The sequence below is a fragment of the Xiphophorus maculatus genome, chromosome 5 (assembly GCF_002775205.1).
Source record: "Xiphophorus maculatus strain JP 163 A chromosome 5, X_maculatus-5.0-male, whole genome shotgun sequence".
Lineage (NCBI taxonomy): Eukaryota > Metazoa > Chordata > Actinopteri > Cyprinodontiformes > Poeciliidae > Xiphophorus > Xiphophorus maculatus.
Window position 1 is genome coordinate 2190833 of NC_036447.1, and position 144179 is coordinate 2335011.

The 144179-nt window shown below is 40.2% G+C and overlaps 5 protein-coding genes and 1 long non-coding RNA gene across 9 annotated transcripts in view; 3 read left to right on the top strand and 3 right to left on the bottom strand.

The window, feature by feature from the left end:
• Window positions 1–3071, bottom strand: part of papss1 (3'-phosphoadenosine 5'-phosphosulfate synthase 1) — an 18727-nt gene extending 15656 nt beyond the window's left edge. Inside the window, exons 1-5 of the mRNA XM_023334296.1 lie at window positions 2800–3071; window positions 1376–1490; window positions 1048–1283; window positions 806–944; window positions 91–209 (exon numbers count right to left, since the gene is read on the bottom strand). Of these exons, the coding sequence (XP_023190064.1) occupies window positions 91–209; window positions 806–944; window positions 1048–1283; window positions 1376–1490; window positions 2800–2859 (669 nt within the window). The 5' untranslated portion in view covers window positions 2860–3071. The remainder of the gene's footprint in view (window positions 1–90; window positions 210–805; window positions 945–1047; window positions 1284–1375; window positions 1491–2799) is intronic.
• Window positions 3072–4470: 1399 nt separating this feature from the next.
• Window positions 4471–20555, top strand: sgms2 (sphingomyelin synthase 2). Its single transcript, XM_023333427.1, has 6 exons — window positions 4471–4714; window positions 13975–14456; window positions 16656–16773; window positions 17784–17937; window positions 18542–18708; window positions 19986–20555. The coding sequence occupies exons 2-6, from the start codon at window positions 14008–14010 to the stop codon at window positions 20169–20171; spliced, it is 1074 nt and encodes a 357-aa protein (XP_023189195.1). The 5' UTR covers window positions 4471–4714; window positions 13975–14007; the 3' UTR covers window positions 20172–20555.
• A 368-nt stretch (window positions 20556–20923) lies between these two features.
• On the top strand, window positions 20924–27327 carry LOC102234763 (cytochrome P450 2U1). The gene is made up of 5 exons (XM_005797653.2): window positions 20924–21818; window positions 23228–23872; window positions 25060–25221; window positions 25311–25478; window positions 26377–27327. Exons 1-5 carry the CDS (start codon window positions 21392–21394, stop codon window positions 26586–26588), a joined length of 1614 nt encoding a protein of 537 aa, XP_005797710.1. The 5' UTR covers window positions 20924–21391; the 3' UTR covers window positions 26589–27327.
• Window positions 27328–28008: 681 nt separating this feature from the next.
• Window positions 28009–33732, top strand: hadh (hydroxyacyl-CoA dehydrogenase). Its single transcript, XM_005797624.3, has 8 exons — window positions 28009–28220; window positions 30543–30671; window positions 30749–30906; window positions 31626–31752; window positions 32538–32627; window positions 32704–32776; window positions 32842–32958; window positions 33495–33732. The coding sequence occupies exons 1-8, from the start codon at window positions 28080–28082 to the stop codon at window positions 33614–33616; spliced, it is 957 nt and encodes a 318-aa protein (XP_005797681.1). The 5' UTR covers window positions 28009–28079; the 3' UTR covers window positions 33617–33732.
• LOC111608500 lies at window positions 31753–34919 on the bottom strand. The gene is made up of 3 exons (XR_002752703.1): window positions 34672–34919; window positions 34375–34534; window positions 31753–31839 (listed from the first exon to the last, which is right to left on the bottom strand). It is a non-coding gene; the product is annotated as an uncharacterized LOC111608500 (long non-coding RNA).
• Window positions 34920–36300: 1381 nt separating this feature from the next.
• Window positions 36301–100851, bottom strand: lef1 (lymphoid enhancer binding factor 1). Of its 4 annotated transcripts, none has more exons than XM_005797623.3 (11): window positions 100043–100851; window positions 98798–98864; window positions 97593–97720; window positions 68030–68162; window positions 61653–61743; window positions 59689–59808; window positions 58602–58764; window positions 57182–57289; window positions 52915–52957; window positions 52352–52393; window positions 37648–37736 (listed from the first exon to the last, which is right to left on the bottom strand). In XM_005797623.3, the coding sequence occupies exons 1-10, from the start codon at window positions 100241–100243 to the stop codon at window positions 52359–52361; spliced, it is 1089 nt and encodes a 362-aa protein (XP_005797680.1). In that variant the 5' UTR covers window positions 100244–100851; the 3' UTR covers window positions 37648–37736; window positions 52352–52358. The 4 variants fall into 4 exon arrangements, with proteins under 4 accessions (XP_023189201.1, XP_023189200.1, XP_005797680.1 ...); XM_005797622.3 differs by having other exon boundaries at window positions 52915–52963; window positions 100043–100850; XM_023333433.1 differs by lacking the exon at window positions 52352–52393 and having other exon boundaries at window positions 36301–37736.
• Window positions 100852–144179: the final 43328 nt, after the last annotated feature.

A 144179-nucleotide genomic window follows, 5' to 3' on the forward strand; every position in this document is an offset into this window, starting at 1 on the left:
AAAAGAAAAAACATTGTACTAAAAATCAATGTGATAAATGAACATGTTAAACTCCTGGCCTAGTAGTAAGCTGGTGTGCATTTGCCTCACCCGCTCCTGCAGCAGGTCGACCAGCTGCTGGATGCACTCGTTGACGCTGCACGAGTCGGTCTTCAGCACCAGCTCCGGAGCCTCCGGCTTCTCGTACTCAGAGTCGATTCCAGTGAAACCTGAGAGCAGAAACATAAAGTCCAGTTCAGCTTCAGCTCATCAGTCACCGGAGCAGAAACTCATTCAAATAAATCAATGTGGATGTTTTCCTTCATATGATGCTATCTAAAGCAGATATATCTGTTCTAATTATTTAAGCAGTGAACAGAAAAGTGGTTGTTATATGAGGGATTTTTCATAAATTCAAATAGAAATATTAATTTCTATTTGCTTATGACGGGCTGCTGGTAGCATTTCAGGTTTTTCCACCATAGCAGCTCCAGAGAGCCACTTCTCATTTTAAAAAGTCACAAGTTTGGGAGAAGCAGCTTGGTTTGACCGATCTATACACAAGTTGTTTGATTTGAGCGGCTATATTCTGAATCTCTGTAGAGAAGCACAGGCACAAACAGCTGTTAAGCACAGAAAAGATTTAAATTGATTTTTTAACCATAGATTTGGCACCCCCTCTAATGCAGCACCCATTTTTATCCTCCTAGTTTTTCACACAAAATCAACAGATCCACACATTTTATCGCTAAACAATAATTGTGAGTTTCTTTCTGCAAAAATGTGCTGCTGCTCTGCCTAGTTAAAGTAAAGATTTTGGCTCTACCTCTTATCTCCCCCGCTCTGGCCTTCTTGTAAAGTCCCTTCACGTCCCGCTGCTCACACACGTCCAGCGGCGCATCCACAAAAACCTCAAAGAACGGTAACCCTGCCGCCTCGTGGATCTTCCTGGCATTCAGCCGATCCTGCAGGAAAACACAAAAACGTTTTGTTACATCATTTATTCCCAGACTTTAACGATGGGATTTGGGTTGCGAGTCTCCAAACGGCGGCGCTCTGTTCACTCACCCTGCTGTACGGGGAGATGAAGCTGGCGAGGCAGACCAGACCCGCATCTGCAAAGAGCCGCGCCACCTCGGCGATGCGGCGGATGTTCTCCTCGCGGTCCTCGGGGCTGAAGCCCAGGTTCTTGTTCAGCCCCTGGCGGATGTTGTCTCCGTCCAGCGTGTAGCAGGGGATGCCGTGACACACCAGGTACTCCTCCAGAGCCATGCTCACCGTCGTCTTCCCTGCACCAGACAGGCCTGCAGGGAGCAAGACAGCAGGATTATAGAGAAGTTACATCTAATATCTGCCTTAGTGTGAGGATTATTTCTGTCTTTTTTGAACATCCTACCAGTCAGCCAGACGGTGCATCCTCTGAACCCTCCTCGTGTGCCCACAACCTGCCCACGCTTGTTCCGGCTTACATGGTGGGCTTGGTAGGTGACATTAGTTGCACGTTGCATTCCCTTAAATTATCAAGATAATTTGCTCATAAAAGTTATTTAAAAAACTAAAATTAAATAAAAACCTAGCCATACAAACACTGAAATCCCAATGAAGTCGAGTAGCAAAACACACAGAATCACAATAAAAAGCTAAATTTAATTTTTTTTTGCAATATGACAATATCAGATGCAAATTTGTTAGAATAACTATGTTTTGTTATCATGCTTACATAAGTAGTTACTAATTTGTTTTTCATTTAAAGGTTTAGTATTCACACTCCAGAGAGGAGGAATTTGTTAAACTGTGTGAAAGACAAAACTGGCTTTTTCCCTAAACCTTGAAGCTGCAGCTGCTTTTTATCTTGGGTTACTCCTTAAACTGCTTGTGTGTAGAATGTAGTTCTTTGATCAGAATAGTCATTCTTTGATTTATTAGCCTCCACATTCCATTCACTCCTGCTTTGTAATAAAGATCAGTTCTGATGCAGAGTCAGAACGCATGGTAAACACCTTGGAGAAGTGGTTTGCTATGTTTTCTCCTTCTGCAGAAGCTTGGTTGAAAACTCAAACATTGTCTATGGTTCACTTTTTATGTAGGTTTGAGAAATACCTATCAATATTATAATTAGAGTGCTATGCATGCAAATATTCCCAATATTTGTCTTCTATTGTGCAGCTCAAAATATTCTCTTTAAAATACAACTAAAATGAAACAAAATAAGAAACAAGAGGTCTAAAAGTTTTGAACAATGATGCACTTGACAGAAAATGAGCTTAAAATGTGAAACTTTCTTGTTATTTCATTTATTTATTTCAAACGGGTTTTTAAAAAGTAGTAATCAGTAGGACAAGAGAAAGCGTGTGCATACATAACCAAGAAAATCATTAGCTTACAAATACTTTTCTGTGTGAAAAGGAGTACAAAGAAGTTAACACTTATTTAATCCTACCCCTTATCTCAATTTAATGAAATATTACTTACCGACTGAATAATTATCATAAATTTGTAATTAAAACCAAGTTATGGTATTCATATGCCAGTTCCTTATACTGTGCTAAACTTTTTCGTTTTCATAAAAGTAATAAAATTGGACAGAATCTTATCTGATGTGTAAACAATGAGGGTTAAAATAACAATATATATGAAGACAGACACACCATCATCGAAACGCTGAAGTTGATCCATCATTGCAGTGAACTCAGCTAACGGTTAGCCTCGGGGCTATTAGCATCTAGCTATCGATAACAGCGCCAGCCGCTTGGCTCATTTAAACCCGAAGGTAGTAATAAAATATTGCGTTAAATAAACTTGAGGGGAAAAAAGACACACCCAGTTCTCGATGGTGTTGCTAAGCTTCTGCTTCTTATTGGAGTTCCCATGAGTCTCCATGGCCGATCAGGTGAAGCAGCTGATTTAACCGTCAAGGCGCTAAAATCTCAAACCAGCTGCTGCAGCCCGGCTGGCTCTTTGTTTCCTGGCGCAGGTAAATGTTAACGCAGGAGACAGGTATGTCTATTGACTGGGGGAACTCAGGACACAGGAGCTTTCTGACCACGGGGAAGGATCCTCTGGCGGCCACGTCACCTGTGAAAAGTGACGTATTTCCGCTGTCTGTAGCCGGTCAGTTTGGATTAAATGTAAGGCAGGCTGTCATAGCATATAATAAAAGCACATCTCTGACTACCTTTTAAAGGGATAGTTCGGATTTTTCGTGAGGTTATGTTAAATTGTTACTAGTTATACAGAGAAAATGCATTTATAACCACTGATGGGAGTAACATTAACTTTTTTTTTCATTACTGAATGCTGGTGATGATTTTATCCAGAACAATGTTACGTTAAATTCCAACAGCTACCAGAAAAAACACTACCTTAACTCAGACTGAATTTTTTCCCTGTGGAAGAGCTTATAACAATGACAATCGGTCTTCACAATGGAAAAAAATAGCTATTATCTATAAAGCTATTTCTATACCTTCACATTTTTAGATTTTATGACAAAGTCACATGGACTCAATTAACAGTATTAAAGAAATGTTCAGCTGGTCATTTGTGTAATGTCACTCTATTATTTTGTTTGCAACTCTACTTTCACATTAAGAGTTGGGCAAATATAAAGGAAAAAAGTGTAAGCAAAAAACCGATAATATCACAACTGTTTACATTTGCAACTTAGAAATAACGATTACAAGTTTTAAAAAGTCTACAGCATAAAAATAACTTTAGTCTTAGTATTTGATAAGAGAAATGCATAGTTTTAGTTACATAACACTTAAACATACTCCGTTTCATCTTGTCTTCCGTCTTTTGTCAACATCTAAACCAGAAGTTGTCCTTTCAAAATAAAAGCATTAAACATCGAACCGGAAGTTATCTATATCTAAAACTAAATGAAGGCGATACGTGCCAAAAAGGTATTGAAACAAACAAAGAAACTAATTAAGGTTTATTTACAGTCATTCATTTATTACAACTTGTGTCTGTGAATCTAAATAACAAGCAAAGCTTTATGGACATTATTTCATTTAAGTCAGAAACATTTTAGCATTTTTATGAACAGTGACATTATTTTTTTAGACAAAATGGCGAATGAACTGCAGTACTAATTTTGCAATAAGTATAAAGACATTTTGTCATATATTTTTTATAGGAACGAATTAAATGCGTCAATTGAAACAGTATTATATGATGTGTTCACCTGCCATATTCTATTGGCTCAACTGATCTAAAAACTGATGTTTGTTGGGGAAAGGAAAATTCCAGTCAAATTTAAAATAATAATAATAAATAAATTAAACCTAGATATAACACAGAAATATAAGAAAAATAACCATTTGGAAAAAATAAATATAATATATTAAATACATAAAAAAGAAAAGGAAAATAAAATGATAAATAATGAATATATATAAATGAATATATTGTCATTTTTTGTGTGTTTTATTGTGAATAAAATGCCCATCTATTCCCAGCAGGCTTCACAGCACAACTGCCCCGTTAAACGAGACAAATACAGAGCGATGGAGGCGCTGATTACAGGAGGAAGCTTCTGAATTAAAGGGGACGGAGGAAGGCAGGCAGGCAGGGGGACATGCGGGCGGCTTGCGGGGCTGCAGGGAGGAGCGCCGCGCTGGAAGCGAGCAGCAGCGTCGCTTGATGCATCAGAGGAGGCTGTGAGTGAGGAGCAGAGAGCAGCTGATTCAGGAAACTCCAGGAAGAGCTGAGAGGAGGCCCGTCTGAGCAGGTAAGATGCTACAATCTGTTCAATCTGGGTGAAAACAGCAAACAGGACGAAGTTTTTTCTGTTTTAGGTTTTAAAACATGAACCGGGACGTTTTCATGAAACTGAAACTGAATTTAGATGCACCAGTGCTGCTGACAGACAGGCTACTGTAACATACTGCAGGCTACATATGAATCAGTCTCTACAGGTTTTAAATGTTTAGTTTTCCAGTAGAAAAAGTTTTATTCTCTACTTTTACGGCTGCAAAGGGAACAAGAAATAAAACAACACGCCAAACATGTGTCCATTGTTGAATAATTTATTTAAAGTACAAACTGCATGTTGAATCTGGCTGTAATTAAAATCTGTCAGGCCTTAAATAGGACTGCTCCCCTCCAGCCTAAATTAGAGGCCCCAAGTCGAGGCCCGGTGGCCCCACCCAGCCACAACTGGAACCTGGTGTTTAACTCTGTGTGGGGGCCGCAGAGATACACCCCAAAAGTAAACTTCAGAAGTGTCTGAGCATCCCGTGTGATGAACTGGGGGATCAGGAGACACCCAGTTAGAAACCCACAGCATGCCGAGTGGGACTATTAGGTTTATTTTTAGCTTTTATTCTGTGAAATTGATTATGTTTTATTGTTCCTTCAGCAACGACTGTGATGGAAAATTGGATGGGAGGTGAAAACCTTTTCTCTCTGCAGCCTCACTGTGAATAAGATACATAAATTAAACCACAATAATGCACAGCTCTTTATTTTAAACATAACAAACACAAATATATATAATCTTTAACATAATGTGAACTGAATGTCTGCATTTCTGACTGTAATACGTTATTTTATCAATTTGTTTCATGTTGGATTTATGTTAAAGTGCACTACAGCATAACTTTGAAAGTAAAAAGAAATAAAAATATCAAATTAATCCGAATTCTAACCTGCGGGGTCATGACCCCACATTGAAGGTGTCTGTGTAAAGAAGATAAATAATTTGGCTATGAAGTTTTGAGATACTTCACAGTTTTTCAAAACTAGATCAAAGCAGATTCAGGTGTTAGAATGGTATAGTTAAAGTCCAGATCTATGAATTTCTACAATCAGTTGAAAAGCAAGTATCATTTTTCTTCCACTTCTCAATTCTGAGCTGCTTTCTGTTTGGACAAAATTCAGTTCGCAGAATGTGGAAAAGTTAAATGGTTATAAAAACCCTGAGGAACAGATTTGACACAAATCTTACAATCATTTAGTTTTTCTATTGGTGATTATTTTTCTTTCAAAACTTCTAAAACATGAAATGTTTGTGGTGAATGTTTTATGAGACCAAAGTTAAGATGTGATAAGACTGAACCTCTTCTGCACAGAACAACATCAACTCTGTGGTTCTTCTTTCCTCATAAACTGAACACTGAATGATGTTTGTGTGTTTAAATAACTCAGAGTTTTCTTCCATATTTATTTAGTCAAATTTACTGCAATTATTACTTTTTTTTTTAAACTGTTTATAATAGTTTAAGACAGGGGTGCTCAAAGTGTGGCCTGGGAGCCATTTGTGGCACTTGACCTGATTTTTTTAGGCCCCAAATGCAATTTAAGATGTGAAGACATTTTCTAGTGAAGTCTTAGAAACAACAAAGTTTTTATCCTTTGATTATCAACTTTTTTATTTTTATTTATAGTAAATAACCACAAATATGCAGTAATATTTACTCAAAAGCAGACCTGGGAGTCTCCAAATCTGCATTAATTTCTCTAACTTGGCTAAAATATTTGAGGAAAGAATGGTTCAAATTGTGTCTCTTTCTTTGGGAATGTTGTATCATTTTATCAGAAAATAAAAATCAGTCAACCCTCTCAGAAAAAAAGTAAACTGTAGGTGTCACTAACACACGCCTGCAAAATCTTTATATTTTTTGGCTTTTGAGTGTTTTTTAAATAATTATTTTGGGCCATATGTGGCAAAAGGTTTTAATATTAATGCTGCCTGGATTGCTACGGCTCCACATCAAACCTTTTAACATGTGGGTTAAAATCATCATGTACTCAGGAGTTAAAAAAATATATTTTCTTAAAACAAAAACAAAAAAATCCACTAGTCATGCAACATGTTCACCCCTACTAATGCAATATAACAATTAAAAATATTAAAGTGGTCAGAGTATTTTGCAAACATGATAGAATTTTATTTTTCTTAGCCTGGAAATATTTTTATCTATTTTCACCAACAGAAATTAGATTTTGGTCTTTTTTTTTTTTTTTTTTTGCTAAATACAGCAAGTATTTTCAAAGTTTTACTAATAATTTGGGTGCATGCAGATCTGCTCTGGAGAAAATACCACTGGATGTGCAGTCTGTAGTTCTGTTTACTATCAAATGAAAAAGAACAAAACTCGGTTATTAAGAGTCAGGCATGCTCTCCATCGTTCACCAACCAGGTTTTAACTGGATGACATTTCCACTATTTGCACACTTGTGTTTTTTCTGATGTTGTCCCAGATGAAACTTTGTCATTCTTTGTCCTTCCATTAAATGAAGTCGCTCCTTTGCACCTGAATTTCATGGCCATGTCTGTGGAGCAGCTGACTCTCATTTCACCTTTCAAGAAGAACTCGGTCTCATTCGACACATTTGCATGTCCTTTGCAACCACAAATGTGTAAAACTCAGTCATTTGCATCAGCAACTAAATGATAAAGTAAAAACATTTTGGGGTAATTGTATTCCAGGAACTATTAATTAATAACACTTTGGTAAAATGATAAAAACAGGATTTTTATAGATTTCATATGGAAACTATCTAGGATGTATAAACTAGTAAGATCTAATTTACTGCACATTTTTCTCAACTTTTCTTGCTAATTTGCAGAAAAGTGAAAGCTTTAGCATTTTACGTTAATTATGCCCAGCTTATGACTGTTGTTGTAACTATTATTGTCAAATTAAACAGCTAAATATAAAATAATATTTATCGTTCCCTTTCAAAGCCAATATGATGCCATAAAATGTGTAGACTAAAAAAATGGTCTCTATAGTACTCCACACCAAAGCAATGCAACAGCATCTGGTAATAACAGAACCCTGAAGGTTTCAGTTTATGTCACAGTTTATGCGCTTTATAGCATCAGAGATACTTTACCATTTTATATTTAGTCCTTTTTGTGTGAAATTCAACCAGCATGGTGCTCTCCAGGTGAAACTGGACTCACATTTAATGACTGGACCCATTTGACAAATCTTGGCATTCCGCCTCAGAGCCTCCTTTTATTGTTATTTTTTTCAAAATACCCTTTAAAAAACAAAAATATGGGACGTGACTCGGTTGAGAAGCTAAACTTTCATCTTCCCATTCACAGTTCAGATTCTCACATTGGTGAAATCAGAAGCAAATTAATTAAAACAGCTTACGGATTCTTCAAAATTTTGTTTCGCATTTGGAAAGCCTTTAATTAAGCCCAAAATAATACACATAGATCATATATGTAAGTATAAAGAAACATAAATCATCCAAATCTAAAAATTGGGTGAATCTTTTCTATTAATTATTGAGAATTTGATACACCATTCTTTACTAAAACAGAAAATAATAAACCTTACATTGTTTTACTGTGTTTCTAATGTAAACAAGTTTCTTGGTTGAATAAAAATAATTTTCAGATCTACCTCTGTCAGAAGGATGAATAAATGTAAACGTAACTTTTTATTCTGTTGGTAGGAACACAAAACAGTGGGATTTTAATGCTTCATATAGCCTAAAATAGTTATGTGGTTTACAGACTCATTAAAGGGCATTTCCATTTCTAAGGACTTTTGACTTCTTTCAAAAATATGCAAACCAAAACCAATTCATCTGTAAAAACTTATGTTGAACAGACATTTATCAAACAGATTTTGTAGGTTAATACTGTGAAGCATTGAGACATTATTTTTAAAAGAAATTTATTTGATATGTGAAATGTTACTAAATTTCTGAAAACAAAAATTTAGTTTTTGTTTTCCACTAGTCATGCAATAGTGGAAAACTATTGCATTTCATGTAATAGTTTTCATGTTTTTCCTTGAAATACTTTCATATAATCTTGCCTCATCTCATAATCTGAATGGGCAATAAAATAGGAATTAGACAAGAAATGGTGACCTAATATAGATCCAGGTGCCTCAGATCTTCGCCCTGCGTTCCCATGTTTGACCAATCAGATGAAATGTTGGAGCACATGGAGGGTGTGGTGAGCAGGACGGTGCTGAAAGAAAGGAAAGAGGAGAAAAAGTCAAATGTGCTTCCGAGTTGGAAATCTTGAGTCATTGTTGCCTTTTCCTGGTTTTCTCCACCACCTCTGCATTTAGCTCTGCAAACCTTTGGTTCTGTCTGATGAACAGAAGCCAGACTCTTCTGCTCTGGTGCTTGGCGTCTGTTTATCTGTGCTGCCATTATTGGTCCCTCTGTGCTATCTTTCAGTTCAGTCGAGTCTCACTAACATCACAACATCTGTTGTGATGTTAGTTGCATTTGATTTCTGCCTTGTTCATGGTGGAAACAGTTATATTGCTACCATAGGGCCCATTTTTCTGTTATGCAGTGGTTGACACTCTTCCTCTAATGTGCTAATACTGAAGCTAATTTTTTGTTTAAAGCTTTAGTATTTTTGTTAGCATTTATATATTTAATTTGTTTCTAAAATGTTTTGCTTCTTTTCTCCTCTTTTTGTTTTTGCTGCATAAAAAATTCATGTTTGCACCATGAATAATTTATATTTTTCTGCTGCAGACAGTGGTGGGCAAACTTCAGCTATTCCTCTGACAGACTACTAGCTAACTCTTTGTTTAGGGCTTTAGCATTTTTGCTAGTGATTTTTCATTTGTTTCTAGTTCTGCCTTGTTTCTCCTCTTCCTGTGTGTTTTTATATTGAATAAAACATTCATGTTTCCAGCATCTCCTTGGCTCATTTTTCTGCTAAAGACAGTGGTGGGAACTTCTGCTAATCTGCTAATGTGCTAACAGCAGAGCAAATTTTTCATTTAGGGCTTCAGCAATTTTGCTAATGATGAAAATGTTGGCCTCACTTAGTCTCACCTAAATTTATTTTTCCACATAACTTCTAATTTTCTTGGTTACTTTGTGAACTTTTACTTAAATAAAAAAAATGTAAGAATTCTTCAAGTTGTTACACATTTATATCCATGCTCTTATTTTGAAGTATGTGAAGACTTCACTCAGCATTTTCATTTCCTCTCATATTCTCTCTCCCTCTCTCTCTCTCTCTTTTTTTAGGAAACTTTATTGACCAAATGGCCACTTTACAGCACATCAACAAATGAGATACAGTATATAGAAGACAACAACAATTAAATGGGAGCCTAATTAAATTGACATATATGAATTGTTTTTAATATTATTTTTATTGTGTTTATTAACTTTTTGTTACTCATATAAATTGCCTTGTGAGCCTCTTCATGTTCTCCTCATGTTACATGGTGGATATAAACATGGTTGAATTTAGCACTTTAGCATTAGTGGAGCTAACATTCATGATTAGTGAGCTAACATTCATTATTAGTGAGCTAACATTCATGATTAGTGAGCTAACATTCATGGTTAGTGAGCTAACATTCATTATTAGTGAGCTAACATTCATTATTAGTGAGCTAACATTCATGATTAGTGAGCTAACATTCATGGTTAGTGAGCTAACATTCATGGTTAGTGAGCTAACATTCATGGTTAGTGAGCTAACATTCATGGTTAGTGGAGCTAACATTCATGATTAGTGGAGCTAACATTCATGGTTAGTGAGCTAACATTCATGGTTAGTGAGCTAACATTCATGATTACTGAGCTAACATTCATGATTAGTGAGCTAACATTCATGATTACTGAGCTAACATTCATGATTACTGAGCTAACATTCATGATTAGTGAGCTAACATTCATGATTAGTGCTTTAGGGACATCACAGCTAACCTTTTAGTTCACAAGTTATAAACATCCAAATACATGAATGTGGAAACATCAAGTCAGATGTATGGAGTCAGAACCTTTAAGGTGTAATGATTTTAGTCTAAATAAAATAGTTTCAATCTAAAACTAAAACATGCTTGAAGACTGAAGATGGAGATTTTGGTTGTTTTTTTTCAGCTGTTAGCACTTTGCCATCTAGTTCTTGGGTTTCTCTGGTTTATACAAGGCGGGGTCGCCTCAAGCTTCACTTATTTTTAGTGCTCTCTTTAATGACGAAAGATGAAACAGTGCAAATGTGGAAATTAGTGGGCAGCAAAAGCAACGTGTTATTATGAAGACCCAAAGTAGAGTTAAAAAAAAAGAAAGCCCTGGTTTCACCAGAGTAAAACACAGCCCTGAAAGCAACTGGTGGACTTCTCCTGAAATGGCCCGGAAAAGCACAGGCCGCTAAATCATACATCACTGCATCCAGTTTTCCAACTCCACCCGTCCCTCCAGAGGTTTTGGTGGAAGAGTTTGGTGCCCTGTAAACCACGGAGGACGTCTCACAGGGTGGACATCCTGTTGCAATGTCCATATGCATAAACCATTTCCAAACAGCTGCCATTTACCAAAGTCCTGCACATAAAATAATCAGCATAACCAAAAATGTATTTATTAAACTAATAAATGAAGCAATTAATACAACTAATAAAAGGAAAACAGCTATGCTCAAACATATCAATCTTCTAGTTGGAATTTTATAAAAATTTGAGGCTTTACATTTTTTTAACCACTGAAAAAACATTTTCAAATTTAAAATTATTTGTCATTATCACACAAAAATCTTTTACATGTACTCTTTTCACAGGCTAAGTGCTATCCAGACCCTTATTGGATGAACTGCATGAATTGATAGTTTCAAACATTGTTAAGTTTAAAAGCAAACCAAGACTTTATTTCTGAAGGACAACAGATTAAAGGAGTAATTAGTTGTCTTGCTTAACCTTCCAGCCATCATTTTCTTTTGGAAGGACTTTTAGACAATTTGGCCTTGGAGATGGTAAACAACTCAAAATCTGGGTGCAGTGATGAAGTCAGACCTGAACCTTCAGAGTCACATAAAGACAGTTACAAAGTTGGACTTCTATCATCTGAAGGACATTTACAGGATTAAAGGAATAATGTCTCAGCAGGATCTAGAGAAACTTATCCATGCGTTTATCTTTAGTTGCATTGATTACTGCAGAAGTAATCAATGCAGCAACAGCTAGTCCAGAATGCTGCTGCTGGCGTTCTGACTAAAACCAGGAGGATAGAGCACACCTGTTCTGCAGCCTCAACTATCTGTTGCTCAGAGAATTGACTTCAAATACTGCTGTTAGTTTATAAATCACTGAATGGTTTAGCACTAGGAAGGTTGTTGTATCGACCTTCCAGACCTCCCGGGTCTTCTGGTTCTGGTTCTGCTCTGCACAGAACCAGAACCAAACATGGAGAAGCAGCATTAATTTTTTATGCTCCTCAAATCTGGAAGAAGCTTCCAGAAAACTGCAAAACAGCAGAAACCCTGAGTTCCTTTAAGTTGGGACTAAAAACCCACCTGGTTATTAATAACTGGAACATCTTTAGTTGTAGTCTGTAGTCCAACCTTCCATCACTTTTATTTATTCTTCCTCTGCTCCGTAATGCTTCTTTCTGTTTCTTGTTTCATGTTTTCATCATGTAAGACATTCTGAAATATCCTGTAGCTGAAACTTTAATTACAAATAAACTTGACTTGAAATGTGGCTGAAAAAGCCCTTAATATAAACATCTATTGATTTATTACATGCGGTTTAAATCCATTACATGGATTATTTTGGGCTTACCAAGTCTGACTTTCAGCATCTTTATTTGAGCAGAACAATTAAAGCTTAAAATGTTTTATACTTATATTTAAACACCTCAGTGATTGTCAGATGTATTGTGAATCCGTCTGTTACTTATGCAACAGAGTCTGAATTAGCCTATGTCCTTTTTCCACTGATATATTCTCCACAAAACTGATTACACAGTAACCGATACGTTCAGTGACTCCATCCATTGGTCTCCTGTAAATATTAGTTTTTCCTTGCATGTAACCAGGGTATTCTGGTAGTCTCCCCAAGGAGGTTTATTATGATGCATTTCAGCGCTGAAAACCATCACAGAGGCTTTTAAAGGCATTAAAGCAGATGTGAAACAATAGAAATCTTCAGCTCCAGAGTGCACTCTCGTGTCATTAGCTTAAAATGTTTTGCTTGCACATGTGCAGCTTCTTGATAGATGCGTTTGCAGACAACAATACGTGTGAATCAACACACAGCTGCATGTTTGGACGGCAGCTTCACATTTTCCTCCACAAAGTCTCTTCATCCACAGCTTTTAATAGAAACTGGACAGGTTAAGGCCAACTGAGTAAAGTTACCTTCAGCTGTTATATGCTTTTATTTTGGTAACATTCTTGTCAAGGTAGCCATGGTAACGGAATTCAATTCTACCTGAAAAGGTTAACAGAAATATCCAGAAAAGGTTAACAGAAAAACGACAAAAAGCAACTAAATTTCATCTTGACTGCATAAGGATAAAAGGTTAGTAACTAGGATTGAAGTTTATCTGAGTAACTTGAAATGTTTTTGGAAACATTTGTGATTGTTTGTATTAATGATAAGAGTTGTACTGATGTAGTGGTCTGTACAAAAGCAGCATGGGCCAGTTGCAACGGACCTTTACCTGTTTGCAGTTCAGTCCTCGCTCATTTTTCTCTGTAATGTAACTCCTGATAATTCACAGAAATTTGCCTGTTCACTGATTTTTTTTCATAGAGAATGTTTTAAATATTTGAAGGAAAATGCAGCTCCGTTCAGTTTGGCTGAAGGGAACTCTGGTGCCTTTTGAATGTAAATGTGAACGCCAACCAGAACGGAGACCGATCCACAATCAGGGTTTGGTTGGTTTGACACGGTGCAGCGTAAACGTGAACCACAACAGTTGGAAATGTAACAAATGTTTTGGTCTAAAATCAAACCGAGTTCACCAGACTATCAGGTGTGAAAACAGCCTTGAGGATATTCCTCCCATTCCACTTCCAGATCCTCAAAACCAGCAGTAAACCTCCAGGGATCTGCTGGGAACATCTGGAACAATCATCTGATGAATGATGGAGTTTAGGTTTAAGAAGGAGAATCTTACATTACAGCATTTTGGTAATTTTGACTGCCTTTTGTGGATTCCCTGATAGTAAAGAACTATAATAGTAATGAATGCCTAGTCTACCCCACACTGCCCTGTGTTAATCTCTTTTCTTTCCCCGTGTCTCTGCAACTGAAGGCTCCACTCCCGGGGTGAACAGAGCGCTCATCCATGGCTTCAGCAGAGCTCAGGAATCCTGGAGACTCTTCCACTCCCAATCTAACCCTGGGAACGGAGGATGGTTCTGCTCCCGGCACAATCAAGTCCTGCCCAGTCCACGCCTCCGCCGGAGAGGAGGCGAAGAGGAGTTTTAGGAAAGGGATCGTCCGTCATAAAGACTATGTGAAGATCTCCCTGCCGGAGTCCAAAGTCAACCATCTGCCCACTGAGTGGTGGAAGACGGTGATCGCTTTCTTTTACGCAGCTTTTAACTTGGTTCTGACCACGGTGGTCATCACAGTGGTGCACGAGCGCGTCCCCCCTAAAGAGAGCAGCCCTCCTCTTCCTGATAAGTTCTTCGACTACATCGACAGAGTCAAGTGGGCTTTCACTGTGACGGAAATCAATGGGATGGTTCTGGTGGCTATTTGGTTGATCCAGCTCTTCTTCTTCAAATACAAGTGAGAACCTGATAAGCTACCGATAAAAATAGATACAAAGTTTTAGCAAGAGTTGGGTTGGCTGCAGTGCTATTGTCACTAATAATAACAATATTAGTGGTGGAGTTGAACATTTTAATCAAGTTAATTGCATGTCTGCAATTAATCAATTGCAATTGATCACTTTTTAATTGAAAACCATCAACACAATAAGCAACATCCTCAATTCAAAACCTCTTTTTGCTGCTAAATTATTGAATAAATAGGATATGAGCTCAACAACAAACATATTTATTATTTTTAATCTGTTATTTAGGTGATTTAACCATCAGATTGGTTCAAAGTGCCATTCTGCCCATTCAGCTTGTATGTAACATCTTTAAACATAAAAACTCATTTTATGTAACATTTTTAAACATAAAAACTAATTTTATGTAACATCTTTAAACATTAAAACAATTTTTTATGTAACATCTTTAAACATAAAAACTCATTTTATGTAACATCTTTAAACATAAAAACTCATTTTATGTAACATCTTTAAACATAAAAACTCATTTTTATGTAACATCTTTAAACATAAAAACTCATTTTTATGTAACATCTTTAAACAAATCCTTCTTTAGAAATGTGACATTAGCTTTAGCATCTGTGCTGCTGCTTCTTGTTTAGCTTTGAGATGCTAATTTAGGTCTGAATAGCTTTGCTAACTTATTTTTGCATAACTCGAACATGACAATAGTCTTTCCCAGAGTCGTGTCGGATCGTTTTTTGAAGCAGAAATTAACCCTTTGCAGGCCAAAACAAGCAGCTTTGTCATCCATCGCTTTTAGCAGATGTCACATGTACATCGGATCTGTGGCGTACCAGAAACATGCAAATACAAAGGTTCCGGCTGGAAATAATAAAAAAATTAAAATAATTTTAAAAAACGACAATCAATTGCTTTGTAATTAATTGATCAAAATTAACACATTAAAGACCCTGCCCTGAAAATGTCTAATGTAAAAATAAATAATAAAAAAATTATTCACATTCCTGAAAAATTTAGATTTAAAATTATTTTTATTCAACAAGGAAGTTTGTTTCAAAGATAAAATAAGGTAAGCATCTCTCCAAGGATAATACAGCAAATTGAAAATACTTATTTTTATTCAATTTTATTTAAAAATTTCATGTTAAAACCTATTTATTTATTTCTCAGTAATAAAAAGAAACAGTATTGGCTTTACAGAGGTCAGACCTTTCTAAACATTTTTATTCCCCTGATATTTTGCTGATTTTTCTTCGGTGATGAGCTTCAGCTCTCTGACACTGGAAGGCCTCCTCACCATCACCCTCATGTTTGGCTCCTTCCACAAACAGAAACATGATTGTGGAGGGATTAACTACAATGTAAAATTTACATGTTAGTAAATCTTACAATGTGTAATTTAAAACTACTATGATGTGAGATAAAATCAAACAGGTTCTGTGTCGCATCATTACTTTCATTTTTATGTTTCTTCTGACTGAAAGTAAAATTAATGTTTAGGACATTGAGCCTTGAATCTGTGGAGGAGAGTAAACATTAGGGTCATGGAGAGGAGCTCTTCCAACCTCATTACCAATGAAAAAATATCAGTGAAAAAATACAAAAAGCTGCTCAGTATATATAAAAAGAGTTTATTGCTGTAATGCTAATTATTTTCCCTCTATTCATTGCAAATGGCACAAAAAAATTTCAATTACATTTTCTTAAAATTGTAAATAAAGACAGATTTTGTTTCCTAAAACTGCTTCAGTTTAATTTCCTAACAGAAACAAACTCTTTTTGTTAAATAAATCTTTTGATAGATTCAACACTGACAAGACAAATGATATGTTTTGATTCCCCCTTATCTGTTGCTACACCCAAAATCCCAACCCAATTCCACTTTTAAAAATTGTGTTGAAGTCTACTATACATGACTATCTTACATAATATTATGCCTGAAAAAACAGTTTGGTCTTTAGAGCTGCAGAGGAAGCTCTTCACACAGTATAAAGGTAATTAAAACTTGTATAAATAACTGGTCTTACTTTAGTTCTGCAATATTTAATTTATGAATGGCTCCAGCTCTCTGCAACTTCCAGATCTAAGCAGTCATTTGCATGAAGTTATTGTTCACAGGATTCTAATAAAGAGACATCAGCTCCATGTTTGCCACTCGATAGTGAGCAGGGTTTTCCTGTCGACAGGTCCATAGCGTGCAGACGGTTCTTCTTCCTCATCGGCACGCTGTACCTGTACCGCTGTGTGACCATGTACGTCACCACGCTGCCTGTTCCTGGCATGCACATGAACTGTGCCCCCAAGGTGAGCAGAAACCATCAGCCTCCTGTAATCAGCAGTGATGAGATTCATCAGTGTCTCTGAGGAAAATGTAATCCACTGGCAGTTTGTGAGCTGAGCACAGACGGAGCGACCAGTGGCTGATCTGTTTGAGCCGCTGAAGATGTTTAAGAAGTTTTAGCTCTATTCATATTTCCTGTCATCTCTGGGAGATTTTGGAGGAACTAATAATGGAACGCCACTGTTTGATGTAGTTTGTTCATTTACATCAATCAAACACCAGGATGACTGAATCTTCAAAGAAAACAGTAAAATCTGAAACAGAACGAGTGAAGTGTAGCTGCTCTGCTAGGATCTATTGTCATTTTGTCATTTTTAAAGGGGCTGTTTTATGTAATATATATATATATATATATATATATATATATATATATATATATATATATATGTGCTGCAGTTTGCGACATTTTGCCTCACAGAGCAGCTCTCTCCCAGGACTCCCCCATTCAGCTCCTTCAGACTAGCCTGCAGCAATTAGCAAACACCTGGTGGAACAGCTGAGTTCATTATAGGAGCCACTTCTCAGTGGTTAAAAACTAAAGGGTTAATAGAAGCCATGTGGTGATGACTTCCTGAAGGTGGAGATACAGAAAGATCAGGAGTATTTAAAGAGACAGCGGCACAATTTCAAGGCCATAAAATAGGAAGCAAAAGTTATTTTAAGTCATATTTGATATATATAGTATATTTATAACAACTCAAGGTAACATAGTTTCTTGATCATGCTATGAAATGGCACTATGTGCCAGGAAAACACATAACACTGCCCCTTTAAATAACCTGCAACAATATATTTTCAGTTCATGTTCCTAAATATGAAAGATGATCTGCAACATCCTCAGATGTTTGCATTAGTCAACAAAAACAACATTTATAATGTTCTAATTTTTAGGTTTTGTAGAAGTAATTTGATGATTAGCCTTGCTGCTGATCCAGTAGTTATTATTTTGTTTTTTAATGTTCATGTCCATCAGCTTCAGGGAGACACGCAGGCCAAGATCCAACGCGTTCTGCAGCTCATTTCAGGAGCCGGCCTCTCCATAACCAACTCCCACCTGCTGTGTGGAGACTTCCTGTACAGCGGACACACAGTGATGCTCACCCTCACTTACCTATTCATCAAAGAGTGTGAGTACTCAAACGGTTGCTCTCCTAGAATAATTCATGAGATCCTCTGGTTAATAATTGATGATTCATATTGTGTACTTCCATTCTGATCACCCATTGCTCTTAATGTTGTTATGCAACCTTTTAGATTATTGTCTATTTATTTTGATTATCAATTATTCAAAGGCTGACAGACTTAAAGTCAAAGTCATTCCCCATTGGGTTGGTTAAAGTACGTTTGGCAGATGGAAAAGTTGTATATGTTGTTATTTGTTGAGTACCGCTTCACCACGATGAAAAATTAACAGCAGTAATTTGGAATATTTAGCTTACTCACTAAGTATTTAAATTTAAACTAAATATTTAGCTGTCTCAAAGCTAAATATTTAGTGTGGAGCTATTAGCTTGCTCACTAAATACTAAATAGTTAGCTTGGAGCTAAATGTTCAGCTTGTAAACAAAATACTTAGCTTGCTAATTAAATACTTAGTTTGAAACTGTGACTTTTATAAAGGAATGAATAACACATTAAAATGAATCCCATCTTATGACAGAGTAAATAACCCAAATCACTGCTGTATATTTCTGACTGTGTAACTTTATAATTACTGTGGTTCTTCTGAAGACTCTCCAAAGTCCTTCTGGTGGTACCACCTCCTGTGCTGGCTGCTGAGCGCTGTGGGCGTGCTCTGCATCCTGGTGGCTCATGAGCACTACACCGTGGATGTGATCGTGGCCTATTTCATCACGTCCCGTCTGTTCTGGTGGTACCACACCATGGCCAACTTACAGGTCAGAAAGTGTCAAACAAAAACTTTTTTAATCATTAGAGACCGGAAAAAATAGTGCAGATAATAAATTGTTGTATTCATTCAGTTATTAAGACTAACGCTGCTCTGCCACCACCACTAAAATGCTAAAAAGCTGAACAGCGCCCTCTGGTGGCTATAATACAGAGTGGCTCTAAAACTAAACTATTTAAATGTTTTCAGGTGAAAATCCATTTTGTACGACAAGGCCATAAATCCCATCTCATTATTGGGGGGGACCATAAAACAGGAACATTTCTTAAGACCAATTTTTGGGGGTCGGCAAAGTTACAGCGAAATGTAACGTAAAATATGGTTTAGAAAGTTTTTAAACCACATTCAAGCTGCAGGACCAAAAATGACTAGTGATGCACATCAAGCGTGTTTTTCTCAGTAAGCAACCTATTGAGAAATAAAACAAAAATTCAAATGTTGCTTCTATACGAGTTTTGTTCAGTCTGACTGATCTAATCTCTGCTACACCTTTACAAAAATGTAAGTTTCTAAATAAAAAAGCTTTAATGAGTAACTGCTCTTAATAAAATTCATCATAAACATTGATTTATTGAAATGGCTCCCAATACAAGTTATGGGTTATTTTAATTATAACTTAAGTTACTTTATTTTTTAGTTTTGTCATGTCCTGGATGACGGAAAACCAACAGGTAGATAGAAATGAATATCTGAGGAGTATCATAACTTAAGCGTAACATTTAAAGTACCGGGGTTTATATAGAAAAATATTCAGATTTTATTTTGTGGTTTTAAAGTCTCTACGTTTAAGGCAGTGAGAAATAAAGTCATAACTTTTAGTTTTTTCTCTCTGTTCTCGGCTCCCACGCTGAGCTGGTCCACTTGCTCAGCTCCTCCCTCCCGTTTCAAACTCTTCTAATTAACTAAAGTTAAAAAGCTAAATATGAATGAGATGTTTGCTACCTTTGACAAAAAAATCTTAAGTCTATGAAAACAGTGTAGCAGTTTTGCTAATAGGGCAGCTTATCAAAAATTCATTATTATTTTTTTCCTGAGAGAAAATATAATATCACTATGCCTTTTCATATTGATATTATTTAAATGCAAACATTTCTTTAATAATTTTTTTGTAGACTAGGTCCATCCCCCCCAATCCCCCTCCAGGATTTACGCCTATGGTGTATGAAGGAGTTATTTTAGAGTATCTACTGTAGCACTGGAGATTTTATTAATAAAGTCAGGTTTATTATATGATGTAAATGTTACTTTTGTAATTTTGTCTTGCAGACTCTGAAGTGCTCGCCCAATAACTACCTCACCAACACCTGGTGGAACCCCGTGTTCAACTTCTTTGAGAGGAACGTCCAGACGTCGGTGCCGTGCTCCTACACCTGGCCCATCAGCTGGGCCTCCAGCTGCCTGAAAAACCCCTGCAAGGCGTACTCCATGGTGCAGAGCTCACGGGAAGAGTGACCGGCCCGCCCGGAGCCACGGCCGTGTTGCTCCTCCAGGCACAAACCAAAAAACGACGTAAAAAGATCTCCACTGGAGGAAGAAAGGAACATTTATTGATTTATTTATAACATTAAGAGCTGAAAATGGTGCGTCTTTGTAAACCACACTGTCTGGTCGGTTGCTGTAATTGATGTGTGTGTCCTCCACGCTAAGTATTTTTGAATTATCAGTGTGTCGAAGCCACAGGGTGCCTTAGTGTAGATGTACCAAAGCTGCCATGATCTGCCTCTCAGTCGACTTTTATGTGCTTTGATATCATTTGTTTTGTATTAATTTTAGCAGTTTTAGTGTCATAACTATAGCCTCAACATTGTATTAAAAATTAAAGCAAACCAAATCGTGCTGGATTTATGTCGTCAATGGATTTGTGTGTGTGCGTGCGTGGGAGTGTGTGTGCCGGTGATTACATCTGAATCTGTGTGTTTGTCTGCGTACTGTCAATAGAAATCAAATTGTAGTGTTATATTTTATTATTGAATTGTGTATCTTTTTTGAAACCCGTCAAGGGACTGCAGATACAAATTATCTTATGTTTGAGCTGTATTGTCTCTTTCTAAATAAAGTTTACTTAAAAAAATAGAGTCACATAAAAAGAAACGTATATTATAAAGAATGCAGAGAAAGAAGCAACAAAAACAAGTCCTGAAGTGGTTTAATGTAGCCTGTTGAAATCATCGGGGGCATAAATATCATTAATTTTGGGCTTCACCGTGTTTTTTCAAGTGGGTTTTAAATGGTATTTCCTCCAAGAAGACACCAAGAACTAGAAAACATGTTGGCCAAGTTACTGTCACTAAAGACAGAGGATTTGGTGGTGAGTGAGTGTGCACTGGTCCTTCAGGTTGGGGATCTGAACTGATAAACTTCAGGTAAAAACAGAAACAAAAGCTCTGAAGAGGGTTAGCTTAAAAAGGCTGATAATCAACCAGATAATCAGCCACTGGTTAAAAATGAGGTCCTTGTGGAAGAGCAATAAGTGACTTGGTCTTGAAAGACTGCAATGAAAAACACAACATCGACCGCATTTCCGAATTCCACCAATCAGAGCACGCTTACAGCGGAGTCAGCCAATAGGAACGCAGCAACAGTTCCAGCCTCCGTATGAAACAGGAAGATAAAGTTCTGGCCCGCTGCTGCTGTTGTTGGTGTAATCCCGGAGATGTCAGCTCCCTGACAGAATGGGCTCACTGTCATGGCCGGCAGACCTCGGCAGCTCCGCTCTGTCTCCTCCAAACCTGCTGCCATTGCTGCTCTTCTTGGTGGTTTTTTATCTGGTTCGTTTCTATCAGAGGCAGCGCGGCATCTACAGGAACATCCCGCCAGGTCCGCGGCCGTGGCCGGTGGTCGGTAACTTCGGCGGCCTTCTCCTGCCTCCCTTCATCAGGCGGAGGTTCGGACAGACCTCCAACCGGAACATCGGCGTCATGGAGGCTTTAACGTCCCAAGCCAGCATCTACGGGAACATCTACAGCCTGTTTGTGGGCAGTCAGCTGATCGTTGTCCTGAACAGCTTTGAGGTGGTGAAGGACGCGCTGTCAAACCATCCAGATGTGTTCTCAGACCGGCCAGATGTTCCGACTATCTCCATACTCACCAAACGGAAAGGTGAGGAAATGATGCAAAAGATTATATCCAACTTCCTGTCACCAAGACTTTCTTCTCCCTTTTCCATACGGTGAAACCTGGTGGTGGCAGCATCATGCTGTGGGGTGCGTTTCTTTTATTTGATTGGTCAGACTTGATGAGGAAGTATTATGAAAACTCTTGTCTCTTGATCTCATTACAGTTGCCAGGTGGGAAGAGTATCTAAAGATTTTACTGCAGTCATCAAAAAAATGCCTCAAGTAAGAGTAAAAAAGTATTTGGTAAAAAGTTTATTCAAGTACTGAGAAGCTGATCAAATGGTCTGTCATTTAAAAATTACATCATCAGACGGACCGAAATATAAAGTTAAGTGGGAATTTTGGTATTTTAAGATACGATCGACTACATTGATTATAATTACAATAATTTTATACCTTTTGTCAATTTCTATAAAACATTTAACACTATTAGACACTATTATAAAACCGTACAGTATTTTTACCAGAGCAATTGCTAGAAAGGCAGCAGCAGCTCAGTTAAACTGGCCTCTGGTACTACAGAGAGATTACTGCCGTCCTCTAAGTCTGCTTTTATTCCTTCTTGTCTTGTCTGCAGTGCCTGTGAAAAAGACTCAATTCCAGGGAATCAAAGCAAAGAGAATTTAACTTATCACAACTGACTGATGACGCAGCAATCTACCTTTTCAATGAATATGAAATAGATAAAGCAGTAGCTTGTATCCAGAAATTTTCATCAGTATCAGGATTGAAAATGAATCTTAACAAGTCTGTCCAATTTCCTCTCAAAAACTGTAAACTCCCAAAAATGTGCCCCATTCCTGTTAAATTCAAAATGATATATTTAGGAATAACAATTGAAAAAGATCAAAAGTCACGTAGCTAGCAACTTTTCCAAGATCGATTCCATCCAGCTGGTGAGCTCCGGGGTCCACAGCTGCCAACGTCTTCCGAATTTGTCGATCTGCCAGGTATCTGCTAACTCCAAACAGCAGAAATCCCGTTATCATGAGTCCAAATAAATACAGATCCTCCACGTCTTCCAGGGACAAAGGAAGACGTGTTTTATTTTCAGGTGCTGTGGTTCTGTTTCTCACTCACTGACAACATTTTTATAAACGAATGTATCCCACTGGGATCAATTACATTGAGAGATAAGTTGACAAGATCCATAATTTGTAGATTCAGAAAGAGAGGCTCCAAAAATCTGCACCAAGGCAGAGGAAGCAGGGCAAAAGTGAGTAGGGAGGGAGTAGAGGAAAAGGTTTCCACCGAGAGCAAGAGAGGAACCATCTCAAATCTTTTGCATCGTCTTTTGTAATAACTTCTGGGACAATTTACTGTCCAGCAAAATTTGTCTTTGTGACAGGCCTGTCTGTAAATGACTGGAGCCATCTCCTGCTTGTGTTTCAGGAATCGTGTTCGCCCCCTATGGGCCGGTCTGGAGAAAGCAGCGTAAGTTCTGCCACGCCACCCTCAGGAACTTCGGATTTGGTCGGCTGAGTTTGGAGCCGTGCATTCAGCAGGGCGTGGCCGCCGTCAAAACAGAGCTGCTGAGCGGCGAGCACGGCGCCTGCGGCGTCGACCCCTCCAGGCTGATCAGCAACGCCGTGTCGAACGTCATCTGCTCCCTGATCCTGGGTCAGCGCTTCCATCACGACGACCCTGAGTTCCGCGGCATCCTGGACCTGATGTCGCGCGGGTTGGAGATCTGCATAAACAGCCCCGCGGTGCTCATCAACATCTTCCCGCTGCTCTACTACCTGCCCTTTGGGGCGTTCAGGGAGCTGCGGCGGGTGGAGAGAGACATCACGGTGTTCCTGAAGAAGATCATCGGGAGCCACAGCAACACTTTGGATCCCAACAACCCCAGAGACCTGACTGACATGTACCTGATGGAGATGCTGGCTCAGCAAGCCGCAGGAGAGCAGGACAGCAGCTTCACAGAGGACTACCTCTTCTACATCATCGGAGACCTCTTCATCGCCGGAACCGACACCACCACCAATTCAGTTCTTTGGGTTCTGCTCTACCTGGCCCTGTACCCTGATATCCAAGGTAACAGCGCCGCCTGAGACCTGATGGTCCGGTAGGTTCGGTTCGATTGGGGACCAAAGTTGCCACATTTGTTACATTTTCAGCCGCTGTGGTTCTCTTTCTCACTCTCTGAGTTAAACCAACCAAAACCTTTGAGCAACAGTTCCCCTCCTCAGCTGTGGGGGCGCTGCACCAAGAACCACTGAAGAAAACGACACGAAAACCTCTGAACAAAACATGGAGCTTATCTTCCTTCTTCATAACATGGAAATAAAAATGGAGTCAGATTTTAGTGGTTGGATGATTTCTGTTTTATTTTTCTAAAGACCGTCAGCCATTTCTTCAAACCAACCAGAGTTTCATTAAAACGAACTAAATTCACCCATAAACTCCACCAGCTGTTAGATTCACCCCTTTTCTACCATGGGTTATTATTTAATTTACTGTAATTTAACCTTTATGTAACCTGGTAAGTTGGTTGATAACAAAACATTTATTTTCTACAAACAACCTGTTTAGAAAATATTAAAATAACAGACAACAGAATATCACAACATATTACATAAACAACAAACGCTCAAAAATACCTGAAATCCATGAGCACAGGATACCATTTAAATCAGTTCTAGCTGCTTGTTTCAGTGGTTCAAACACCAAATATATTTAATAAGCATTAATCAAGCAATTAAGCATTCTACCTCAGCAGCTTCCTTATCGCCACTCTTTGGGGTTCAGCCATCAGTGCCAAGGAAAATGAATGGCGCTCCTGGATTGGCTGATTTGCAAATGTCAGTCAATAGCATGTCAAGTAGGGAGTCTAACAGAAATGCATGCCGCACATTTCAGATTTTTATTTACTAAACAATCTGAACACCACGTGTCGTTTTCCTTTTAACCCTCAACAGAAAACATTTCAGTTTGTGGTGATTAAGTTTGTGAATTGATCACATATTTTAGGTTTCTAGATGTAAAATCTCTACTTATTAATAATGAAAGAAGGAATTAATAACTGGCGGCGGGTTGCCATGTCTCCTTTACTTCCTGATTTTAGTCAGACTGGCTCAGTAAATATTTAACCACTTCTCACTGATGCAGACTGACATGTCAGCGTTTTCTTTGGTGTCACTTTAACCAGGCCGCGCTTGTGTGTTGAGCCTTAGCTGGTTTCCATGACAACTGACGCTTGCATCCCTCTGTGTGGATCCCAGACCAGGTCCAAGCAGAGATCGACAGAGTGGTGGACCGACGCCGCCCTCCATCTTTGAATAACAGAGGAAGTTTGCCTTTTACTGAAGCCACCATCATGGAGGTGCAGAGACTGACTGCGGTGGTTCCTCTCAGCATTCCTCACATGGCGTCAGAGACAACAGGTGACCGGGGGCAACCTGGGTAACCGGGGGCAACCAGAGGATGGTCTGCGATGGAGCGTGTTTTCTGATGGGTTTTATCTGTTTCCCAGTGTTCCGGGGCTTCACCATTCCCAAAGGAACGGTCATTATGCCCAATCTGTACTCGGTCCACAGAGACCCCAGTGTGTGGGACGATCCGGACGCCTTCAACCCGACCCGCTTCCTGGATGGAGAGGGGAAACTGCTGAGGAGAGAGTCCTTCATACCGTTTGGAATCGGTACGTCGCTCTGTCACTCAGGAGAATAAACCAGTTTAGCTTCACAAAGTTTATTTATTCCTCTTATTATTGATGATTATGGCTTAACAATAATGAACCCCTGAGAATCTTAATATGTTATATTTTGACCATGTTGAGTTATGAGGAAGGTTATTGCTTAAGAAGCGGTTCAGAGTCTATTATCCAAGAATCTTCAAAGAGTTGTAGATGGTGATGCTGTGAGCAGGAAGGATCTCCAGTAGCTGTCAGTCTTGCAACAAATCTTAAAGGCCTCTGACTGAAGACTGTTGCTGTATGAGTGTCATAACAAGCTAACAGCTAAATTTCCGGTCAGCAGAGATGATATTCCACAGTAACATGTCCTAAATGACACCATCAGTTGTTTGCTAGCTCTGCTAATCCATCTCATTTGCTTTGGCCACTCCTCTTTACATCTCCGTCGAGAGATGTTGGAGTCGAGGATATGATCCAGAGACGGTTTCAACTTCTTCCTTCTGTCTCTGGATCCACAAAGCCTTCTTTAAACTTCTCTGGGATTTGGGGTCAAAGTTCAGGAATAATTTGACCTTTTGAGATGCTAATCCGCTCCTACCAGTTGTAAAAACAATACCCTGTTGCCATGGTTACACATCATAATGACCAGAGGGAATAAATGTCCAAACATGCAACAATTCAACCAAAACAATATGAACAAAAATCTAGTAAATTACCATAACAGAGCTGCTCCAACATGCTGCTCCCCTGAGCGGCGCAGTTCTAGAACCAAGCAATAATGGAATCACCTTTTAGTCTTTGTCTTGTGTAATATTCTGGTTCGAATCTTAATGTTTTTATAAGCCATAATCACCAAATTACCACGAATAAACACAAGTAAATCCATTTTGCATGTGGCCGTCAGGTCGCCGGGTGTGCATGGGCGAGCAGCTGGCCAAGATGGAGCTGTTCCTGACCGTCAGCGGTCTGCTGCAGGCCTGCACCTTCCGGCTCCCAGACGGGGCGCCCGCTCCGTCCCTGCACGGTCGCTTCGGCCTGACTCTGGCTCCCTGCCCCTTCGCCCTGTGCGTGAGCGCCCGCTGCGAGGACTCATTCAGCCCCAACGCATTCAGCTAGAGCGGCTGCTGCGACCTTCAGCGACCTAAAGATGCTTCTCAGGCCTCCTGGAGAGACGCTGGGAGAGATTTTAAACCAAAGAGTGTCTCTTTCTCAACTTCTTGTCTTTAATTTCAAGAATATTTCTCTGATTAGTCAAAATACACAGCTCAAAAAAATAAAGGGAACACTTAAACAGGTGTTTAACACTTAGTGTTCCCTTTATTTTTTTGAGCAGTATATATTTGATTCTATAAAACTTGGATTTCATTTTTATGTAATTTAATGTGTTCATTTATAAGAACAGTATTAATTTGTTTAGCACTTCTATTTATTTCCCTTTAAAAGGTCAGTTTTTATTTTTGGCTGAGTCTATAAGACACCAGATGAAGATTTTATTGTTTTATGGTCAGTTATTATTTTAATGTGGAGAAAAAAATGTATTTTATGCCTCATAAAATGAAAGCGAGTTGTGAACCTGACTGATTGAATCTTAGTAATAGATTATTGTCATATTATTTTGAGGAAAAATAATGTTTTCTTGGTCATTTTTTTTAAACTTTTGGATGCAGACTTCCTTTGACAGGAATTGTAGAAAAACAGATTATTAATATTTTAATCAAAGAAGCTTTATTGGCACAAGTGCAATTTGTATCTGCTGCTGAAATGTATGTGAACATTTATTAAAGTTATTTCTTGATGTGAAATGACATGACTGATAAACAATAACAGGAATTAAAATGTGAATCTTGTTGGGAAACGGTGCAGTTTTTGATTTGACCTGCAGATGTCACTGTTACGCTTGTTACATTTCTGAACTTTTTTCCTATTCTGTTTTAGTAAAGATGAGGGGAGGGGAAAAAAACTCATGATGTTTAAATCTTTCTGTTTCCGTGGTTTTATGATTCAGTCAATTATGCTGAAAATGTTGGGGGATTTTTACATCAATTTATGCTGATATATTATGTCTTTAATTTGTCACATTGCAACTAGAATGCAGCATTATCCATATTAACTTGTTAATTGATTGGATTTCAGGAGAAAAGCCACTAGAAAATCATTTTTGCTGCTTTTTGGGCCTGCAGCCTCTCAGATCAGGGTCTGAAATGATTCTAAATATTATGGAGTAAAATATTAATAGCTAAAAAGTAATAAAAGAAAACACTTTCCTGGAAGGATGAGCAGGTAAAACAGCTGATGTTTGGTTTCTGTCATGCAGCTAAACTTTAATATTCATTACAAATCAAATAAGATGTTTGCAATAATCTCTTTTCTATGGATTAAAGGTCTAAACTATGGTTTCTCCATTGGATTGAGAGAGAAACTTTGGCATCGGACAGAAAAAACCCTGTTTTGATAGTCTTGCAGAGACCGTCCACTAGATGGCGGTAGTTCTTTTTCCAGTCGGTTTGTCCGCTGAATCTTAAAGCTTTTAAGAAGAAGAAGCAGCCTGCAGTCGACCCTTCACCCAGTTTGGATTCTGTCCCCAGTTCTGCAGATTTTAGAGCCTGTATGTTTAGGTTATTTTCCTCCAACATGGCTTTTTTCACGCACCACATCAAGAGGAGCTTCTCTTCTTCGGCTGTCAGGAATGTTGTGATCAAAAACGTGACAATCATCGGAGGAGGTCAGATGGGAGCAGGAATTGCACAAGTAAGAGATGCATGCATGGAAGCGTTTCAGGGAGTTTCTTGTTTCTGTTTCTCCAACCTGCTGGGAATCCGAGCTTCTGATCGTGTTGTGGTTTAAGGACGTTCTGGCATTTGCCTGTTCAAAATGTTATTAGAAACATTTTACAGCCTAATGCACTGAATCTTGGGATCTTCCTGGAATGGTGGAAACTGTAGTCGCTGTTAAACTTGGATTTAACAATCAACAACCAAACTGACCTAAATGTTAACTTTTTTTTTTTTTCATCATAAAGTCTGTAGATCGGTGTTTCCCAACCCTGGTGCTTAAGGCACACTGGCCCTGCATGTCTTAAATGTTTCCCCGTTTTAATACCTGATTCAGCTGATTGCAGTTTAGCAAACACCTGTCAATTGAAATCAGCTGGACTGAAGCAAGGAAACGCCTGAAACGCAGGTGTCAAACCTGGGGGCCGCAGTCCTGCAACTTCTAGATGTCTCTGCTGCAGCACCTGAACAGAATAATGAGGTCATTAAGGTTCTGGAGAACTGATCTACACAAACAAGGAGGAGGTAATGAAGCCGTTTCATTCCAGTGTTTTGAACCGGTGGCTCATCTAAAGACTGCAGGACTGCGGCCCTTGAGGACCAGTGTTGAGAAACACTGGTCTGGGTGATTCTTCAGCAGTTCTTCTCTATCTGAATAACCTGGACGACGTGAAGGAGGGAAAACATGTTTCTCTGGATTCTATTACATATTGTGTGATATTTTTTTATCAATTGATGCTCAACCACAACAGAAGACCTAATAGTAATCAAAATAGAAATAAATTATTGTATTTCATTTGTCATTTGCAAGAAAATCATACATTTTCATTTCTGCCGTTATGCTGTACGTAGCTAACGGGAAGCTAAGTGTGTTTGTGAGACGGCCGCGCACGTGACCACGCAGAATGGGCATCAGCCAATGAAAAGCGGCCCTGTGGTAAGGTCCATGGTAAAACGGTCAAATAAATGCGGGTTACCATGGTAACCACTGAGGGTTTTCTGTTGCCATCTGTTACCTGCGGTATGTATTAGGATCAGCTCCGTGTTTTCTGCTCGATTATTTGATTTTAGAGGAATTTAATCATATGCAGTGTTTCATGTGTAAATTTCGCCATGTTTTGAAAGTGTTCTAATTATTAATGTTTGAATTTTAGTTTAATGTTTAATTTTACAACTGCTAACTGCTGTAAACTGCTCATTGGGAGCCACTGCTCTGTAGTTTTTGGGTTATTTATTTTACTTATTTAATGTGTAGGACCACAGGCTGCTGGACCGACTTTAGCCACCAACTTGACTTTTCTCTCGTTCGGTATGTTTTAAGTTTTGATTCAAGGTAATGTTTCAGTTACCAATTGTATGATCCACGTGCAATTTTGTTTCCTGCAGTAAAAATATATACTTGTTATGTTAAAGATTAGCTTAGCTATGTTGATAAATGACGTAGATTTACATCACTATGTAATCACGGTCAGCTCATGGTCAACTGATGTTTACCACCAAGTTGAATAAAATAAATACAGTGAACCTGAGGGAACGCAATCATTTCCATTTGCACGATTTATTATTTTTCTCTCTTTCTACCAAAAACTGGATGATAAAAGTCTCAGCTAGCCCTTTTTGTGAAGACAGTTTTGTTTAGAGACTTCATATTTAATTTTATTTATTGTTTTGTTTGTTTATTTAGGATATTTAAAATGTCCAGTGTAAAATGTTCATTAGAATTTACATTTTATTGATTTTTGAAAATGTCTTATGCTAAAAGACAGTAGCTATGTTTACATTAACTATATAATTGAGCAATTTGACCAAATATAACTTTGCTTAATATTTAAAATATCTAACCGGTTTGAGTGTTAAATGTTCAGTAGAATTTAAAGTTTATTGATATTTCAGGATATGTTCTAGTTCGTTATATTACTTGATAATGGTCTCAAAACAACAATATTATTGTTTATTGCGATAACTCCTGGGACATTTTATCGTCCAACACATTTTGTTATTTGGACAGGCCTTCCCATCGGTTTGTCTCTCCATCAACGCATCGATGCTGCCTTTCTTCCAGGTTCCATATTTGAACTCTGACCTCTATCTGCTCTAAACTTGTGGTGAACAGTTCAGTCTGTACTTTAACAAACAGACCAAGGAGGACGAGAGTCTGAAAGTGAATCTGGTGTTTTGACCAGATTGCTACGTTCCAGACCAGGATTTTAAAACCTGCTCACATGAAAACCCAACCGGAGCGAAACGAATCCTTTCACAGCCTGATGAAGCTGGTGTGTTTTCTGTTTTCTCCCTGGAGGTCGCTGCATCCACCGGCCACTCGGTGACACTGGTGGACATGACGGACGACATCCTGAAGAAAGCGATGAAGGGAATCCAGAGCAGCCTGAGGAGAGTGGTGAAGAAGACGTTTTCTGGCGACCCAGAGGTGAGGCACTGCAGATCCTCGGAGGGACAGACGGAGGCGAAGAGCGTTTCTCAGAGAACATCCTGGTTTCTCCTCAGTCTGGCGACGACTTCATCCAGAAGGTGATGCAGAACGTGTCCACCTCCACAGAGCCTTCAGCTGCCATCGCCACCTCAGACCTGATTCTGGAAGCCATCGTGGAGAATATGAAGATCAAACAGGATCTGTTCGGTTTCCTGGACAAGATGGCGCCCGAGTAAGAGTCACCGCTCGGTTAACATGTTGGAAATGTTTCTCTGGCTTTCAGGGTTTTATTTGCTCTCAATGTTTACCTATCAGTGTTTCAGATTATAGAGTCAGACTTTTTCAAAGTATCTCCATGGAAACAAAAATCTTTTTCACAGAAACCTTCCTGCTCACAATGAGACTAAAATAGGGCTGAAACGATGAATTCGATTAATTGCTATTATTCAATTATTGAAATAATTATCACTAATTCAGTAATTGATTGATCGTTAACTTGACCCGTTACACAGACCCAGAAAATGGCAATTAGCTGAAAGAAACAGCAGTAATTAAGCCAAAAACTGTACAAAAATATTTTTAAAACTCTCAAGTTTTAGCTTCACCTGGTTCAAGTTTTGTAAAACTTTTAAGCACATTTTGCTATTTGTCGGTTAATCCAAGAAATAGTCACTAGATCAGCTCTATTGATAAGTCAAACAGGAATGTTTACATGTCGATGTTAGATGGTTTTTTTAAGTGATAAAAAATGCTCATGTGTTCTTCACACATGGTGGGTTTGCATTGCATTTGGAGTATCAGCACATTAGCATTAGCTTCCACTGAATGCTTTATTGTTAGCAGATTAGCGCTTAAGGATTAACACATTAATGGAAGGCCTTCAAACGGACTTCCATCTAAATGTAAAACTGTGACCCGATGAGTTTTTGGTTGTTGTATTTTCTGTTGCAGACACACCATCTTCGCCAGCAACACGTCCTCGCTGCCCATCAGTGACATCGCCAGCGCCACCAGCAGGCCGGACCGGTGCGCAGGCCTCCACTTCTTCAACCCCGTTCCCCTGATGAAACTGGTAGAGGTGGGTCACACCCAGAGACGAGCCGCCCAGACTGGTTTTAGATCAGAACCCAACCAATGAGCAGGCTGGAACTGGAGCTGCTGTTTCCTGTAAACACAAAGTAATCGGCTCAGTTTACATCTGGGAACAAGAAGAATTGTTAAAGGGGAAAAAACACAAAGAAATATGTGTTTTAGAGGCACATAGTGCCATTTGATAGCATAATCAAGTTGTTACCTTCAGTTGTTATACAAAATCTGTATGTATCAATATGAGTTTAAAGAAATGCCACTTTCTTAATTAAGACCTTGAAATTGGGCCTCTGTCTCTTTAAAAACTCCAGCTCTGCCTTCAACATGGCTCCTCTATTAACCCTTTAACAGCCTATTTACCAGCATTGCTCGGAGAAGTAGCTCCTCTAATGAGCTCAGCAGCTCCACCAGGTGTTTGCTAATTGCTGCAGGCTAGTCTGGAGGAGCTGAATGGGGGAGGAGCTGCGACTTGAAGGCGGGGCTAAGTTCACCATGGCGTTTTGCACAGCTGAATGGTTGTCATGGATTTCTTAAACATTCATGAAAGAATCAAAGCAATACTGCAGGTTTGTTTTTGAAAATTGGCCAACATTGGCCGATACCGATATTGATCCCAATAAATCCTGCATCCTGGCTCTGCATCCTACCTGAACATTGGACCAGTTTCCCAGCCTGTTGCTTTGGATCTTTTCCTGGTTCTTGTTTCCTGGACGACATTTTAGACGCTTGCGTCCCTCCAGGCTTGATACTCAGTAAAGTCTCAATCTCCTGCAGGTCATCGCGACGACGTCGACCAGCCCAGAGACGTCCGAGTCCCTCCTGAACTTCACCAAAGCACTTGGAAAAACGCCGGTGTGCTGCAAGGTGAGGTGGAATAGTTGAGGAAGGACCGTCTGACGAGGACGGTTCCAGTTTCTGAATCCCTGCCTTGTTTGTCCAGGACACCCCTGGGTTCATCGTGAACCGGCTGCTGGTTCCCTACATAATGGAGGCCCTGCGGCTGCACGAGAGAGGTGCGTCTCCGTCTGCTTCGCCGGTAAAACGGTTACCATGGTTTCACTTCAGTTTCTTTCTGCAGGCCACGCGTCCAAAGAAGACATCGATACCGGCATGAAGCTGGGCGCCGGGTATCCGATGGGACCGTTTGAGCTCAGCGACTACGTGGGACTGGACACAATAAAGTTCATCATGGATGGTGGGTATTTACTAATAAGGCTTTTATTGTTGTAGTTTGGCCACCACCCAGCAGAGGGCGCTGCTGGTCATCCTTTATTTAGCCAGTTGATAGAATTAAAGATGGCTATTGCTTTAAAAGCCACGGTCGACAGTATTTAGGTATGAACATCTCTGTTCATGGATATTAAGGTGTTCACATATTTCATGATTTTCATCTTTTATTTTTCTATCCGGCAATAAAAGAGATTCCTGTTTTGTTATATTTCATAAATATGTCTGCTTAATGAAACGAGAAAACCACAATTTTCTGTTTATTCAGTCAGTATTTAATACAGCTTTCAAAAAAATAATGTTGAAATTCAGTAGATATTTATTTTAATTCAGCCTATGAGAATTTATGTCTTTATTATGGAAAGACTGAACCCTCTTCATACATGAGAAAACTAAAGTTTTTAGGAAAATGGCCGCTTATCGATTAATCGTTAGTCAGTCGTTAGATAAACTGATTAATCGATCATTTGGACCTAAATAAGCCTCTTCCTCCTGAATCTTTAGGCTGGAGCAAGAAGGAACCTGACAACCCGATCTTCGCTCCCAGTGAACTCCTCAACAAGCTGGTCGCTGAGGGGAAACTGGGCAAGAAGACGTTAGAGGGATTCTACAAGTACAACAAGTGATCGGATCAGAACTGGACCAGCGGAGCCTCCAGGGAGAACGGATCGGAACAGAAAAGTGCCTCTCGGGTCGTTAACATCCAGACCATCAAACCTGATTAAACATGTTTCAAAAACAACTGCCTGTGATTAATTTAAAGAAAAATAAACCAGGAAAATGATTGATTACCGAAGCAGAACTAATTTATGATCCAGAAAAAGATTCTCTGAGCTGTAATACTTCAACCCTGTGTTTTTCAGTGAGGCCGCCAGGGGGCGCTAGAGGAGCCTCAGAGAACTGGAGGGGAAAATGCAGAATTATTTTTCACAATCTAACTTGTTTTTCAGTCATTATTATTAAAATGTTGGGCAAAATAATTTACTGGAATATTTTGCCACACAAATGCAACAGTTATTGAATAAATAATAAAATTGCTGCTTATTTATGTACTTTATAGCATTACAAATTTTACCTTTTAAAATGTACGTATTATTTCATTTAACAAAACATTTTTCCTGTTATAAGTGAAATGATCTGCCAGTGGGACCAGAACTTTCACAATATTAAGGAGTTACTGACTTAAAACAAGCTCTTAAATGTTGCTTATAATTTAGTTTAGTCTTATTTCAAGTGTATTAAGATATTTGTATTAGAAACTTGACCAAAACTCCTCGGTGAGTTTTTGTGTTTTTGCACTAAACACTGCATACTCTTTCCAGATGCAGCGTGTGGTTAAAATCAAAGTCCAGATTTTTCTGTTTGCCTGTTAACGGGAACAAACCTCAACAAAACCATCAGCAGGCTGAGATTACGTCTATGAAGTAGTTTTCCCAGTAGTTCTGCCTGCCGTCCCGGTTCTGTGTACGCTGCGGTTCCTCTGTAGTGGTCGCAGAGAACCAACAGAACCCGACCACGGAAACATCTGCTGGGAGTCTCCATAGCTGCACAAACAGTCGGAAGAAAGCAAATGTAGAGAATTGAGTCGGGAATTTTGACGTGGATCTTCAGGAATCCTGACACTGGAGTTTTTTCACACCCAGATTTGTTTCAGCTGAGTTTTGGAAGAACAAAATCTTACATTTCAGCTTCATCCTCAGTGAGAAAACCGAAAATAAAACCCAACATGTTAATGTCTACAAACAGAACCTGAAGGAAAACCGAACCGAACAGCTTCAAATGTCAAACAGCAAAGTAGAGACCAAACTCCAGGATGTAAAAAAATGAGCGCAGTAATCTGATCAATTACAGGAAATCTGACGAAAATGGAATAAATTTGAGCCACTGAGACGTTTTTCCTCATATTTACTCGTTTATGTTGAGCTTCTAGTTTGCAGAAAAGCTGCAAAGGATCGAAATGATCACAGGTGCAAAACATAACCAAATCCTCATGCTTTTATTCTGAAAGAGGACACATACTCGCTTCCTCCTGTAGTTCTTTATAATTTTAAAAAAGACTTTAATTATTTGCTTATTTGCATCTTTTAGTGTATTTCTAATATTATATTCAAGAAAGGCCTTTAGTGGTTAAATGAAACATCTGCAGAATGTGACCATTTTTTAATCAGATTAATCGTTGCAATAATCAATTAATAAAATAATCGTTAATTGCAACCATATAAAAAACATGCAGAAACCATCAGGTTTTAACCTTTGACCTTTGGGTGCAAACCAGCAGCTGTAGGCTGATAAAGGTGGGGGGGGGGGGGGGGGGTGAAGAAAAAAACCCGCATATTTCCCCAGAACTGAGTAAAAGAAGGAAACTAGTGAGAGGAAAGGTTCTGGTTGGTTCTGTGTGACGGTGATTCTCTATTGGTTTGGACCAAAGACAGAAGCTGGAAGACAGAAAACTTTTCCTCCAAAACCAGATCCAGTTGTGGCAAAAATCTTCCACAATGTGGTTGGAGAATTTTCATGATCCGGTGGAACCGGACTGGAACTTTGTGCCAAAACTTTCTCCAGCTGAACAGAAACAAAATGAAGTGATTATCTTTGGACCCGAAGAGGAACGATGTAGAGTTATAGATCTAGAGTCAGCACACAGCTTCAGTCACTGCAGCTGGAAATCAGAATCTGGGTTTGAACCTTCAGAGTCACGTAAAGACAGTTACAAAGTCGGCCTTCTGTGACCTGCAGAGCATTTCTAGGATTTCCATCAAGATGTAGAGAAACTCATCCATGCGTTTATCTTTAGCTGCATTGATTACTCCAACAGTTCTGCATAAAAAAATCAGAAAGCTGCAGCCAATCCAGGACCGCAAATGTGGAACAAACGTCCAGAAAACTGAAAAACAGCCGAAACGCTGAGTTTCTTTAAGTCAAGGTTAAAAATCCAGATGTGTAGAGCCGATTTTGATTGATTTGAAACTGGAACGCTGATTAATTTCTGTATTAATTCAATATGAGAATTATTCTTGGCTTTGATGGTATTTGACTAAATATAATGTTTATTTGCTGTTCTGAAAATGTTTTAATCTCAAAGCGCTTTGCTAAAACGAGCAATTCAAACAAACGGGACTAGATTACAGCGTGCAAGCACATTATTCCACTTTTTTAAATACATATATTTTTAAACAAAACTGGATAAAAAATTGAAATTGTTAATAAGCTAATATTTTTAGTGCATCACCAAATATATGGTTATTTAGATGTTGACCAGAAGATGGAGCCGTTTCATCAAAATTACACCAGATCAGATCCAAACACAACATTCAGATTTTAATGTCTATCCTTTAATCAACCTTCAAATTTATACACAATCTGTACATTAATGTTGTTTTTGTTGCTTTCGGTCTTCGAGCTTTAAAGCACGTTAAGGTTTCAGGTCTGTTCATCACACGACTCATCAGATGAGACAATGGTGCCTTTTTATTAAAAAAAAAAGAAAAAAGAACAAAAAACATGTTGAAACAATTCAAATATGATTTCCTGGGAAGCAAAATGCTCCTCCAAGAAAAACAGTGACCCGAAATATTAAAATAATAATAAAAAAATTAATTTGTCAAGTAATACTAAAAATAGAGCATCAAAATAAAATAAAAAAAAATGTTACAGATATGGAATAAACAACATGGCTAAAAAGACCACACTATTAGCTACCAGAGAGAGAAAAGACAAAAAGGTCCATTGCAATAAAAGAAAGACTGTCAAGTGCTGGAGTAAATATATATATCTGCTTCATTTGTCGTGTTTCCGAGCAATAAAATCCTGATGTAGCCTGCAAAAATATCCAGAAAAATCCAACATATCCTGACAGTTTTTAAAAAGTACACATACCGAGCGTTTATGTTACATCCGAGCCGACCCCGAGGTCACTATTTGTTACAAATAGTTATCAAAAGAAGCCGCAAGTTTCGATTTTCTGCAAGACGCTCCAACAAGAAAAATGGCTTTCTTGTGTCCAAAAGCTTATTTTCATATATACCACTATAAAAAAAAACCAAACAAAACAAAAATCACTAAAATATACACCGAGAAGATGAAACGAGATACAAAAACAAAAGCATTCAAAATAAAATTCAGTCTAAATAAAGCAAAGGGAGAGAGAAAGAGAGAGAGTCAAAATGATCCGGTTTTTTTCTCCACATCAACTTGGTCGTTTGGCGAGACGAGATGAGATCCCTCCGTCTTCCTTAGTGCAGTCTGTCGAAACAACAAAAACAGAAACAAAGAGGCGTTTGGTCGGGTGGAACGGTCCCCAAAACGTTTCCAGTGAGAGGTCGGAGCAAGCGAGGGCCTGATGGACTATACAAAAACGGACAGGTGACAAATAAGTTAGAATAAGTTAGTGCCGGTGGAGGAGGAGGAAGAGGAGCAGGAGGAAGAGGAGGAGTCTGTGCTGCGGGTTTTCAGTGCAGAAGACAGACGGAGGGTTTGGTGCGACGGCGCTCCCGCTAAAAATCCTGATTGTCTCGTTCAGTTCAGTCTCCGGAGCGGAGGCGCCTTCAGGAGGCGAGGGAGGAGCTAAATCTGTCCCGGTGTGGCGGAGGTGAAGGTGGAGGGGCGGAGGAGGCAGAGGAGGAGGGGGTCCCGCCGAGAACCGGAGAGTTTTGGGTCTTCATGGAATCTAACAGGCCTCCATCTCAAGCAGAGGACCCGATGATGCTGCCTTCGCTTTGCACGTGGAAAAGCTGTTCCTCTTTCCTCCTGACGGAAGAAAACAGAAACGCTGAACATCGGCGCCACAAACTGTCCCAGGAAATATTCAGATAATATGGACATTTTTAAACCATTTTCAACATATTAATGCAAGAACAGATTCTCAAAGATAAAAAACAACTTAAATTTCTAAAGAACATTTAACACCAGAAGTGGAAAATATTTCAATATCCAAAATAAACACAGAAAACAATAATTAAAATGGATTATAAAGTGTCTGTAACCAACAGACACTGGATTTAAAAATTAAAAATAAAATAAAAATCAAGTCATTCAGCTCAGACAAGAAAAACAGGCAACAGTGGCAGGAAGTGCAGATCAACTTCTTCATATTCGTAAATGTTTTCAGCTTCTTCAATGACATTAAAGAAGTGATATTATGTGCTTTCCAGGCACATAGGGCCATTTTATAGCACAATAAAGTAACTATGTTACCTGCAGTTGTTATAAAAATGCTTCATATATGAAATTTGACATAACATAAATTTCACTTTGTAATTTAATGCCTTGAAATTGGGCCTCTGTCTCTTTAAGAAACTCCTGCTCTTTTTGAGACTCCGCCTTCAGGAAGTCGTCACAACATGGCTCCTCTATTAACCCTTTAAACTAAACCACGTTTCTACCAGCGTTGCTCTGAGAAGAGGCTCCTAGAAGGAGCTCAGCTGATGTTCCACCAGGTGTTTGCTAATTGCTGTTGGCTAGTCTGAAGGAGCTGAATGGAGAAGGGCTGATCTGTGAGGCAGAAGCTCTTAAATTTGGAAACTGCTGCTCTGAGGAGGAGCTTCGTCCTTGAAGGCGGGGCTAGGTCCAACCAGGCGTTTACCACAGCTGAATGGTTGCCATGGAGATTAAAGGATTTTTCAAACATGCATGACAGAATCAAAGCAACAGTCCAGGTTTGTTTGTGATGAGGGACTAAAAAAACATGACAGAAAGCTCAAAAACTTGATTTTACATGATACTTCCCTTTTAAAGTGAGCATCTGTAATGACTAATGGTCATGCTTACTGTAACTATTATGCGATTAGCTGACTTATTGCTTATTGTGAAAGACTTTATCGGCAGTAAAACGTTGCTCACATTCCAGACAGACGCGTCAGGCTGAGCCGCCTCACCGCCATTCCCTCCGCCGTCCTCATCCTCATTCCCATCCACTCCATCCATCAGCAGTTTGGTTTTTTTTTTTGGTTCTCAGACATTCAGCTGACTGAATGGAGCGGCGAGCCACGCTCTGAACTCCAGAGGAGGTCAGAGGTCGGCGACAGGAAGTGGGCCGGCCCGGCTTTGATGACCCAGCTGGCAGCACTTCTCTGTTTCAGCCGAGCAGCTTCTGGCTGACATTTCAGCTCCGGCTGCAGGTGGGCGAGCGGCGGGGAAACAGAAAAAAGAAATCGGGCTTTCTTCCCTCAATGCCCGCATTATGCATTTATAACAGCGGAAATAAAAGGTGCAACCTCAAACGTAACTGGTCCTCTGACAGTTCCCAGTCCGTTCTTGGCAGCCTGGACTGGTTTTACAGCTAATATTCAGCTATTAGGAGAGCAGTTCTCCCTTCATGTGAGAAAGGTTCTCATATTTTTTAGCACCTCTTCTTCCTTGATCCTTCCTGAACTTTTATGGCTAAATTCACGCAGCAGGAATTGATGTTCAGTTCAGATTTTTGGCTAAAATCAGATTTGTTTTTGTGTGTTTTGAACACGACCGCAAAACGGTTTACAATCCCTAAAGAAACAAACACGAGCAGAAGAAGAACGTTGATGTCACTCAGCAGCGCTTCGTTTACAGAAGTAGTAATGGACGCCATCGTCTACGGATCAATTTTAAAGCTGTTGAGCAATGGGATAAAATCCTAAGATGAATTAAGCTAATAAAAATAAAGACAAAAAGAAAGAACGGCTAATAGCTAAGGCCTGCAGACACCATCTGCAGAACTGAGAGAGGTTGGGTTGCGATGTGATGCTTCACTGGCGCAAGCTTCTTTCATAAATTCAGAATTATAACTTTCAACCGTTATTTACTTTGTCTATCTTGTTCTGGTGCAGAATTATGAGGCGTGTCTCACGTCAAGGATGAAAAAGTCGGATCAAACATGACGGTTCAGACTGCAGACGCTTTGAAAACTATGGGATACGTATCCGATTTAGTTCCACATATGAAAGTGGAAGCAAATCGGATTTTATTTTCAGTGAAAAGATCGTAATGGGGCCGATCAACATGCTGTGTAAAAGTCAAACATGGCTCGCGTATGGAAAAAACAAGTTCTTCCCCTGGCCGTAGATATCCAGGGGAAGAAGCTGGAATCAAATATTCAACTTTCTGATTGCAAGGCAACTACACTTCTCTGTGAGCTCCCTCTACTGGTCTGGCAAAGAGTTAGCGCCAATATAACCAAAGAAGTGAAGTGAGCGCTGGAAGCTAGCTGCAGCCGCATATCATCAACATAGAAACGAACGTCTGACAAGACAAAGCTTCTGAAAAGTGGAATAAAGGGAAATACGGTTATGTTCAAATTCAGAAATACTCTATTGATTCCAAAGGGAAATTAATTAATTGCAGAACAAAATAGAAAAGTTTGAAAACTATTGACAAAAATCTGTCCAACTACACATCATCCAAAACAAGAAGGAAAAAACAAGAAGGAACAATTATTTAGAAAAATAATTTCTCTCTCAGAAAGGCAGGAATGAAGTTTTGAAAATGAAAAAATCTCAATGAAAGTCCAGAGCTACTCCAACATGCTGCCACCCTGAGCAGCGCAGTTCTAGAAAACATATCTGGAAAATGTTTTTAAAAAGTTTTAAAATTGGACCAATTCAATAAATAACTCCATTGGCAGACTGCTGCATCCGATGTGCACAAAGTAGAGTTAACGTAGATCCTTCCTCCCAGCTTAGACACTAGAACCAATAAACTCAGTAAATGTTTACATCCCTGCTGAATTTTTTTACAATTTCATCTAAGAAAAGCAAATCCACAGCCAGTGAGCATGTTGGTCTTTTTGTGCTGAGCAGCTTTTGAAACGAAGCGTTTGCTTCACTCTGCATCAAGATAAACCAGCTACTTAACATGCATCCACACCAGCTCCGTTTAATCCGCTTCAATCAAACTCCAGTCCGTTTGTATAGAAAGTTCTAACTGAACCTCGGTTAAAATCAACTCTGGTGTGCTTCGAACGCATATGTAAACGACAAGCGGACCAAAGACTGCTCCAATAGCAGGAAGTAGACTACAGCGCAGGGCATTCTGGGTAAATACAACCTAAACAAAGTCTATTGCTAGCAGGAGAAATGGTTTGTGGTGTTTTACCAACCACAAACAAAATCCTACAACAGCTCCAATCTAACGCCACTCCATCTCACTGAAATTACATAAGTTAATGTCAATCAGATATTTTAATGAAATTTTAATTAAATTAAGCTGTCTTCTTCTCAACAAGTCGTTTTCTTCAGTGGTTCTTGCTGCAGCGCCCCCACTGGCGAGGAGAACAGGTTTTAAAAGGTTTTGCTTTATTTGACACAGTGCAGCTTGAAAGCAAACCGCAGCAGCTGAAAATGTAACAAATCACGAGTTTACCAGACTATCGGGTGTAAAAACAGCCTTAGTTTCATGACCCAAATCTGATCCAACACAAAGATCTGAAGCTTTATTCAAACTGGCCCCCCTTCGTCACTGGGAAGTTGTTTGTCAGCCGGTTCTTTTCTCCCTCTGTGATCTGGGCTAACGTATCAGAGTTTGCTTCAGCTATTGACAAGCTATAAGGGAGAGTTATTTTAGACCACAGCAGCATCAAATAGAATCTGTGATCAAAGTGGAGAGGCAGAGACAGAGGTGAGCAGACGCCTCCTGCGACTCAAACGATGTCTGAACGCTGAGGAGGAGCGGGGAAAAAGCTGCCATATTAGTTTGTTTCTCCCTTGTGGCAAAGGAGAGCAGTCAGCAGAGTCCTGCAACGTGAAGCCCTAAAACACACACGCAAACAGACTGCTTCCCCACAAGCGGATAAAAGGGAGCGGGACAGAGGAGCGCTGACCCCGGAGCTGCGCGCGGAAAGACGGGGAGAGAGATCTCCTGTCGCTTTTATTTACCTCCGCCGCCCTCCGTCTTTTCATCCCAGGATCTGAAGGCAGGCCCGCGCCCGGCCCTGCACCCAGTTTCCTGGGGAGCGTTTTTCCTTCCCCCACGGCAGACATGAAAAGCACCGACCTTCCTGCCTGGGGAAGAGTCCTGAGGCTCCGGGCCACTTCGTTTGAAAAGAGGAATTAAAAAAACAAGTGGCAGTGGTTGCAGCGGGGCTGGTTGGCTGTACACTGTAAAACGCAGTAAGTGTTGCCCAGAACAAACGTTCCTGGATGATAAATTATCCCAGAAATTATCACGATAAACGATAATATTCTCAAAGATCACTAAACTTTAAACACTGGAACTGGAAGACATTCTAAATATCCCAAATAAATAAACAAAACAACAAATAAGATGAATTATGAAGTTTCTGTAAACAAAGTTATCCTTCAAAGAAAGGGCGAGTTCAAACCAAAGCACCAGACTTAAAGAGAAAAACAATAAATCATTGCAAAGGAAATCATTGAGCTTGTTTTAACTTATTATGCAACGAATTCATTTGTTACAAAATACCTAAAAATTGGATTTTACTTTATAAAATTTATGCAAACCCAGAGCCTAAACAAAATGTTAAAACTTAAAAATGTTAGTATGTTCAAGCTGCACATCTTAAGTTTACACAACTCGACTAACTTGATCAATTTAAGCTGTAATGATATAATAGTAAACATAACTACTGTAAAATCCAATTAATTCTCCTTACATGAAAAATTAAATTTCATTAAAATATCTGATCGACATTAACTTGTGTAATTTCAGTGAGCTTAACTTATTCAATCTGACTATGTTGGAATTACTTACATTTACTTCATTTTTTAAACTCGAAACTTTATATAAAAAGGAAACCATTTGATTGAAACTGTTCCTGCCTTTTATTTCATTCTGCTCAACAGGAAACGAACAGCAGTGACAGTTTGCTCACCGTTTCCATATGAAAACGAACATGAATCTCAGTTTCATGTATGCAGTCTTAAAGAGCCGCCGTTTTTTAATTATTACTGTCATAACTGCTGGCCTGCATGTCGAACTGTTGGCATTAATATATTTCTAGTGTCTGTTTTTGTTATTGTTATTAAAACTCATTTTTCTGCCAAATAAAATAATGGTTTAATTAGTTGCTGCAATGCATTATGGGATACCTCCCTGGCCAATCCCAACTGTCTCACAACCTTTAAAACATTTTTACGTCTGAAGACCCTCAACTTCTTTAAATCAAAAGATTATAAATTAAATCCACTTAATTTATTCAATTACAGTCAACATAGTAACTCACTATAAACTGGAAATCAGAACTCATATCCCCTCCTCTTTTTCAGTTAAAAACAACGCAATAATTTACAGTGCAGGCTGGGATTCAGGAGCAACTTGACCCTTCCTCACCTCCCTCCTCTTCCTCCGTCTGCAGTAGAGCTGAAAAATGCTCGCTGGAATCCGGCTTTTTTTTCTTCCTTTTTTTTGCAGGAAATGAAACGCTCCTCTGTTTGGAGGGCGAGCGAAGCCTCGCCCCCTCTTCCCCCGTTGCCTTTACGCGACGGGCGGATGGAGGGATGGAGGAATGGAGGAATGGAGGGACGGGGGAGGAAGGAGTCTCCCCCGGCGTTTGAAGTGTGGGAGGTTAAGATAACTGGCACAGCCTCGTGCCTCAATCGCTGCTTTCACCTCGCCGGCCAAATCAAAGCACCCACAGCTGCCCCCACCCCCTCCTCCACCCAGAGCGATGGGGCTTTTCTGTTTGGAGCCATTAAAAAGAAAAACACAGCCGACAAATTACTCTAAAAATAAGCCAAGTGCGGAGAGGTGCGAAGAGCAGAAGGTGCAGCGGAGAGAGGAAGGGGGAAACGGGGGAGACTTCATGCCTGAGAGGGCTTTCCACAAGTTTCAGCCCGGCTCTCGTTGCTTTACATTTCACTTTCAAGTAATCCTCTAAAAACCACTTGATCATTAGTTCTTCAGGCTTTCTGAAGATCTTTCAAAGGTTTTCTGTGGACTTTGCTGCTGTTTTCGCTCCAAGGTTCCTAAAGTCTGGAAAAGTATGAAAATTGATTCAAGTTTCGTCCAAGTGTGGAAGTGCATCCATCTGTCTGTCCGTCCGCCAACCTTTCTGTCCGTTTATCCAAACTCTGTGCATCCATCGGTTTATTCCCTCCATCCATATGCATCTGTCCGGTCATCCTTCCATTTTTACCGTTTCTAGTTTTAGTAATTTGACATCAAGCTCAAAATGTGGCTGCATTTTGAAGCTTAGCCCTTTGAAGAGGAGAAACCTTTTGTTTTAAAACTGACCTGTAGGGGGCAGCATCGCCCCGAGCTGCATCAGTAGAAGAACAGTAACCGCTAACTTAAGAGTTAGCTGCACTAACCCTAAAGCCCTAATCAATAATATTACTTCCAGTAATGCTAAAACAAACAAGGTATTTAGCAGATGCTAATGCTAAAACATTAGCTGCTTAATTAGCAAGCCTAGTAGTTTGTTCATGTAACTGTTGTATTTTCTCTATACATTATTTGTTTGTTGTATACTTCACACTTACTCAATAAGCATTAGTTCTGCTAACAGTAAAGCGCTATACCAACATGGTATTTAGCAGAAGCTAATGCTAAAGCGCTAAATTCAATTGAAATTATATGTCTGCTTGAAAGACTAGAACCCTCAAGCACCAGTTTGACAAATTAAAGTCTGCAGAGTAGAACATGGGTAAACTGGTGGAACTGGTGGAGCTTAATCTTTTACAGAATTATTAGGTAACCAGGAGATTTTTCAATAAATTCAAATGTTTTCACACTGTAGAGTTTGAGTCTAGGAAAATGAACGACCAACATTTTCCTAAACTTCGGCTGGACTTCCTGCTTCATTTCTAATCCACTGATAGTATTAAAAAACAAAACGGCTCTGCTTTCCCAAATGAAGTGCAGAAGAGGGAGAAACGTGAGGAAGGAGAGCTGATCACTGCAGGGTAGAGGAGGGTGAGGTCTGATTGTGGTTAGCAGCGGGGGAACGGGGCTGGTACAGTCACCAAAAACCCCAAACCTCAGGCATGCGTGGGCGAGACTCGCAGCGCAGCGAGGAGGGGCGAGGGGGGTCAGTGGGAGCCATCGCCCACATCTGAGGGAACGTCGCTGGGGGCCCGAGCAGCTGAAGTCTGGCCCCGTGCCCCGGCAGCTCCGTCTGAGAGGAGACGGAGGGGGGCGGCGGCGCGATCAAAGAGCCGGCACAATGGCCGCCTCCTCTGCTGCGGTGGCGCTTCAAAGGGACGCGGCTGCCGCTCACATCCAGCACCGGGACAGAGGAGAGGGCAGGAAAACCTCAGCGGGGAAAATGAGGCAGAAAATGAGTGAAAGAAGAGCCGGGCTCAGGTTCTGCCTCCCCAAAAACAAACAAACCCGAAACATCACAGAAACACAGACAGGCTTCATCCTCTGATAACCATCTCATGGAGGTCAAAACGCCTTTAAAACACGACTTTGTTTATACAACACCTTTCAGCAGAAGGCTACTCAAAGTGCTTAAACAGAGAAGATTAAATGATCAATTAAAACAAGCTCAATAATTTCCATGATTTATCGGTTTTCTCTTCCATCTCGTTAAATACCACAAACTGAATAAAGTCTTCAGTCTGGTGCTTTGGTCTCAACTATAAGGACGACTTTGGGCAACACTTTATCTGAAGGAATGTGTCATTAAAGGAGTCTTTTATTGACACTTTTATTGGAAAGTTGCACTAAATGTTGCATTAAAATTATCATTATTTACTGAATAATCATGACAACATATGAAGATTCCTCCATGTTTATGACAGGTGTTATGTCAGGCTTATGCATTATTACAAAAAGTTGTTTACAGAGACTTCATAATTTATTTTGTCATTTGCTAATTTAAAATGTCTTGTCCAGTTGTAATATTAAATATTTATTAGAATTTAAAGTTTATTGATCTTTGAGAATATCTTCTTGCATAATTTATGCCAATACTATTATATTACTTTAACATGATCTCAAAATAACAATATTATTGTTTATCGCAGTAACTTCTGGGACAATTTATCGTCCAGCAACGTTTGTTATTGTGACAGAGGTCAGCGATGCGAATCTTTCAGTGTATTTGATTTTTAGATTTATGATTCAATTCAGAAACAACTTTTCTGTTATGATGCTCACAAGAGGAGAAGACAGTAGCTGCATTTCCATTAATCATATAATTGTACTTCAAGAGTACAAAGGTATTTGCACTAAAAACTAGACCAAAACTACTTGGTAAGATTTTGTGTCTTTGCGTTGTGGTCTTTTCAGGCCTGCTGGCACTCAGCTCGGGTTGCTAGGTGACAGGCGGAACTCTGGCGGTTGCTAGGTGACAGGTGGAACTCCTGTGGTTGCTAGGTGACAGGCGGAACTCCGGCGGTTGCTAGGTGACAGGTGGAACTCCTGTGGTTGCTAGGTGACGGGCAGTGCTTGTTGATTTGTGACTTTACATTCAGAAAGTTTTTGAAACAGCTCATTTTCCAGACACCAAAAAACATCAACTTAATGCTAAAAATCAGCTGGGAGGTTTTTTAAGAGCTTGGACTCATTTTAGAACCCATAAAAGCCCAAATAAAAGTACAAAAACATACAAAATAAAAGTAATGTTTTTAACTATTTGATGTAGTTCTAAGAGTGCTGTGTGGGAAAATCCCAAAGGGATTAATAAAGTCTGTCTATCTGTCTATAAGCTTGAGTTTAGAAGACTGCAGGAGTCCTGGAGAGTGTTAGTGGGGAAACTGGGGAGGAAGAGAGGAAGCGGAGAAGACATGACAAAAAGCAACGCAGCCGGACCCTCATAGAGTTCCTGCAGCTGGCCCAGCCTCAGCACAATGGGCCCGTGACTCAATCAAAACAACTCCTGCGCTCCAGTCTAAACAACCCCACCAGCCGGGTTTCCCCCCTCGGAGCGTCAAAAAGGGGCCGGGACGCAGTGGCGTGAGAGATCCTCTAACTTTAATTACACCAACGGAGTGCTAAGAGGGACGTTTTGCTCAACAGAGCGTGCTTTGTAAGAGGTGGGGGGGAGGAACATTTCCGATTCCATTTCCTACCTCCAGAAACATTAGCCGAGGTGTTGCTCCGTTTAGAGTCCAAATTTCCACCTCCTACATCCAGCTATCCCACATTCCAGCCAGTTTGGAAAGAAAACATCCTCTCGTTTTGCATTTGCTGCAAAAGTGGGTTTTTATCCTTTCCCAATTAGGTGGGGTCACTAATAAGGAAGGGTGTGGAGGCACTGGGCTGTGCCGCCGCAGCCCAGAGGCTCAGCGTCAGATTCAAATGGCAGACACCAAAAATCGCCTAATTGCAGCTGGAGAGTGTGTGTGTGTGTGTGTGTGTGTGTGTGTGTGTGTGTGTGTGTGTGTGTGTGTGTGTGTGTGTGTGTGTGTGTGTGTGTGTGTGTGTGTGTGTGTGTGTGTGTTGGGATGAGGTTCTGAGAGAAAAACGATGAGAGGAAACAAATAACAGGACAAAATTTGGCAACGGGGACCAGAGGATGAGTGGCTGAACTCTGTGATTTTCTGTTATCCTTTTGGCCCGTTTCTCTGAACACACGCTCGCCTCAGTCTTCCTCTTTTCTCATCAAAGACGTTTGACAGCTGACTTCTGGCTGCTCACATCAGACGACGACGGACGGGAGGGGCCGCTGAACCCAGAACAACACTTTCATTATATTTTCCGGAGCAGGAAAATTGTCCGTTAATTGCAGAGGTTTTTCCTTCTTTTTTTAAAAAGACATCCTGGATGTGACTGAAAACAAGTGAAGAATCACAGCTCCGCACCGCAAAAGCAATAAACTTTACCAAGTATTTTTTGTCTAGTTTCTCACTCACTTGAAATATGTCAAAAGAATTAGGATAAGATAAGATATAGGAGCTTGATTTAAGCAAAGAATTCCTTAATATTAATAAAAAGTTACTAAAAACAACCGAAGCACTTAGAAAAAAAAGAATCAAACCACCAGAATGAAACGTCATGAATCAGCAGGCACTGCACCGTTACCTAGCAACCGCAGCAGGTTTACTGGTGTATGAGCTGTGCAATGGCTGCTGGAAAAGTCACACTGCAAAAACACAAAATCTGACCAACTATTTTTGGTCTAGTTTCTATTACACATGCAGGAATACACTTGGAATAAAATAAAACAAACTTACAAGTAACTTTTCAGCAAGATATCAGAGCTTACGTTAAAAATTCATTAATATTGATTTAAAAAGTTATTGCAAGATTATTTCACTTATAACATGGGAAAATGTCTTGTTATAAGTGAAATAATCTGCTGATGGATCAAAAGTTTTTTAAAACCAGTATTAAGAAATTATTTACTTAAAACAAGCTCCTGTATGTTTCTGAATGTTACTTGTAAGTTAGTTTTGTCTTATTTCAAGTGTATTCAGATATCTACACTAGAAACTAGACAACAATACTTGGTAAGGTTTTGTGTTTTTGCAGTGCTTGGTGCTCTAAAAAGCCGGCTTTGTTAGGTGTGTGAGTGTGATAAAGTGAGCAGCAGCTGAAATGAGGGGGAAAGCCTGGAGGGCGTGCAGATAACTATCGCAGAGGCTGTGAATCAGCGGCTGACTCAGACAAAAGGCTAACAGCGCGGAGGAACGGATTCCAGCGAGAGAAAAACAAGGTGACAGAGAAACCGGGTTATCATGAGAAAATGAAACATCGAGGCATGAAAAACAGTCTGGAAGAGAAAAAACACAGCAGAGACCAGAAAACATGGCGATGCTCTCAAATATCAAGGAGTTTTTTCCAGCAGTCACACTTTTTCTAGTCCTAAAACGGGATTTATATGGAAGAGGATTAGAAAAAAATACAGATTCTGACTTTAATCAGCGGCATAAAAAGAAATTACTTTTAAAAAAAAATCACTTATATCTAACATCCTTTCTCCCTCAAGAAAGTTAGTTCTCCTTCAGGTACCAAGCAGCATTAAAATGGAAATTCTGAGATTAAAGTCACATTTTGGTTAAAAAAAAAAGTCAGGATTTTAAGATTCAAGTGAGAATTATAAATATATAAATAAAGTAGGCAACACACTCAATCTATTCTCTGAGCGGGGAACATCTACTCTACATATGGGGGTGCCAACTCCCCACTGACTGCTGCCTGCATATAAGCAATAGAAAACTTACTCAGGGCACAAAAACAAAGGTTATTTACTTGGGTTGCCCTCGTTTTAATGCCCCCCCTGGGCAATTTCCAATACGTTCCACGTCAGGTTTTTAAGGTTGTTAAGACACAAAGGGTTTAGGAGCTGGAGAGTACGAGCAGCAATTTCTACACTTTTAAATGGAGACACTTTGATTGGAAAGAATAAGAATATGCTGTGGATTATTTATGGTTATTAATGCAGGAAAAAATGAGAAATTCGAACATTATCCCAAAATATGAATCAGAGCACAAATCAGTAGCAGTTATCTGAGTTATATTCAAATCAAAAGTGCATCAAGCTGCATGTTGATGCGTTTATTCATTGAAAACAGTTTTTAGTTTTCATTTATGTTATATACAGACAAACCACTTTTCTCCATTTTCTCACATTTTAATATTTTAAAGCTCGCATTGCGCACAATCTCCACTTTCAAGAACAAAAACATTTAAAGTTCAAAGAAAAACCTTTAAAAAAAAACCTCTACAAACTACTGCTGAGTAGTCAAGATAACAAATTTGTCTGCAGGATAAATTGTCCCAGATGTTGTTTCGATAAACGATAATATTGTTTTCAAGTAATATAATGATAATGGCTTAATAATCCAAGAACGTATTCTCAAATATCAATAATCTTTCAATTCTACTGAATATTTAATACTGAAACTCAAAAACATTTTAAAGTCCAAAATAAAAAAAACAAAACAACAAATGGAAGTCAATATAAAGTTCTTCAAAAAAAGGGGCTAGTTGAGACCACAACTCCAGACTGAAGACTTTTGTCATCCAGTTTTTGGTAGAAAGAGAGAAAAACGATAAATTGAGTTTGTTTCAACTTATCATGCGATCAAATGATTTATTGCTTATTGAGACAGGCCTATTGATCAGGCTGCATGGGAGCAAAACAAAGAACGGTGGAAGTGGTTTTAAACATTTCTCTAAACTCAACTTGCACATTTTTGTCTCAATCTTCTGACTGCAAAAGAGAAAGAAAGAAAATGTCGGGAGCTTAATTGAAGAATCAATTAAAGTAACAACAACATTTCTCCCCGAGAGAGACAGATGGGACGGATGAAAAGAAACAGGCAAACGAGTTCATTTAAAGTTGTTTTTGGCATCTACAGCAGGCGAACCTCAATCCAGCTCTCTGGGATCTGCATAAATTGAGGGCTTGGGGAGTTGTGGCAGTATCCCCGGTATTATGCATATTAGTTTAAGGCTGTCACTGAGAATCAGCCGGGGTGTCCATCCCGCCGCGGCTAGGCGCTGCTAATTATTGGATCAGAGATGAAGTGGCTTTTTTGCGCTTGCGCTGACGGCTCTTTGAAAACCGACTGTTTATATCAAAAAAGGGAGACAAAAGGAAAAAGAAGAGCGGCCTAATTTTGGGTTTAGAGAGCGCTGTTGGGTCAAGAATCGATCAAGTGGAAAACCTTTGAGTCGTTGGGCGGACTTGTCACTTCGGCCCGGATTTTTCTGGAAGCGGAATAACGGGATCCTCCCAGTGAGGAAAAATACTGCTGCCTTTGATACAAACTGAAACATCTGAATCTAAAGCTCCACGCAAATCTAGCGTGTTAAAAAAAATGGCTGCCTGTGTTATGAGAGCTTTTCAAACACCCAGAGACCCCAGAAGCCATGAAATCTTATTAAGCTGAAGCATCTCATTAAGGTTCTGCTTCATCCAACCTGTTCTGCTTTACAAAGGCGACATATGCAGCCCATATGGACAGCAAGCCTCCGCCAGCAGCAAAACAACATAATCCAGCTCCTGTCAGGAAGAGATGCACCGAGTGCAGCTTTCTGACCTGCCAGTCTGGGTTTGACCAAGATCTGGTTCAATTAAAAACTAGACTGTGAGCAGAATCAATACTTGGTTGCTAATTTTCCCCTTGATCAGCCCTGAAACTGATCACTGAAACTCAGAAATTCAATCTTTTTCTGATCAGTGAACTCACCATATCTAAAAAATACCATGTAGGGCTGAAACAATTAATCGTATTAATCGTGATGAATCGATTATTGAAATAATTCAGTAATAAATTAATTGTTACAGACTCAAAAATGGCAATTTGCTGAAAACAACACCTACAGAGAAAGAATTAAACAAAAACTGTACAAAAACATTCACATTTTCTACCCAAGTTTTGAAACTTAAGACAGGTAAAGCTGGTCAGACTCCCTTGTCCAGTACTGGACTGGTTCCAGTCTGACGTAAAGAACCGGGATTTCTTTGTGTCAATAGGAAACTTCTCATCTAAACAGACAGAAGTAAAATGTGGAGTCCCCCAAGGTTCAATCCTGGGATCCCTCCTATATAACATCGACATGCTCCCACTTGCTCAGGTTATAACAGGAAATCAGATTAGCTACGACAGCTATGCAGATGATCCGTCACGATGTCGCCAGGAGACGATCTGACCTGAACCTTCAGAGCCACATAAAGACAGTTACAAAGTCGGCCTTCTGTCATCTGAAGAACATTTCCAAGATTGAAGGACTAAGATCTAGAGAAACTCATTCATGCGTTTATCTTCAGTCACATTGATTACTGCAACAGTGTCTTCACAGTCCCACCTAAAAAAAATCAATCCTGCAGCTGCAGCTGATCCAGAACGCTGCTGCTGGCGTTCTGTCTAAAACCAGGAAGATAGAAAACATCACCCAGCTCTGCAGTCCTTCTCTGTGGCCCAGAGAATAACTTTAAAATACTGTTTATAAATCACTGAATGGTTCAGTTTTGATTCTCCACAGAACAACTGAAACACTGAGCACCAATAAATCAAGGCTAAAGACCCACCTGCTCACTGATGCCTTTGATTCATAATGACTGGAGCACTGATCAATATATTTGATTAGGGTTATTTTTGATGCTTCTCATTATGGCATTTGAGAAAATGTAAGTTTCACCAGGATAACCAAACTCCCAAAAGTTCAGACTACAAACCTTCACAGCTGATCACTTCAACCTGAATTTCTACAGAGATAATTCAGTTATCCAGCATCAATTATGCGCTTTGCAATGTTGCATTCACAGACAACTAAAAAAAATGCTTGAGAGTCAAATCTGGTCCAAACCTGTATGGTTCAGACATTTTTTACACAACAGAACAGAAAACACACACATGCAGGCATTCAACACCATTTGGGTTAGCATAGAGCGCTACACAATGGCCATGGTGAGGTTATGGTGGACCTGTTTAGGATTAGTCTGCGAGCACAAGCTCTCAAGTCAGTGTTTAACAGTCTAAAAAGGAAACTTTACAAAGATTAACCAGACAGGGAGGGCATAGAGGTGGTCTTACCATATTCTCAGATGTACGCCGTTTTCATTCTCTGGCCTGTACCTGCAGAAAATTGCATCTTTTTTAACAGTTTGTTGTTTTTCTTAGCGTAACTGGACGCTAACCGTCCAAGTGGACTTACACAGACCATGAAAATACTGACATTTAACCTAAGGTGTAATTCTCAGTGGATTACAGCTGCAGAGCTAAGAGGAGGGCTTGAAAAGCGAAGATAAACAAGGTCAGCAGAGAGACATACTGTGGTGCAGAAAAATAGTGCAAAGCCTAGAATCTGTAAGTACTCCGAAGAAAAGGACAGACTAATCCCAAAGTAGGTGTAATATGTGGAGGCAGTGGCGGGATAAAGAATGAATGGATTAGGGGATGCTCAGGGTGGAAAAAAACTAAAACAAGTCGGGTCAGAACGCTGATGGGTGATGAATTTGGATCACTTTTGGCTTTACTTTCATTTGCATTTAGTCCCGTTTTTAATGGGAAATAATTATGCAGAAAAACACCGTAGCAGATTATTAATCCCAAACTCCTAAATGCAAAAACCACACAGAAGCTGCAGCAGCACTCACCTGTGGCCGTTTCCTGCATCTTCTCCCTCTTCCGCTTCTTCTTCTTCCCCTAAAAATATACAGAGGAACGCATAAAGTGTGGCTCCAGCACTCACGCTCACTAGACCACTCGGATATCCTGCTGCTGACTGCCATGTTCACTCATCCCCTGCTGGGCAGCCGAGCAGCGAAACCCGGCCTCCGCACTCCACCGCAACCCGCCACCCTGAGAGGAACCGAGTGTCGTCTGCTCTACACACTGCAAAAACTAAACCTTACCCGCTGTTATCGGTCCAGTTTAGTGCAGAAATCTCAGTACAGTTTAAATAAGGCCAAACTAACTAACAGGTAACTTCAGCAAGATATAGGAGCTGGTTTTACGTAAATAATTCTTTAATATTGATACTAAAAAGTACTAGTTCCAGTGGCTGATTATGTCTCGTATAACATCTTACATTTTCCCTTGTTTTAAGTGAAATAATCTGCCAGTGGAACTCAAACTTTTTCATCAATATTAAAAATCTAACTTGCTGACAAGCTACTTGTCAGTTAGTTTGGCCTCATTTCGACTCTACTAAGAATGTTTTCCAATGTGGGCGCCTCAGAAAGTTAGTTATAAAACAGAAATTTTTTAAACCAAATTTTCAGTTGCATATAGTTTTTATCCTAAAATCTGATCTGTTACTTATTATAACATTTTAGTTAAACTAACTTATTGAAAGGTTATTTGTCGTGCTCGTCTTTCTGATAGCAGCGCTTCGATCGCAGTTTCCTGCATGATAGACGATCTTTAAGAAGCTTGAACTGCTGATTCAGATTTTGGCCAATATAAATGTTTTGGTCGCCCAAAATTAAGAAAATCGGGCTGATTTATCTGGTACACCCATCCTTTCTGAATGGCCGCCAGTCAAATTTTAGCTGCTTTGCTCTTCAAGCTAGTGTAGCAAGCAGCCATGGAAACGTTTGTGACAGGAAAGAGGCAGAAGGAACCGTCCAGCAGCCAGAAAACCCCAACAATTCATGACCAGCTAAAACCAGAGGCAGCATTTGTGCTACACAAATGCAATAATTAATAAATTGTGAATAAAAGAGAAAAAAAATTCTAAAAGTCGACGTTTCTTCACATATTTTGTAGCATTGTGAGAGCATTGCCTCTTGGCTAGCAAGTAGCTCCAAGGTGAAAAGCTACTGCTGTTTGGACAGCCGTGCACTAAGATATTTGAACCAGAAACTAAAAATACTTGGTAAGAGTAGCTGTTTGCAAGTCTTTGTCTATATTCTCCTAATGTCAAAAGAACACATTTTTGCAATTACTGTTTCCATTAAATAAGAAATTAAATTAAAATCATGCCTGAATAAGCTTGTTGTAAACAGGTAAATGAGACGTATTCATAATTGAGCCGTGGCGCTAGCCCTCGTCAGCCAAGCAGAGGAGACGCCGGCGTCTTATTCAGTGGCAAGCCCCGCCTACTGGGAGTGGCTACGTATGCAGCATTTTTGGGGGTGATGTAGTCAGTGATTTTACAGATGAGCTATGGATTTATCACGCTGGAATGATACATAACTTTTTATGAACTGTGTGATGATATGAGCTGCACCTTGACTGAAAACCCCAAAACAAACCATCATCCTCCTACTACTTCCTGTCGTCTTCGTGTGATGCTAAAAACGTGTTTTGATATGCCTGACAAAAATTATCGAAAAACTTGTTTTGTTTTTTACGTTTCCATTGAGCAATTTTATTTCAAGTTGCTCCATTTTATGGTTAATGTCAACGCAGCTGGTGTGTGTTTTTGCAGTGCATATTAAACTGTTCTGTCTACATCTGAAGTCGTGAAGCAATTAAAATATTCTCTAAAACTGGAGCAGTGTCCTCTGCAGAAAGCAGCACTCTCCTTCCAGTAAGGACATGCAAGGATTTATAGCTTCAGCTAAATCCCCAAAGGGGGGGAACTAAAGGTATAGATAGCAGAGAGGAGTCGTTCTACTCAAATATGAGAAGCACTTTGGTTTCCAGCTGCAAAGTCTGCTAATCCACTTATTCATGAGCTAATCTGCCTTCTGCCGCTGCGGCAGGCGTCGAGGAGGACAGACCGAGCGAGTGTGGGTGAAAGGAGGGATGAGAGAGGTGCAGCGCGCCCGAACTGTGAGGGGTTTCCAGGCAAGACATGCTTCCAGTCAACAGCTGGTGATTCAGGCAAAGAATGAGTCATGCTCTTATCTCTCTGACGTGACTAACAGCAAGACGATCGACTTCTCCTAGGAAAGCTAGAGCAGCAGCTGATGCTGCGGTTGGGTCGCTCTCAGAGCAGCGGGTCGGCAGCGGAGCGGCGGCGGCACAAAGCAGGGGGTGCTGTCGATGTCCGAGGGGAGGCAGGTAAACACCACAAAGCACTTCGGTGGTGGAGTGAAGGTGAGTGCCGGAGCCACACTTTTAATAAAAGCTGGTGCTCTCTCTCAGAAAAAATATCACACATCACATTCACACACACAAACACACCCACGAGGACAGCTTTGGATACACACTCCTAAAGTGCTAAAGTTTGAAAACACATTTAAACTCAATACTGTTTGACTCCAAGCTGCCAGGTTTTCTTCTCCAGGATTTCTGAAAGTCTTTTTCAAAGGTTTTCTTTGGACTTGGGCTGCTTCTTACTCCAGTGTTCAGCACTCCATTTTTGAAGGAACACTCCTTTTCGCTAAACCACTAAACTAATAGATAACTTTTGCTTTAGCATTTGTTGCTAACTTTGAAAACGCTCAGCTTCCTCTGCTTTCCTCAATCCAGCATATATTTCAACATTTTGTATGAAATACACACGTCTGGAATGAACAGCGCATAATGTTCAGGTCATCTGGCTTGACTTACATAGATCATATGCTAAAAGTGGAGCTAATTTTTTGTGTTTTTTTTCTTCAAGTAGTTAGGCCTTTATAGTCATGCTCTTATTTTGAAGGGGGTGAAGACTACTGACTCAGCAGTTTCATTTCCTGTCTTGGTGTCTTTTTTTCACCAATAACTTTATTTCAGGAAAAATAATAAAACAGGAAAGTAGAGAACAAGATATAAACACATATATACAATATTTAAGCACTTTATAGAAAATATAAATTATAAACCAAAGTTAAATTGTTGCTTGAGGGTTGGTGTCTTTCATACACAATTTGAATTTAAGTTGTTAGCGCTTTAGCAGTAGCTTCCACTAAATACCGTGTCGATTTAGCGCTTTAGCATGACCAGAACTAATGATTGTTGTTAGAACTTCAGGGTTAGTGCAACTAACTGTTTAGTTAATATAATACACTTTATTTAAAAGGGACAATATGTCGCTCAAGTATAAAAGCCATTTGATGCACCATACCAGATTATAGCGCAAGCTAATTTGTTGGCGCCCATCCCTGCTCCTTTTTCTGTGCTCCACTTGTCATGAAATGTTTAAAAAGCAGCATAAGTCCAAAGAAAACTGTTAGCAGACCTTCTCAAACCTTGGAGAACTATCGATCAAGAAGGTTTGGCTGCCTGAAGACAACAAACTCCTCAATACTGCTGAACTGTTGCCGACAGGTGCAGACGCATAGAATACAGGTGTAAACACTCTGCAAAACACTTGAATGATGCAAACTCCTAAAAACAGAAATACACATGCAACAGAATAACACCTGGTGGTCTGGAGGACCTGTGTTTTTGTGGAGCTATTTGCAGCATTGTCTTTTTGTTTGCAGCATTTTTCCATTGGATTTACTTTTTTGTATTTGTGCGTTTTGGAGGTTGCATCATTCATGAGTTTGCCGCGTTTTGCTACACATTTGTTCCTCTCGGCTGCTGTACTTTTGAATAGGAGGATATTCTAAAAACCTCTGTACGTCCTAAACCTTTCTGATTGCGGCGCATTCAGAAACAAAATGCACAGCTGGGGGGAGCAGAGGTGAACTCTGGGAGGAACAATCCAGCCTCCTCGGCTCCCTCCGACAGCTGCTTCTACATCTGAAGCTCTACGCCGATGCAGCACATCAAAGAACAGCATCACCATTACAAGGCAATTTTCACTCTCAGTGACAATAATAATCGCCGTGATCCTAACATCCATCTCTGCGTGGATGGCACCATAACAGTGTTATGAATTACACATTATGCAGAAACAAAGGCTCTGCAGACGGGGCCCTTTAACACGGAGAAGGCTCCTGTGAATTAATGTGCGCCTTTAAAAGACTAAATCACACAACAGACATAGAAACAACATGAATGCAAGCACGCGCACCGCTGCCGGTCTGTTCTGTTGATACTTACATAGTTGTCTCGAGCGGACCAGCCGGGGTAGAGCTGCATGTGGAGCTGCCGTTCCTTGCGGGCTAACTCATAATACTTAGCTTGCTCTTCCCGAGATAAAGCATGCCACTGTTTCAGTACAAAGATTAGAGGTGGGGACAAATACAGAACAGTTAATTGTTATCATACAGTTGAGTCTTCAGAGTTTGGTCAAAAGAATCCATTCATCGTCTAAATTTTGCTGCAGATTTGAAAAAAAAAAAGAAACAATGATGTATGGTAAGTCTTAAAATTAATTAGTTTGTTTATAATAGTTCTGCTTGTTTTAAACATTTTCACTGCTACTTTCACTGCAGATATAGACAAGTCTGGTCAAAAAGTCGATTTTTTCTAGAAATTTCCTGATTTGTGAAAATCAGAACTACCTGCCTTGAACCGCTCACTTTAAATTTCCAGAAGAGAATATGTTTGGAAAAAGAAAGTCATTGGCTTCATTCAGAGCATCATCATCAGTGAACCAACCGCATGATGGTTTTCACATGTAGAAAAGTCTTGAGTTACTAATCTGAACATTTTCAAAACTGGTTGATTTAAGATGAATAAAAAAACATCTATTCAGATAAGAATTGAAAATTCCAGGTCACTTGGGTATCCGATTCAAATGTGACCTAACGTCCAGGTCGCATTCATCTGACCTGAATGTCACGGACACTCGACAATGTCACTATTCTGCATCCTGATATGCGGAAGCGGGAAGAACAACAACAACCATGATGGACAGTAATGAGGATTAAGTTGTTAATATGCTGCTCCGGTCGGACAACAACTTAAATGTGTCAGCTAAGCTCCACCGTTGGCATCCATGTTTACTTCTGCAAACACTGAGCACTTCGTCTTTTTATGGCTGTTGGCAAAACAATGACAACGCTGACGTTATTGCGCCCTCTACTATGCATGCGGGACACATTCAGGTCGTTTGCCCGTTCAGACTGCAGAACAGGTTCCATATATTTGGAAGTGTGAACAGCTACAGCAAAAAAAATCGGATTTGACAAAAAATCGGAATTGGGTCACTTCAGGCTGCAGTGTGAACGCAGACTAATTTACAATCACTTTTTATTCAAACTGCGTCGGCGAGCAATTATCATGTGATTCGAGCTGCCGGATCATTAGGGCTTTCAACGCAGATCCAGATTTTTCACATTTCCAACTGAGTCATCATCAAGGCAGATTTTATGGTGCACAATCTGACACAGGACTGAATCTGCAGTAATTGGCTCAGGCAATCATCGCAAACTACAAAACCTCGTAGCATGCTGCGGTGATGCAGATGGAAGTCTTTGTAATGCTAGGGTCCTAAACTGTGATCTTTAGGGGATTTGAGCTGTAAAGAACAAAAAAACATCAGCTACAGAGAAAATGAGTGGGACGCGTGACGTACCCTTCGTCCCAGGATCTGATTGATGGCGGCGCTCTCCTTCAGCGTGCATTCGGCGACCACGTTCGCACGCATCTCTTTCATGTAGAGCATGAAGGCGTTTAGCGGCTTCTTGATGTGCGGCCTTTTCGGCTCTTGCTCCTTTCTCTGTTCGTGCTGGGACTTCCTGCAGACGCCGCGGACCGAGGTGCAGAAAATCAAAGAAAATGGTTGGACAATGAGAGAATGAAAAGGAGCGGAGCGGCACAAGGAGGAAATTGCGGTGCCACGATGGCGACTGGTTTCTCCCGGCCAATGGCGGGGCAGCGTGAGAAGCGCTGCCACGCCATGGGCCCCTGCCTCTTTAATCATGTGCAGTTGCACACTCGCAGCCCTTCATGCGAAGAGATTACTTCATCATTAATGGCAACCAAACTTTGTCCACAGAACATTGGAAAGTACTTAAAACCAAATGCTGAAATCCCCCCAGTGAGCATGCAGCGCTTTGCTCCCACTCTGACAATTCCCATGGTACCAATGGGAATACCGTAAAACACATGTCAAACTCAAGGCCCAGGGGCCAAATCTGGTCCGCCATAGCGGAAATTCACGTATTTTTCCACACTAATGCATAAGTGTGAGTTTATTGCAAATTTTATGCAAAAATGCCCAAACACGCTGGGTTTAAGTGATGCTAACTCCCCCTGCAGGTGGCAGTATTTCTTCTACTGCCTCAGCCTTACTTGATATCAAGTTGCAGTCCGTGATCGATGCCGCAAGTAACAAAATGGTACTTTTAACGTCACGCAGTAGCGTAAAAATAGCTAAATTCTTTGCAAATATCTATAAATTAGCACCACAAAATCTGTGATTTTGATTGCAAAAAGAGAAAAAAAATCAAAAACAATCACAAAATCCTGGTGGAACCGATCAATGTGAAAAGACATTCAGAATTATTTAATGTAAATTATAACGTTTATTAATGGAGTTTATTAATACATTTCAAAACAAAAGGCCCTTTGAGAACATTTATAATGGCCCAAACAATATAAAAATGAGTTTGACATGGCTGCTGTAGACAAAGAAGCCCAGCAGTCTGAGGTGGACTTACATGTGCATGATGTCACTTTCATGTGGCGGCTCCTGTTTGACCTGCGGGTTGACGATGGCTGGATGAGGGATGCCTGTTGCGTGAGGGCCTGGGGGGCCGGGCACCATGTGGTGAGAGAACCTGCAGGAAGAAATTAAGCCAAACAGACAAATTTTACTTTTAGTTTATTAGACCGTCTGAAATCCTGGCTACAAATTTAAAACATTCTGAATTTTAAGGATTGTTTGGTGTTCTTATAGCACCTTACTATATACTAAAGCTAAATGAGCAGAACAAAAAGTAACTTGTAAACCATTTTGTTTTTGATTCTCTTTATTGTTGACTTTGAAGCATATTTAGTTTAATTGAGCATATATTTCAGCATTATGTATAAAACTACAGACAGTTGGATAGAAACACAATGTTCAGTTGCTCAGCTGGCTTTCTTAATCAACACAAGCAAACATATTTTACTTACAAGTCAAGACGTCAGAAAAATGGACAGAAATATTAGCCATTAGAATATTTGCTAATGGCTAATAGCAGAGCTAATTTTTCATTTGAAAACGTTTAATGGCCTTAGTTTCCTCTATTTCTTAGGGATAAATTCTAATTTACTTCTCTATTTTGTAAACGTTCAGTTGAATAATGTTCAACATCTTTGTTGAAGTTTTGGTTATCGGCTATTAAGAACTCAAGTTGTTAGATGTTTATATTTATGCTCTTATTTTGAAGTGAAAGTACTTCCCCTGGCAGTCTATCCTGCCCCCCCCCCCCCCCCCCCCCAATAACTTTATTTAAAACAAGAAACATACAGGAACAAAATAATGCAGAGAGCAAAATATAGACATAAGTAAATACCTAAGCGCTTCATAGAACTTGTAAATTATGTCAAAATTAAATTGGTGCTCGAGGATTTTAGTCTTTCAATGGCAGATATAATTTGAATATAGGTTAGCGTTCTAGCATTAACTTTCAATAAATAGCAACAAAGTTAGCAGCACTCAACTGAAACCATGAGTAACGTTAGAAAGAATAAAGAAATCTGACACTGCAGAGGAAGAAACACTATGTTGCAGCAAATATTGCGTCTTTGACACATGGTGGATATCAGCATGTTTGAAATTAGCAATTTAGCATTAGTTTTCACAAAATACCACGTTGTAGCGATTAGCATTAGCAGAACTAACTTGTGTTTTTTTGTTGCTTTTGGCTACGTTAACATTGATAAAAAAAAGAGCTACTAGTTTCACCAGCAGATAATTTTACTCATAAGACATTTTCCCGATGTTATAAGTGAAATAATCTGCCAGTACTTTTTCATCAATAATAAGGAATTATTGACTTAAACAACTCTGAAAAGCTACTTGTAAGGTAGTTTTGTCTTATTTTAAGAGTACCAAGATATTTGGACTACAAACGAAATAAAAATACTTTGGAACCACAACACAAAACACAAAATCTTACTGGGTGCCAAGCAGTGGTTGCAGAAATGTGACCATGGTTTAAAAATCCTTTAATTGTTTAAGACAGATGGCAAAATTGGTTTTCGTCTTCAGAAGTGACACTAAATGAAAAATGGAGCCAAAAGCTGGAGGTAATAAGATTTTCAGGGAAGAGAGGGTGAATGACTGGTTTAACACATTTGTGTGTTGCTTTCCACATGGCTTCACTCAGCCTGACACGAACTGAAAAAAAGATGAAGAAACAGAGCAAAACAAAAAGGAGGCTGGAAACTTATTTCTCAATCACAGAGCAAGTGTTGAAGAGACGAGCGCTTCAGAAGCTTTGATGGAGGTTAAGGAGATGCAGCAGCATGGGGGGAAGCTGGATGTGCGGTGCGGTCGGAGCCACAGCAGCGCTGCAGAACCAGCCAGACGCAGACCTCCCTGCTGCAGCTGCAGCTGCAGACCGGCTCTGCTCACCAGAGCCAGCGGCTGCTCTGCGTCAGCATTAATCACCCAGAACCGCCGTGTGTGACTCACCATCCCAGAGGGGGCGTGATCTGTCCCACTCCTCCAGGAGACAGGGAGTAGAAGTTGGGCATGTCTGGTCCAGGATGATGCCTGGGCATCCCTGCAAACAGAAACCATGTTCAGATACAGAGCATACAGCCATAAACAAGACCAGGTCAAGTCTATTCAAGGTGCTTCACACCTTAAAAACATAATATAGTCAGGAAAACAAATAGAAAACTTTACATTTTGTCTAATGCCGTCATCAAAATTATCAAATATATTGATCAATGTTCCAGTTACTACCAATCAAAGGCAGCTCTAAACTTTTAGCCTTGCTTTAGAGGAACTCAGTGTTTCGGTTGTTTTGCAGTTTTCTGGAAGTTTGTTCCAGATTTGTGGTGCATAGAAGCTGAAAGCTGATTCTCCATGTTTGGATCTCGTTCTGGGGATGCAGAGCAGAACCAGAAGACTTGAGAGGTCTGGAAGGTTGATGCTACAGCTGCAGATCTGTAATGTATTGTGGTGCTAAGTCGTTTAGTGATTTATAAACTTCCAATATTTTAAAGTCTATTCTCTCGGTGTAGGGACTTTAGAACTGGGTGATGTGCTCCATCTTCCTGGTTTTAGTCAGAACGCCAGCAGCAGCGTTCTGGATCTGATTGATCTTTTAGGCAGACCTGCAAAGACACTGTGGGAGTAATCAATGTGACTGAAGATAAACACATGGATGAGTTTCTCTAGCTCTTGTCCTTTAATCCTGGAAATGTTCTTCAGATGATAGAAGGCCGACTTTGTAACTGTCTTTATGTGGCTCTGAAGGTTCAGGTCAGATTTAAGCCTCATGTCTAGTATCCAGTTGTAATAACTGAAGCTTTGACTCTAGATTATTCCTTTTGGGTCCATAGAAAATAACTTCAGTTTTGCTTCTGATCATCTGGAGAAAGTTATGACATCCCCACACATTCAATTATTCCAAGCATCATTTCAGAACATGGATGGGCTCATAGTGACATGGTGACTTCAAAATCTAGAGCTGTGGATCATCTGCATAGATAATCTTATTTAAACTGAGCCAGTGGGAGCATATAGATATTAAATTAGAGAGGTCCTAGGATTAAACCTTGAGGAACTCCACAGGTGATTTCTGACTGTTCCAATGAGAAGTTACCTATTGAAACAAAGAAGTCCCTCTCCTTTAGTCAGACTCAAACCAGTCCAGTACTGGGACTGGAGAGTCTGATCCAGTTCTCAAGGTAAAATAACGAGCCAAATGTTTTCAGTTTGGTCTTGGACAGCCTTGGAGCTCATTTTATTTTAGAAACCCTTCCAATCCAACAACAATGTTCTTTAAAGTCCTGGACGTTAAGAAACTTTACTCAGGTTTCACCGAGATTCACACTGAATGTAGTTTAAACAGTGAAAAGTTCTTATAGTTGGGGTCTGAAAATGACTTCTGACCTCACATTACTAATCCAGACAGAAAGGATGTGTGCAGACCTGGATCCCTTTCAGTGTTTCTGATTTCTTAAGCTGGATAGCTGAAGCTTTTTCCCTGCTAAGCTCCTCAATCTGCAGCTCCTACCGAGCTTCAAGGTCAAGAGGTTTATTTTAGTGACACTACATAGTAAAAACAAAACGGCAGGAGGACAAACATCTGCTTTACTTCCTGCTACTTTCAACCCATCCCTCACTTCATTACGTTTTAACCCCCAAGCAGCCAGACTTACCTTAAATCTTTAATAATTTCTCCAGGTTTTCTGAGAAATCTGGACTTTGGCTGCTTGTCATTTGATGGGTTTTTATATTTTTAATTATTATTGTTGACATTTATATTTTGGATATCTGCTTGAAATCCTGTTTTAGGTCAGACATTTAATTTTTTTTGTTTTATTTAGAAAGATTCCACAACATGCTTTATTACCAAAAGTATTCCAACCTTAACCCCTCAAAAGTTTTCATATTTTCTCATTTAACAAGATCAAACTTCAAATTATTTCATGTGCAGTATTTTCACAGACTATACGTAACTGGAGTAAAATTTGCATTAGTCACAAAATGCATCATGTAGAGAAAAAAACTTATATAAGACTCTGTTGCATTTACCTAGAAATTGCTAAATGCGGTATGATATGATACGGTGACACGTTTTGTTCAGTTGCTTTTCAATGAACTTGAGGAACTGTCGACTTTAGCTTGGAAGTTTAGCAGTTTCTGACGCATCGATATCCCACGTTGATCAGGAACGACTCCACTCCGCCGGTGAAGTGCGCAGCAGAACGGAGACGCATGCAGTGTAAATCATGTCTCCGGATGAGAGGCGGTTTCATTGCATGAAGCAGCAAAATCAAGAAGTTCTGCCTGCAAAGTCCTTTATACTCATCTCCTTGGCAACAAAGGCATCAACAGACAGGCGAGAGCACAGGGCATTTTGGGTAAATAGAACCAAAACAAACGTGCGAGTTTAGCGCTAGCAAGAGAAATGGCTTGTGGTCTTTTGCTAGAGAGAAAAGAGAAATCCTGCAACCGCTAAAATCTGATGTTACTCCATTTTTGTTTTTTTGAAGAAGGAGCGTTCGGGCTCTTCTTCGGAGGTTTTTGTGTTGTTTCCTTCAGAGGTTCTTGCTGCAGAGCCACCACAAGCGAGGAGGGGAACAGATTGCTCAAAGGGCTTGGATTGTTTGTGCAGTGCATAAGAGAATCACAGCAGCTGAAAATGCAATAAATGATGCAATTGTTGGTCCCTAATTGAACAAAGACTACTAGACAATCTGCTGGGAAAACAGCCTAAGAATATTTGTGAATGTGGGCTCAGCTGTGCAGGAGTTTTTACACAATCATGTTTAGTTCAACTGGAGATAAAGTCATATGGGCCCAAATCAGTTCCAGATTTGTATTTCTTTTATTTTCTGCTCTTATGAAGGGTCAATTTTGGCCTGACTTGTGTGAAAACATTCATATACCCAACATTTTTGAATAAACTAAATTATTCATGAAACCTGTTGATTTTGTGTAAATTTGAGAGATTGGAAATTCATGCAAAACCTCTGCAGCCCTCAAGAAAAAAAAGCTGCATATACTAATTTATGTTTGCTAATCAGGTTATTACTGAATTCAGCTAGTAACTGGATTTTATTCAGGGGTATCAGAGTAAAAGGTGGGGAATAGAAGTGGATTCCAGACATTTTACTTTTACATGCATTTTGCAGTCATGCACTACTTTAGACATCGATAGATCAACGCAAAGAGAAACTGAAAGCTTTTGACTGAGAAGACAACATGGAAGTCTGGCGACTTGGAAGGAAAATAAATTATTATTAAATTATTAATTAAAAATATGGGAAGCCTTTTGCAGAGTGTAATCCAGCGACATGAAAGGGGGGAAAAAAGGTCAAATGCCTTTCCTCCTCTATCATTCCCAGCCAAGGTCTGCAGAGGCTTCCATCCTCTTCCTCAGAGAAGAAGGCCGAGTGGGAGGCTCCCGTCTGCAGAGCCGTGGCTAATCCACTACTTCACACTCTTCTGAGCGCTAGCCTCGTCCCTCTCACCTGTAGAAAACCTTTGTTTTCCTCTCGTTCCCACTGAAATCCAGCAGACATTCCCACTGGAAGCCGCGGATCCGTCTAAATCTGGTCCCCGTCTTCATTTCTTTAATTCAACATGCTTCTCCTCTGCCCCCTCCCTCCGCTCGACCTTCCATCCCACACAGCAGCCCGGCGCATATTAGAGCTCATAATGAGAAAATCCATGATTGTTTTTCATAATTAACGAGCAGATCAAAGTCTGAGCCCTTCGAAGGAGGCAGAGCAGCTATTGGTCGATTCAAGAGGGAGAGAAAGAGCAAGAGGGACAGCTAAAAAAAAAAATTAAAAAGAGAGAGATTTGGTTTTAAGCATCCTCAGCTTAGCACCACCGATACACATGAATACGCCTGGGGAAATCATTTACGGCTAATTCTGCAGCCAGATTGCCTGGACGTGGATTTCTGTTGGGTTGCAGATCAAATGCAGGAGAAAAAAAAAAAAACGGCCCTCTGGGGATTTTTTCTCTCTTTATTGTCAGGAATTGATGTGAAAAGTAAAAACCTTTTCTCTGAAATCTAGTTTTTTCTTTATTTGTTTCGTGTTTGTTCTTTCATGCTTTGACATCACAGTGCATGTTGGCAGACGCAAGGCGTATGTGGAGCACAGCTTCCTCACATCTCCGCTCCGCAGCGTTATTTATAGCCGGTCCCGTCTTCATCATCTTCATCATCGCAGGAGAAGAAAGCAAAAAGGTGGAGGACGAAACGCCGTTTTTTTCTTCCCTCAGCATCATGGAGAAGCTGCCAAGGCCTCCAGCTGTGCGAGGCCGCGGCGCCTCGTCCAAACTGTCAGAGCTGCAGCTTGATCTTATTCCTGCGAACCGAGCCGAGCCGAACCGAGCCGAGGGAGCGGCCGGTCGACGGGCGGCTTCAAACCAGATCCCACTTCACAGTGACACCTTCGGGTCGGAGCGTCTCTACTCGTTCCTGACAGCGGCGACAGTCAGAAGAAGAAGAAAAACACTAAAGCGTTGCATAAGTTAAATAAAAATTGGGTTCAACAATGTGTCGCTGCAGTATTTTTAGCTAGCGCTTTATTTTCTTTCAGAGCTTGAAGTCTTTCATCAAAGGCTGCTCGTTTGTCATCAGACGGCAACTTGGGTTTATTTTAAGGCCTGAACAAACCGAGAACTCTTTTAGCTGTTTTACAAATGTATAATTGCTTGACAAGTCGTCTATCGTCTTGTTTTAATCTATAAGAACCATATTGTAAATATGTTTAACACAGTGATGAGTGAATCAGTTGGGCCCAAGCTACTCTCTTCTATCATCCTGTTTATCCGCTCTTATATTTTAATCCTACATGCCTCGACCTTTAGGTTGTTTTCACACCTGACCTCTCCAATTGATGACAAAAAATGCATCCTTGTTACATTTTCAGCTGGTTTGGTTCTCTTTCTCATTAAACTGTGTTAAATAAACCAAACTAATTGAAAAACCTGTTCGCCTCAGCACAGGGAAATTATGGAAGGAAATGACCCACACGCCTCTAAAGAAGACACTGAGCGCAACTTCCTTCTTCACAAAATGTAAACAGAAATGGAGCTATATCATAGTTTAGCAATTGGAGGATTTGTCATTTGTCTTTGGTACAAGACCACAATCCATCTGTAGCTAGCGCCAGACTAGTGCATTTGTTTTGGTTGTCTTTACCCAGAATGCCCTGCGCAGTACTCCGCTTGGTGGTCTCCGGTTTGCTTGCATTCACATTTGCATTTGAACCGCATCAGAATTTAGTTCAACCAAACCCATATCGAGGTTTGTAGGTGGACCAGAGCTCGCTACTTTAATTTGAGTACACATTCACTCCTCCCCAAACGAACCGGACATTCTGGACAAATGAACTGGAGTTCGATTAATGGTGCTTTCACACCTGATAGTTTGGTAGATTCATTTCCATTGGGTTCCAAAATTGCAAAATTTGTTACATTTTCATCTGCTCTGGTTCTCTTTCTCACTGCAGGGAGTCAAACCAACCAAACCCGTAGAGCAACATGTTCCCCTCCTCGCCTCTGGGGGCGCTGCACCAAGAACCTCTGAAGGAAACAACATAGTTTTGGTGGGCACTGCTAACTCATTAGTTGGATATATACATGAAGAGATGGACAATATCAGTCCAACAGGTCCTGCTGTTTATCCTCTCAGCAGTGGGCTGCTAGCTCACTTTCTTCTGTGAAGAAAACACTGAGCACAACTTCCTTCTTCATAAAATGTAAACAGAAATTGAGAGGTGTCAGATTTTAGCGATGGAAGATTTCTCCTTTGTCTTTGACTAAAGACCACGAACCATTTCTCCCGCTAGCGCTAGGCTAACATGTTTGCTTTGGTTTAGTCCCTGTTCAGTCCGCATCAATGTGTGATTGAATTGAAATGACTTTTTTCGTAAACGTCTTGAGACGATATTTGTTGTGAACTGCTGCTATGTAAATAAACTGAATTGGATTCATATTATTTGGTGTTTGAGCTTTTTGAATTGTTTTAAAGGGGTGTTTCAAGTATTTCCCGGTTCTTGTGGTCCAGAACCCCTTGAATACTACAGGTTCGCTGCACAGAAGCAAGGAAAAAGTGTGCAGCATCAGGTGGGGGAGGGGCAGCACAGTGATGCTCTATAAGACTTCTGCTGCCGACTCTGCTCCCTCGTTAGAAACACTTTAAACGATGAGAGCAACTTTCAGAGACCTCAGTAAACGTCCCATGACTACAGTTAAATCTTAAACTGAACTGCAGCCCGTTTAACGTTCCTCCCGTCACTTTTAAATGTTAAACAAATAGAAAAATGCTGATGATGTTCATCACCATCCTGTTTCTGTCAGCGTGTCTCTACCTTGTTTGTTGCCTCCATCCTGGGGGTGATGGCCGGAGTGGGAGCCCGGGGCGAAGTGCTCGTCGCTGTACGTGATGAGCGGCGTGAGCGGGTGGACGGCGTGGGACGGCTGCACCACCGGGACTTTGTTGGACTGAGGAGACAAAAGTCAGGACGTGAAAACCATTAGACTCATCTGCTTTACGTTGTTTGCAACATGACTCAGTTTGCCGCTGCGTGACGCACGGATAACGCAACGCAGCTGCAGGTTCCGGTCTCTAAAGTTTTGTTCGGCAAGATGAAATAATTTCGTAAATGTCTCGTCTTGAAGCCTGGTAGCTCCAAACTTTGTTTAGCCTAGGTCAGCGGGACTGAAACCCCGACTCCCTGCAGGGAGGCCGGGAAAACAAGTCAAAGGATGCAAACGGGAGGAGCGAAAAGAAACAGCGTGTTCGGCGGAGCGCAGAGGAGAGGGAGAGAAATGAGAGAGTTGCAAGGTAGAGCTGGAGCAGAGGTCTGAGGCTGCAGATCAAAGGCAGTCATTAGCTGGTGAATAAGGGGAGTTCATTACAGAACCGGAGCCGGGGGAGGAAGAGGAGGAGGAGGAGGAGGACGGCGGGGGTCTGACGAGAGGAAGCAGAAAATATCTGCAGCAGCTTTTAGGAGACGGGTGATCACGCAAACGGCGGCCTGACCGTAAACCTTCATCCCCAGCTGACTCAGAGAGACGATCTCAGAGGGAAACCGGTCCAAAACCGGTCCGACCCACACCGGCCAACCGCTTCATCCGCTTCAGCTGCAGCTCACACATGGAAACACTCTAGCCATGCTAAATCTACTGTTCGCCATCTGAGCCGAGCTGCAGTCCAAACATCCACCGGAAGTACGGCTAAATGCGGGACACGTTGGGGCGCGTCTGGACCGGCCACCGCACCGCTTCGGTTTTATCAGCACCGCGCTTCCAGACGGTTCTATCGATCAAGATGAAGAACAGCCACCATTTCCGGTCTTTAAGAACAACATGGATGGACTTTGATGCACTTTCTGATTTTAATAAAAGAAATCATACCAAGGTTAGAGGCAGACTGTGCTTTAAATGGAAACGTTGCTATGCTAAAAGTGTGCTATGTGATTGGGAATAACGGGTCGCAGGTCGGATCAATACATGAAGAGTTCAGCATGAATCAGTCCAGCAGGCCCTGCTGTTTATCATCTCAGTGCAGTGGTGGGCAGTTAGTTGTGCTAACCATAAAGCACTAACCATGAACATTAGTTCTGCTAACGCTAAAGAACTATATCAACATGGTATTTAACGGAAGCTAATGCTAAATCATTGACTGATTCATGTTATGCCTGCCCTTATAAAACTACAACCCTCAATTTAATTTTGACATAATTTACATTTTCTATAGTCCTCTTATATTGAAATTAAAATTATTGTTGAAAAAAAGAAAGATAACAAAAGAAGAGGAAGTGGAGCTGCTGCAGTCTTCAAACTAAGAGCATGACTATAAACATCTAATTATTTGAATAATTCTTTAGTCAGTAATCAAGCGCTAAACGAAAATTTGCTTCACTGTTAGCATGTTAGCTGAAGTGTGTCCAGTTCTTTATTTAACAAAGAATTTTTCTCTCTGGAACATCTTCTGAACTGCAAGCAAAAATATGTGCATCTGTTTATTCAGGAAGCCAGTTAACCAGCTAAACATTGTGTTACCTGCACTAAATGTTTTTAAAATAAGCAAAATTGCTAAACAAAAAATTCTCGCTCTAGCAGAAGTGTGCCCACCACTGTTTCTGTGTATTTTGGTGTTTTTACAATTTACTGACCCTTTAAATAAAGTAATTCTCTTAAAGAGACATAACAAACTGCTTTTATTGTTGTCTAATGACTTGTGTGCTAAAGTGACATTCCTGCAGTGCCAAGCAGTGACCGGTTCCCTCAGCATACTCTCTCACACACACACACACACACTTCATAAAACCTCTCCAACACGGGATGCCTGGAATGTCTGAGTTTCTGCTATCCTCTCTCAGGCTGGCACCAGCTTCGGGTTAAGGCCTCCCTCCCCTTCCCATCACCCTTTGGGAATGTCCTAACCATGAAACGAAAGCGTCCCCCGACCACACGAGGCATCATTTACCCCGGCTCCCTAATCAGGCCGAGGCTCCAATCCCTTCTGCCAATTTAGCTCCTCGTCTTTCCAGCTCGGCTTTAAGCCTCGAGGCGCTCCATCAAACACGGGACGCAGCGGACTCTCTGATGTGTGGCCTGTTTCAGGGAAAACAAAAACTACCAGCACTGAGCTTCAGCTCAGGTGAAACAGCTTCTTTGACCTCCAGTAACAAAGGGTCAAAGGTGACGGGATAATCCAGAAAGGTGGGAGTGTCTCCAAAGAGGGGCAGGCTTCTTAATGAGGCTGTTAAACCTGAAGGGAGGGACTAACCAGGCCAATGGGAGCAGGACATGCCCACACTGGAGGCTAAATTACAGCTTTCTCGCCCGTATTATTTTAATCCTCTCCACTCCCATTTGTTCTCCTGTGGGAATGAGATAAGAACCTAAAAGTCTCTCAACTTGTAGAGGAGAAAAAGCTCCTGGAAGTGACCAACTCTGGAGGAGCAGCTCCTCAGCTTCTCCCAGTTCCAGCTGTCAAATCCCATTTTTCATCAAGTTCCCAATAAACAGCTTCCATTCAGGGAGAAAGGAAGGCAAATCCACCATGGAAGAGCTGCAGACCTGTGACCAAAACAGAATAAATGGCTTTTTGGCTGAACGACACCAACATTTCCTTATAGAGGAAAGAAGAGCCATCGATAACGGGACAGCTTCAGAATAAATAATCCAAAGACGGGGAGAGTCGGTTCTTTAGAGCTGAGGAACAACATTCTGACATTGATCAAGGAGCACAATATGGCTGGAAAACGTATCACGATACAAAGGTTTCATATCAGTCAATATCAATTTTTATTGATTAGTTTTAATGTTTAAATATCTGAAATAGTTAAACTGGTGACCTTTCCCCTTTTATCCACAGTTTTTACTCCATGTCATTAATTGTTACTTTTAAGCAGTAATGGCAAGTTACTCAGCAGGTTGTTGCTAGGCAACCAAGGAGTGAGTGGGTTAGTTGAAGCTACCGACCTATCTTAGCTAGCCGTGCGAGTCTTTCCTCTGCCTACATCTCCCAGAATGCTGTGTGGTTCTGGATCGGAGTGAGGTGAATATTTTATTCCTAAAATAATGACAAAAAAACCCAAAACTTTTGGAAAAATGACTTTTGATATTATTTTGGGAAGATAATAAACTTGAATATTTTATCAGATGTATTATTTATTGACATTGATCATGTGTCCAATGCGATACAGTGTTATGTATTTGTAGCCCTAGTTTCCATCAACATTGTTTTTATGCGCACCTGAAACTATCGCATTGCAAAAGGTTGATGGAAACATCAAAATTTAAAATGAACTTCCTTTACTTCTCAGAAATGTTTTTATATTCGCCTGAGGTGGTGTTTAGAGTTAATTTGCTAGAGGTGAGGTGGAAACATTTGTCGAATAAGTTCTGACGTAGAAACTTTTACCTCCCATTACTAATCAGTCGTTTCTGCTGTTAGACTCATTTCTTTCTCTACGTCTCCAGACACTTTATAACATCGCCAACACTAGGTGAAAGACAAGACAATTACAGCTTTCTAAAAACCTCTCTCCATATTTCTGTTCCATGCTAGCTTGCAACTTCTTACTTCCTGCCTGTTACAGCTGTGCGTGCCGCCAACACTGACAACATTAGACTAGCCTGGTTGATTAAACCCAAACCTTTAATTTGCATTTTCTGTTTTGCTACATTTTGAAAGTTTGATCTGACAGTTGGATGAAAACTCTACAACGGTTGCCTTCTTCTGGAAAGTTTTCAGACATTCCCCACTGGAAGGGGACTTCAGGACAGTTGCAGAATTTCCCTTTTATCTGGGAATCCCATGAATTTCCAAAGAGGAACAGGAGAGTTTTTCTAGACAGCGGGACGCCAAAAGTTTTCTCTACGGACTTGCTGTCTCACCAACTTGGCCTTGGGTGTAGGTAGATAGAGTTCCCTCCTAAGGACTACTGTCGTCTTATTGTGTTATTTTTATTATGCAACCATGGTTACTATCAGTGAAAAGATACAGAAAGATATCAACCTGGAAATGTTTATGTAGCAACACACATCAGCTTCCTGAATGTGCCTCAGATTTTTTTTTTAAATGAACTAAAATTAGGAACAGAAAGGAGGGAAAAAACTCGTTTCAAATGCAAACTAATTAAAGACACTGAGTTTGTTTGAACTGTGATCCCGTCTCGTTCCCACCGTGACTCCAAAAGCTCCAGTGGAGGGCAGCCATACAGGAAGTTTCACTGGACAAATAATAGGCTTACACTGCAAAAACACAAAATCTACCAAACTATTTTTGTCTAGTGTCTACTGCAAATATCTTAGTATACTTTAAATAAGACAAGACTAACTGAAAAGCAGCTTTTCACAATATGTCAGCTTGTTTTGTCCCATTCCTTAATAATGATGAAAACATACTAGTAATACTGGCAGATTTAACTTTCGGAAAATGTGTTGTTAGTGAAATAATCCGCCAGTGGAACTAGAACTGTTTCAATATGAAGGAATTATTGACTTGAAACAAGCTCCTATATGTTGATGAAAAGTTACTTCGAAGTTAGTTTTGTCATATTTTAAGTGTACTTAGATATTTGCACTAGAAAATAGACCAAAAATACTTGGTAAGATTTAGCATTTTTGCAGTGCAGGACTTCTTCTTTGCTTAGGAAGAGCAGGAGAAGGGAGACGGAGAAGACCGATCATATCCAGGCTTGGCTGGGCCTTCAGATGTGGTTTAAGGTGAAATTTATTGTCTGGAACCGGCGCTGGCAGGAAGCCCTGCGTGGACAGACACTGTGGGCGTTTTTTTAGTCCCTTTAAAGGCTGATGATCATGAGAAATACGTCACACCAGAACCATCCACCCCTCCTAAATGTTGCCTTTTGAACCATCCCTCTCCTTCTTCCGCCTCACAGCGCAGCTTTTGTACTCCACTCAATTATAGCACTTCTGCAGAGTGGAGTGGGGGGAAAAAAGGCGAAAGCGGGAATTTTATAATAATCACTTCCCACTTCTGTAATTTATATGCAATGAGGACTCTTGGAGCCGGCGGCTACAATCAAGAGAGTAGGAACGGTGTGAGGTGTTTCACAAACAGCTGGGGAGTCGGCAGCTCGAGTGGCAGCAGTGGGTTCCCATGCTGCTAAATCTGCCCACTAAAAGAAACCCTTCTCACCCGAAACACACTCCCCAAAATCCTACAGGACAAAGATGCACTGCAAAACCAGCATGGGATGTGAATAGATGAGGCAAGCAGCTGAAATGGTTTGCTGTGAGATATAATTCACACTCAGGGTTGCCAGATCTGACTGACAGTTTCCAGTTAAACCAGCCCAACTCCAAAAAAAAAAAACTGAACAAATCTCAACCTCTAATGAAACACGTGTTAGGAGCGCCAGGTATCGTCACTTAAATATCCGGAAATTTCTCACATGCACACAACGCTGGAGGACAAAAAGGCGATTCATTCACTTGCCATCAAAAGGCAACAAAATGAAACCTGGAGATGTAGGTATTATTAATTTAGTGCCACAACAAAATGAAAATAACACAGAAAAACCGTATTCATCAGACCCGTTGCCATAGCAACTAACTGACAACAGCTCCACTAGAGTATCGGGATTCAAAACCAAAAAACACGCAAACATTTCCCACACAAAGACCAGAAGATTCAGTCCGTCACAGTTTCATGTTTTCAGGCTTGATGTTTATTTTGTCATTATTAAGAAGTGATAGTCTGAGATTGATTAGATCATTTAAAACATCTGATAATTTAAAAAGTTCATATGTGGTTTGACTTTTCTTTTTTTTTTCCACTGAACCAAAACGTACCAAAATCCACAACACGTCTACATGTTAATGTTAAAGTCAAGCTAGCATGGAATTAACAATTAAAAATAATTCTGCACAAAAAGGCTGAAAACAGAGAAGGAATCACTGCCTAGATAAAAACAACTCCCAGCATCTAAAACATAATTTCTACCCTAATTTAAACTTTATTTAATGGAAATAACTCCTCACTGTCACACAGATAGACATTCTGTTACTTGAATGCTTGTGTTGACTCTTGTGTTGTTGTTCTAATGGAAAAAGCAACTCAATAAAGTTGGGGATTAAGACGACGTATTAGGGCCAATGTAGGTAGAAAAAAAGAGTAGATTTCCACCAAGAGCTCAGAAATTTTGAGATTATTCTTAGAAATTTTCTAAAATTTTAAAATGTTTTGAACGTTCCAAGTTTTTTCTAGAAATGTTTGACTTTAATCTCAAAACGTTTGAGATTTTTGTAGCAAATTTTCAACTTTTTAAACTCAGAAATGTCCACGTTTTGTCTGAGATCAATTTCAAAATTTCAGAGTGTTGTGGCAGAAATTTACTCCTCCTTTCTTCCTTTACAACGGCCCTAATAAGACACATAGGTTTGTAAAAGTTCAACATGTTCAAAAGCATCCCAATTGGGCGGAAACCCACCCAACCTGGCAACACGGTTTCCACTTGAGGAGAATCTTTTCAGGATGACATCAGAGCGCCCACTCCCTTCTCCAGACCATTTATTTCCACAGACAATAGACTCAAAGCATCCGTAAATGCTAAATGTTTGCGTATGAAGCAAAGGGTGTGCCGGCTGCTGAATTCCTACAGTCATCCCAGGACCAGGTGTGTTTGTGTCCAACAAAAGAGAGCAAACATCGTCCTGCAGTAGCGTCTCTTTTGGAGACCAACCTGCAGAAGCCTAAATAAATAACCAATTACCATCCGCAGAGCCGCTTGAACTCCGCTGGCTTCGAGTGAGGCTCTAAAAACGGAATATTTCTCCTGCAGGATTGCCCTTTGGCCAGGGGGCTTAATGTAACCAAACCCAATTAATGAGGAAGAAAGCCAGGCTGCCAGCAAGCGAGGCAGCACCAGGAGCCCAGGGTAATGAAGCCAACCATGGGGACAGCAGCAGCAGGAAAAGCCTGCCCTGGAGACGAATATCCATCTGTTATGAGTCCCAATCTTTCCCTCTGCCCCCCTTTCACTCCAATCAAAATCCCCTTCATGCTAATCAGAGCTCAACAGTAGAAAGGAAGCGTTTAAGGCGACAGTCGGTTGATAGAAATGACCAGAGCTCTGTTTGAGTTCAGTTTGGAGAAGCAAAAACTAACATCTTCAATGACAAGTTTCAATTTAAATCTCATAAAAAAGGGGAAAAAACCCCCGAATGTGTTCATGTTGCATGAATCAGAAACCAGGTAGCTAAAAACCCGAATGTGTTCATGTTGCATGAATCAGAAACCAGGTAGCTAAAAACCCGAATGTGTTCATGTTGCATGAATCAGAAACCAGGTAGCTAAAAACCCGAATGTGTTCATGTTGCATGAATCAGAAACCAGGTAGCTAAAAACCCGAATGTGTTCATGTTGCATGAATCAGAAACCAGGTAGCTAAAAACCCGAATGTGTTCATGTTGCATGAATCAGAAACCAGGTAGCTAATGAATTTAACAGTTCCACGCTGCAAATGAACAAAACACCAAAAGCTATTAACAGCAAAGCATCTCCTCTCCCCAAAAATCAGTAAGCGCGACTGAAAAGGACCGAGATGGATTAGCCGTCACGCAGAACCTGCGCTTGGAGCGAGCCGCCGTGCTTTTTCAGCTCCGTGTTTCTGACATTCTGCATGTGCGCAGGAGATAATGCGTGTGAAATGTGCATGCCTCAGATGAAAAGACTTTATCCGCCTTTCAAAGTGTTCAACTCTTAATATCTGTGCGTCGCCGCTGCTATTAACAAACCGAGGGGAAACGCAACACAAATTATGCAGCTGCAAATTTCCCAACATGTTATGCAAGACGGGGGCGAAGGAGTTGAGAAACCAGAGGGAAGGAGGGAGGAGGGGACGCTTTCCGAGAGCAACGACTGCAGAAAGTGGCTGAGCTCGGTCTGGATTTGAAACTGTGGTAAGTAGACATTTGATACAATACTTACAGGTGACCTGCTACGCTTCCTAGAACAGGTTAGGATAAATCTATACACATTTTTGGCACAAAATCATTCATAGATGATTCTGATATTTCATCAGTTGTGTCTATTTTTAAGCTCTTGAAGGCCTCTCTCACTTTAAATGCAGATAAGCTGCTTTTGTCCACAACCCCCAAATTTGCACGCACAAGAAAATGACTGCAAACAGATGCACAGTTTTACAACAGCACAGCTTTGAAAAGCATTAGTAGAGCCTCCTGCACAACTAATAAGAATGCAGCAAGTGGTTTTTGGATGGTAAGTCAACAACAAAATAATTGTTTGTCCAGCAGCCATTGTAGAGCGCATGCCGGAGCTCGGCTTGGGTTGCTAGGTTACGGGCCGGGGTGCGCTGAAGTTGCTAGGTAACGGATTGTGCCTGCTTATTTATGACGTCATCTTCAGAAAGTGTTTTCAAATGACACCAAAACACATAAACTTATTGCCAAAAAACGGCGGGGTGGGTTTTTAAGCGCTCTGTTTTTAGAAGCAGTAGAAACCCAAATATCAAAACTCGATTAAAAATTTAAATGAAGCTAATTGCTTTGTTTTTTAGTGACAAAATAAGCAACATCTTTAAATCTTAAAACTCAGTTTTGCATAAATAGACATATAAGCTCAACAATAAAGATATTTATTGTTTTTAATATGTACTTCAGGTTACCCAATCAACAGATTAGTGTAAAATCTTATTCTGGCTGCTCATCTTTCTTTAGTATTGAGATGCTTCACACGTAGCTTCGCTGACAGCCTAACTCCTGTTACACAGAGTTCCATCAGATCGTTTTCTGAAGCAGAAATTGATCCTCTGTGGGTCAACAGAAGCAGCTTTGTTGTCCATCACTGCAGTTAGCGGATGCTGCTTGTGCGTCAGATTTAAGGCTGTACCGGAAACGCACAAATACAAAGGGTCCGGCAGGAACCATTGTATGTTTTTAATCCAATCGAATGTTATTTACGTCACATTGAGATTCACCATGTGGTAAAACAGCATATTCCGTTACTTACTTGTTAGAATAATGCCTTAATATATGTGACATTTTTTATACTAACGGCTTGCCACAAAAAAAGCTGCATAACGTGAGATTGTGGCAAAGATAACACATCTCTTCAAAATGTCTATTATTACGTTGTGACATCTGAGTAATTCTGACAGTCTGCATCTTGTGAGATATTTACAGCTTACAGCATTAGCATGTATTAACTATGGACTGGAAACACACAAAAGATCACCAGCGTCTTCACAGTATGTCCTCTCTGTGGAAGTGGACCAACTCTGAATGGAGGTCGGCTGCTCCACCGTCTTGTTTGGGCACTGTGTGTGTGTGTGTGTGTGTGTGTGCGTGGGGGTGTGTGTGTGCGTGGGAACGTGTGTGTGTGTGTGTGTGTGTGTTGGGGGTTGGGAGGCTGCGCTGGCAGAGCCCTGGGCGAACTGCAGGATGTTCACCTTGCGGCGGGGCGCAGGGCTCATTATCCCAGCAGGACCTGGTCACATCAAAGGAGGAAGGAAAGGGCAAACATTCTGCTGAAGTGCCACTGTCAGCAGGCCTGGAAGCGCGCACACACACACACACACACACACACACCACGCTCAAAAACAGACTGCTCACACACACACTTGAGCATCCAGTAAACATCCTTATCCCAGTAAAGAACAGGACTGCTCTCAGTAGCAAAGACAAACTAAGAAAACGGATCTGATTTCATTCCTACTTTCTGTAGAGAATCTGAGAGCATGAAGACAATCAGCACAGATTAATGAACTCTCCATGAGATAAACAAATCCCTACACTGCAAAAACAAAAAGTCTTTCATCTCGTTTCTAGTGGATATATCTTAGTACATTTGAAATACGACAAAACTAATTTACAAGTAACTTTTCAAAACGATATAGCAGCTTGTTTTAAGTCAATAATTTCCTAATACTGATGAAAAAGTTCTTGTTCCACTGGCAGATTATTTCACGCATAACATGGGAAAAATGTCTTGTTATAAGTGAAAAACTATGTTGGTGAAACTGGGTCTTTTTTAATCAATATTAATTGTTGTTTAAGAAGAAGGTTGTGTATCTTGGGAGAAAGAAACTCTATAATCCAAGAGTTTCCAAAAACATGCTTTAATGTTCATGCAGTAATATCAAGATTAATAACGCATCAAAATACAAAGAAGGACGAGGAAGTAAAACAGATGACTCACGTCTGCTTTATTCCTCATTTTTAAGTTGATTTTAAGATTCTTTTCCTCACTTTTAAAACTTTAAATGATTTGGCGCCAAATTATTTAGCTGTTTTCACTTTTACAGTCCAGCCACTGTTGAATTTGTCTTAATTGAACTCCAGTCCGTTTAGCTAAAAAGTCTGGGTCATTTTTAGGATGTGTGAATGCTAAGCTAACTCTGATGTGGTTTGAATGCATATGTGAACACCAAGCTGACCAGAGACCATTCCAAAAGCAGGAAATGGACTACAACGCACAGCATTCTGGGTAAATTCAACCAAATCAAACGCGCTAGTGAGAGAAATTTGCCAAAGACAAAAGATAAATCCATTGAAACAATAAGGGATAGATGCAAAACATATTAAGAAATCTAATATATTTGAGTTGGTGTATTTTGATGTATTTCCTTCCAAATCAACAAAAAATTTAGAATGAAAATAAAGTTATCTTTGGTTATCTTTGATATTTAAAATATCTTCCAGTTCCAGTGTTGCGTGTTCATTATAAAATTAAAGTTTATTTGTCTTTGAGGGGTGAACTTGCATTATAATGCCATTACCAATATATTACTTAATAAAAATAGTCTCACAATGAACGTCTTATTGTTTATTGAAATGATTTCTGGGACAGAACTAGCGATCGTGACAGGTCTAGATCCAGTTTTGGTTCCCAGTTGAACCGATTGTACCGGACTTTCAGGCGTAAAAGTATTTTTAAAACGTCTCCAAGTCATGAACAGGTTTGCTCTCTGAAACTTAACCCCAATTCCTGATGATAAAATCAGATCTTTGCATTGATCCAGCCGAGTTGCTGCTCTGCTTTCCTTCGTTCAGCACTTGAGCCAAAGCAAAGCAGAGCAAAAAGTGAATCCATTGATCAGCTGTGAGCTTCAGACCCTCAGCGCTGACCAGAAGCAGAAAAGGTTTAGAAAACACTTTTCCATGAATCAATGTGCATCCTCCCCCTGATTTTCACCAACTATTTATAGCGGTCCCGCTGCTGCATTAACCCACTGCATGATTTATCATTGGGAGCCAGCTCTGGTCTGCTGAGTAGCTGCATTCATGCCAGGCGGCACCGTGGTGCCAACAACAACACGCCGCGGCCCTCAGAGATGCACACAAATAAAACCGCAGCACAAGCTAACTCTGTGCGCCTGGAAACCTCCTGCACAATAACACAGAAAGACGGCGAGAGAAAACCAGGAAAGTGCTGATGAGTTGCAGGAGCGTCGCAGATCTGTCGAACAAGAGCGGATTTGCCTGCTACACCTAGATAGTGTCCCCCCCCTCTGCTTTCGCCCAGGTATTCTGGGCATGAATGGCTGTCACTTTGGATTTGGGAGCTCAGTGTTGAGGGGGAAAATAGAGTCTGGTGGGGGTCTTTGTGCGTCTTCATTGGCAGAGACGAGCGCGGGAGACAGTGCCCTTCTCATTGAGCCCCGGCTCGCTCAAAACGCTGCGATTTCACATCCAGAGGGGGAAAAGGGAAAAAAAAGAAAAAGGGGGACGGATGAAGCTTCTGGCTGCTGGGGACGCTGGCGTGTCTGCGGGGAAGGTTTCCGATGGCACCGGGAAAACCGAGGATGGGGAGGTGATCTGAACGAGAGCAGCTTCTGCCTGAGCTGAGGAGAATAGTGACCCAGTTTTCCTTCTGCGTTTCACTCAGACGAATTCACACCCACCCACATGCACAGCCAGAATAGCAGGAACAAAAATAACGATGGATTACTTGCAGCTGATGACGTCATGGAGAAAAAGAGAAAGAAAAAATCTGCCGTTTTGGAAAAAAAGTTCAGAAATAAAATGATAAATGTGGAGTTTGTTTTAATGAGATGAGAAAGACGCAGCGCTGCCTCAGGTGAGGGAACACCTGGGAGTTTGCTTCAGTCTGAACTTAACTTATCTAATCTTAACTTTTTATCAATATAATTTTTATTTTGAAAGCATTTCATGATTTTCCTTGAGCCTGATGTTACCTTAACAACACGTTTCAGTTCTCCTTTCAAGTACATTTGGGTTAATGCAGAAAATTAAAGGTTTTACAGTGGCCTAGTCAAAGTCCAGAATGAAACCTGACAGTGTCACTGTAACCAGGCTTATCTGGCTTAAAAACTCTCTAATGCCTTCAGATTAAATCAATTCTGTTTTTCTCCAGAGACAAACGACTAATTGCCAGTTATTAGTTATAATTGAGGAATCTGAGGAAGGGTTATCAAAAGCTTGGGGTGTACTAACTTTTTCCATAAAAGTCCAAGTTAAAACCTGTTTTTTGTTTTACTCATTTACTCAACAAAGAAACACAAAAAATGGAAGAAAATTTGTACTTATTTTGTTTTCCGTTGGATTTTAAAAGCTTCCTCCCTCCAGGAATCTCGGTTTTTCTCGGCAGGTTTTTCTCAAATCGTCGTCGACGCGTTTGGTGCGTCTCTACTTCCTGTCCCAGCCTGACGCAGCGGTGCTGGTTTAATGATTCTGGTTCAGGTCGTAATGAGCCGTATTCTCCGTCCCAATGTTCGGGACGGATCAACACTGCACTCACTCACATAAAGGACCAAACAACAGTATCAGCAGCCCACTGTCTGGGTGCGATTCCACGTTTCAGGGGATTAACTGGTAAAGACTACCAACAACTGCCTTTCATTGGGGAATTAGCCGTTAATCAAACCCCACGTCTGAGGATTTCTCTGCATCCAGAACTGCACGCCCCTGCTAGGAGGTCTGAATGGGGAAACGCAGAGCCATTCAGATCCGATCCGCGCCAAACAAACGGCTTTTCTCCAACCTCACAGAGGCAGGAACCCTTAAAGGGCCTCTCCAAGGAACCGAGCGGCCGCAAGAAAGGCCCCGCCCCCTTCAATTAGCTTTGTGGCGGCGGGGTTTAGGGGGCTTTAACTCAAACAAAACAATGACCATGTTCAACATGGCCGATACGGCCTAACAAATGGAAATTTCTGCAACACAAAAGGGGCGCGCGAGACTCGGGGCGTATGGTTACCGCGGCGATAGGCGTCCACCTGATTCAGCAGGCCTGAATGGGCTTTCATCACAATCAGCTCTCCACCGGATTAAAGCAAAACGAGCCGCTTGACAGAGATATTCATGGGTCTGCTGAGATGCTTCAGTTGGAGCAGCAACAGAAAGTAAAGACCTGTTAGAGCAGAAAACACTGAAAAGATAATAAATCAGGCCTCATTCATACGGGACAACAACAATGACGAAACATGCACGAAGATGTTTCAAAGGTTTTAGGGCCTAGTTGCTTCATTTCTGTCCCAAAGGATGCCAACAGGTTATTTATGCACATTAAATCCCGAGAAATATTTACATTTAAATTATTTAATTACATTTTTTCAACTGAGTTTCAGGACCATTACGAGGATAAAGTTATAATATTAAGAGAAAAATGTTGTACGAGAAATAAGTCAGAATATTAAGAGAATATAATCAAAATAATATAAGAAAAAGTTACAATAAGAAAATAAAGTCACACATCCAAAGGTCAACATGAGAAAAAAGTCGTGATAATATGAGAAAAAACGTACAAAAATAAAGTAATAATACAAGCAAAAAAGGTCATTATTACGAAAATAAAGTCAAACAACAAAGTCATAACATGAGAATAAAGTCATAAAAATGCTATAAGACGTGCGACAAAAAGTAATATGTGGATAAAATCGTAATAATTCAAGAATAAACTCGTATTACAATAATAAAGTAATAATACAAAAAAGAGTCACTGTGAAAGGAGTTGTACGACAAAAAGCCATGATGAGAAAAAAATGTTATAATAAAAAAAGTCACAATGCAAAATAAACTCAGAATATCAACAAGCAAATTGGTTAAAATCATACGACAAAGTCAAAGTAATACAAGAATATACTTTATATTATATTGTATTATATATGTTATGATTTAAAATTGTAACATTAATAGAATGAAGTGGTAATTTTATTAAAAATAATTAAAGACTAAAATGAGGAATGCTGACCATCTTCTGAAGTTATACTTTATAATAGTTATACTACTAGGTTTACAGATAATATTTATATGGTTATATTTCAACATCAACATCAAATTAATGTGACGGTTTTAGATGATCACATCAGATCTTTATAACAACCAAAGATTTGCTCTTATTAAAACTATTTTTTTCTAGTAGTTTTAAAATTTTCTTCAGGCAATATTGTGTCTAATTAAAAATAAAAATCTCTTATTCTGTCACCACTACATATTTTATTTATTTCTAATGAAGATTTTTGTATTTGTCTGATTCCTGTTGAGTTCATTCCTTCTGAAGATGTGTGAGTGTTTTGATGGATGATCAAACCAAAAGTCATCAAAGTTTCATTGAAGTTGGGGATGAAATGGACCAACGAAGCCCGACTCTCTGCATGTTTGTTTGGGTTACAGCTGGCGAGTAAAAACGGCCTAAATAAAGTCACATCTCCAAAGTACTCCTCTAAACCGGGACGTTGACTTGAGATGACCATAAGAGGGAGCGACCTCCTGCTGGTGGATTATTTCTGAGTCTCATAACCTCGTTTCCAAACAGTTACCCAGCAGTAAATGACTGCAGATTGCATTAACTGATGCCAAAGCACGAAGACTCCCGAGGGCGTAAACGGAGACTCAAACTGTTTTCCTTCCTGCAAAATTCTGGTGCAGAGACCAAAACGGCTCGTTTACAAAAAGTTTCCAACTATATCTGCAGAAAAAAAGAAACTCTATCCTCCAAGAGTTTCAAAAACATGCTTTAATGCTGATGCATTAATATTAAGATTAATAATGCATCAAAATACAAAGACGGACGAGGAAGTAAAGCGGATGACTCGCAAGATCAATTCAACCCACTTTACTGGGTTATTCCTCATTTTATGCTGCTTTTAAGATACTTTTACTCATTTTAAAACTTTATATGATTTGGCACCGAATTAATTACCTGTTCTTATTTTTACAGTTCAGCCACTTTTGAATTTGTCTTAATTGAACCCCAGTCCGTTTGCCTAGAAAGTCCGGGTCGTTTTTTGGATGAGTGAATGCTAATCGAACTTTGGTCCACCTACAAACCTCGGTCTCTGTTCGGTTGAAATTAATTCTGGTTCGGTTTGAATGCGGATGTGAAAACCAAGCAGACCAAAAACCGCTCCAAAAGCAGAAAGCGGACTACAGAGCAGGGCATTCTGGGTAAATACAACCAAAAACAAACGCACTAGCCTAATGCTAACAATAGAAATGGCTCTTCAGCCAAAGACAGAAGAGAAATCCTACAACTGCAAAATCTGATGCCACTCCATTCCTGTTTACATTTCCTAAAGAAGGAAGCCGTTGTGTTGTTTCCTTCAGTGGTTCTTGGTGCAGCGCCCCCGCAGGCGAGGAGGGGAACCGGTTCCCCTCCTCAAATGAACGCCTTGGTTCAGTGGAGAGTGAAAGCAGCTGTAAAAGCAAAATATGTTGCAACTGTTGGTCCCGACATTGAAAAGAATCCAGATCAGTTATTGGTGACAATGTGTCTGATCCATAATGGTGGATCTATTAAGTCAAATTCTATGCTTTGTGTTCTGAGTGATGTCATGCTTTATTATTTATATTAAATTATATTTAGAGTTTCTAACTGCACAGTGTGCAGAGTTACCAAATAAAATTATAATCCAGTACATTTTCTTTAAAAAAGGTTTTCCTGTATCAGAACGGTATCGACTGATACGAAACCTCAGAAATCGGTTTTGGAAATGTAAAATCTGTGCTTCTCTAACTGTTGTATATGTCCCAAGTTTTGACCTTTAAAAGAATATTTATTGTAACCTCGTGAAAAAACCTAACAAACGATGATTATAAAGTTATTTATTTGCAGAGTTCCTGGTAGAAAGGATTGGGGGAACGATTATTATTCCTGTAAATGGCAGCGAGAGACGGGCGCTTGCGTCTCGTCCACCTTTTATGTCGGAGGACGGCGGTTCGGTGGCGGTGGACTGATTAGAGGTACTGATGGCCGTTTGATGGCGGGCGGCTCAAAGTGTGGGACCGCTCTGATGTCTCTCCGCTGGAGGACATGAAAAGCATCACCTGGCCTCACGACCGTCGGCGGCTTTAAGGGGCTCCCCATCGGGTTCCATTCAGGCCACATAATCCATTCAGCGTGACCTTTGACACTCCCAGAGTCAGCCCCACTTCCACTCCCGACCCGGTTTGCTGAAGCCGCAGCAGACACGGAGATCCAAGATGCATCTAATTTATTTAACACGTCCGTCCCGAGAGGGTAAATGTGAGCTCTCCATCAACAAGTTTGCTGTCCGCTGATCAAAAGCAGTGTGGAGTATGAGGAGATAAACAAAAATTATTCTTGCTGGATTTCTTTGTGGGTTTCATCATCCTGCATCAAGTGACTGCGAGGGGGGAAGAAAACAAAGCCTTGTTTTCATCCCCGTGACATCAGAGTGTGCAGACGGAGAGCGAGGGAAGAATCAAGAGTTTGGAAAACTGTCTCTCAATTTGCTGCTCCAAAAAAACAAAACAAAAAAAGAAAAGAGGGAGGGTTCTGCTTTCCAGCTGCCTGGCAGACAAACCTCATATGAATTGTTGCTAAAACCCAAATCTCCAGGCAGGATTAGTCAAACTGCTACCATCTTCTAGGTTTGTCTGAACTTGGAGTGAGTATAATTGGTATGAATCTCAGCTGCACAGACTCGACCAACGCCGCCGTGTCTCCTCTGTGACTCGGGGGGCCGTCAAGTTTTTCCCAGCCGTAGTAAATCGGACGCCTGGGGCCGGAGCCGAGCTCGCGTTTCAGAGCCGGGGCCCGGGAGGCCGTTGAGGGACGGAGATACGGCGGCAGTGGCAGTGGGGGAAGATACTGCGGAGAGGGGCGTGGTCAATGAGGCGGCTGGGTGAGTAGGCGGGTCTGCAGGCCAGGTGGATGTTTCTAAAGGAAGGGAGGCAACCGTTTCTTTTTTTAAAGATTGGAATAGCTAAGGTTGTCCAGTAAACTCAGGAACAAAGTTTCAACATTTGTCACATTTTCAGCTACTGCGATTAATTTTCTCACTGAACTGAGTCAAACGAAAAACCTGTTCCCCTCCTCACCTGTGGGGGCGCTGCACCAAGAATCTCTGAAGGAAACAACACAGAAGAAGACAAGGGAGCGGAAGATTCCACTTAAAGTGGAATCCAGTGAGCGACAGACTACCATTGGTTTCAACTGTCAAACTGTCAATGTCATGTGCTACATCTTAAATGTATGCCTGGCATATAAAACAAAAATGGATACAGTGCTTTACTACCAATTGTTAACACTGTGTCATCTAGATAACAAGGTCAGGAAAACAATAGCAAAGGAGAGGGAATTATAAAAGCTATGCTAGCTTGATTTTGACAATCGTAACATGTACATGTGCTGCAGAATCCGGTTTGTTTCGGTTCAGTTAAAAAAAGTCGACCCACACACCAACTCTCTGACAGATCATCTGCAGAGCAGGAGTTTAGATTAGCTAATCAACCTTCGCTGTGCTCAGACTATCACATATTAATAATCACAAAATAAACATCAAGCCTGAAAACATCGCCCAGGGAGCCAAACAGGCTAGAGTGTGGCCCTATCACTGCCAGTACCCGTGCCTGGCCCCCCTTAGAAAACCCTAGACCCGCCCCTGCTGCGAGGTGCCATTACACACACGCTCCAACACAAAGGCGCCCGGCTCGTTAGCACTCTAACTAGCGGGCTCCATGGCAATCAGCGCTCTCCTCTCTCAAACATGGCGACATCTGCAAGTGTAATCACTGCATTGTGCTCTGATTTTCTGCTCTGCTGGGCAGCGGCGCGGCGGCCCGCTCTCCACCGCGGCCTCGGCCGGCCCGCTGCGGATCACACTCTCCCTGGTCGCTCAGGTAACAGGAGTCACTAATCCGGCCGGGGTTGAATTACAGATAATTGCCTCGGCACCGTGATTGATTTCAGCCCTGGAAAGAAGACGATGACGCCGCCTCCCCCTCCTCTTCCTGCCTCTCTGCAGCGCGGCGAGCGGCAGCCAAGACTCTCCATCTAGTAGGAGGCAGGAGGCTTTGAAGAGATCAAAGCCAAGGCCGGGAGCAGTTGCGCGCCCAGGGAATACGGGAGAGAGGCTTTCTGCTCCTCAGCCCTATTTTCTAGCGTCATGTTGGATTGCAGCTGTATTGCATTTCGCCAGTTTTCTTAATGCTCTTGGTTTTGACTTTGACATCAGTGAACCCCCTTTTCTCTCCTCCTCTCCCCCTAACCATCGGTTTCTTCAAAAACAAGAAGAGAGAAGGAGGTAAATGGATCCAAAAACAGATTCTCCTCTCTCTCTCTTTTTTTTATATTTTCACAACTCCATAATTGGACAGTTCAAAGGAGAGGAGGGGAGAAATGTAGCATTTGTTTTCAATTCCACCGCCGATATGAAAGGAGCGACAAACTTTTATGGCCTTCCCAAAAATTAAAGGCAGGCGCTTTTTTCCTTAGCAGTCAAAGAACGGCGCGTTTTTTACGGCAGAGACCACACAAAACGAACTGATAGCTAAAGCCTCTCCCCTTTGTCCTCCCGATGGAGTGAACACACACACCAACACACACACACACATGCTGACTGAAAAAAAACGCGGTTTGATGTTCGGCACAAGAACACAGAAGGAGGCATGAAGAAAAAGCCGTAGCCATGTATTCATTTAATGGCTCCGCTAATAAAGCCTGGTGGCAAGAAGGCACCCTTTGTACTGCAACTATGCCGGCCCTGTACCACCTCCTACACTGGGGACCATTAATATTTCAGCGCTGTCAGAGACGCATTGCATGTGAGCGTCTTTAGCGCTCACACCCACAGCAGAGGGAAATAATGAGCTTCTGAAAAAATATGAAGCAGCAAAAAAAGAAAGAAAAGGAAGGCCGGAGCGAGCGCGGATTCATCCAACAGAGCGGCTATTGATCATGGCTCGGTCTCTGAGCGGGACAAAGTGAGGGCTGTTTGAGCTCCTCTGAAGTCTGGACACAGCTGGCAGCATTTGGAGCCATGTTCCTACCCCTGTGAGCCCATTGTTCCCGCTCCGCTGCAGATCGCTACTTGGAACTGTCTCTTTATAGAGCTGCGAGCTGTCAGGATGAGGTCAGAAAACGCTATTCATGATTTTACTCACTTTACAGCTGCAGCAGCGAGCGGCCGCCTTCAGCCCCTGCTGGAGCACCAGAAGGTCGTGTAACTTTATCATCAGATGAAATAACAACAAATCTAAGGCTGTTTTCACACCTAACAGTCCGGTGCACTCGGTTTGATTAGGGACCAAATATACAACATTTGTTACATTTTCAGCTGCTGTGGTTGTCCTTCACACTCCAACCTGTTCCCCTCCTCACCTGTGGGGGCGCTGCATCAGAATTCAGTTCAGCCGAACCCAGACTGAGGTTTGTAGGCGAACCAGAATTAGATTTTTTAGATTAGATTTGCTCCAATGCTTTGGTTGGTTTGACTCAGTGCAGTGTGCAAACGAATTGCAGCAGCTGAAAATGTAACTTTGCAACTTTGGTCCTCAATCGAACCGAGTCTACCGGACTATCAAATGGAAAAACATCCTTAATATATTGGAAGAGTGACACTTCCCTTCCCTTCCCTACTGCAAGCCGTCAGTCAGCGAGAGAGACTCACTGAAACTCACTGAAGTTTCAACAGCACTGAAAAATTGGCCTATGAGACATTCTTGTTGTAATTCCCAACTGGGATTACAACAAAACCTTTGAAGTCTGAATTCAGCTGGGAAGCAGGAGCTTCAGTTTTCAACATGGCCTCCACCATTAATAAATGTAAAGTTGTAGACTTTAGGCATCTAATAGTACATTGAACTCATTAAATGCATGTTATAGAGCTGTACAGCCTCCGTCTCTCTGTGTTGAAGTGATATAACGCAGTTCCTCAAATTTGTCACAATACTGCAAAATCAGAAGATCCCCACATTTTTCAAAACAATGCATAACTGTGATGTTATTGCAAATCTTCTGTAAAAATGTTTAAAAACCTTCATTAACTCAAGGTGGGAGTGAACATGGTTGAAATGATTATTTTACTATTAGCTTTATGAAAATAACTATGCCGTTATAGCGCTTTAGCATTCTGCTAAATACCATATTGGCGCTGTTCTTTAGCATTAGTGGAAAGAATGTTTATGGTTAGCCTGCTAGCAGAACAAATGTTTATAGTTAGCGCTTTTAGGGTTAGCTCAAGTAAATGTTTAGTTAGCAGTTGCTGTACAGCTGATATAAATGACTGGAAGCTCAAAAATGTTAAAGATAGCCCTGCTAATTAATCAAAACCAGCAAATGGCATGAAAGATGACTCCATGTCGGCTGCACAGGACAGCGATGTTTAATGTGATGTGCAAAAGGTCTCTTATTTAAGGATGGATGGATAGAAGTGCTACTATTAAGTATAAGTTTTACCAGTTTATTAGTGAATATATTTTTTCAATTAAAAAACATGAATTCAAGGTTCTCATACCATCAGCCTCCTACAATCCCATACGCACAAAATAAGATTACAGAAGTTACAAGAGAAATTTGACTAAAAACCCAAACAAACACAAAAACAGTCTTCCAGTCTCCAACTCTTATCCTCGTTTTACAGGAAGTCCCCACCCCCTCTAATCAACCAGAACTGGGCATGAGGGACAACTTGGCGAGGCCGTCCGCTGACCCCTGGAGACCCGCAGCAGGCTGCTGGTGAGGAGTGAAGCCCAGTGAGCAGCTGCTCAGGCCAGAACCACCAGAACCCGGGCGGCGCTCCGGCCAGCTCAACGCCCAGAGGAAGAGCCATCGTTTACCAGCCGTCTGCTTTCTGAGTGCCAACACGCGTCCAAAATAAGCATCAGTCCGGTTGCGTCACATGCGAGCCTGCATGCGGCGCTCACGGGTTGTTGCCTTTCTCACACATGTAGAAAGTCACAGTTTCAGGGCTTCCAGCGCCGGAGCTAAAGTATTGCTAACAGATGTCTTCCTTCTGCTGTCTTTAGCTTTTAATACTGAAGCAACTTAAACGTGATGAGTTTAACTGCTCAGATTTCTGTAACTATTAACTGTTGAACTTTTGAAGCAATAAAACCAGAAGACGTTTTTAAAAACGCGTGAAGAAAGCCTTCATCCGTGATCGTCGTCTCCTCTTACAGTCTGCTGAGCTCCATTTACCAGGATGAAAAGGCAGATAAGCAGATTACAACCACATGGCGTCGCTTGCACCGCGCATACAGAGCAAACGTGCCGACCGATCGCCAGACGTCGCAGGAAACTTCAGCGTTAATGGGGCTGTTTATAAAACGCCACAGCAGCAGCGGGCCATCGCTGTGCAAACACATAATTCACCGTGTGAGATCTGCACCGCAGATGACACTGATGTCTGAGCAGATTTAGAAGAAAACTGAGCAATTACGCTGGCATCTTTTAGACTGTCAAACTAAAGGCCCGGGGGCCAAATCTGGCACTCCACAGCTTTTTATGTGGCCCTTTGGACTCCAGTGGGTCACATAAATAGACCTTCAAGATAACAGTTGTGTGTTTTCATGTTATTTTATCAATCAAATCAAAGGAGTTTTTATCTGTATACTGCAAAATTACATCAATCAGTTTTCACACAAATGCATAAATGTCAGTTCATTGCTAATTTTCTGCAAAAAGGATCAAAATCATTAAGTGTTGCATGTAAATTTGTGTGTAATTTAATCTCACTGTAAATGCAGCTTTTATTTTCCGAAGGCCTCACTGGGTTTTTAGTCAGTTAGCAAAATTCACACAAAATCAACAGATTTTATGCAAAACTGTGAGTTAAATGATTAAAAACATCGGGGTTTTGGGTGTTTTCACACCTCATACTCCAGTTGACTTTGTTCAATTCAGACCAAAATGGCAACAAATCAAAATAATTGAAAACACTGTTCCACTCCCCGCCTGTGGGGGCACTGCACCAAAAACCACTGACACAAAAGCCTCTGAAGAAGACACCAACACTTCCTTCTTCCTGAAATGTAAACGAAAATAAAGCGTGGTCAGATTTTAGCAGTTATTGGATTTCTTTTTTGTCTTTGGCAGAAGATCACGAGTGATTTCTCCTGCTAGCACTAGCTTAGCATGTTTGTTTTGGCTTCATTTACCCAGAATGCCCTGACCTATAGCACACTTCCTGTTTTCAAACCGCACCAGAGTTCACTTTTTTAGTCTGAGTCAGACTTTAATTGTGCATTCACACTTTCCCAAGCAAACCGGACTTTCCAGGCAGGAGTTTAATTAAAGCGAACTTGTTAGCACTCTAAGTGATGCCAACCCCCACCTGCAGGTGGCAGCATTTTTTACTTCTACTACCCTGCTGCCTCAGCTGCCATATTTGATAAGCGTCTGTGATGGATGGGGTGAGTTACAAAAGTCACATTTATGTCAGACATAAGCGCAAATATTTCTAAATTAGCATCACAAAATCAGTGATTTTGATTGCAACATAAATTTAAAAAATAATCACAAAAACAATCATGAAATCCTGGAGGGACTAATCAGTAAAAAAATGTTCAGTGTTACTTGATTTAAGGGGTACTTAATGAATGCAGAGACAGCTAATATTTTAACAATTTAATAGGTTTTATCAACACATTCTGGCCCTTTATGGTCTTAATGTGGCCCAACATGAAAATGAGTTTGGACCGTTTCTAATTCCCGTATTATTTTACAGAGTTTTGAGGATGAGACGCTCCCGGGAAGTGCAGCCGATTAAAGGCAAGCCCAGCCGTGGGAAAGCGGCGTCTGGTGGGCAGTGATGGACAGGGAGGCTGCTGGGAGATGCAGTGTTCTCTCTAACAGATCCTCCATGCAGCACCGAGGGCATGAGCTCAGGACACACATGGCACTGAGGGACACCGGCGCGGCCCCACCAAATCCCGTTAGGTAAGCCCGGGTTAGCGATTCCACGCTGCGAGACACTGGCTAGCAGATCCGTCACGTTCCCTCTACATCAAAGGAAGCCCAGCGCTGCAGCCCCTCCTCATCCTCCTCATCCTCACCATGAGGATCTGCAACCAGGGATCCAAAAATATAAAAACTGAAATGGAGACGTAGATCTGAGTCCTCATCATGAGAAAATAAAATCATCTTCAGACATCCTGAGCTGCATCTCTACCAACATTTCAGAACTAAGCAGCTGTGTTTACTGTTTCTGTCTCGTCAAATGTGAGTTTTCAGAAACAAATCTGGATTTCCAGATCTCAGTCCTTTAGGAAATATATTCAAACTTACACTGGAGCATGAAAAGTGAGCTGCAAAAATACCAACTGTTATCAAGTATTTCTGGCCTAGTTTCTAGTGAAAATATCTTAGTACACTTAAAATAAGACAAAACAAACTTACAGATAGCTTGTTTTGAGTCAATTATTCCTTAATATTGCTGAAACAGTTCTGGTCCCATTGGCAGATTATTTAATTTCTAACAAGATATTTTCCCCACATTTTAAGTGAAATAATCAGCCAATGGAATAGGTACTTTTCATCCGTTTTAAGAAATTATTCCCTTAAAAAAAGCTCCTGTATTTGCTGAAATGTTACTTGTAAGTGAACTCGACTTCTTCCACACATTAAACTGGAAAAACAAATCCCTCCAAACATGACATCAAAAAATTCAGCAGAACACAAAAGTTTCAACCTTATCTGAAACCGCTGAGAAAAACACAACGTTGCTACATGTCACAGAAGAAATTTAACAGGGTTTCTGCAGGTTACACCAACTCAAATTTAAGACTACATTTAAGACCTGTATCTCCACAGAAATGTACGAATATCGTCCAACCATCTTAGACGCAAAAAAAGCCAGCTAGCTATAGCAAGGTTATGTTAGCAGCTTGTCACCATTAGCCTCACGCGTAAATGGACTGAACTTAAATAGCGATTTTCCAAACTGTCTCAAGTCACAAAACGCATCAAAAATTCCTCTGTGCGACTCAAACTTTTGCCGGACTGAAAAGTCCAGCAAGAAATAAAGAAAACTTTGAATATGCAAGATTAAATACTGCCAAGACAACATTTAAGACCTGTGATTAACATGTTTAAGACCAACTTACTTTTTAAAGACGTTTTAAGGCCTTAATTATTGATACATGAATTAAAGATTTCTTAAGAATGCATGGACATCCTGTTAAAAATGCTTATCTAAGGTGAAAGTTTTTTTCCTGGTGTTTTTTGTGCTGAAACATCAAAGAATCCCTGGAGTCATGTTGAAAAATTCAACCTCAGCTTCACATCTGCATTTACACAACAGCTACTGAAATACCCCATTAAACATTTTCTAATCTCTTCATCAGTGCAAACGCTCAGTCTGCACTGATGAAGATTCACTCAATACACCATGCAGTGTTCATGAAGTTGAAACAAACCTCGTCCGAATGTTAAGCAGTTTTTTTACAGCTTTGATCTTAAGACACATAAACTATTCAGAACTTCACAAAATGCTGCAGAACCAAAAACACAAACTTTCAACACACCAGCAAGACAAAGACAAGCAGAAGAGCAGCTACACTATCTAGGTTTCATTAAACCTAAACAGTAAAAGGCAACAGTGCTGCCAACTGCACCACTGTGCAAGATTAAGATTCAGTAAAATCAAAATAGTGAAGCAGTTAAAAGCTATAGAACATGCTAACTCTAGCGTGCTAAATAAAGCATTAAATTCATTCTTTTGTGAGTTTCCACAAACAGAATTAATGTTTAACAAACCAAAAGATGTTTTAAACAATCTTTAGGGAATCTAAAATAATTTAGATTTGACCAGAGAACTATGAATGCCACAGTTTATTTCTTTCTACATGTTGTTCTATCTTTATGCTAATTTAGCTAAATAAAAATCACGCTAGCTGAAGCTTTAGAGCTGCTTTGAGACATAGGTTTAGTTTAAATAGGAAGATCTGTGTGAATTTCTTGTTGTGAGATCTACTTTCATCCCTACATCAGTTGCCACTTCCATCTAAGGAATCAAATCGGATACATATCCGATAGCTTTCAAAGCGTTTGCAGTCTGGACGGTCATTTTGCATCATTTATGCATCAGAAGAACCAAGACACAGTAAAACAGTAAAATTATGAAATCAATTTGTGTCAGTGGTTCCTGCCACATATCCAAACAAACGTCTCTACAGACGTTGCAGCCAATGCGCTTTCATTTTATTAGTTAACGTCATCATGTTGTAACCTTCTGACAAACCTGTCGCCTCCACTTTACAGCGGCGGCCATTATTACTGGCGTAAACAGAGCGCTGCTGTGTGACATCAACCTTCTTCTTCTGCATGTGCGACTCACATTTAATTCATAGTGGAAACAACCATTAAAAAACCCAAACAAAAGAAAATCGAATTCGAAGGTGTGTGAACTTAGCCTGAAATGTGTTTTTCTTTACAAGCGCCACCAGGTGTTCAAACTGTGTCATGACAAGTCTCAGCAACATTTATCCAAAATCTTTTATTTTTGGGAATCTCTTTCTGTCTGCGTAACTGTCGACATGTTTTGGCGTAAAGTCTGAGCTTCTGTAGCGGCGTCTGCTCATTAAGCTGGGAGTCCCCAAAATCTGCTGACAATCAGCAAACGCTACCCTCTGTTCGCAGACTGGACTCCGGCATGTGCAGGAATGTCATGGTCAATGGAAATCAATCTAAACTGCTGGGACGGGGGGCGAGGATGGAAGAGAATGAAAGGGAGAATGTGGCTTTGATCTGGGTGAAAACTGATCCCAGGCCTGCAGATACTGAGGCTGCGGTGGCCGGCAGCAGAGCAGGCGAGCTGACATCAGTGAGAAACTCGGGATTCTTCCACTTGTTATTGGATTGGCGAAAGAAACGCGTAGAAAATGACTTCTGTTTTATTGGAGACAGGGGGAGGGAGGCTAACCACAGGAAAAGAAAAGGTTTTAGAAGTTTGGGCAGGAGGTTTGCCTCCGAACTGCCTGGTTTTACACATCTGCACTGAGGGGTAATTTCCTCTAACACACTCAGCTGGTCTCCATACTGAGGTTTATGAGCTTCTCGGTGCCACGGATTAACACAAACCAGCAGAAATCTCAACATCAGAACAGAATTTCCAGAAGCGAACAGGAAAGCGCTCAAATTAATCCAATTTTCTCCAAACTGCCACACTTTCTTTTTACTCCCGCAACTATTTCAAAGGGTGAACGACGCAATTTTAACATCATCCCATGATAGAGTTGCGTGTGAAAGAAGATCCTTTACACTCAGCATGTGGCCTCTACCCCCCCGACAATCACATCTGCTTCCCAAAGAACACAGACTCTCACAACAACGCCGAGGCAACTTTCCGGCGCTCCAACCAACTCCCAGGAAATACACAACAAGAAGCGGCCTTGTTGTTCTTCCTAACCAGGTGGGAGCACTTCCTGCGTCAGCGCCCTGCTGGACGCTCTGATGGCGACTGGACGGAGAGCAGAAGCTTTCCTGCAAAAATGCAAAACCTGACCAAGTATTTATGTCTGGTTTCTAATATCTCAGTACACTTGAGATGAAGTGAAACTGACTTACAAGTGATTATGCAGTGAGATAACGGAGCCAATATTTCCTTAATACTGATGAAAAAGTTTTAGTTCCACTGTCAGATAAATTCACTTGCAACATTTTTCGCGTGTTGTAACTGAAATAATCTGCCAGTGGAATTAGTACCTTTTAAAATCAATACTAAACAAATTATTGACTTAAACCAAGCTCCTATTTCTTGGTGAAATGTTCCTTTTAAGTTTGTTTAGTCTTGTACTTCCTTGCTTCAGTCCAGCTGATTTCAATTAATGACTGATTAACAGGCGTTTGTTGAACTGGAATCAGTTCTTGAGGACCAGGGTTGGGAAACACTGAACTAGACCAACAGTACCTGGTAAGATTTTGTGTTTTTGCAGTGCAAGACTAACAGGACCAAACTCACTATTCCCTTTTCCCTTTTTACACTGCAAAAACACAAAATCTTACCAAGTAGTTTTGATCTAGTTTCTAGTGAAAATGTCTTAGTTCACTTGAAATAAGACAAAATAACTTTAAAGTAACTTTTCAGTAAGAAACATGAGCTCATTTTAGGCCTTTAATGTTGATTTTAAAAAGCTCTAGTTCCACTAATTACACAGATTATTACTGAAAAGTTACTTCTAAGTTAGTTTCCAAGTGTACTAAGATATTTGCACTATAACCTAAACAAAATTACTTGTAAAGATTTTATGTTTTTGAAGTAAGAAAGGAGCAGCTAGCCTGAATTAGTCAAAGTTTATCTATGTGGCGCTTTTAACAAAGAAAGTTTGAAACTGCACTGAAGTTCTGGACAAGGACACATGAAAAATACTAAATCAGAGCAGAAGAAAATGATGAAAAGAGAATAAAACTAAAACATCCCAACAGAAAAGTTATAGCATCAGACCTGAACTGAATGCCAACGAATCAAAATGAGTTTTAAGAATGAAAGAAAAGAGCAACAGCAGAGAAAAAGTCAATCTCTTTTTCTCTTAAATCAAGTCTGAGGGACATTTAATGGCAGCTGATAAACATTTAGTTTAATAACCACTGATAAACAACGCAGAGGGTGATTTCTGAACGGAGCTGAAACTCTCGGGTTTATCCGGGTCGAGCAGAAAAAGTTCCCGCACATTCAGGCGTTTGGTTTCCCAAACTGAAGATAAGCGATCTGGAAGAGCTCCTGGTTCCTGAGACCAGCGAACTCTTTAGATACGAATCACGCTTCTTATTTTGAGTGGAAAAAACTCCAAACCAGATAGAAAAAAAAAAATCAAAGGCGCTTTGTAGATAAGAACAGATTTAAATGTGGTTCATCTGACAGGTTGCAGCCCAGCTTGGTGTTCCTCAGGGCCGGTCTGTGTCTGCGTCCTGCGCTAGCAGGCTAACTGGCAACAACATGGAGGTCAACTACAGGAAAAATACAGAAAATAAATGCATCGTCTAATTAAAGTAAACCAATGGTATAAAATAGACACTGTAGATTTTTTAGATTATTTTCCTTTATCTATAGGAAGACAAAGTCTCATCGATCAGACACGATTTAACTCAAACTGTTGGTAAATTTTAAAATTTATTCCTCATTTACAGATCAATACATGATTTTATCCTCTGTAATCAATGATTTCTGATATTTTTTTAACAAAATAAAAAACTAAATATGAAGCGCCGTCAAGCTTCTTCTCCGTTTTTACCCCAAACTTCCTGATTTCACTCCTTCATTTCCTGATTAAATGATCGTTTCCCGATTTAAAATCAAAGATTAGAATCTCAGAAGCTCTAAAAGTTTTTATTTACTAATCAGGGAAAAATTATTACAGACAAATTTCTAATGATTTGTCTTTGATAGAAAGTAGAACCACATTTATCCAGAGACTTCAACTGAAAAACCGAAATCAGCGTTTACTTAATTTATTAAATTTGGCTAAAAATAGCAAGTTTTTTGAAAGAAAGTGACATAAATCCTGTTTTATTCACTCAAGCCCAAAAAAGTAAAATACTGGGTGATTTTTTTGTTCATATAACAAACGTAAGATATTTTTTAAGTTTGAATGAATTACATTGCTTTTCTACAAAAAGCATTGGACTACTTCATTTACTTGATTTTATTTTTATTTTCTTGGTACTTTTGACTCCACAATTTTGTCCCAAAATCGTTTGGACGCCTCTGGTTCAGGTGAAAGTTTAGATTCCAGTTTTAAAAATGTGTGAAACTAAAACGTCTGAGCTGCTCAACCTTGTCGATATTTAAAACAACAGCTGCAGAATTACATCAAAAGCAAAAAATAATCATTGATGGACGACAAACCAAACGTGGCTCTCATTAATGGCACCGATTGCCGGTGTGATCTACCGATTCCGATTTTAGCTGATACCAGTCTGTTTTTGTCTGAAAAATTGCTAAATATAGCAACAAAGTTGCTACGTTTGCATCTTTTTCTGTTTTTCAGGCCTTTACGGAAAAAGATAAAATTGGTTTGCCATGTTAAAGATCGACCAATTTCCCAAAATTACGGAAATCTGAGCCGATTTATTGGAGCAGGGCTGGTTTTCAAGCATTTAGATGGAAAGCCTGCTACATTTCAGTGAAAACACATCCATTCAGACGAGTTTCAGAGTCATGAAACAGTCTGCTTGGTTTTTTCTGCAGGTTCAGGTTCAGTTTCGTGGCCCAGAACCGGGCCGGTACTCACCGTTCTGGCCATGGGTGGCGACAGCGAGCCGTTGTTCATGTAGGAGTCGCTGTTCATGTTGCCCATCATGATGTAGCCCGGGTAGGCCGGGTACGGGTGGCCTTTACTGTACATGTCCTGGTGTTTTCCTGGTCCAAACACACACAGCAGAACCAGAGGCAGCGTTACTTTCTGTTTCAGCAAACAAAGCCACTCTGAAGTTCACCTGGTGATCGTATCGCTTTCTGTGGCTTTAACCCCTCGGCCCGGCGCCGCCGCGGCCTTTTGTTCCTCCTTTCTGCCCCTCGTCAAAGAGAGGAGGGCGCCATTATGTGGCGCAACAATGGAGCCCCTCTGAGCCAATTAGCACCAATTAGGAGAACATACAGGCTGTGTCAAAGCAGGAGACGCCCCAACAGCGCCTCTGACCCGAGAGGGGGGGTCAGGGAGGCGTGGGGGGGCAGAAGCCGACGGCAACATGGCTGACATGAAGAAGGAGGCCAGTGTTTGGTTTTGAAGGAGGAGGAACATAAAGGAGGCACGCTCCGACTATGACCTGCAGGCACGGGGTCAGACTGCCGTGAGTCCCAAAGGAGGGGGGGAGGAGGTCAATGAGTCCCTGGGGGGGTAATAAGTTCCTGGGGGGGGCAACGTGTTGCCTGTGACATCACAAATCCCTGCAGCTGACGCCCCACTCCCCAGGTGAAAATGCTTCACCTCCTTTTCCTGTTTTGTTTTTTTCTGAGCTTTTCCTGCAGGCGCCCTCGTCGCCATGGTTACAAAGTCACAGCAACGTGTCCGGACTAGCAGAAGAAAAAAAACACTAAACCTTACCAAGGCTTTGTGCCAAGATATCTACAAAATTAGAAAATATTTTCAAGTGCAAATATCTTCTAACACTTGAAATAAAAGGAAAAGTAACTTAGAAGAAACTTTTCAGGTTGTTTTACTTCCTTAATGTTGATGAATTATGAAATAATCTGCACTTTTTCACCAACATTAAGGAATTATTGACTTAAACAAACTGAAAAGTTACTTTTAAGTTAATTTAAAGCGTACAAAAACATTTCAGTCAGAAACTAGACTAAAGTTACTTGGTAAGATTTTGTGTTTTTGCAGTGCAGGACTAAAACAAGCATTTCTGCTGGAGTCGCCTCTGATTTGGTTAGTAAAACTGAACGTTTGTCTTTTCCAGGAGAAAGCAGCTGCAGCTGTGCGTCTCTTACCGTCGTCAGGGTGCTCTCTGTGTTTTTCATGGTACGAATCTGGACCTATTTGGGACTGTCTAGCTGCCTGGAAGAGAAAACAGAAAGAAATCAGTTAAATTCTCACACACACACACACACACACACACACACACACACACACACACACACACACACACACACACACACACACACACACACACACACACACGTTACCCTGGCTGCGTAGGGGAGATGGAGCAGTCCTCATCAAAGCTTCAGAGGAAACACTTAATTAAGCTTCGTGTCCTTAAGCAGCTTACAAATTAACTTATTTCCGATACTACTGGTCCGCTCTCTCACAGTTCAAACCCTGAAAACGTTCGATAAAATTTAAAAATATTAATGCATCTGATGCTCTTCCAAACCAATCATCTGATTTTTTAAAACATTCAAATAAGGAATAATAATCTTAATAACGGTTTCTCTGAGGAGAGGGAATGACTTCAGGGTGATTCAGGTTGAACCTCATTAACATTCAGCCTCCGTCTGACGTTTCTGCAGGACGTTTAGTGACCAGCTTCATGCCAAAAACATACAAATTAAAGAAAATCCAGCTGCAAAGACTCAGAAAAGATGCCTGACATTTCATTTGAAATGTTAACATGTAACGTAAGAGACACTTTAAATCAAATGTAACAAATTTATACAAGTATTTCTTCTCCTGATCACATCTTGGATTATTTTGACCGGATCAATGCAGGAAATCATAAAATCCGACAGGAATGATCAGGAATATGATAAATATCATGCAGGATGAAGAAGTGTTTGACTCACAAGGCCCCAAAATATATCACCCTACATAAACACAGATTATAATCTGTGTTTGTGTTCAGATTTGCTTCAGTCTGGATTAAGCTCAGAAGTGTTTAAGGTTTCTGCAGGAGTATCAGCAGATTTTTAAATCCAGATTTTAGGAGCATCTTTAAAGTTCCTGCAGGTCAAATTTAAACGGTTCAATCAGGAGAGACTCAGTTGATACAAAATCTGTAGAAGTGGAAACTGGAACCCGGATTAAGTCCAAATGAAGCAGTTTGAGGGGTTTTTAACCCAGATTATGGGTGAACAGGGCAGTTTGATGGTTTTAAACCCATATTGGAGGTAAATTGCGCAGTTTGGGGGGTGGGAGGGGTTAAACCCAGATTGGGAGTAAATTCAGCAGTTTGGGGGATTTTAACCCAGACTATGGGTGACCGGGGCAGTTTGGGGGCAGCAGAGTGGACTCACGTCGTGGCTGTTGCTGTTGGGGCTGATCTCGGACTCGTTGACCAGGGAGGACTTGATGTCCGCCAGGTCTCCTTCCTCCTCCGAGTGGCTGAGCTCGGCGAAGATCTGCTCCTTGTGCGGGTCGCCCTCGTCCTTGAACGGGATCATCTCATCCGTGGCGCAGAGCTCCGGGTCTCCGCCGCCGCCCGACAGCTGAGGCATGGTGCGGGGTTTGCGTGCTTGCTCCGCGGCTGCGGGGTTTCAGGTTAACTCCCACCGAGATCCGAGCGCAACCGAGCGGGCAGGAAGGAACCGCAGCGCAGCCGGTGGGTTTTCAGAGAAGCAACAGGAGGAGCGGAGCCGCAGGTTTTTGCGGGTCTTTTCCTTTTTTCCCTCAAAACTATTTAAAAAAAAGCTGAAATCTCAGAGCCAGATTAGACAGATCAGAATCCGGAGCTGGGATTAAAGAAGTCATGAGGAGAAATAATAATCAGTTTTTGTCTAAATTCATCCTGAAACGAGTCAACAAATACTAATTAAAAAAAGTGTTTTTATAAAAGTAAAAATACGTCCCTGCGTGATCCGGTGGAGATAAATGAAAACACGGTGATGGGAGGCAGCTTTAACGGGAATGAGCTGCCCGCAAATAAATCCTCAAAGCTGCTCAGATGAGGACAGACAAAAGCAAAAAATAAAAAATAAAAAGTCCTGAAACAATCAAATAAAAAAAGCAGAAAGACAAGAGAGGAAGAGCCGCCGTGGACCGACTTCCCGCCGCTCCCGCAGAGCTTCAGTGTAATGATAGCAGTGTGTGTGTGTGTTGATAATGTAGCTGCGCTCCCTCTTCCTCCTCCTCCTCCTCCTCCTTTTCTCTCCCCCTTCAGTCACTGGGAGGAAGGAGAGATGAAAGGGAAGCCGAGGCTCTGATTGACAGAGAGAGAGAGAGATTTAACTCCCAGCAAATGGAGGGACAAGGAGGAGAAGCAGAGCCACTTCCCTTCAAACTGAGGGAAAAAGTCCCCAAAACAACCAGAAGATTGTTCCTTTAAAACAGTTTCAGCACGGAGCAAAAATTACATTTATCCGTCTATATTTAGGTCAACTTAAATGCGACTGTTTTTGAAAAATAAGTGCAATTTATTTTTAAGCAACATAAAATAAATAAATATCACAAAAAAACTAAATACTGCAGAATAAAAAATGTAAACAAATAAATGCATAAATAATAATACAAACGATGTTATGTTTAATACAATAAAATTATCAACAATGTCTAAATACTGTAGAGTAAAAAATAAAGGAAAAAATAACTAAATATATTACTTTTTCATATAAATATTTTTAAAAATCTAAATACTGCAGAGTAAAGAGATGTAAAAAAATAAGTACATAAATAATGTTTTTATTATAATAAAAATATAAAACATTTCTAGAGAATTTTTTTTTACAAAATGCATTAATATTAAAAATTAGTATGGACCAAAATAATCTGTTTTTGTGCAATTAAATAATATAATTATTTAATCTGTGTGAAACTTTGTGTTTTTGTTCAAAATAAGCAAGAGAGTGAATTAAAACACACATAAAGGCAGATTTATTTACATGAACACATGCATTGTTATTTTTTTTAAAGATTACATAATTTACCTCAAAGCTTAATATTGCTAAAAAAATTAAAAATAAAAATATATACATAAGTTTATCTTAAACAACTTTTTAAATAAAAGCAACTAAAAGCACAGGGGGAAAACGGGCTTGTTTTCCGACTGAGCGCTGAGAGATTGCGTGAGAATCCAAGTTGGGATCTGGAGGCAGATCTTTATAAAGCGCGGAGGTGGAGTTAGCGGGGCGGAGCCGCGGCTGCCTTTGATCTGGCGGCGGCTGCCTCTTTCATCCCCAACTCCCCCCTCACCTCCCCCCCCTCTCCCTTTGTATGACTAAATTTGGGCCGAGTGTGGATCCGAGCCAACGTTTCCACGTGTGCGTTCATCCCAGCTGAGAGAGAGAGAGAGAGAGAGAGAGAGAGAGAGAGAGAGAGAGAGAGAGAGAGAGAGAGAGAAGGGGGTTCTCTTCCGGGTAAGGAGACGGCGAGGAGAGAGAGGAGAAAAAAAGGGAAAAAAGATCAAAGGCTTTTTGGGTTTTGGATTCAAAGCGCGAGACTGGCTGCATTCCAGAGTATAGCGGAAAGCGCGTGCTCCTCCACGCGCGTACAGATTCAGCCCTAAAAAAAAAAACAGAGAGAAAGAGAGAGAGAGCTAATTAGCCAGATTTCACACAGAACAACCGAACCTTTCATTGGAAAGACCCTCAACGTTAAACAGTTCTTATTTCCAGCCAAAAACTGCGATGAAAAGGTTAAAAACAAAAAAACAAAAACCGCTTGGATGTTTTCCTTCCCACCCTGCTGTAGGAAAAAAGTCTCGGTTCTACCTCATTACACTATTTAATTTAATTATCCGGCACCTTTTTTTTCACCAAACAGCAGCAACCTCCTTTTCTTTTGATTCGGTATTAAATCATAAAGCTGGGAGGAAGTGACGGGAAATCAACAGGGAAGAGATTTCAGGCCTGCCAGGACGGGCCTGCTGGGCCCGCCGCCGCCGCCGCCGCTGCGATCCAAAACAAGCAGATTACCGCTTCAATTATTCACCTCTTCTCTCTATTCACCGGGAAATCAATACAAAACAAACCTCTAATTTCAATCTGCCTGTTCCTGGCAGATTATCACATTAAACTTTTGAACTTAATCAGAAATATAGGAGCATAATCACCACAAGGTGGTTATTTTTTTTAAAGAGGGGACATCAAATTCGTAAAGTTAAGTCTCTGTTATATAAATAGTAATACAGGCCAATTTTAAACGCTTGTTTCTGTTTATTTAGGTGATTTTAACTTTCAGCCCCCAAAAAATCCAAATAATTATCACATTTAATCAACAAAACATGATTTTTATTTTACCTACATGGTTATTCTGGCAATTATCAACAAAAATGACACAAAAAAGAAACTGAATATTCACAGTTCGGTACCCAAGCATCCAAATGGAAAGTTTAGTGGAAGAAAAATATCCTCAGGCTAAATAATGTCATGCAGACTTTTCAGAGATTACAAAAAAAAAAACTGTGAGCTGTAATCGTTATATGAACTGAAATAAATGGATATGTATCGCTCTGTGTGTGATAAATATAAATATTATGAGTTTATTTATTACAATAAATGAAATTTTTCAAGACATTTTAATTTACTGAGATGAATTTGCGGCAGTCGCAAAGTTTGGTTCCACCTCAGGCCGGGGATGAAAACACACACACACACAAAAACCAAACAAACATAAGGTTTAAAATTTACCCTAATTTTAATTCAGTTTATTTATGTAGAGCAAGGGTCTCCAAAGTGTGGTGCGGGGGCCATTTGCGGCCTTTAGGAAGATTATGTGCGGCCACTCCAACTGAATGAAGCAAGTCTGGCCTTCAAATTTAGATCGCTGATTCAGATAAAACATTTTCTGAACCTTTTCAGAGTCAAAATCAGTTTCTTATCTATGGCAGATTTCTGTTTCATTTAATTTTTTTAGTCAATAGAACCTGAAGCGGACTTTAGCTAACCTCAGTCTGGCCCTTTAATGGTTTCCATTGAGAACAAACTACAGATCCCTTTTATAACTAAAATATGTTTTGTTTATTTTAATAAAACCTTGCATGTTTAGACTATAAGAATAAAAAATACAAACAAGATACTTATTTTTGAATTTTTTTATTGAAAAATATATTTTGTGTGGCCCACATCCTTTTCAACTTGTTAACTTTGTTGATTGTGATAAAAATGTTTGGACATCACTGGTGGAGTTTTGACTTTAAAAAAATATAATCCAGATTTAATTGAAATAATTTGATCATAGTGAGATATCGCTCCCAGCTTCAACTCAATTCTGTCCTGTTTATGTTACAGTAGGTGATGGGAGTCAAATAACATTTTGAGTTAATTGATCTGTAATTGATTAATTGCATTTAATTGAAAACCATATCAACAGAATAAACAATACAGATTCAACGTTCCAGTCAGGTTTATGTAACGTCTTTGAACAAATCCTTCTGTAAAAACGTGACAGTAGCGTTAGCACTGCTGCTACATGCTTAGCATTGAGATGCTAATTTAGGCTTGAATAGCTTCACTGACAGGCTAACTGTTTTTAGCACACCTTGAACTCCACAACTGTCTTTTCCAGCATCCATTCAGATCGTTTTCAGAAGCAGACATTAACCCAAAGTGGGCTGACAGAAGCGGCTGTAGCTTGTGCGTCAGATCTACGTGTGTACCAGAAACAAGCGAATACAAAGGTTCCTGCTTTGAATTTAATATGCAAAAAAAAGTGATTTCTTGCGTTAAAATGTTTGTAAATAATTAATTGAAATTAATATGTTCCAGCCCTAACCTGAGCTAACCAGAGATAGCTAAGGTTAGCCTAAGCCTTCAGAATGAGAGTTTTATGTTTGTTCCTGAACTGAACTAAAAATTGAGCAGAAAAAGCAGAAAAAGTCTAAAGAAGAAATGCTTTAATAACTGTTGGTAAGACTTTATTTGAAGGCGTGTGCATAAAATTGACATGACATCATAAATATTCATGGAGTCTTCATGAATATTTATGAGTGTTGTCATGAAGTGCAAAGTTGATACTTTTAATGGACCTTTAATGCATAACTTTGCAATAAAACTGTCATTATTTACTGAATGACACTTAACAGTCATTAACATTTATGAAGACTCCTTCGTGTTCATGTCAGGTATTATATTTATGACCAATTTAAAAAAGCAGAGCGGGATCTCGTTGTACCATCCGAGTCCAAGCGGCTAGACGCTCAGAGAAGCTCCACCGATGTGAAACTTTTTACCATTTCCTAAACGACTCTGTTGAGATAATAAATCTTTGCAATAAAGACAAGGTGTTGTGCAATAATTTAGGTTCAGGGACTTGATGACTAGGCTGCAAATGACAGACTCTCTGATGAAGCAGCGCCAGAACTTTCCCTCAACATCAAACCCGCCTCCTCCGTGCATCGCCGCTGCAGCTGCTAAAATCACCAGGATGGAATTAGTTATCAACAAAAAAAAAAAGAAACTGGATATTCACAGCGCTGTATCCAAGCATCCAAATGGAAAGTCTAGTGGAAGGAAAAAATGTCCAGCCAAATAAGTCGTTTTTTGATACAGACTTTTCAGAGAAACTGAATTTTGAATTTTATTAACTGTGAGCTGTAATCATTAAATGAACAAAAATAAAAGCTTGATGTATATTGATCTATATAAATATAATTTTAAATTATTGCAATAAATTAACTTTTTGATTATATTCCCATTTATTGAGATGCATTTGTAATCTGTTGAAGGTAACCAGTCGCAAAGTTTGGTTCTACCTATGAACAAAACAAACAAAAATGTAAAATTTACAATAATTTCAATTGAGTTCAGTTTATCTATGTGGAGCAGGGGAGTCCAAAGTGTGGCGCAGGGGCCAGTTGCGGCCCATAGAGAGATTATGTGCGGTCCTTCCATTCACAACACTAGAGCAAATGTGGCCTTGAAGTGCAGATTGTTGATTCAGATAAAACATTTCCTGATCCTTTTCACAGACAGTATCAGCATCTTATTTACTGCAGATTTCTGTATTATTTTCAGTTTTTGCAGTAAACAGAACCAGAACAAACTTATGTCATTGTTTTTATTCTTATCTTCTCAATAACAAACTCGACATGTAAGGTTTTACTGAATGAACACAAATAAAAATCCCTTGGATGGAAGCAGCAGAAAGGAGTGAAACGCTTAGAAAAAAAAAAACACATTTGCATTTTTTTTCTCCTAATGAGTTCATAAGAGTGACCCCTCTGGATCGCACATGAAACGCAGGACTTCCTGCTGAGCCGTGACCTGGATTCAGTTGTCTCTCACTTTACATTTTGCATGTTGTTTAAAGGAAGAGTTGTATCTGCACACAGAGCATAATTTATCACCGGCAGATTCAGAAAGCTTTCAGACTGCTGGTTGATCTAAAGCAGGAAATAAACACAGACTCAGCTGCAGACTTGATGAACATTATAATTTCCTGATGTTTTCCCTCCTCTCCTAACTTTGGATTTAAAAAAAAAAAAAAGAACTGTGTCAAACAAAATGCTCTTTGTTAAACAACACTCAGTCAAGGTCCTCCTTAGATCTATTATTGTCTCATCTTTTATCTGTTCTATTTTAATTGCAATGCACTATACTTCAAAGAGATATTAGCCTAATTATCTCCTGTTTGCTCACTGTGCAGCGGAGCTCCACGAATGTTTGCTTATGGGATAGCAGCCAGTTTAGTGGGACGGTTTATCAATACCAGTCAATAAAACTCACTTTCCAGATGATCTCACTGGTAAAGTGGTTTCTTCACCGTCTGCTCCACCTGCTACTCATTCATAAAAAGTTTTTTAAAAAAACACACCCTTGATGTAGAAATTACAGCCTTTTGCCAAAACGACAGGAAACAAACATTAAATTATGATGAAAAGGCTGCAATTAAACGCAGCGGTAGACACGTTTATCACAGGTGCAAATCTAAACTAGGGGAGGTCCAAGGTGAGCGATTATTGGTGCCGCTCTTTGATTGGTGGAAGATGAGTCACCTTCTTAAAGGGGAGGTAAATGTCTGGAGGGAGGGGAAGATGGAGGAAAATATTTGCAGACCTGTGATCTGTTGATTTATGGCCCTGTCTCAGACTAACTGTCGTTAAAAAGAAATTATCTCCTAGATGGGAAAAAAGGAAAATTTGTCCACTTAAGTGTTGTGTTGTTAAGTGTCTTAGATTGAATCCAGTTAAGAACCTTGAGATGACATCTGTTGTGTATTAGAGCTTAATAAGTAATAGTACAAAGAAAAAAATAAAATATTGCATAAAATGCATTATTTCCTGCCCACCACAGTCCATCACACACCTAAATGCAATTTAGGCAAATAAATAAACCTGGCAGTCATGTTTTTGGACTGTGGGAGGAAGCCAGAGTACCCAGAGAAAACCTACATATACACACGGAGAACATGCAAACTCCATGCAGAAAGACACCAGGCTGGGATTGAACCCAGGAGCTTCTTGCTGCAAGGCAACAGTGCTACTGTTGGTGCTTTTTTGATATTAAGCATAAAGATAAAATTGATATGTGTTGTTTTTTTTGTTGCAAATAAATTAGGGCCAGGACACGTTAATTTCAATGAATTTTTTACATAAACCTTTACGCATTTAATTACGTTTTTTTTATTTTTGACTTTTATATAATAAAAGTCCAAAAAGGAACATTTGCATTTGCATGTTTCTGGTACACCCGTAAATCTGACGCACACGCTATATCGGCTAACAACAGCGATGTGCAACAAAACCATTTCTTTCAGTCCACTGGGAGTTCATTTCAACATCAAAAAAACAATCTGATTGGACACTGGAAAAAACCGTGGTTGTGTTCAAGTTGTGCTAAGTGGAGTTAGCCTATCAACGTGGCTATTCAAACCTAAAATAGCATTTGAATGCTATTTTAGGGACAGCAGGACAGAAGCTAACGCCATATTTGTGAAGAAGCTTCATGAATGATCAGGGCTTCCTGAAACAACAACAACACTTTGCACCAATCTGATGGCTAAACAACAGATTAAAAACAATAAACACATTTGCTGTTCACCTCTTGCGTCTATTTATTAAGTAATTTAGCTGTAAAAAGTGGTTTTGAGTTGGCATAGTTGCTCATTGTTTAGAATGTGACCAAATGTGGAAATGTCAAAGGGTTATGAATACTATTTTAAGGCACTTTGTCCTCTAGGAAAAAATACATATTTGTCAAAGTGGCCTACTATGCTTCCTTTAACAGGTTAGAATGGGTCCCTGAGCTGCAAAACAAGTTCGGGTTTTTTTTGCACAAAATAATTTTTTATAGATACATTTTTGTCTATTCTTCCCAACTCAATGTTTACACTCGCACATGAAAATGGCTGCAAACAGATGTGCAAATATGCAACCGTACATCTTTGAAAAACAGAAGTGGAGCCTCCTGTACAACCAACCAGAACGTAGCAAGTGATTTCTAGATGGTAAGTCAACAACAAAACCCTTGTCTCTTCTAGCAGCCATTGTACAGCGCATACAGCGGTAAAACCAGCCGACCAAACATGCTGGAGCTCAGCTTGGGTTGCTAGGTAACGGGCGGTATTCTACCAGGGTTGCTAAGTAACGCTCAGAGTCAGCTGATTTGTGACGTTACATTCTGAAGGCTTTTGAAACAACCCATTTTCCAGACACCAATAAACAAAGTTATTGCCAAAAAAACTGACTGGGTGGATTTTTTAAGCACTTGATTTGTTTTTAGATTTGTTTCGGACTCAAATGGAACAAGAAAGGCGTGTAAAATGTGAATTTTGGATCATAGATTCCCTTTAACAAAAAAGCTGTTGAACCACAGTTGTTCTCTGACAGTGAACAAGTTGCTCTGGAGGATGGAGTTCCCTGTATGCTACACCAGGAATGTTGTGAAGTTATGTCTAAAGGATGACTGAAATGACTCCTGCTGCTGATGGAAAAGACGTGAGCGCGGTTAGAGATCCACTTTCCCTTCGCCGCACTCCCTGCCAGACAACGTGCCGAGGCAAACTCTCTCTGATGCTCCACCGTCTCAATGCTTATACGCAACCCAGGGAGGCTCCAAGGTGCAGCCAAAATCAGAGCGCTGCAGGGCTTTCTGATATGAAAACAGGCAGCTTGTTTGTGATTTGTGGGATCCTGCAGTCATCAATCCAACGGACTAATGAGCAGATTAACACTTGGCTGACCCAGAAGCCTGAAGGGGAAATCTCTGCAAGGATGTTCAAACTTCCACCAGCTGGAACAAAGTTGAGGTTCTTCACACTTTATTTGTTGTAAACCACAATATGCCTGATAAAAAAGTATATCTTCCCAGAAAACAGCAAAACAACGCAACTTTTTGCATTATTAAACCGTATCTGTTGAATTGGCTAACAAATTTTGGATTGTAAATCACGTTTTATTTTTTCTTTACAGATCAGTTGCTGATATGAATCTACAAATAAACCCAAAATATTTGACCCACAAAAAAAGAGGGAAAGTTTTATGTATGCAGGTTTTTTTTCATGGGATTTCACACATAATAACATGAGACTGGAAATAAAATCTATAACTGCATTTTCATTACAAATGTACAAAAAACTATGTTCATATTCCACTCTTGCTGAAAAAAACTATTTTGCAAGTACAGTTAAATGAAATGAAATCAAAGTCACATGAAAATAACTTTGTTCACATGATAAGTCATTACAAAACATCTTCCTACCACTTCCTGTCGTCTTTTGTATTTTCCACCAGTAGTAACATCTGGTTGTTGATCACATGATCCCTGTGATGCAAAAAAAAAAAATTATCATTAACAGCATATACAACAAATATGGCATCAATATCTGTTGTGTTCAAACCTGAAAAAGCCGACACAGGCTACAGATTTGATGTGAAGAAAATGTTTTCATTTCAGTTTTGTGGAAAACACTAAACTTGATACGGACAAAAAAACAGAGAATGTGGCTTTAGCATCTAAAGAGTGAAAGTTTGCAGGGATTTCATCCAGTTAATAAAGGATATGGTTTCAGCTGATAAAACTAAAACTCAGGAGGCGAAACAAACCTTTTTTGTATGTCTTGGGGTTTCCACATGTCCAGCAGCCGTCCCGGTTCTCTTTCTGAACGCAGCCGCTCCTTTCATCCCGCTGCATTCTTGGAGAAAGCACCGAGTGGAGCGTCACGGCCTGCTGTGGAGGGGTCAGAGGTCAGAGCTGACCTGCTAAAAGGTCATCTTGCTCACCCCTCTACCCCGTCTGGACCCAGGCTCCATCTCTGGGTCGGCCAGAGCTGTTGGAGGTCAAACCGGCAGAACCTCTGGCCCCGGTATCGGCTCGGTGTCTCATCACATCAGCGCTCTGGACTGAACAGTAAACACAGCCAGCCTGATCCGCTCACTCAAAGTTTGGCTAAAGGGGGTTAGTAACTAGTTACATTTACTAAATTTTACTTATCTACATTTACTTATTTAATTATTACTTATAGGAATTATTGTCATTTTGATTCTTAAAATACAATAAATATTCACTTAACCTTATATTTTGGTCTGTCTGATGATGTAATTTTTAAATATTAAATGATTCATAATTTGACCAGCAACTCAGGACTACAGTACTTTTTTTTTTTACAAAATACTTTTTTACCCTTACTTGAGTCACTGTTTACTTTAGTAAAAATATCTAGAAGCACTTCTTCTCTTACTTGTGTCATGAAATACAGAGTGAGGTGGTGAAGCAGACACTGAGGACCCAGATTGGAATGAATAAAGGTGAATTTAATTGTGAATCCAGAAATGCAAAAGTCCAAAATCCCAAAATCCAGGCAGCACAGATGAGCCGAAGGCTAAGACTCGATTCTGGTAACAACTGGTCAAAACATGAGACATGAGCAAAACAGACAGACAGCTTGACAAGACTGATGCGACAACAAGCCAAAGGAGACGAGGACCTGACAAAAAACATGGAACACGGGTGACATTAAATACACAGAGGGTAATCAGGGAACGAGACACACCTGGGAACAATCAAGGGGTAGACAGGACAACACAGAGAGTCAATAGACACAGAAACCTAAAATAAACACAACAGAAAAACTCAAATCACTACAACTTGAGTATATTTTTTGGTACTGGTCCCGCCTCTGTGTTTGGGTGCAGGATGCGAGGAGGAATAGCATGAATGCAATATGGCTACAAAAATGCACATGTACTCAGAACAAAAGGAGATTTAAAGCTATATATACTGTATATATATGTATTATAAATCAGAACTGACATGACGCCACCCGTCAATTCATCATTCCAGGGCGTTTATCAGCAACTGACCAATAAGCGGTGGCAATTTGCCCCGAAGTACAGGCCCCTTATCTGGAGGAGCTGAACTTCCGTCAACATAGCCGGGTGGTCGACATCCACACTCCAATCCGACAGGTGGCGCTAAATAAAGGGGTTCATCATCGATAACGAGCTGCGCTCAGACAGATTTTGAGGAAAATAATAGAAAGTCATCGTCCTGCATCGTCAATGGGGAATATTTAATCCCGGCGGCCATTTTCCAGAGCGTTTAGAGGGTGGAATTTAGTTTATTAAGCTTCCAAAACCCAGATAGAGTCTGGAATAATGGAGCAAGGCCCGCAGCCGACCTCATGTCCTGCTGAATGAAACTGTGATTAACGGAAACCACATGTTCATCTGAACGACGGAAACTGGTAGTAAACATCCCATTTTGTGTCATAATGACACTTATTGATAGTCAAATCGAGGATCAATAAGTGAAAGTAGTGATGCTTGATTTTATGTGTGTAAACTCCAACGGTAGCTCTCTGGTAGCATGAAAACATGCGCTTCAGTAACTGCGGTATTTACATTTAAGCACCTTTTTATGCTAATGTTTATTTTTAAGCATTTCCTGAAGGCAGATTTTCACAAGCTATTATTATTTAAATCATTACTCACCCACTTTGTATTATACAGCCACACTAAGACCACTCACATCCAATGAGACGTTGTGCTCCTCGTTCTTCCTCTGGTTCCTATAGATTTGGACTTTAACGTTGATTTTTCCGTTGTTTCCCGCAGATAACATCACAGACTTGATGTAGGACTCCTTGGAGGATTTTCTCACCTGTCGTCTTGGGCAGAAATATCTCTGTAACGCATTCAGTTCTTCTTCTTTTCTATTATAGCGGATCGCAAGCAAACTTCAGGTGCATACCGCCACCTACTGGACATGACTGTGAAGCAACACTACTTTACATTCATTAAGTACAATAAACGCATTGAGGTCCACTTCCTCTGCCTTCAGGCTGTTTGTTTGTCCGAGGTATGGCTTACCTCCACATGAGCGCATCGTGTTGCTTTTGATAGTCACTCAAATCAATTTTCAATGAGGTCATGATGAAACGATGGAAGCACATTTCTGCCATGAAAGAAAAAACAAAAGTCCAATAGGAATTCATAATTTAGATTTTTAATGTCATGAGATACAAAGTCATAATTATGAGATAAAGTAATGATTATGAGATTCATTCCAAATTTTGAGATGTAAAGTCATAATTTTGAGAAATAAAATCATAAGTATGAGATTCAGAGTCATGATTATGTGATATTGAAGTAAACCTTCTTCGACAATGTGACTTTTTTATCTCAAAACTATAACTTTGAAAGTTGCAATTATAACTTTATTCTCGCAATTATAACTTAAGCCATAATTATGACATCCTGTTGGGCTTTTATTTTTTCTTTCATGGCAGAAATAATATTCCATAGAAAACAGAAACCCTTTCAAAACAAGATAAATTTCATGAGATCTTAAATCTTCTGAGTAAACCGGATGCCTGAAGTTTCAGAAATGCAAAATACACCAAAAACCCATTCAGATTGATTTTCTGGGCTGTTTAGCTGAAATGAAGACGTAAGGCCTTTTAAGGGTTAATAAGTTAACATTTCTTTTATTATTTTGGCAGATGAAACAAAGAACATTTACACTTAAAATTTGTCTTTTTCTTAGAACAGACTTGGATGCAGTAAGTAGAATTTATATAATTTAAGAAATTAGATAAATTAGTATTTGTGTCACATGATGTGTCACATTTATACCCCCAAGAAAAAAAATAAGTTATAGTCAGTCATCTGATTAAATGTTGCATTTTTCTCTACTTTTATATTTGATGTCAGGATTATGTTGCTAAAAAAATAGCAGATTAATTAATTTTACAGATCCTTTTAAAGCAGCTGTGCACTAAAACAGAACGGAGCTCCAATTTAAAAAATAAAGACTTCATTTATTACATGCAATCAAATAAAGTTTGTCAAACTTAATTCATTTCTGTTTACATATAAGCTTAATTTGATTACTTGTAAGAGATTAGCTAAATGTTTTTAAATTGGATCACCTGTTTTCTATTTTTAAGTGTGGGTTTAATTTAAAGTTCGGCTCTAATGGCCCGGAGCGGATAATATCAGGATATTAGCTGGATAACTTCTGCATGCTGATTGACGCCCAGGAGCCACAGAAAGGGCCGCATTTCCAAACACTCACTGCCAAACTGACAAGTTTAGTTTAGCGCCTTGGCTCTGGTTCCTGCTTTATAAGAAGTATTAAGTGTGCGCTGTTTTTTGTTGTTTCAAAGCAGGTAGCAGCTCAACGTGCAGACTTTTTTTTTGTTCTTCATTTCACTCTGGAGTTTCCCTCAACATCTCCCAACATGAAGGAGTTATTGCAGAAATGAGTCAGCTCTTCTTGGCAGGCCTGAAGCGAGGCAGAAACAAGAAGAGCCGTGATTTTATGTGGACCAGAGTGTAACTCTTTTAATTACCGCCCATAAAAGCAGCGATTACTCCTTTAACGTTTATTCTATTCAAAAGCTACGTTTAGAAAATCTCCATAGAGCTGATTGTAAAAGTTTCTGAGGGTGTTTGCGTGGACGGAGGGTTTTTGTTTCGCGTTTCAGGCTCGATGCGGCTGTGAATGAACAGCTTATTGTTCCAGATCAAAGCCAGACGCGTTTCTGAGGAGCTGCTCCTCATTTCTGGGTCCACGCTTAACGCAAGATGTCACGACTCTTTAAAGCTGCAACATATGGCTGGAAACGTATTCACACCTCTTGAGCTCTTGCTACAACCTCAAGCATCAAAATAAACGTATTTATAAATGATATGGAGAACATGAGTATCGCCACAGGCTGGAGGGGCCCGGATGTATGTAGGGTTTTATAGGAAGCAGTGGCGGGCCGTGCATTTCACACCGAGGCCTTCAGTAGTGCTCCGTCTGAATCAATCCAACCCTCAATAACTATTTTATGGCTATAAAACTTCTACTGCAGGTACAACTGCGACACACATAAAAAAAGCATCAAAAATAACCTGATAAAATTGCAATATTATTTAGGAATATAGCAACATTTTACTCACCAAAAATCCTGATTATTTGTACACAAAATCCATCCTCCTTTCTTTCCTCAAGAAGATTTGAATTACTCTGTTGTGCAGATTATCTGTGCGTTTCAGTTCCATGAAGAAGTCCTTTTCTATCGCCGTCGAAGCTAATGCTGAAAGTCCAGCCTGCCCGGTCCTATTTCTGGCATCAGTTTTAGTTAGTAGACTGAAAGTGGCGGACAAATCCTTTTCCCGGTTGTGACAGGCTTGCTAGCTCCGGAGTTGCCCGACCTTCTTTAACAATGTCCAGTTTTTCTTGAAAAGTCCGTCTTGAAAATGGCTTTGACAGTAAATCTCCAACCAAATCCATTTCTTCTCCTCCTTCACCCATTGTGGGTTGAAAACCAGCTATTAAATCAACACAACAATATCTTTGCTTGCGCAGCTCGCTACAGTTTGCTAGCTCTGGCTAGTACACTCTGACTATCCAATCAGAGCGTGTGAATACGCTGACGTTACGCCTGCTAGAGCGCCTTGGTGTCGCCAACTCAAAATCTGATTGGTTGAAGCAACAGTTTGATCGACATTTATTTTATGCTACAGGGCCCGCGGAACTGATTGCGAAGGCCTCCAGGCAGATTTCTTTGACCCTGGCAACAAATAGCGGCTGAAAGGTGATTGGTTAAATGCTTAAATAGGAAAATGCACGTCTGGAAGCAGCACAACCAGGGGGTTAGCAATGACAGGAAGCGGACAGACCATTTGGAATTATTTAATACGTATTCATGGACAAAATATACTTAACATTAGTCTGTGATTCAGATACTTTTAGGATACTTTTAGGCCAGCAGAGGGGTCTTTGCAGGCCCTGACGGTCCAGCACTGATAATAAAGGTGCCCCAGTAAACTATATAGTAGGCTGCCTCAGTCATTGTTGACTCATGGTTGCTAAAAACTTTACAAAACTGACTAACTTTAGTGACATAATGGGTGTAAAATATTAAATAAAATGTTGTGCTACATGACTGGGTTTATTTTCACTCTTACATTTAACTTTATGACACACAAAATTACAAGTGGATCGTCCATATTGTCTCCAAGTGTATTCTGGGTAAAGCTTGTCACCAGCCGTCCACCAACGTCATCATCAGTCACTTGGCAACAGATGGCAAACTAGCTAGAGCCTTTCTACAGACTAAGTTAACATGAGTGGAGCTCCATGCAGCGGCAAAGTGGAAAGGATGGAAAACAGAGAGCAAGAAAAAACCAAAAACTGGACGCATATTTTGTTCCTTGTCTTGGAGATGAACCGGACTTTTTTGTTGGCAGCGATTCAGACCCGCCAAAACTGGGAGCCCAGCGAAGGAGCCGGACTAGTTACAGGTAGCAGCTCTGACATTATTCACAAAGTTTGAGTTAACTGTAGACTGATTGTAAACTGTCTGAGCCGAGCCGCCGAGCTTACATTCCCTTTTCTCTCTGTCGGCGGTACAGCGGTGATGTCAGGGACTGACGGCTGAGTTCTGGTCGCTTTCTGCAGTTCGGGTTGAGCGTTTATGAACCAAGACAGCAGTATGGCGTTTACATCGTCCAGTTTGTGTTAACGATCCGCGCCGAGTTACAAAGACCCAGATGTGAACGAGGTGCTGCGACACGCTGCGCATGCGCCGCGCGCCTCTGCGTGTCCGCTTCAGCGCGCGCTGCTACGTGCTAGCTTCAGCACGTCAACAGCTAACCTAGCTGCTGCAGTTGCTAGCTGCTCCAGGCTCTGAGTTGAAACTGATAAAGTGTTAAAATGATCCGAACCCATCCGCGGTTCTGAACTGATTTGAATTTGTGTTGTTTCATCATTAGTGACCAGCAGCCTGATGTTTATGTTGTTCTCTTGGTTTGTTGTACTTCATGTCAGATGGATTTCAGAATGACATAGTCGCTCTCTGTGGTGGTGAAACCTGTCTATGTTGTAAAGTTAAATTATCATGGGCTTTATTATTTGGTTATAAAGGGCCCGGCTAGTGAGTATCACCCTTTAGACTCTAGAAATGTGCTTAAATATGATTTTATCAAATCGCAGCAGTTTTGTCTGTATTCTACCAAATTACACCAAGGTGAACAGAGATTTAATGTTGTTTAATTTCATCAGGTTCTTACTGAATGCAAACATTTGATATTTATTCATATTTTAACAGTTTGTTAATGTGTGTTTTATCAATACTTTCTGTCATTCTTAATCTAGATATTCCCAAAAGGAAAATGAGTTTGACATCCCAGATGATTATGTAAAAAAAAAAAAATTCTGAAAAGTGTGGTGTGCTTTTGTATTTGCACATTCCACAAAGTGAAATCATATATTTTTTTCTTTTAATTTATATGATTTTAGCTCACAGAGAATGAAAACTCACAATTCAGTGTCTCAGAAAATTAGAATTTTGTTTTTCTCAAAAAAAAGAATACACTGAAACCAATTGAAATGAAATCTTAAAAGTGTGGCATGCTTTTTTATTTGCATATATTTCACAGAGTGACATATCTCTGACCTTTATTTATTTTAACTTTGATTGTTGTGGCTTACAGAGAATGAAAACACAATTAGAATGTGAAAAAAGTTCTAGTTTATTCACAGAAAGTTGAGTAGAAGGAAAAAGTGCTGTAAGAAAATGTGCAGCAGCCTACTGCCCTGAAAGGAGGCTCAGGCTGATCTCCTCCATGACACAAATTTTGCTTCAATTCCAGAAATTAAACAAAAAATATTGAACGTTTTTATGATATTCTACTTTTTTAAAATCCTAGACAAACAGCCAGAGCTGCAATGAATCAAAACGCATTCATGTGGCAGTATGGCCTATTCAAAGTCCAGACCGAACCCACTCATAGAAAGAAAACCAGTGGTGCTTGAGCTTTTTTTTTTTCTACAGAGAGCTCTGAAAAAATATCTCGGCCTCTAGATTTACAATGCTGGTAGAGAAAATAACCGAAAACATTTGCAGTTGTAACCGCAGCAACCATCTTCTTTTCCTTCCAGTCAGGAAAATCTGAGACTCAGTTTTTATAACTTAACTGCACAGTTTTGACAAATTGAAAATTTGATCAACATAAAGGTTTTCTATTCCCAGCTCTCCTCAGGTTTCAGCCCTCCTCTCTAAAAGTTTTTTTTGACACAAATGATGAAAACTTCACAGAAATGCTGGTAGATTTATTAACCCAAAAGAATTTTCAGTTTTTTACCCCTTACTGATGTTACTGAAATCACTTTTTCCAGACTCGCAGCTGTAAAAATAGGCAGATATGTTTGAAATTAGCAACATTTGTCTTCACAGAAATAGACGAAGAAATCAGTTTGCATTGAAAAAACCCATCAGGCTCCAGAATGGGCTTACTGGTTGCCACCAGTGCAGAGCTTTCACAACACTGGCAGCAAGTGGGAGTGAGGAAAAAACACAAATCTTCACCAAAGTTTGATATATTTGCTAGTGAAAGTTCCTGAAACTCATTAAATATTTTGGTTTTCTTCTGCATACCTTAAACAGAGATAAATCAAAAAGTGACTGGTGCGTCTCTGGACCGGATTCTGAACCACCGAAAAAGACCATTTTCTCCTTCTGCTGATCTTCATCTGGTTCCGCCTGTTCTGAAAGACCTTTGACCTCTCCCACAATGGGAGCCTTACTCGCTTTATCCTTCATGTCTCAGATGCAAAGAAACGAAAGAGAGAGAGAATGAAAGATCTGAAAGTCCAGAAATGAACCTCTGGAGTCGACAAAATGTTCACACATCTCCGTAGGCAGAAAACCTCCCACTTCAAATAAAAATCCGTAATGTTTCCTCCCTTTGTAGATTTCCGCTGGTCCAGGTTCAGACTTAAAAGGCATTCCCAGCCTCTACGTTGCGCCCTTGAGCCCCGGTTTTATATTTTCCCTCGCTTTTATCCAAAAGCGCCATAAGTCAGACACTCTTCTCATGTGATGAGAATTCCCCGGGTCAATCATAAACGTTGCACTAAATGTTATAATTTAATCAGTTGTGGCAACATTTCCCTTTGTTTGTTCCTGACTAGATTATAGCTGCATGAAAACTAAAACTACATAGTCTTTAAGTTGGAAAAAAAAAGAAGCTAGAATACGTTTAATTTTTCTAAAAATAAGTCTGTCCCACAGCTAAATCGGATTTTTATCAGACAGTTTTCAAAGCGTCTGCAGTCATGTCGCATTTTATCCGACTTTTACATTGTTACTGAGACATGCGTCATAATTCTGCAGAAGTCAGACGAGGTAAATCTGGACATAAACAATGGCTGAAAACTGTCAAAAAATAAATTGGCCAAAAACTCACCTCATCTTAGTGTCAAAACCTTTTTTCTAAAAGCTGGAGTTTTTTTCCTAATTTGATATTTTCCATTAAGTACATTTATTTTTGGGTTTAAAATTTGCGCAGTTTTATGGTCATTGAAAGCGCAGCTTACTTCTTGCTATGTAAAAAAGCTGCGTTTCCATGACAAATGTGCACAAAACTTTGCTGATATTCCACTTGTGTCAAAAAACACCATTTTGCAATTGCAGTATTTCCATTAAATAAGAAACTCATTTAAATTCACACGTGAATAAGTTCATGCCATAAGTCATTAAAAACATCCTGCGCCTTCATCCTCCAACTACTTCCTGTCCTCTTCTTCTTTGTGGTTTCCTCAGTAGCAGCATCCAGTTGTTGATCATATGACTCATGATGTGAAAAAAGTTTTTCCATTGCAGTTTTGCAAAAATAAACCAATTTCAATGAGGAAAAAACCACCTCATCCTACAGCCTTTTTAAAGTGAAAAACAAGGGTTTTTTCATGGACATGTTTCTATTAATCAAATTTATTTTTTTTATTCCAATTTGTGCAATTTTATGGTCAATGGAAACGCAGCTCACGTTTTGTTATGTAAACCGAAGCTTAAGAGACCTTTGCTGCACAAAACCCGACCACTTCAGCCTGAGAGGCGGCCATAAAGAGAGAAAACAGGGAAATTTCAGGAAAAGACGCCCTGCAGGAACAAAGCCCTCAGCAGTAGCTGCCCCTCCAGTTTCAAGCAGATGACACTGTTTGGCATACATTACACATGCATATCGTCTTCTCTAATCTGGCTGTTTGTGGGTCTTATTGTGGTGGTGGTGGAGACGCGGCGAGGCGGGGACTCCTTTGTGCCGCAGCTAATGATGTCCCTTTGTGACCGGGCCGGGTGCGCGGGTTGAGGACACCGGTACAGACTCCGAAGAGTCGCTGTGTGGGTTTTAGTGTGACTGGCAGCCGCAGTAATCCGGCCTTTGTGTCTTCGGCAGGGCCCCACTGCGCTCCCCTGACAGGGACCGACGTTCCCGACTCCACCGGCGGCCCAGATGGGGCTGAGCGACACCGGGGAGGAGAGAGAGGGAAGGGGAGGGCCGGCGTCACGGTACGGAGAGAAACAAGGAGAGATAATAACAGAAACAGAAATAAATAGAGTTAAAGAGGAATTAAAGATGCAGGAAGCGCATGGAGGAATCAGAATCTGCGGCTCGTTTGCCCAGATTTTGTTTTATTTGTTCCGTGGAGGTCACCCTGAAGCAGCCGGAGTAATCCGCTGATTGGTGGAGGATTTCTGCTCAGCGCACTTAACATCCAGGGTCACACACAATTACACAGATACACATGTTCCTTTATCTCTTTCCGTCAAACCAAAGCGTTATTTTATAACAACTGTCCTGACATCTGACAACTTTTCTCTCCCGCTGCTGTTCGATTGGATCGTCTTCCTCTTAAAGCTGCAATTTGTAACTTTTATAAATGTTTGTTTTTTTACATATTGTTTATTAATACAGTCACTATGTCGTGACAATTTAATGAGACAGATAAACTGTGAGAAGAAATGCACCGCTCCAACCAGTCAGACGCAGGAGGAGGATCTTAACGCTGTCAATCATCCTCATGTACTGGTCAGTGTACTAATGATGGAGAAGCAACTAACCGTTAAACAAAAACAGCTCATCTGCTGTCATCGTACTCATGACTAGCTGCAGCGCAGCAGAGAGTAAAAGGTGGTGGGAAGAATCTGGGCTCTGGTTGGTTGTTTCTAGTTCGTACTGGGAGAACTGGGGAAGGCAGAGGACATTGATTATTTTTCAAAACATGGTGAAAAAAAAATGTATTTCAACAAATAAGTTTTTTTTGTTTGCATTCTGCAGCTTAATTTGGTATTTTCTACTGAAGCAGCCTGGGGTTGCACTGTAAAACAAAACACTCTGTTTAATAAAAGATTTCAAGTCAATGTAACTAAATTCTCATCATCTTCTTGTTTTTACTCATCTTAAACCAGTGCTGTGAACTTTTGGATTAAAAATGAAAATACCTAGTAAGTTAAACTATTTAAGTTGAGTCTATGGAAAACAAAAAATATTTGATGCCAAAGTCCCACAATGCATTGTGCCACCAGCAGCAGCAACTAATAAAACCACTTTTTTAATTGTCACACATTTAGTTCTAAGGTGAAAAGGTAAACTCCAAAGTTTCATCTACGCAGCCAGAATGAGCAAATAATAGGAGAGGAAAATCTGTTGAGAGATTTTATACGGTTGAAGTTTTGAACCTTTTCAAAACATTTTTATTTCCTCAATTAGAACACTGGAAGTTGTAAAGGGTGTACTTTCTTTTCACCCCGAGCCAGTAATCGATTCAATTTGAAACATTTCTTTAGACACAAACAACAAACCAGCTGAAATCCAGAGTCCTGCACCATATTATCTACCGCTAGCACGTCTGAAACGACACGTCTTTGATTTTAGCGTGAATGAGCTCTTCGCTTGAAACATCAAACAGCTCCTAAAGTAACAGGGATTTGGGAGTGACTGAGTCCATTGATCTTCCGCTTTCTTCTTAATTTATATTTAACCAACGGCTTGGCACCAAATACAGACTGTGTTTATGGCCTTCTAAGATCCATCATTAATTTCTTACTACTAAACCCCAGACAAACAATGTCATAAATATCATTAATCACAGATGAAACTGCGAGATTTCATTGAATGGTGAGCGGTGTCGCGGCGTTTACACCAGAAGCTGATGAGCCTCATCGTCTTCCTGCAGGAAGAAGAAGAAGAAGAAGAAATGACTCTGAATGCTGATTCAGATCAGCTCAATCAGGAACTTCTTTAAATCTGTTTGATAGAAAACAGCTCTGCTACAGGGAGCCCGGTTAAAGTAAATAATCTGATTCCAGAGAGAAGAGAAATCAGTTACTATACACTAGGTCCTAATCTAAACAAATGTAAATAGAAAATATGAACAACTGAAGGTAAATATGGGGGACAGAATTTTTATTTTTCATTTTTATTGCAAAATCAAAACTAGTATTTTTTTTGTTTATATTTGATTTCATAGTTTCATCAAATCTCATGATATTCTCCTGAAGAGATCTGAATCAGTTGCATCATTGTTCATTTACATGCCATATTTAAAACAAACCTTTCCATTTGTATTATTTTTAAAATATTTTAGATTAGAAGGGTCAAAGGTGATCCACAGGGCTCTGTCTTATGAACACTTCTTTATTGTCCATCTTCTGTGGCCTTTTGGTCACATTTCTTTGGAAATATGTCATTCAGTTGAAGCCAGATATTTAGATACACTGATAAAAAGACGCTACATATTGTTCTGGTTCTGCTCTACATCCAGAACCAGAACCAAACATGGAGAAGCAGCATTCAGTTCTATACACCACAAATCTGGAACAAACTTCCAGAAAACTGCAAAACAGCCGAAACACTGAGTTCCTTTAAATCTAGACTAAAAAATGTATCCAAACATTATTCTCAAGTAAGAGTGAAAAAGTATTTGGTAAAAAAAAAATCTACTCAAGTACTGAGTAACTGATCATTTAATATTTAAAAATTACATCATCCCACTGACCAAAATATAAATTTCATTGGAAATTTTTGAATTTTAAGGACCGAAATGATGCGCCATATATATATAATTCATTTAAGTAACACAAAATAAAATCAGGTAAAATAAATTTTTTCCAAATCAGTTTCTTTCAATAAAAAAACTTATGAAATTTTAACAAAATCTGCAGGTTTGTCTGCAATTATTGTGAAATTTTGGCTAAAACTTGTTTGTTTTTCATTCAGTAGGTAGAGAATTCAGAAATTTTACTCAAATAAGTGTAGAAATACTTCATAATTTTGAATTGAATTCATAGCACTTTGCATTGCCTCGTTGCTGAAAATGTGCTATATAAATAAAACTATCTTACCTTACTCAAGCAAAATTAAAAAGTAAACCATAGCAATTTAAGTAATTTAAAAAAAAGTTACTTAAGTAAATGTAACTGAGTAAATGTAACCAGTTACAACCCAACACTGATTAGTTTACACCGGACTGACAGATGAAGGGCGGTGAGTGAAGCGGATCTAAAGTTCTCCCAGTTTAGGAAGCGGATCAGAAACAGGAGTCACATCCATCCGTCCATCTGTGTCTAATTGGCGCATCAAATTGGAAAGTGGGAGCCTTTGCACCCCCACACTCTCCGCATTTCTTATACAGCTCGCTGTGTTTGTGGCCCGCAGTTTGATGTCCGTCAGAAAGTTGCTTCCCCTCTTCCTTGATCTGCAACATGAGAGAAGATCTGCTGGAAACCGACTGCAAAACTACAAACGGACACCATGAGTGGATCTGCACAGCGCATAACTGCAAAGGCTGCAACAAAACTTTCCAGGGAGTTATGCTAGTTTCACATAAGTCATATTTGAGCTTGGTCCCAAGTGCTGCTTCATGAAGATGATGAAATGGCCTTTTAAAGTATTCTCAGAGGACCCAACACTTCAAGGGCTGCTCAGAAGCCGCACCGCTGCCTTATATCACCCCGGGAGACAGCGAAGAAAAGAGCAGCAACGAGAAATAGAAAGAGAACGGCAGAGACAGCGAGCAAAGAGGGAGAACTCTCAAAAACCGAAATGCAAAAGAGTCACAGGGGCTGAAAAAAGCCCAAATGAAAGCGAGATCTCCAAAAAAGAAACTTTTACTGCAAGCTGATCCTCAGATCAGATGAGATAAGAGCACAGTAAGTTCACTCTCAGCTTGCAGCTGAGTTCAGGCATTTCTTTCTCCAACTTACTGAATGTAGGACTAAAAGAAGGACCAGAGGAAGAAGGCAGCAGGAGCAGCATGAGCGTGCCCACTAGCTTTTAGTCAGGAAGCCTAATGAGCTCCTGTGGGATGGGGGCTGGCTGTCAATCAGCCTCATTCTTCTCCAACGCTGCACCACCATATCGTCCTGTACTCACAGAACCAAGGGGCATGAAATAATTAGAGGTGGCCAGCCAGTGTGACTTGGCTGTCTGGCAGAGGAAGGATGTCACAGCGAGTCTCAGTCGTGTGTGGGGATGATTAAATTTGTCGGATCGGGGGAGGTTGGAAAATACTGTACCTGCCTGCGCCGCCACGCAAAAATGGGACAATGAGGTAATAGTGTTTCAGCTGATTGCGTAATGTCGCCAGGATGCCTCACTTATTGTGAGGCTGATGAAAGTATCAAAATGGTGAGCAATGGATTCAGCATGATGAAAGGGAGCCCTGCAGATAGGGCAGCTGGAAGTCTTTTTTAAAGGCGGAGGGAGGGTGAAATGAGAATGTATCACACCGGTTGGAAAAACACATGAATGCAGGGAATATTATACGCTCAGAATTGTTCTAACAATGTTTATCAGTCATTATCTGAACTAATGCAAGTGAAAAATGAGCTCAGTGTCACTAAAGCCCCGGAAACAACACAAAAAGCAGATTTAGAGTTCAATCACACCAGCCCTATTTAATCCACTGAAATTCAACTCCAGTCCTTTTGCCTAGAAAGCCCGGTTTGTTTGGGGAGGTGTGAATGCTAATCGAACTCTGGCCACCTACAAACCCGGTCTCGGTTCGGTTGTGGTGAACTCCAGTGCGGTTCGAATACATATGTGAACGCAAAGCGGACCGAGACCGCTCCGAAAGCAGGAAGTGGACTACAACACGGGGCATTTTGGGTAAATAAAACAAAACAAAAACAAAAAAACATGTTAGCGGGGAAAAGGCTCTTTTACCAAAACAAGAGAGAAATCCTACAACCAGTAAAATCTGATGCCACTCCATTTTTATCTCCATTTCATGAGGAGGCAAACACAGGCAAGGAGGGGACACATTTCTCACTGTGTCGAGTGAGACAAAGCTCAGAGCAGTGAGAAAGAGAACAGCAGCAGCTGAAAATAGAACAAGTATTGCAACAAAAAAATTGGTTTTATTGTGTCCTGCAACAAAAAACCCAGAGATTTTATTTTAATGTTGCTTTAAATCCCAATAACAAACTTCTTATTTCAAAGTTGAGAGGCTTGAACAATTTTCCCAGAAATACTTTATAGAAGACTTGTTATGCAAAATTTACATTTTGTACATATTTGTACTTCCATTTGGGTTTCTGCTGATTCTAAAATCAGTAAAAAAAACAACACCCAGATGTTTTTTGTCAATAAATTAATATTTTTTGGCTATCTGGAAAATGAGTCGTTTCAAAAACCTTCAGAATGTAACGTCGCAAATCAGCCGTCACTGAGCGTTACCTAGCAACCCAAGTAGAAGTCCACCCGTTGCCTAGCAACCCCAGCTGAGCTTCCGCATGTTTGGCTGGCTGGTTTTCCCGCTGTATGCGCTGTACAATGGCTGCTGGAAAAGACAAGTGTTTTGTTGCTGACTTACTATCCAGAAACCACTTGCTGCATTCTTGTTGGTTGTGCAGGAGACTCCACTTCTGCTTTTCAAAGATGTACGGTTGTGTAATTGTGCTTCTGTTTGCAGCCATTTTCACGTGAAAATGTAAGCGTTGACTTGGGGGTCGTGGCCAGTAGCAGCTTATTTGGATTTAAAGTGACAAGACACCCTAAACAACGATAGAATCTCATTAATTTCTAAGAATGACTTTGTGCAAAAAAAATTTAGTAAACATGTTTTGTTCAAGGAAGCACATTAAACAAATTTTCCAACACATCAGTGTGGAACACAAACCTAGCAAACAGAGAGTTCAGACATTCATCTCCAAATAAAACACAGCAATGGATTGTGTTTGTCTGGGTGTAACAAGCTGGCAGAGGAAGACTGGTGGTGTTTGTGCCAGAGGTGAGGCGACGGTTGCAGGCTCCAGGGGCGGAGGGTTGACCTTTTGGGCCGGGCGGGAGGTTTGGACCGGGATCTGACGCAGCAGTGTGAGGCCGCTGGGGAGCAGCTCTATCTGTGGGCGCGGAGCCAGCTGTGATCTGCTGCGTTTCCCCATCAGACGGACAGAGAACTGCCTGATCCCAGGAGGAGAGACGAAAATTTCTACCCGGCAGAAACAGGATAGAGCAACGTGGTAATTGTTGAGGAAAATAACGGGGGAATAAACAAACATGATGAAATTATTTTGTTCCCTTACTGTTGTCCTGCGGTGGTTCATGCTTTCTGGGTCTGGTTTGGTTACGTTTGGTTCGTGTTTTCTCTTAAAACCTGGTCTGGGTTCAGCTCCAAGGTCAGCCTGCTGAGTGGAGCTTCCCGAATGCAGGTTTGTTGTTACTTAGCCTCTCCATCATGCTGGGAAATCCACAAATCCCCACCAGACTGCTCCTGGATCGGTTGAAGTGGCTCCAGACAGATGTTTGGGTCTATAATGTTTCTTGGGTGAGAATCAACCCAAAAATTAAACATAAGGAGGTACAATATTAGGAAAAAAATTAGTATTTCAATCACAGTATTTTGTATTTCAGCAAAAATCTGCTGTTTTTTTTATATAGTAATCAGTCTGCTTAACAGGTCATGCTTTCTTACAGTTTCTTCTGTGATGATATGACATGATGTTAGATCAAAAAGAGCTAACTTCATGCTCTTTTTTTCTTTACATTATTACTTTTGTTTTGGAATTTTTTCAGTTATCTGCCTCTAAACTAGTAGTTGGATACAAATTTAAGAAATGTGGAAGAGTTCCCATAATCCAGTTAGACTGAACTTTAAAGAAACATTGTTAGGGTTTTAAATTTCAGCACATTTCAAAGAAAACATCACATTTCTGACATAATTTAGATCAATATATTTGATTATTTAGACAAAACCATAAATAGTCAAACATTCTGGCCAGAAATAACGTTCTTGTTCTTGGAGGCTTTGGTAAAAGAACAAATTTCTCTGTTATGTTGGTCTTAACTCAGCTGAAAAAGCTTCTTCTGGCCAATACTCAACAAGAACAGAGACGTTTGCGGTGGCAGAACCAGAACCATCTTTGTGGCCAGAACATTTAATACTTCACAAGAAATTAAACCCACAATACTTGGGAAGTCATCATAGGTCCCTCCTGTTGCAGCATAACAGACGTCAGACTCCATGCTAGAAAAGATTTCTGCCCAGATGTCAAGAAAAGCTGCATAAACAGCCAAAACTGGGCAGCCGGACCCGGATGATGTCATTTTGTTCCTGCAGTTCTGAGAGAGAAAAAGTTTCTGTTCTGAGTTTTGACCTTTAGGCTCCAAATAAAAATAAAAAATTGTAAAATGAACTGGTTATAAATTATTTCCTCTTTAATGACTCACATGATGAAAGGAACAAATAATTCCTACTAGTCTGAACCGGAAGTGATCGCCGCCTTCTTTAAGGCAAGCGCATGCGCAACGCGTAGCGGACGACATGAAAAATAAAATTCTAATTCTAAAATACTTTATTGATCCCAAATATGTGCGAGAGAAAGATACGAACAAAATGGCTGTTGTCGGGACCGACCCGTATGTGACAAAGAAGGAAAATGTCCGTGGATGTTAATAAGCTGCTTCCGATCTACTGCTACCAACACGAAGAGCGGAAAACATGGAGGAGCTTCTGGGCCTGACGCGTAGAGTCAACGGATTCATAAAGGACGGACGGACTGTTCGTGTGAACAACAAGGCAGAGTAAGTCTGTGTAGTAAATGGTAAATGGACTGAACTTATATAGCGCTTTTCCAGTCATTTTTGACCACTCAAAGCGCTTTACACTAGAGTCACATTCACCCAGTCGCACTCACAAACACGCACACATTTATACACCGATACGCAGATCGGTAGGCAATTTGGGGTTAAGTGCCTTGCCCAGAGGCACATCAACATGTGGCAGGAGGAAGCTGGAATCGAACCTACAACCTTCCGATCGCAAGACGACTACTCTACCAAAGAGCCACAGTCGCCCAGCATATATAGCTAGCAGATAAAAACTATATTAGCTAAGTTAATTTTGTACTATAATAAATATCATATTTATCTTAGTACTACTAAAAACTGAGATCGCTAATGTACTTACATTATTTATAAGTTGGGAACGAGGCGAGAGCTGGATCTAAGTTTGTTTACTGTTGTCATAGCAAAGCCATAGCGCATGTCTGCCATCTTGGCTGTCAGAGGTTACAAAGTTCACGGAAGTGTGACGTCACATGAGAACTATTAGAGCAGCTTCCGCTTCAGGTTGGCGCTGTCATCAAAACAGCACAGGTAGGTGAAAAGCGAAGGTAGAAGCACAAGATTATCATACCTTCACTTGTTAAACATGCAGCATCATCAAAAACAAGGTTTTTCTGAATATGTCGTTGAATTCCAGCTAATTCAGTATTAGACAAAATCATAAAAGAAAACAATTAAATTTTGTTTAGCAAATTATTTTTATACACTTATTTTCTGCCTGTTCAGTAACTGTATCTGTAACTGCAGATTTCTCTCAGATAGAGTAATAAAAACCAGAGTTGGGTAATAAATAGTTACATTTACTTGAGTAACGTTTTTTGGAAAAAAAAAAAAAACCAAAAACTTTTAGGAGAATTTTTACTGCACTGTAATTTTCACTTTTACTTTAGTAATTTTATTATGAAGAAGCTTGAGTAAAATTTCTGGATTTTCTACCCACTGAATGAAAAACAAACATGTTTTAACCAAAAATTCACCAGACAAAGACACACCTGCAGGTTTTGTTAAAGTTTCATACATTTTTTTATTGAAAGTAACTGATTTGGAAAAATTTGTTATTTTTTGTTACTTCTATGAATTATTATCATTTTGGTCCTTAATATTCCCAAATTTCCACTTAACTTTATACGTTGGTCCATCTGATTATCTAATTTTTAAATATTAAAAGGTAATTTCATCAGTTAGTCAGTACTTGAGTAGATTTTTTACCAAATACTTTTTTACTTTTAATTGAGTAATTTTTAGGATGGCTGCTTTTTATTTTTACTTGAGTCAAATATGTTGAAGTATTTAAACTCTTATTTGAGTTTAGTTTTTGGGTCCTCTGTTGAAAACTATACCAGGAGCACTTAAATAAACTCAAAGTGACTCCATTTAACTTTATCTCTTCCCCTCAAACATCATCTCCCTTCTACTTTTTTGCTTTTTCTCCACTTTTCTCTCCTTTTTTTTTTCCAATTTCCCCCATCGGCTGTGTTGCTTCTTCCTCTTCTCCTGTCATTTTTCCCATTTTTCCATTTCTCTCCCCTTTCTCCTCGGCCTCTGCTGTCCCCGGGGGGTACGAGGCAGGCTGGGAGATTCTGCGTTCGCGCCGCTGTCATGGCCTGAGCTCCCGTCTGAGGAGCCTTTGATGGTGCTGGGGATTATTCATCCTGTTCGCCGGGCCGTGTAGCGCTGTCACACAACAGCCGCAGCATCACATGCATGTACAGACGTGCACATAAAGGCACACTCTTGATTAATATAACGCCGCCAAAATTTCATACATTGCCTCACTTTGATGTTGCCTCTGCGGTTGTTATTAGGAAAATTTGAAGTTAAGATGCAGAGATGATTCTTGGCTCATTCAGCAGAGCAATCATCATTTAATTGATGCTACCCATGTATGATGCAGGCACATGGATTTGTATTTTTTTTTGTCTCCAACATGATCAGCTCGGAGCGAACTGCTGTCATAAACTGGTGGTAAAATAAAAAAATAACCCCTGTTAAATATTCAGTTTAATCTCTTTTCTGCTGGGATAATTTATACGGTAAAAATATGTTTTAAAGCAAAATTCGACAACTCTAAATGTGTTCTACTGCACGCTTTTTCTTAACTTGACATTTCAACAGATCCTGGGTTTGTAAAAAATAATCTGCAGAAAACAAAATGAGCCTAAAACTGATTTTACAGGTACAGCACCGTGCAAAAGTTTTAAACCATCCTCCATGTTTCATCTGAAGATCCAGAATTACTTTATTTATTCAAATTTGTCCAGTTTTTCTTTGGAAATCTATTTCAATGCAGTATCTGTTCAGTATTCATATTTTTCATCAGTTTCTGCAAAAACACAAAATGTTACCTCGTATTTTTGATCTACCTTTTAGTGCATATTTACTTGAAATAAGATAAAACTAATTTGCAAGTAACTTAGCAGCAAAATGAATGATCTTGTTCTAAGTCACTAATTCTTACCTCTTAGAACTATTGATTTACAATAAGCTCCTTTATCTTTCTGAAAAGTAACTTGTAAGTTATTTTTCTTCTTATTGCAAGTGTTTTCAGATAGTTGCACTAGAAAACTAGACCAAAACAGTTTGCACCATTTTGTGTGTTTTCATCCATCCATCCATTTTCTAACACCTTGTCCCTCGTGGGGTCAGGAGGAGCTGGTGCCTCTCCAGCTAATGTTCCCTCTGGGGTCACTCTGGACAGGTCGCCAGTCTGTCACAGGGCTTGGGGTTTTTTCAGTGTAGATATAAATCACACTGTGCAGTACAGTGAATGGGTCAGGAACTGATCTTTCACTCACAGTTTCAGTTTTATAGTTGTTGAGTTTTGCTAACTCTGCTTCTGATTTTGCCTAATTGACCATTTCAGTCCGAAAGCACGGATCAGTAGATTTTAAACTGTTCAGTTCAGAACTAAAGGCAAATAAAAAGATAAAAATAAACAACTTAAGGAATTATTAACTGTCAATAACTCAAACTTCAACACAGATGTCAAACTTTATTCACCTCAAATCTTACAAAACAAAACGGTTTAGAATTTATACAGAAAAGTTAATTTTGGGAAGTTAACTAATTGGCATTATCCCTGTAATTAATCAGATTAAGAACTGTTATTGTTTGACAGCCCTAGTTTAATATTTCATTATAACTTGTCTACATGTGAATACACCAGTAGAGTGGCAAAAAATATTGAACTTTTTCGTCATATATTAACTTTCTGAGTTGTATTTTTAAATAAAGGAAGATAAAAGCTTTTAGTAGATGTAAGCAACATTAAGATGTAATGTTGCTTACATCTTAAGCAACATTACACACCCGGTAGCACTTTAACAGGTGTGCTATGGTGGTGCAGAGGTTAAGCACAACCCACATATAGAGGCCTTAGTCCTCGACGCGGCGTCGCAGGTTCAATTCCTGGCCTGGTGACCTTTGCTGCATGTCTTCCCCCTTCTCTCATTACCCTCTTTCCTGTCAAATAAAGGCCACTAGAGCCAATAAAACTTTAAAATATATATAACTTAGCACTTTAGAATTTATGTGAACAAGTAAAAAAAAACTAAGTGTGCTAAATGTTTTCAAAATTGGTAAAGCACAAAACAACAAGTTAGCGCATTAGAGTCAGCAAGCAAATTTTGAGAGCTACATTAGAGTCCTAGCTCATGAATCAGTTTTAACTTTTGGTTTTTGTTGGTTTTGTCAGATTTTCTGTCTCCATTCTAACTTATCTGCCTAGTTTGAACGTCTGTGTGCTGGTTTAGCAACGTGGCTCCTGGCTCCTCGTTCTCACCTCACCTCACTCAAACTCCAATCTGAAGACCTGTTTTGGATGTTTTTCCCATCTTCCTAGGTCCCTAGAGGAATTTGGGTGCTTCTCCTTAATGATCCTGAACGGTGCAGCAGTGGCAGTATGTGGGCTGCTGGTGTAGGCGATGGGAGATGGAAGAGCAGAGCTCCACAGCACCTCATTAGGCCCATAACTCCCGAGCTGGAGGCACATTAAAGAGCAGCCATGCCTTTCAACATGTGCCTGCGAGTCTCCCTTCCCTGCTCTCCCCGCTGCAGGAGCACCTCCTCGTCCTTAAGATGCATCCATACATGCTCTGAATGCAAGCAGGGAGACTGAGCGGACTGGTGTGATTTTAGGACGCAGCACACTTTTATTCTAAATGCTGCAATAAATGCAGTGAGCATATCAGAGATCTGTAATCACACGGCAAAAACACAAATTCTTAACAAGTATTTTTGTCTAGTTTTTGTTCAAATACCTTAGTACACTTGAAATAAGACAAAACTGACTCACAAATAACTTTGTTTGTTTTAAGCCAGTAATTCCTTAATATTGATGAAATAGTTCTAGCTCACTGGCAGATTATTTCACCTACAACATGGAGAAAATGTCTTGTTATAAGTGAAATAACCTGCCAGAACTTTTTCATCAATATTAAGGAATTATTGACTTAAAGGGGACCTATTATGCAAAATTCATTTTTGCACATTTTTGTTCTTTCATTCTGGTTTCTATTGCTTCTAAAGTTCAAGCGCTATGTTAAACATTCAGTTGTTTTATGGCAATAATTTAATGTTTTTTTGTGTATGAAAAACAACCCATTTCAAAAACCTCCTGAATATGATGTCACAATCAGCGGGCACCGCCCGTTACCTAGCAACCCAACCCACTTCATTATTAGACATTGAGCATGTTTGGTTAGCTGGGTTTACCTCTGTATGTGCTCTACAACGGCTGCTGGTGAAGTCAAGAGTTTGGTTGGTAAAATTTGTGCATCTATTTACAGCCATTTTCAGGTGTAAATGTTGAGTTGGGGGCGTGGCCAGCAGCAGCTTATTTGCATAAAAGGGACAGAACCCTAAAACAGCTCATTCTGAAAGGAGCTCAAAATAGGCAGAACTGAGCAGGTCAAATCTCATTATCTGAGAAGGATTTTGTGTAAAAAATGTAATGAACATAGAATTTTTCATAGAATATAGATGTATTCTAACCTTTTCAAGGAAGCATAGCGGGTCACCTTTAAAACAAGGTCAGTGTGCTGAAAAGTTACAAGTAAGTTATTGTTTTACTTCAAGGTATTTGTGCTAGAATCTAGACCGAATCTACTTGTTAAGATGTTGGTGTTTTTGCAGTGCAGATGAAAAGATTCAACGCTACCAGAACTGGATTCTGCTCAGACGCTCTCGTTTTCGAGTGCCGGCAAAGCAGGGATCAGGGTAATCCAGAAAAGCCCTCCACCTCTTCATGTCCTCCACTGAAGTGGAGCTGGCTCCTCTTCTCTGTGTGAAGTTTGGCTTTGGAGGCTTCGGCGGGCCAGCCTCTTTGTGATCGCTGTCATATTGATGAAGAACACCGGTCCAGGACCTGCCCAGACTTCAGCCGGCAGCCCAACGTTTCGGGGGAAGTTTCTCCCTCTGCGGCGTGCAGGAGGAGCAAAAAGGACTATTTGTTGATGATCGTCTTCAAACTGCAGTGGGAATTTTTGGTGTTTACGATGGAGTCGGTTTTGGCTGTAAACAAGCCACCAGGAGAGAGCGGGAGCTGTTTGGATGGTTTGATAAAACGCATATCTTTTTTCAAGTGTTGAAATCAATATCCCACCATAATCATAAACATGAGGGCATTAGAGAGTGATGCTCGTAAGGACATACAGCGTGTCATTAATGCAGTTTATTTCAATTAGCTCCTCGCTGGGCGAGCCGCGAAGGCCCACTGGGATATTTTGTTGAAAAAGGGAGCCGCGAGAGGAGGATTGCTGCTAATGTGATGATGTGATGAGGCCGTTTGGTGCCATAACAAGCAACAAACTGCAAAGTTTTAATTAAAGCCATAACAAGCCTGCGATCTCGCGCTCACTAACTGGAAGAGCGAGAGAGCCGAAGGTTTCCTAATGGACTGAAAAACGCTTTTAGATGAAAGAATTAAAATCCAACTTTTTTTTTACTTCCTCAGACTGTCAAAACAGAACTAATCCTTAAGTTTTAAAAGCTCCTTGCAAGCAAATTTAAGAACAGAACAGTGATTGCCAGCTAGCAGAACGTTATTATGAAATAAAATACAACACAAAGGAGAGCCTTTAGGTTTTACCTCCGGAGTGGCTCCCTGTCACAGGTGACACAAGCCATTATTTTTCTGTTTTCACTGTATTTCATTTAAATTTCCATTCTGCGTCTGAGAAATGAATATTTGATCTTCCCCCCCTGAACCTGTCACTGATGGGCCTTTGAAGCTGCGAGACACTGCATTGTGTTTGTGACACTGCGGGATATACAGCAGAAAAAGATCAAACTTCTCTGCAGAGCAGGAGGAACAGCGAAAGGTAAACAGGCCGGCCGGCTGGTTTACCTGTTTAGAGTCCCTTTTGTTTCCACGGGTCGGACCACAAATGTTTGGGGGCCACAGTCCTGCGCAGTGTTTGCTTTTCTGGAAACGACCGTCGGCTTTAATGTTTTTTTGTGTGTGTTTATTTTGAGGGAACTGCTTCAGTTTGCAGAAAAACTTTCTCTTTGAGACTTTACCTTTGCTGTTTGCATGTATCCTTTCTGAGGTTTGTTGTTTTTTTGTTTCGCACCAGTCATACACAAGCTAATTCAGGTGTTCTGCAGGAAAATAAAGAAACAGTGTTAAATCATATTACAGTAAATACATTTTTAATAGTTCTGGAGAATAGAAAAAAAAGCTTATTTAATACAACAGAACAGCTAAAACGTATCAGACCGTCTAAATTCACTTTATTTGTACATGAGAACATTCTGCTGCTCTGCTAAAAGCTTGGAGCAACTTCTGAATAAAATCAAAAAGGAACTAAAAATGAACACAAAATAAAATATGTGAAATATGTAGCTTAGCAACAGCCAAATAAAAAACAAGGTTAGTCTGGAAAATGGTAGACAAAGCCAGATTTCTAATAACTGATCTTGGAGTCATTATGTAAAGAATATCCAACGTAAAACTTCCAAAATAATTGCACTAATTTTAGTGGTGGGACTCGATTAAGATGTTTGATCAAGTTAATTGATCAATTGCCCCTGTAAATTGCAGGGGCTGTAATTTATTAAGTGCAATTTAAATCCAAAACTACTTATCAACAAAATAAACAACAGTCTCAATTCAAAATCTCTTTTTGCTGCTAAATTATTGAATAAATAGATATATGGGCTCAATGACAGATAGATTTACTGTTTTTAAAATGTTCTTCAGGTTCTTCAACCATCAGATTGGAGCAAAGTGTTTTTCTATCCATTCATCTTTCCAGAGTTTCAGGAACTCTTGATCTTTCATGGAGATTCCTTAGAAACATGGACTGTAGATGCTGACATTAGCATTAGCTGCTACATGTTTAGCATTGAGGTGCTATGTTAGGCTTGGATACCTTTGCGGCTTAGCTAACTATTTTTAGCTCAACTTGTATATAATGATAATAACTCTAAAGCACTAATCATAAACATTAGTTCTACAAATACTAAAGTGCTACATCAAAATGGTGGTTAGCAGAAGCTAACCATAGAGCGCTAACTTCAATTCACATTCTATCTCTTCTTCAAAGGCTACAACCCTCAAGCACAAATTTACATTATAATTGACATGTTTTATAATACCCTGTGGACATTGTGTTCATGTTAGTTTCTTGTTCTCTACTGTCCGTGTTTTGTTTTGTTACTGTAAATTTCTTGTTTTAAATAAAGTTACTAACAGGAAAGGAAACGGAATTGCTTCCTAAACAGTCTTCACTTACTTCAAAATAAGAGCATGAACATAAATGTTTAACTGCTTAAATAATTCTTAACAGTTGATGACCAAAACGTAAAACTTTAAATTCACCTGAAAGATTACAAAATAGTCAAGAAAATTAGCGCTTTAGAATTTATCTGGAAAAATTGATTTAGGGGAAGCTAAGTGCGCTAAATCTTTTTGAAGGTTAGCAGAAAAGCTAACCTTCAATGCAAAACAAAAATTTGCTCCACTATTAGAGGATTAGCATAAGCTTTTCTACCACTCTTAGGATCTAATCTAGTCCATTTACAAACATTTTTTAGGATTAAGGATTACACTTTGGTCTGATGTGAAAATTATTTTAGGTTAAAGTTGGTGAGGAGAATATTCTGGTAATGGTTAAGTTAGATATTAATAGTTATTAGAGTAGAAATACATACTTTTTTGTGGTGTTTTGTGTATTTTAGCATTTTCTCATCTTGTAACTATAATTTTTCCAACAAATATTACGTTGTGACGACCCACTGGTCCTTTCGGGCCCAAAGGCCACAGAAGTTCTGTTTTTGGGCTAGTACCAGGATTAGGCTGTAGAAATTAATTTAAAAAATGAATGGAAGTCAATGCAAAGTTTGTGTGTGTGTGTGTGTGTGTGTGTGGGTCGGCGGGTGTGCGTGTGTGGGTGTGTGTGTGTGTGTGTGTGTGTGTGTGTGTGTGTGTGTGTGTGTGTGTGTGTGTGTGTGTGTGTGTGTGTGTGTGTGTGTGTGTGTGTGGAATCCCCCTTTCTGACATCAAATGGGAGAAAAGACATGCAGACTTTTGCAGCTTTCTAATTAACACCAAACCTGAATTTCTGATTAGATGAAAGCTGATGGAAGCAGCCAGAGGTTGAGAGAAAGTGTATAAAAAAAGTAAAATTAGTAGTCAAACATAAAAAGTAAAAGAGAAAAATAAACTCTGAGCTGTTTCACAAAAATCCTGATTCTCCGCTCCCAATTATGAAAAATAGAGGGAAAACATGGCCTAATAAAAAGTGGAAATTGAGCACCCTAGTTAGTCATAATTGACTAATTTTGTTTGTAAGGTCATGATAGCACTTAAAGCCTCTCTGGATCTCTTCCCGCAGAAATGCAGCATGCAACACAGGCAGCCCTTTTGTGTGCCAGCGAGCGCTGATGTGCTTTCTGTTTCCATGCCAACTCACTTTCATCTTTCATCTTTCTTACCAGCTCATCCTACGCTTCAGATGAATTAGGTTTGTTACAAATTCTTTTGAAGTGCACACACACATCCCCCACCCCGCCGCCGCCGCCGCCGTACCACCCCACTTCAGCGAAACAAAACAAAAACACTGAGGAGCTACAAATGTAAGCCAGTAATCTCGCTCGTTTCGGCTCCTTGGCTAACCAATGGCGCCGCGGACGGGATATTTCCACTTCATTTCAATTTGGAAGACGTCCCTCGCTCCTTCTACCTCTTGGCTTCCATTTTCTGCTGTTGTGTGCAGCGCCGCGTCGCACAGTTCATTTCCATTATGAAGACGGTCGCTGAGAGGGTTGCATTGTGGGTTAGTAATGATCTTCAATTACACTGATGCCAGTCCCTGAGGGGGGAACGGGAAGGTGGGGGTCTCTTAAGGATCAAAGGGTTAGACCTGAAGAAGACTTCTGTGTCCTTGCAGATGCATTTTCTCAAAATGATCCCATGAATTCTGCCTCCGGACACAGAAAGGTAATTTTCAGTCCCCGAGCCGCTCGGGTCTGTAATGGAGGAGATGGAGAATCTGCTGCAGCCTGCAGCCGAGGCCTTGGAGATGTTTACGATAACCTTATCATGTTTTACAGCACTCTGTTTGACCTCAGACTCCGAAAAACACACTCAGTCCTATATTTCTGAACATTGGGGTTAATAATGGTTAGTGCAATGATAGCAGGTAGGAAGCTCTACTAAAGTACTTCTGTCTGCAGTTTAGCGTTTTAAAAGCCAAATTGTTGGAGTAGCAATCATTTTTTATATTAACCCTTTTACTTAGAAAGAATATGTTATATTACAGTAGCATAGTGATTATATTACACTGGTTTTCCGTTCATATGTTAAAAAAAAAAAACAGATTTGCAGCCATTTAACAGCCAACATGGCTTCCTCCAGGCTCAGATTGAACAATACAGGATTTTACTCAACCTGAAACTCACCACTGAGTATTGGGAACACGCTGAGGATTTGTTTTTGAAAAATCACAAAAATAAATGTATGGTATTATAAAATTGTACTAGAATTAAGTCAAAATATTACAAAAATAAAGTTGAAATAATGGAAAATAATCAAACTAATATGAAGTTATTAGAATTAAGTTGTGGTATTGGGAGAATAAAGTCATAATGTTATGACTTTATTTTTGAAATATTGATTTTATTCTTGTATTATCACGATTTTATTCTCGTACGAGTTTAGTTTTGTAAAGTGACTTTATTCTTGTAATCTTAATGCTGCCCATCATGACCGTGTGCGCGCTGCTTCCCCCTTTCCTTCCTTTACTCTCTGCTTCTCCCTTGAATGCTAAACTAGTTAGCATAGCCACCATCGTTTTCCTGTAAGTTGTTTCTCTGCCATTAACATGTTTAGCAGCGTATTCACAAGGTTGATTGACAGCGCTAAGCCCTTCCTCCTGTCTCTGATTGGTTGTTTTTGGTCTGAGCGGAGCATTTCTTCAGACAGCAATAGTAGCTCAGTGAACAGGTGGAGGAAATCGATCTTTTCATGGATTATCTCTGTTTTTACCATCATGACATGGTGACAGTTGTAACAAATATGTAAAAATATATATGTTTTATAAAAGCTACATACTGCGGCTTTAAGAGATCTAATTCCAAAGATGACTTAATGAACAACAAGATAGTAAATCATCATCACTGCACTTAATGCAGCCATGATTAGTGGACCAGTGAGGAAAATATCAAATATCCAGAAGTGCTTCCGATGCCAGAGCCGTTGCACTCAATAGACTCAGATCTTACTGGGATTTTCTACATTTTAGCCTTAAATTAGCTTTAAATCCATGACAACATGTTGACATTAGGTTGATGCAAGTCTCATTGAAGCCGCTGTAAAAACGCATGCAAACAGACACAAAGCATATTCATGTAAAATACCAAGATGCGCACAAAACCACAACCAGGATCGGTTCATTTAACGCTCGATTATGTCTGGCAGTTTGTGAGGAAAAATTAGAGACACTGAAATTCCTTGGTCAGCCTTTCAAAACGGCGATGCGTCGGTAATTTACTTGATTGGAATACAATCTGGAGGTTCAATTAAATCCAGGCTGGTTCAGAATAAATTACAGGCAGACTGATTTATTTAGGTTAAGCTGCCATTGGTGCCTTGCAGAAAAGTGGGGAAGCTTTAACAGAATGATATTTCATAACTGAAGTGAAAAATATTCCAGCCCCTTGAAAAGGCGTTTAAGGGGCATGAAAGGAGCCAAGGGTGATACTATAACCCTACAACATTTGGTTAATTGAAGATTGGTCACGGGCTGTAATATTTGACTGTAATCTGAAAGGCCTGTGAAAGCTGGAGCGTGGAGACAGAGAGAGAGAGAGAGAGAGAGAGAGAGAGAGAGATCAGCAGAAGCTGAGAGGAGCAGCCGCTGATAAGATTAAATCCATTCACATCCCATAATGAAAAACGAGCAGCCGTGCTTCCTTTTTATCGGCCTCATTTCTTGCCGCCGTCTCTTCTCCGGGTTGTTGTCGTGCGCCGCGTAACAACGCCTGATCTCATCCTTCAAACATGCATGTTGCAGAAACATCTCAGGCCTGGCCTGATTCCCGCCATGTTCCAAACTGACTCATTACCAACTTCAAAGACACAGATAGGAGTTTTAATTAAGAGAAATGCTGCGGCTCCGTGGAGATAAGTAACACCCCTGCGCCCCCGCCATGCTCCCCGCACATCCCCACCGCTCAGACGGCATCATTAGGACGTTACGCCGGCTGCCGGTAATCCTCCCACCGCAGCTCCTTTGTGCGGAGTGACACTGGGCACGTTTCAGTAAATACACGCAAACACAAACATGGGATTACCTGGCATCAGCAGCGAGACGGTTCCCCGCTGCGGAACCAGGAGGGAAGGGACGTTTCATTGTCTCTGTTACGTAACAGTTTAAAGGTCTGCGAGTTTTTCTTTAACGAAAAGCTTTGATCGTTAAAACTCGACTCACAGACGATCGATGCTCGAGTTAGGGAGTAATTTACTCACTTATATATAGGCTATATCTTTTTTCTCTTTTTTGAGAAAAAATGTACTTGTCGGAGTGGCTGCTGTTTGTCAAACCAAACATCCTATAAAAGTTACTCCAGAGGTGAGTAGAGTACCAAAAATTATACTGAGGCAAGACTATAATTTATTTTTTTACTTTTTACTCTAGTAAAAGTACAAAGTAGCCTTCCAAGAAATGACTGAAGTAAAAGCATTTGGTAAAAAGTTTACTCAAGTACTCGAGTAACTGATCAAATTATCAATCATTTAATATTTAAAAATCACATCATCAGATGGACCAAAATATAAAGTTATGTAGAAATTTTGGTGGTTTAAGGACCAAAATTACAATAATTTATACAAGTAACAAAAACAACAAAATCAGGCAAAAGGCATTTTTTGTAAAGTAGTATCTTTCAATAAAAAATTAAATTTTAACAAAACTACAGATGTGTGTCTGTGTCTGGTGAAGTTTTGATTAAACATGTTTGTATTCATTTGGTGGATAGAAAATCCAGAGATTTTATTCTAATAAAATTGGTGATATAATAAAATTACTCAAGTAAAAGTAAAAAGTGCGGCGCAGTGACCCGGACATAAGATGCTACTTTGATGCTTCAGATTTCAGCCCATAGTTTCTTCAGGCCATAAAGCATGAGCTCCTTAAGTGACAGACGGCTGCATCCAAGGTGAACAGAGGAGCGTTACTGTAGATCCTTCCTCCCAGCAGCTGGAACCAGAGTCTGGAACCAGACTCTGTAGAGCTGGATGGTTTTGCAGAACAGTGTGGATTAAGAGAAAAGCTGATACACCAGGTATTCCTGGTGATTAGGGACCACAGCTGCCTGTGAACAGCTAAAATCCTAAAACCTTTATAACCTTCTAAAAACATTTAAAACTGCTTATTTTAATAGTTCAAACACCAAATATGGAAACAGTGGAAACCGTCTTAGCTCTACCTCAGAAGCTAGCAGCTACAGTCTTTTTCTCTGATCTTAGGGGTTCAACCAATCAGCGCTTCTGGATTGGCTGCTTTGCTAACGCTAGCTAGCTTGAGCTTTCCATCATATAATTTTATTCCCACATCAAAAACAAACCTGGACTGTTGCTTTCATGCATGTTAGAAAAATCCTTCAATCTCCATGGCAACCATTCAGCTGTGCAAAACGCTTGGGTGGACCTAGCCTCGCCTTTGAGGCACAGCTCCTCCCCCAATCAGCTCCTTCAGACTAGCCAGCAGCAATTAGCAAACACCTGGTGGAACTGAGTTCATTATAGGAGCTACTGCTCAAAGCAACGCTGGCAAAAACGTTATAAGGGTTGATAAAGGAGCCATGTTGTGATGACTTTCTGAAGCCAGAGTTTCACAAAGAGCAGGAGCTTCTTAAAGAGACAGGAGCCCAATTTCAAGGCGTTAAATTACAAAACCAAATATCTTTTAAATCATATTTGATATACGTAACAGCTGATAACAAAGTTACTTGATAAAAATTGCACTATATGCCTGGAAAACACATAATATTTTCAATTTGGTTCATAAAAAGAATTTAGAAATAGGCTAATTTTCTAAAACATTATTTGGAGTTACAGAAAATCCTGGAATATTTCTAGTTCCACTGCATTTTCAATCAGTTCTTCTGCTGATTTGTGTGTAATGTCACAAATCAGCAGGCATATTCCGTTACCTAGCAACCCCAGCAGAGTCCCGCCATTTCAAGTGACTGGAGGTAGTTTTCTGAAAATGTGATATAATCAAGGTTATAAAACAAAAACATGAAATGACAAAAAAAAATTCAAAAGTAAGAATTTATGATTTTAAACCAAGCAGACGAGTTAAAGAAAGTTTTACTTCATTTAATTAGAAGAAAGTCAAACCAGATCTTGGTTGCACCAGCTCTCCCACTCTGCAGGTGTATCCACTCCAGTTTGAGACAACTGGGTGAGCCGGCAGCCGCAGGCTCGCTCTGTGGCAGCAGCAGAGAGAGATCTGCCCCCCGGAGGGAAGGCCTCATGTCGGAGAGATTAATTACAGGCTACGGAGCTGCAGCGCGCTGGGAGCGCACATGGCTCCCGGGCCTAAATAGATTCATCTGCGTTCACACAAACACACACAAGTGCTGCCTCACTTTTCCTCACAAGTGGGATCCATCAGCAAGTCGAGTCCCAGGTGAAAATCAGGAGGAGCTTCTCTTTTTGTCTGCAGGTAGCGCGGCCTGGCGCGCGGCCCGCCGCCTCTCCGCTTTCATGTGGCGGGGGGAATTATCCCGCGTTTTGTGCGTGTTGGTGTTCGGTTTGCTCAGAGTGTGACGCCTCCACAAGTACGAGCTTTTCTGGCCGGGAGCCAGCCAGCCAGCCACCTGTGAGGTTGTTTTCCCGGAGGCTTCTGAGCAAGGCAGCACTGCGGCTCGGGCTGCATCCGACAATTAGGAGCGCAGGAACACAGCTCTCTACTTAGTGGTGACGGGTTGGGAAGTGGTTTGCCATATGTGCGTAAATCAGCGCGCTTCACGCATGGCTGTTTGTGTGTGTGTGTGTGTGTGTGTGCGCGCGTGTGTGTGTGTGTGCGTGTGTTTGTCCACACGTTTGGTTTTATTTGTACAAGGAGAAAAATGGAAGGTACAAACCCGCAGCGCACCGCTCTGCTTATTTTGGGGAAACATAACAACTGGTATTTGCCACTCTTCAAAGAAAAGCTGCATAATGCTCGGTTTTGCCGTCTTCTGTGGAGATCCCCACCGTGAATCCAACTTAAACGCTTTTCCATCCCACAAACCCCTGATGGAGCGAACCTTCAACAAGATCATCTGCAGCTTTGGTCGCCTCATCAGGCGTGTGTGTTCATGTTTGTGTGTGTGTGTGTGTGTGTGTGTGTGTGTGTGTGTGTGTGTGTGTGTGTGTGTGTGTGTGTGTGTGTGTGTGTGTGTGCGTGTGTGTGTGTGTGTGTGTCAGTAAGGTGTGATCATCAACTTTAATTTGGACTGAAACAAGTCAGGCCTTGCGTCTGTGAGTGTGCAAATATTTCAAAAGACCCTTTAAAATTGTTTATACTTTGCTTCCTGCACTGTAAAAACATTAAATCTTACCAAGTATCTTTGGTATAGTTTCTAGTGAAAATAATAGTTTTGTCTTACTTCAAATCTACTAACTTAAAAGTTACGTTTAAGAAGATATAGGAGCTTATTTTAAGTGAATAATTATTTAAAGGGGACGTATTATGCAAAATTCACATTTTGCATGGTTTTGTACTTCCATTTGGGTTTCTACAGAAACAGACCAAGCACTTAAAAAACTCACCCACCCTCTGAAAAAGACAAGCGTTTTGTTGTTGACTCACCGTCCAGAAACCACTGGCTGAGTTTTGGTTGGTACTTCTGCTTCTCAAAGACACAGGTGGATAATTATTTTTTTATTTTTTATTTATCAGATAATTGTGGTCTGTTTGCATCCATTTTCACATCAGACTGTAAATCTTGAGTTGAGGGCGTGGCGAGCAGCAGCTTATTTGGATTTAAAGAGACAAGACGCCCTAAAACGGCTCAAAATCGGCAAAACTGACCAGATTAAAATCTCATTATAATAGAAAATGTAGTGAACATGTTTTGTGCGGCACATAGACCTAATATATAATAATGGGTCACCTTTTGTATTGATGAAAATGTTCTAGTTCCATTGGCAGATTATTTCACTTATAACCAGATGTTATTCCCATGTTATAAGTAAAATAATCTATAAGTGGAACTAATACTTTTCTTATTAAAATGAGGAATTGTTGATTTAAAACAAGCTCCTAAATGTTTGAAAAGTTATTTGTAAGTTTGTTTTCTCATTTCAAGCCTGCTAAGATATTTACTCCAGAAACCACATAAACATAATTGGCAAAATGTCTCTGCAGTGCAGGACCAAAACCTTTGTGTAATCTTTATAGATAACTTTTATTATTTCGGGAAGGCGTTTTGGCTGCTTTCTAAATAACTTCCTGGGTCTTCTTGGAGCAACCTGAACATGACATCCTATTGGCAAACACAGGAGCAGAGTTATCAGTAAAATCAGCACCTGCTTGGAATCGGTTCTGCGTGTGTGCAGCTTTTCCTGCGTGCTGCAACAGAACGGGCCTGCAGGAGATGAGGCAGGTGGCCTCGCTCTCTGCTGAGGACAGCTGGGACCGTTTGTTGACTCTGGATTACTGGAGGAGGATTCCAGCAGAATACCTCCACACTGGCCTGCTGAATATTTCTGTGGGTAAACATTTACCAGAATAGTGTCAGTGAAACTCCTGGATTACTAGAAACAAGATGAAATGCAGCTGAACGTGTTCTTTGTTGGAAGTCTTTGGGATTGCAGTTTACTCTGAAAAGGCAGAAGGAGAGTTTTATTTTTTGCAAAAAATCAATTAAAGGCCTTTGCAGCTATATTTGTCATGCAACTGTTCCCACAATAGATTTCAGGATGCTCACTGCATAAACACAAACTTACCGAGTATGATTGATCTAGTTTCTAAAAATTCCATAATATTGATGAAAACGTTCTTGTTCCACTGACAGATTATTTCATTTATGACAAGGGGAAAATCTCTTGTTAGATGTCTCCGGTCCGCTTGGCGTTCACATATGCATTCGCACCAGAGTTCACTTCAGCTGAACCGAGACCGCAGCAGGAAGTGGATAACAAAGCAGGGCATTCTGGGTAAATACAGCCAAAACAAATGCTAGCTTATCTAGTGCTAGCAGGAGAAATGGTTTGTGGTCTTTTACGAAAAACAAAGGAGAAATCTTCCAACCGCTAAAATCTGACCCCACTCCATTTTTGTTTCCGTTTGGTGAAGAAGGAAGTTGCGCTCAGTTTCTTCTTCAGAGGTGTGTGTCGTTTCCTTCAATGGTTCTTGGTGCAGCGCCCCCACAGGTGAGGAGAGGAACAGGTTTGGTTTGTTTGACAAAGTGCAGTGAGAAAGAGAACCAAAGCAGCTGAAAATGAAACAAATGTTGTAATTTTGGTCCCAAATCAAAACGAGTCGACCTGAAAACAGTCCTTTTGTCCCCTTCTCTCAGTCCTGCTCAGTACTCACCTGTTCAGTATTCCCCTAATTGCACTCACCTGTTTCCATGTCACTTATCTCACCTTCTCTGTATTTAAGCTTGCTGGTTTTTGTTGTTATTTTATTATTAAATTATTCTCACCACCTGTGCTTGGGTTC

What these genes read in the sequence shown, in the direction of transcription:
- hadh (XM_005797624.3), top strand. Translation starts at nt 28,080, where the DNA reads ATGTTTAGGTTATTTTCCTCCAACATGGCTTTTTTCACGCACCACATC. An exon ending in CGTTTTCTGGCGACCCAGAG is followed by an intron (nt 30,672 to 30,748) that starts GTGAGGCACTGC and finishes GTTTCTCCTCAG; the next exon opens with TCTGGCGACGACTTCATCCA. An exon ending in CCCTGATGAAACTGGTAGAG is followed by an intron (nt 31,753 to 32,537) that starts GTGGGTCACACC and finishes AATCTCCTGCAG; the next exon opens with GTCATCGCGACGACGTCGAC.
- lef1 (XM_023333432.1), bottom strand. Translation starts at nt 100,243, where the DNA reads ATGCCTCAGCTGTCGGGCGGCGGCGGAGACCCGGAGCTCTGCGCCACG. An exon ending in CCAACAGCAACAGCCACGAC is followed by an intron (nt 98,865 to 100,042) that starts GTGAGTCCACTC and finishes TTTCTCTTCCAG; the next exon opens with GCAGCTAGACAGTCCCAAAT. An exon ending in GGATGGAGGCAACAAACAAG is followed by an intron (nt 61,744 to 68,029) that starts GTAGAGACACGC and finishes TTCTGTTTGCAG; the next exon opens with GGATGCCCAGGCATCATCCT.
- sgms2 (XM_023333427.1), top strand. Translation starts at nt 14,008, where the DNA reads ATGGCTTCAGCAGAGCTCAGGAATCCTGGAGACTCTTCCACTCCCAAT. An exon ending in ACATGAACTGTGCCCCCAAG is followed by an intron (nt 16,774 to 17,783) that starts GTGAGCAGAAAC and finishes CATGTCCATCAG; the next exon opens with CTTCAGGGAGACACGCAGGC. An exon ending in TTACCTATTCATCAAAGAGT is followed by an intron (nt 17,938 to 18,541) that starts GTGAGTACTCAA and finishes GTTCTTCTGAAG; the next exon opens with ACTCTCCAAAGTCCTTCTGG.
- LOC102234763 (XM_005797653.2), top strand. Translation starts at nt 21,392, where the DNA reads ATGGGCTCACTGTCATGGCCGGCAGACCTCGGCAGCTCCGCTCTGTCT. An exon ending in CATACTCACCAAACGGAAAG is followed by an intron (nt 21,819 to 23,227) that starts GTGAGGAAATGA and finishes CTTGTGTTTCAG; the next exon opens with GAATCGTGTTCGCCCCCTAT. An exon ending in CTTCATACCGTTTGGAATCG is followed by an intron (nt 25,479 to 26,376) that starts GTACGTCGCTCT and finishes TGTGGCCGTCAG; the next exon opens with GTCGCCGGGTGTGCATGGGC.